This window comes from Balaenoptera acutorostrata, chromosome 8, assembly GCF_949987535.1.
Source record: "Balaenoptera acutorostrata chromosome 8, mBalAcu1.1, whole genome shotgun sequence".
Classification (NCBI taxonomy): domain Eukaryota; kingdom Metazoa; phylum Chordata; class Mammalia; order Artiodactyla; family Balaenopteridae; genus Balaenoptera; species Balaenoptera acutorostrata.
The window spans coordinates 96,394,002-96,505,986 of NC_080071.1; the positions used below are offsets into that span (position 1 = coordinate 96,394,002).

Consider the following 111,985-nt stretch of genomic DNA (forward strand, 5'->3'; position numbering starts at 1 on the left):
CCTTTGGCCTAGCACTTCTACTTCAGGGACGTTTCCTACAGATATACTCACATGTACGTGAATGAATATATGCAAAAGTTTGTAGAAATGATATATGCATTGTATAAATCATTATAACACTTTTTTTTTTTTGGCTGCATTGGGTCTTCGTTGCTGCGCACAGGCTTTCTCTAGTTGCAGTGAGCGGGGGCTACTCTTTGTTGCGGTGCGCGGGCTTCTCATTGCGGTGGCTTCTCTTGTTGCGGAGCACGGGCTCTAGGCACGTGGGCTTCAGTAGTTGTGGCCCGTGGGCTCAGTAGTTGTGGCTCGCAGGCTCTAGAGCACAGGCTCAGTAGCTGTGGCACACAGGCTTAGTTGCTCCGCGGCATGTGGGATCCTCCCGGACCAGGACTCAAACCCATGTCCCCTGCATTGGCAGGCGGGTGCTTCACCTCTGCGCCACCAGGGAAATCCTACAACATTGTTTATGATGGTGAAAGATCAGAAACAACCTACATATCCAACAATAGGGGACAGGTTACATAAAATACTGAATATACACAGCCATAAAAAAAGAATGAGGAGGTACCTTATGTACAGATATGGAATGATTGTTACGGAACGGTCCATTCGCCGGACACACAGCAAGCCAACCACTAGACGCCAAGGTTTACAGCAGAGAAAGAGTTTATTCACAAGGCAGCCAAGTGAGGAGATGGGAGAATCAGTCTCAGATCCACCTCCCCAAAGGCAAGGGGCTTGGGATATTTATGGGATAAGCAGGGTGGTCTTAGGCGTGAGGAAAGGGGATTGGAGGTAGAGGAAAGGTGAGGTAATCGCTGTTCTGTGCAGGTGCATCTCGGATACCTGCTTCTGGATATTCAAAATGGAGGCACTGACCATGATTGGGGGGTGGGGTTTTCCAGTCCCCTGAGGTCAACAGGCCATTCATAGGGCATCTGCACAGGCCCAGTTTTAGGGTCTGTGGTCTCAGCCAGCCCCAGCTGGCTCACACAGGGCAGGAACTGAAAGGTCTCGTAAAATAAGTGGGCTGAGTGAGGCTGGGAAGGTATGCAATTAAAGAGAGAGAGAGAGAAAGGAAGGGAGGGAAGGAGGGAGGGAGGAAAGAAACTAAAGCAAACGTCATCAATGAAGGCTGTTGACGATGAAGACAGAAGCAAAGTGCTTTACGAGCTGTGCCCTTAGCTATTGTTCTGTAAGACAAGTTCAAGAATTTCTATTAGTTATCAGCTCCTGTGGACTCTGTGGGGCACAGTTTCATGATCACTCAGATTTATTGTAAGTGGAAAAAAGAGGAGACAGAAGAGTGAGAAATTTGGCTTTTAAATAGGGGATGAACTGCTTACAAATAGAACCATACATATAATTGCTTGTGTATGCATAGCATATGCCTGGAAAGATAAATAAGAATCTGGCAACATGTGTTACCTCTAGGAAAGGGAACCTGGTGGCTTATGGACAGGGGTAGGGGGGAGATTTTTTTACTTTTTGAATTTTGAACCATATGAATATATTGCCTATATTTCAAACACATATGTGTGTGTTCTAAATATATATGTGTGTGTGTATATGTGTGTGTGTATATATATGTGTGTGTATATATGTGTGTGTAGGTATATGTGTGTGTATATATGTGTGTGTATATATATGTGTGTGCATGTATATATATGTGTGTGTGTATATACATGTGTGTATGTGTATATATGTGTGTGTATATGTGTGTGTATATATATGTGTGTGTGTTCTAAATATATATATGTGTGTGTGCATGTGTATATATATATGTGTGTATATATACGTGTGTGTGTATATACATGTGTGTATATATGTGTGTGTATATGTGTGTATGTGTGTATGTATATGTGTGTATATGTGTGTGTATATATGTGTGTGTATATATGTGTGTGTATATATGTGTGTGTATATATATGTGTGTATGTGTGTGTATGTATACGTGTGTGTATATGTGTGTATATATATGTGTGTGTGTATATGTGTGTGTATATATGTGTGTGTATATATATGTGTGTGTGCATGTATATATATGTGTATATATGTGTGTGTGTATATGTGTGTGTGTGTATATATGTGTGTGTGTATATGTGTGTGTATGTATATATGTGTGTGTGTATATGTGTGTGTATATATATGTGTGTGCATGTATATATATGTGTGTGTATATGTGTGTGTATATATATGTGTGTATGTGTATATATGTGTGTATATATATATGTGTGTGTGTTCTAAATATATATATGTGTGTGTATATATATTGTGTGTGTATATATGTGTGTGTGTGTATATGTGTGTGTGTATGTGTATATATATGTGTGTATATATATGTGTGTGTATGTATATATGTGTGTATATATATGTGTGTGTATATATGTGTGTGTATATATGTGTGTGTGTATTATATATAGTGTGTATATATGTGTTTGTGTGTATATATATGTGTGTTTGTGTATATATATGTGTGTGTGTATATATACTGTGTGTATATATATATGTGTGTTTGTGTATATATATGTGTGTGTGTATGTGTATATATGTGTGTGTGTGTATGTATATATGTATATATATATATATATATATATATATAAGTTTAGGACTCTCTTGGCATAATTCATTAATGACTTAATTCTCTGAATATTTTGGCGGTCCCACCACGTGCCAGGCAGTGTGCAAGGTGATGAGTATATGGTGGTGAGCAAGTCAAACTTCACTGAGCTTATGGTCTAGGAAGACAGACGTCAAAGAGGTAAAGCCATCAGTCTAGAATCACGCACTGCGAAAAATGCAATGAAGGAAAAGAACCTGGGGCTGGGAGAGAGGATGATGGGGTAGGACATGATTTAGCTAGGGAAGCCAGGAAAAGCCCCTCTAAGGAAGGGATCCTTAGGCTGAGTAGGACTTAGCCAAGTTTTCCATTATTCATTGCTGCAGCTAGATGTATCCCAGAGCTTGCAGGCTTGAAACAACAACCATTTTATTCTATTGCATGAATTTTGGGGTCAGACATTCTGGCAGGACTGGACTGGGCAGTTAAAGTAGTCCCAGACCCACCCAGATTCAAAGGGAGGGCACAGGGTCCCCACCTCTCATGGGAGAGTGTCAGAGAACCTTCAGCCAGCTTTAACTCACCACACCAGGCAAAGGGCTGTGGGGGGAGAACAGTGGAGCCGGGGGTGAGGGAGAAGGTGGAGAGAGGAGCCAGCAGTCAGGTCCTGCAGAGCCTTGAATGCTATGTTAAGGATTTTGAATTTTATTTTCTGCACAATGTGAAGCCACCGAGGAGTTTCTGGCAAGGAAATTCACAGCTCCCCTGTGCATCAGCTTCCGCGTCTCTTGTCACACCCATCTCATTGCATTAGTTTGGCAGAGGCGGGGATACCCTTGTATTCTGCTCACTGCAAACGCTAAGTGAAATAAATGTGAAATACATAAATGAATTGATTAAATAATTGATGATCTAGAACAGCTGGAATTGTACGGCATCAGTTCAGCCATTTCCAAACTTTAATGTGTCCATGAATCTCCTGGGGAGGGGGGTCTTATTAAAATGCAGATTGTGATTCGGGCGTTCTGAGGTGACCTGAAATTCTGCATTTCTAACAAGCCTCTGTGCTACCACTTTTGAGTAGTGAGTGTTTAGACATCATTGTATGTCAGAATGTTTTCAGCTGAAAGAAAGAGGTCATGGGATTTGGGTACCAAACAATCAGAGTTGAGATGACATCATCCAGGTGGAGTCTCCTTCCTGCTCTGCTATCCTCACCACCGCCACCTTCACCATAGCACTAGGGCCCCTCAGTGCCTCTGGGGGCTGCTGCACTTTCAAGGAATCACTTCTGGATACTACACTGTCCAGAAAGAGAAAGATACTGTATGTCTCTTTCTTAGGAGAAAGGAAGCCTTTTTCCAGGGTCCCCCGGCAGCCTTACCCTAATGTCTCTGTGGCCAGAATTGAGTTGCATACTCAATCATAAATCAGTCGTGGGCAAGAAGATTGGGAATTCGATGATTGGTATAGACTAATCAGAATCTAAGTGGGGTCTACGGAACTGGGGATTAGGGAGAAATCTTAGCAAAGCTGCGGTTCTGTTTGTAAGAAAGTGGAAGCAGATGACCAACAGCGAACACTACACAATAATATGCAATTTGCTTAATTGATTGTACAGAGACCTACATGTTATATGTATATCCCTATCTATCTATCTTTACATATAAAATAGGGAATTTGGCAAATTTATTTAAAAACTTAAGGGAAAATCAGGGAATTCCCTGGTGGTCCAGTGGTTAGGACTCTGCGTTACCACTGCTGAGGGCCCAGGTTCGATCCTTAGTCCAGAAACTAAGATCTTGCAAGCTTCGAGGCGTCGCCAAAAAAACAAAAAACCAAAACAAAACAAAAAACTTAAGGGAAAATTTTAAAATGTTACCCAATACCCCTTAAAAAGTGTATGGAGATAAGCATTTGATGATTTGATCTCAGGTGGAAAGGTCCAGGAATATGGGAAACATAATACTTGTTCTGAAATCTACATCCTTGTTGGGGCAACAAAACAGAAAAGTAAAAAGCAATCTACTATATAAGCAAGTGAATTAATTTTTTTGCCCACTTGACCAACAGTTACTGGGTACTCACTCTGATCAAAGAACTGTGCCAACGGCTGTGGGAGATGCAAAGAGAAGGCACGGTCTCCTCCTCCTAAGAATTCTGCAGCTTCAAACACACACATAATGATGGGTTTGGCATATAAAAAGTTCCCCCAGGGCTTCCCTGGTGGCGCAGTGGTTGAGAGTCTGCCTGCCAATGCAGGGGACACGGGTTCGAGCCCTGGTCTGGGAAGATCCCACATGCCGCGGAGCAGCTGGGCCCGTGAGCCACAATTACTGAGCCTGCGCGTCTGGAGCCTGTGCTCCGCAACAGGAGAGGCTGTGATAGTGAGAGGCCCGCGCACCGCGATGAAGAGTGGCCCCCGCTTGCCGCAACTAGAGAAAGCCCTCGCACAGAAACGAAGACCCAACACAGTCAAAAATAAATAAATAAATAAAAATTTAAAAAAAAAAAAAGTTCCCCCAAAATGACAGAACAAAGTGGATGGGAGCCCAGAGGAAGGAAACACTCCTTCTGGTCTGGATGGTTAAGGAGCAGGTAGAGGATACACCATCTCTAGTGATACCCTTGAAAGATGGGGAGATTTTTAATCAGGGGTGATGGTAGGGAGAAGGGAGGCGCTGGAAAATGGGAAGATGGGAAAAATGAGCATTCCAGGGTGGGGGGAGGGGGGAGGGGCACAAAAGCACATGCAACACAAGTGATGTGGGTTTGGGAAAGGCAGGTAGCCTTATTGGATTCCTACGATAATCTCTTATCAACATGAAGCCATAAATAACATCAAGTAAGTGCCAAGTCATACAAGGAGGGAGCAAGACATGGACAGCTCCTAGGAAGAGAGACCTGAGCCGTCTGTGTAAGGAAAAATGTCCATGCGTGAGCAGGGTGGAGTAAACAGGGCAAGAGGTCTGGGGAGCTGGCCCAGTTTCATGGTTTATAACCCCTAAATACCATTATTAAACAGAAACAGTTTCTTCAATGAATAAATTGCAACAACAACAAAAAGACATGGAGAGAGAATCTATTGATGAAGAGACCTAAAGGACATATCAATCTATTGTAATGTGTGGATTCTATTTGAATTGTGATTCAAAGTGTCAAACTAAAAAAATATTTTATGACGTTTATGAGACAATTGAGTACCCAGTATTTGAAGATGTTAAGAAATTATTGTAATGTTTTAGGTACTGATTGTGGTTATATTTTTAAAACGAGGCCTTTTCTTTTGGACGTATATTCTGAAATATTTATGGTTGATACGATGTCTGGGATTTCAGACATCAAAAAAATACAGGGAGTAGAGGAAAGGTAAAGATGAAACAAGATTGGCCATGATTTGATAATTGTTGTGGGTTGGTGTTGAAGGTTCATCATACTATTCTGCCTGTATATGTTTGAAATTTGTCATAATAGAAAGTGTATATGTTTGAAATTTGTATATGTTTGAAATTTGTCATAATAGGAAGTGTAAAGTGAACTATATTACAGTAGGATGTCTAGGACTGAATGTCCCTCGGGGAAGCTCCACCCACTGAGCCTGGTAAGCCCCGCCCTTCGGCCCCGCCCCTTCGGCCCCGCCCCATCAGCTTCAGCACCACCCCCTTAAGCCCCGCCCGTTTCAGCCCAGCTCTCCCGCCGTCTGCTCTCAGGGTATCCAGTTTATGGTGTGTTCCGACTTCCTCGTGTCCGCTCGGGAATTCTTTGTCCTCAGACCCTATAAGTCGCTCTCTTTGTTCTTCCCCAGGCCGGAGAGACTGCTCCGAGTCCCCAGAACTGACCCACGGCCTCCAGACCTCCAGCAGAGGCCGCCCGGGTCCCCCCACGTCCCAGGGGAGTTTGGTCGCGTCCGGTCGTGACCCAGGGAGCGCGTCCGCGTCGTCATGGCGACGCTCGGGGAAGGTGGCGGCGCCCGCGGAATCCAGCCCGGGAACCCGCTCCGGGGTGAGCGGCCTGGGACCTGGGGCCGTGGAGGCAGCCTGAACCCCGGACGGGTGTCCAGCCGCAAGTCAGCCTGGGTGGGGGGCGGAGGAGAGCCCGGGCCCAAAGCGTTAAATGAGGATGCGGGCGGCGCGTGGGTCTGGGTTCGACCCTGCTCTGGAGTAAAGGGGTGCTGAGGGGAGCAGGCGTTTGTCAAGGGTGAGAGGCCCTGCCCCGTAGAGCATGGGGCCGCGAAACCGAGGATGCCTGGGGGGGTGGGGAGGTGGGGGGAAGGGGGACAGCTCACCTTGGGGGTGAGTGACCTGGGATGGGAGCTTGGGTGACAACGGTTTAGCTATTGTGTCTCCCTGAAGTACAGGCAGGGAATGTGAGGGGAGGGGGCTGGAGAGTGAACCGGGGCGGGTGTTGAAGGGGTGGAGGGGAAGGAGTTGGGCGAGGTGAATCTTCAGCCATGCTGGCGAGAGGGGATGGGCCGAGAGTGGAAAGGAGAACGTTCCTTCAGAAAGTGATTGTTAAGCACCTCTTCAGTGTGGTCAGTGTATTTTGCTTGATGCTGTACTCTTTGGGGAATCTAAAGCTATGAGCCTTCTCAAAACAAAAAACAAAAGAACACACGTAAAGATCCACACGTGACTTTACGTCAGTCTCACGGGCTTCACAGAGCAGCCCCCAAGCTTAGAGACGCAGCTGTGGGAGATATAAAGATGTGTGGGATTTGTAAAGTGCCATCACAAGGCAATACATTATTAATGCCAGAAGTAGTGTAGGCAGCAATTGCTAAAGAACGTTAAGGGGCATTGGGATCGGTGTGAACTTTATGAAGGCAAGCCTGGCAAAGGGTGTGACGGAACCGGGGCCCTCGGTCCTAGGACAGAGCTCCTAGGAAAGCGCCCAGTGGCGGGGGAGGAGGTCTATGGCTCTCCACCTCCTCTCCCCAGAGAGGGGCCCAGGAAGGTGGCTCAAAAATGCCAGTGTCTCCCAATGTTGAAGGGTTTCATGGTCATATCCATCTAAGAAACTGATTCGGAGAAATCTCAGAAAGGAAAGCCCTGTTTAACTGCTGACTTCAACATTTGCCAAACTTCATCAACTGTGAGAGCCTCAGGAAGCATCAGGGCTACATTTTGGGAAAAGCTCTTGGGGAGAATTAAGGACCACGGAAGGGTTTTGAGCAATGGCACGGCACTGGGTGCAGCGTGTGACGTGTGACGCAAGATGAGTGGGACGGCCTGCGTGGGGACGGAGCGGCGGGAGAGAGGAGAGGCGGGGGGGCCCTGAGCCGCAGTAAACCACGCAGTGACAAGAAGTACATTTGTCAAGGGTTGAGGAAAAACAGTGTGTGGTTTCCTGTGGATGATTATACGACTACTGTTTTCTTCCCAGGAAATGACCTTTGGCTCTAAAAAGAAGGCTCCATTTTTCATGATAAAATGGCAGCGGTGAAAACCCCCAGCAGAGAAGTAAAGAATGCTGAAGAACCATTTCATGATGTATCGCCCCTCCTTTTAAGGAGCCTAGTGGAGGAACCCAAGAAACCAAAAGAAGTACCTAATCACCTCCTGGAATCAAGTAGGTGGTTAGGAAACAGATATGCTTTACAACTCACGTCTTCCCAGAGGATCCAAAGTCCAGAAAGCAAAATGGAATGTTGGGTGCTGATTTCTCTGTATGGTTTTACAGGCTGGTAATAGTGTTCATCATTAAGAACAATGGTTCCATTTATATCCATCCACTTCACTGGTAGACTTTATTTTTTTAATATTTATTTATTTTACTTATTCATTTTTTTGGCTGCGTCAGGTCTTAGTTGCCGCACATGGGATCTTCCGTTGCGGCGCGGGCTCTTCGTTGTGGTGCTCGGGCTTCTCTCTAGTTGTGGCGCTTGGGCTCCAGAGCGCGTGAGGTCTGTAGTTTGCGACACGCGGGCTCTCTCGTTGAGGCACGTGAGCTCAGTAGTTGTGGCGTGCAGGCTCAGTTGCCCGGCCACATGTGGGATCTTGGTTCCCTCGACCAGAGATCAAACCTGCTTCCCCTGCATGGGAGCGTGGAGTCTTATCCACTGGACAGCCAGGGAAGTCCTGTAACTGGTAGACTTTTGTGGTGGAAATTGGTCGCCAAGTTCTGCCACCTCCACTTCCTCAAATATCTTTCCTCTCTGTCCCCACTTCATGCTCAGCAGGTCACCAGGACTATTGCAGGGCCCTCCTCCCTGGCCACACTCTTCACAGCCCTGGCATTGTCCTTCCTAGAATCCATGCTGGCTCCTGCCCCCGTCCTGTTTGGATGCTCTCAGGGGATCCCCTTGTGCGCAGTTCCTTTGCTTGGCATTTGGCCCCCTTTGCCGTCGATCTGGACCTGCCCACCCAGGGCCCCTCCAGTCCCCCAGCTCCGGCCATGCCTGTTACTCCTGCTCCTTCAAGAATACTTGCATTTTACACCTTCTTGCCTTTGCCCATGCACATCCCTTAGCCTGGAAAGCCTGTTAAATCCTATAGCTCTTATGCAGAAGGCTACTCATTTTGCCTACAGTCTTCTCACTGAATCCATCGTATCACCACAATACCGTCTATTTCCATTTTACTGCTGGGGAAGCTGAGGTGGCCCAGCTAAGCGGAGAGGTGGTGTTCAGCTGTTGCAGCCCGGTATCCAGCTCCCTACGTCCCACTAGCTTGCTTCCCACTTGCCATTCAAGGCCCATCACGAATGCTGGGAATGCAGCATTTGCTGTGGCTCTGTTGTCACTGAAGAACACACTGAGTGTGAGTTAGTATACTTGACTATTTCTGGGCATTAACAGAAAAATGCCCATTTTACATCTATTTTGTGGCCCTACAAACAAAATCTTCAGCATTAAAAAAAATTACCACGGGACTTCCCTGGTGGTCCAGTGGGTAAGACTGCACGCTCCCAATGCAGGGGGCCCGGGTTTGATCCCTGGTTGGGGAACTAGATCCCGCATGCATGCCGTAACTAAGAAGCCCACATGCCACATGTAAGACCTGGTGCAGCCAAAATAAATATAAATAAATAAATTTTTAAAAAGTTACCAAGTAATGTTCAATACTTACAAGTAATTACCAATACTTAAAAATTTACCAAATAAACTACGGAGATCATAATCCCCCTGAGACACCACCCTCACCCCAGTCCAGCCCTTCAGTTTGGCGCACAGTTGATGACAGTGACCATTCACCCACGGAGGAGAAAAACACCAAACGTTTCACACCCACTGTAGATGGGTATGAAACACGGCAGGCGAAGGGTGGGGTCAGGGTGTCTGTGACTCACAAGATTTAGCTATAGCCAAAGGGGAAAGGTTGTCATTTGTAGGAAACTGGACAGGGCATTCATACCGCAGGAGGCAGTTTACTGGTCGGAACCAGGCCTGGGCTTGATTTTTACAAAATGGAAAGAATGGAGGGTTATAAACAAATGCCTGGCATGAAGCACGGAAGGCACGGAAAGGCTTGTGACCCAGTGTCTTCTCCACACATCTCAGTTCCTGCTGCATGAAAAGCCGGGACAAGTTCTGTAGACCTGGACTCTTCTGTGAGCTCAGCTGTCCTAACCTTGTTCTCAAAACTGGGAGCAAAAAAAGACACTCACATGACAAGAGCAGTTTGAGACTTTACCGTCCAGAGGCATAATTTTTCAGAGCCTTAGGATTACTCTGTATTGCACTGTAATTCAGTTCAGAGGAAGTCAAATAATAGCAGTTAAATACACAGTAATAAAATTAAACCCTTGGTGTTTGGATTCTTTGAAGTGGATATTCATTACATAAAAAGCAATTGCAGTGTTATACAGAGAAAACACAGGGTGTGTGCTCTTCACAAGCTTGTGTTATTATGAAGACTTGTATAAAATGTGTACAGAGCAAGTTATTTTAATAGATAATAAACAATAAATGTGAATTTGTATTATGATGATAATATCTCCCAAGTGATGTGTAAGAATAGAGGGAGAAGCAGTCCAGTTCATGTGGAACAATCATTAATCTTGTTGACCGCTGTATCCTCTGTCTGAAACTTTCGTATGCTTAAAATACCCTAGATTAAAGGGAGCTCATGTTGATAGGATCTTCTTTCATTTAATATACGTTTTTATGTCTCAACTCATGATATACTTATCTGCATTGTTTCTATAGAGGTTTATGCAAATCTTCTGAATAATAAGGTCATACAGGCAAAACCTGGCATATTGCATTTTGGAGGCTATCAAGTAGAAAAACACCACCAGCAGATACTGGTAGGTACTTTAAAAAAAAATTTTTTTTTTAAATTTCATTGAAATATAGTTGATTTACAATGTTGTGATAGTTTCTGCTGTACAACAACGTGATTCAGTTATACATATATATACATTCTTTTTCATATTCTTTTCCATTATGGTTTATCACAGGATACTGAATATAGTTCCCTGTGCTCTACAGTAGGACCTTGCTGTTTCTCTATATAATAGCTTGCATCTGCTAACCCCAAACTCCCAATCCATCCCTCCCCCACCCCTGGGTAGGTACTTTCTAAGTGGGATAATTAATCACAATAATGAAATGATATGTATGTTCTGCATTTATATTACTCACTCATCTGAAGAGCAGCAAAATCAGCAGAAGTGCAGATGTAAACTGGACCAGAAAGGTAGTTCTAGGATGAGAAATTTTAAAGTTGCATCAGCATCCTTGGACAGCTTTCCTCCCCCTGCCAAAGGCTCCTCCCAACACTCTCTCCAAACTGGTACCGTTGCTGAGTGACCGCAGGGGCCAGGAACTGTGCTTTGCGTCTCACGTGGTCCAGTTTAGTCTTTACACTAGCTTTGCGGAGGTTGTATTGTGGCTCTCTTTGTAGAGACGAGGAAACCGTGATTCCAGAAGGTTAAATACAATACTTGCCTCAGGAACACAGGGACGGAGACAGAGTGACTCTTAGGCTGCCTGCCTCCCAACCAGTGAACTTTTTCTTTTTTTTTTTTTTAGATTTATTTTATTTATTTATTTTTTGGCTGTGTCGGGTCTTCGTTGCTGTGTACAGGCTTTCTCTAGTTGCGGCGAGCGGGGGCTACTCTGTTGCGGCGTGCAGGCTTCTCATTGCGGTCGCTTCTCTTGTTGCAGAGCACAGGCTCTAGGTGCGCAGGCTCAGTAGCTGTGGCGCACGGACTTAGTTGCTCCGTGGCATGTGGGATCTTCCCAGTCCAGGGCTCAAACCCGTGTCCCCTGCATTGGCAGGCGGGTTCTTAACCACTGCGCCACCAGGGAAGTCCCAACCAGTGCACTTTTGCTCCACGCCTCCACCACCAGGGGAGGGGGTGTCCCTTTCTTAGAAGGGCCCAGCAGAGGTTCCGTTTCACCTGCTCAGGTCAGATGCCCAGGCCTAAATCAGTCACTGTGGCCAGAGATACTCTGGCGTGATCTGGGGCAGCAGCTCCGCTGAAAGGGCTCCGGAAGGGGCAGGTGAAAGGGCGCACTGAGGAGTGGCTGAAGCTGTGGGGACAGCAGTCCACCGCAGAGCCACCTGAGTCCTGGCCTTCCTGGCCCCCCTTCCTTGACCCGGATGTCCAGACTGGGGAGGGCTCGGGGTGGCTACAGCACCCCTAATCCGCCACGGAAAGGGGGCCTGAACATTAAAGCAGCTGCACCACCTCAGCGACCCCACCGTGACCCTCCAGAGTCACACTGAGCGGGACGTCAGGACTACGGCAGCCGGCCGTGGAGCCGAGCTAGAGCGGGCCGTGGGCATGTGTTGGAGTGGGGCCGATAGGCGTGGGCCCTCTCGCGTGGGCCCTGAGGCTCCGGCTGTGTGGGTGGCGTCCCCTCCCACCGCGGGCGTCTGCGTTTACACACAGTGCGTTCTTATAAGCCATGTCTTTCACTTATTTATTTATTTTTGTTTTCACATAGCATCTTTTCTAAAATTTTTTTAATTTAAGTTTTATTTTATATTGGAGTATAGTTGATTTACAATGTATTCGTTTCAGGCGTACAACGAAGTGATTCAGTTATACACGTACGTATATCCACTCTTTTTTAGATTCTGTTCCCATATAGGTCATTAGAGAGTATTGAGTACAGTTCCCTGTGCTGTACAGTAGGTCCTTGTTGATTATTTTGTATATATAATGTGTATATGTCAATCCCAAACTCCTCATTTATCCCTCCCGCCGAAACCGTGTCTTAAAGTGGATCATTTAGAGGGAGAATTCCAACTATCGTGTTAGACTCATTCTCAGAGTGAGGAAAATCGCTGGAGGAAACTGACAAGTGGTAAAGCTGTCAGGAAGTGAGGTCAGGTTCTATCGGGCAGACCCCTGCTGACAGAGAATGCAGCTTCCAGAGAAGAGTCCTTATACACCTAACAGGGTGGAGAGAGAAGGGATCAGGAGAGGAACCTGTTAGGTGCCCAATGCTTCCTCTTAGGAAAAGGGTCAGGATTTAAAACTGTGATTAGGAACTTTACCCCTCAATCTATAAGGGCACATTCCTTAGGACACAGCATCAAAGACCAAGGTTAATCATTCATTTTGGAACTTGCTTTTCCTGGTTATTAGGTTTGCTATCTAGATGATGGTAGGGTAAATCTAAAACAATTATTGTTCATAATTACTCATTGTTTGCAATGAGTGAACACTTCACCACCCGTTCCCACCCGCCTCACTCTCCTCATTCCTTTACCCACCCACCCCCACCTAGGCAGCCACTAATCCGCCTTCTGTCGGTATAGATTTGCCTATTCTGGACGTTTGGCATAAGTGGAATCACACAACATGTGGTCTTTTGCGACTGGCTTCCTTCATTCATCATGTTTTCCAGGCTTGTTCAATTTGTAGCATGAATCAGTACTTCATTCCTTTTTATGGCCAAATAATATTCTGTTGTATGACTTTATTACATTTTGTTTTGTCTTTTTAATTTAAAAAAATTTTTTATTGAAATATAGTTGATTTACAATGCTGTGTTAGTTTCAGATGCACAGTAAAGTGATTCAATTATACATATCTATATAAATATATATATTCTTGTTTTACAGTCTCTTCCACTAAAGGTTATTGCAAGATATTGAGTATAGTTCCCTGTGCTATACAGTAGGTCCTTGTTGTTTATCTATTTTATATATAGTGGTGTGTATCTTTTAATCCCAAACTTCTAACTTATCCCTCCCCCACCTTTACTCTTTGGTAACCATAAGTTTGTTTCCTATGTCTGTGAGTCTATTTCTGTTTTGTAAATAAGTTCATTTGTATCATATTTTAGATTCCACATATAAGTGATATCATATGATATTTGTCTTTCTTTTTTGACTGACTTCACTTAGTATGATAATGTCTAGGTCCATCCATGTTGCTGCAAATGGCATTATTTCATTCCTTTTTATGGCTGAGTGCTATTCCATTGTATATATGTACCACATCTTCATTATCCATTCTTCTGTCGATGGACATTTAGGTTGCTTCCATGTCTTGGCTATTGTAAATAGTGTTGCTATGAGCAACACTATGAGCATTGGAGTGCATGTATCTTTTCAAATTATGGCTTTCTCTGGATATATGCCCAGGAATGGGATTGCTAGATGATATGGTAGCTCTATGTTTAGTTTCTTAAGGAACCTTCATACTGTTCACATTTCATCTATTCATCAGTTGATGCACATTTGGATTTTGTCTTTGGGGCTGCTAGGAATAATGTCATCGTGGACATTCGTGTCCATGTTTTTGTGTGGATATATTTTTAATTCTCTCGGATATATATTAAGTGGAATTGGGTTGTATGGTATGTTAGTTTTCTGTGGCTGCCATAACAAATTACTACAAATTTAGGGGCTTAGAAAACTAGAAACTTATTCTGGAGACCAGAGTCCAAAGTCAAGGTGTCAGCCGGGCCTCGCTCCTTCCACGGGCTCTTGGGAGGAATCTTTCCTTGCCTCTTCCAGATTGTAGTGGCTCTAGGTGTTCTTTGTTTTGAGGCTTCATGATCCTAAACCTTGGCCTCCATCTTCACATGGCTTCTCCTCCCACTCCCTTTTGTCTTCTCTTCTGTCTCTAAAAGGATACTTGTCATTGGACTTAGGGCCCATCCGGGTAATCCAGGATGATCTCATCTCAAGGTCGTTAATAGCATCTGCAATCACTCTTTTCCCAAATAAGGTCACATTCACAAGTTCCAGTTATTAGGGTGTGGCTGTATCTTTTTTGAGTTCACCATTCAACTCACTGTTGTTCTATTTGCATTTCCTTAATCACTAATGATGTTGAGCATCTTTTCATGAGCTTACTGGTCACATTGCACCAAAGGCTTGTGGTGGAGAAGCCATTTGGGATAGCCCAAGAGCAAAGTGAGAAGTGGGGAGCGGACACCCAGGGCATAGAGGGAGACGTGGAGAGAGGCTCAGGGGGCAAGCATGTGGCATATTTGGAGACCAGTGTGAGGTCTGCTTTACCCGGATAGTAGGCTTTTTGGAGGGAGGTAAAAGCTTCATTCTGCGGAAGAACAGAGGCTGTCTCTGTCTTTTGTACAACACAATGCCTAACACACACAAGGCACTCAATAAACACTTGTCAAGATATTGATCTCACTTTACTGGAAGAGAGTGACTTGGTAGAGACTCATGAATTCCAAGTAAATACAGGCTAGAGTCTAAATAATCACACTGCTTCTATCAGACATTGAAACAAACAGAAATGGATACAAGTACAAAATTATTTCATCTTAATAACATTCTGGGAGAGCCAGCCTCCTGTTTCTATCAGCAAAGTTAAGCAGAAGCCTAAGGGAATTACCTTGAGACGCTTGCCAAACAAGGGGGGAAATCCAACTCTGCCTTTATCTTGGTTTTGTTACAGGAAACTGTGTAAATTACCCAAGGATGGAATGATTGAATGTGTGTTTAAAACGACAATAAATTGTTCATTAACATTTGAGATTGATCCAGATCTGGTTAAAGGCTTTAAAGCCTTTTTTTTAACTTGGATTCATATCAAAATCAATCTTTCGATTTAAAAGTTGAGATAATGGTTCCCACTTTTCTCAAAACCAAGACCTCTTAAAATCCCTTTCCCTCTGCGGAAAGACTTTGTCTGGGAAACTATATTTATTGAGGAAATAATTAATCAGTTTTCCCATGAGACAACCAGCATTACTGTGGCCGGCCCCAAACAAAGTTGTCAGCCTCTACAGCCTTATCTCATGCAGCGCAGCATTCCCTTCAGGCTCTCTGCAATAATTGTATTAGCTTTCAGGTCCCTGTTGCAGCGTTCAGAGACACCCCTGCCCCAGGATCTGGGTTCTCAAACTGGGGCCGCGAATCCCAATGTCTTCTAGTCAGTGTGCGAGGGTGGGGACTTGAAGCTACAGTGTAAACATGGTGCATCCTTGTGGAGCATCAATTTTACTCTCCCATTTTGGAGAAATGCAGTATCGAGCAAAATTTTAGAGTCAAATCCATTACCAACCCGCATTTTAAGGTAAAACTGTTACCGACCAGTGTTCTTGGACTCCGTAATCAATAGAAATTAATAGGAGGCCAGAGGAGACATTCAGGCAAGGCTTTCCTGGGGCCCTGCTGCAGCGCGGGGAGCGAGAACAGGTAGCAGGTTCCCTGCTCCCCTTGCTGCTCCTCGAGGCGGGGCGAGCTGGTTCCTCATACGGGGTGAGGCTGGGGGCGGGTCCAGGGGTGGGGGGGGGCGGGGGGAGGGGTGGCCTAGGTGCTCTGCCCACCCCCTTGGTGGGCTGCGTGCAGGCACCCTAGCAGGGCCCTGCTTTTGCTCCCGGCTCTTCAGAAGCGGCAGTTGCGTTTTTGGTCTTTTTGTATCATGTTGACCATAATTTGCCCTGACTGCGCATGCACCCAGTTATTTTTAGTCCCTTATAGTTTCTTTGTATCTGTTGCTCCAGGAGACGTCTGTCCAGGTGCCAGCGCTGCAGCAAAGGGTCCCAGGTCCCAGGTCCCAGCCTGTCTCAAAACACTTTAAAGAGCTTACAGGGCTGCTTGCATTTTGTCCCCAGATCCCTGGCGTTGGGTATTATCCTCGGAGAAGCCGTGTCCCTGAGGGGAGGGGCTGAAGGACCCCGACTTGGAGGCGGAACTGTGTTTGGAAAATACTCTGATTAGTGCTTGGGGTTGAAGGTTAGGCCCTACGCTCTGCTCTGCCCGGTGGAGCGGCTGGAAGGGAGGATCAGAGTGGGCAGGGAGGGGAAGGAGCTGTGAGCAGCCCCTGGGAGAGCCCTGTGACCCTTGAGTAAAAGCTGTTCAACCCGTGACTGCCTAGTTGGTGGTCCCATGCTTGCTTGCCTGTGCTGGGGGCCGTTCTGAAACGCTGAAGCGGGGGCTGTCAGTTGGGGCCCCGGGGGAGTCAGGGGAGGGAGTGTCAAGGTCGTGAGGACCCACGGGACCAGGAGAAGGTCAGCTCCCAGGGCCGCGGAGAGCTTGGGGATGGGGGGGAGTAAGGACATCTATTGACCCCAGAATTGCGGGACAGAATAGGGTTTTAGGTGAGTTTATCTTGTCTCGCCTCAAGGGCAATCCTGGGTTGCTCACGTTTTCAAATAAACTTTAAATATTAATTTAACACACACTTTCTAAACACTTCATCTTACCAAGGCTTTTTTTCCCCTTTCAATGATGATTATTCCCCCCCCCCCAGTTTTAGTTATAAATGAAAAGGCAGGAATGCCATTTTAGCCCTGAAAGCATATTATTTTTTAAAAAGAAATCAAACTGACCTGCTGACAAAGTGTGAAAAAAAAAGATAGGGAATGCAGTTTGGGTACTGAGACATCCTGAACTCTCAGACGGGAAGAGCCCTAGGTTCCAGGCATCCTGGGCCCCAGCATACCAGTGTCTCCTGGAAGGACCATTCTCCTGGGTAGGAGACCCAGGAGCCCACACCTCACCAAGATTCCCCCATGCAGACCCCCTGGAGGTCGAGAGAGACCTGGGCAACTTTTATTTTTTCAGGCTTCTCACATATTAAAGAGATATACCAGACTTCCCCGGTGGCACAGTGGTTAAGAATCTGCCTGCCAATTCAGGGGACACGGGTTCAGTCCCTGGTCCGGGAAGATCCCACATGCTGCGGAGCAACGAAGCCCATGCACCACAACTACTGAGCCTGCGCTCTAGAGCCCGCGAGCCACAACTACTGAGCCTGCGTGTTGCAACTACTGAAGCCCACGTGCCTAGAGCCCGTGCTCCGCAACAAGAGAAGCCACCGCAATGAGAAGCCCGCGCACCACAACAAAGAGTAGCCCCCACTCGCCACAACTAGAGAAAGCCCACGCGCAACAACGAAGACCCAACGCAGCCAAAAATAAATTTTTTAAAAAAGTAACTTTAAAAAAAAATTTTAAAAATAAAGAGATATGCCATGTTGCTGCAAATGGCAATATTTCCTTCTTTTTTATAGCTGAGTAATATTCCATTATATGTGTGTATCACATCTTCTTTATCCATTCATCTGTTGATGGACATTTAGGTTTGCAGCAGCATGGATGGACCTAGAGATTATCATACTAAGTGAAGTAAGGCAGAGAAAGACAGATATTATATCACTTATATATGGAATCTAAAAAAATAATATAAATCAACTTATTTACAAAACAAAAACAGACTCATAGACAAAGAAAACAACCTTATGGTTACCAGAGGGGAAAGGGGATGGGGGAGGGATAAATTAGGAGTTTGGGATTAACAGATACACACTATTATATATAAAATAGATAAATAACAGGCTTTTACTGTATAGCGTAGGGAACTATATTCAGTATCTTGTAATAATCTATAATTGAAAAGAATCTGAAGCTTGAATTTGACACTTGAAACTAACACAGTATTGTAAATCAACTATAGTTTAAAAAAAAAAAAAAAGATATGCCAAAACAGGGTCACAAAAATTGTGGTCCTTTAAGAATATTCACAGGTGAATAGATAACTAATAAGAACCTTCTATATAAAAAAATAAAATAAGATAAAATTCAAAAAAAGTATTCACAGGCGACAAATGAGAACTTTTAACAAATGCAAGCATCGGTATAATCTCATCAAGAGATTGTGTCTTAAGTCTGATTTAGGGCCTCAGTGAACTCGAGGCCTTGGGCAGTGGCTGTGTGACAGGCCCAGCCTCTGGCCTGGACTTTGGAGACCAAAGGCCTCTTAGCTGTCCTCTGGCCCAGGTGAAGGCCAGATCCCAGAACCCAAGGTCCTTGCTCTCCTTTCATGTAGAGGAAGGAAAAACCCCTCTACTCAGAGGCCCAGTTAACTGACCCGGCAGGTTGTCCTGCCTTGAACGAGGGCCTCCTCCCGACCCCATCCGAGAACTCCTGACTTTGTGTTCTTTGTTATCAGCCCTCGCGATGGATTGGAGGCTGTCCTCTCCACACTCCTTTTCCTGATTTTTTGACTGCCTTAGTGTCACCAGGTCCCCAGGACAAGTGGCATGTAATTAGAGAAACTGGGAGGGGGTGGGTGGCTGGCTTCTTAGCTCAGCTGAATCACAGGACTAAGTTGAGTTCAACAAAAAGGTGCACAGGTAACCAGTCAGGGCAGGAGGAGGGGAGTGTGCAAGACCATGCTGGGGGGAACCTGGGGCTGTAGCTCTGGAGAAGTCTTAGGTTGGGCAGAGACACATGGACATATTTCATTACTCTTTAAGTGGTGTGTTTATTATTCGTTAAGTGGTGTATGATAGATTTTGAATCTCTTGAAGCGTTTAAACGTGCACTGAAGCCAAAGCAATCTTGAGAAAGAAAAAATGGAGCTAGAGGAATCAGGCTCCCTGACTTCAGACTATACTAGAAAGCTACAGGAATCAAAACAGTATGGGACTGGCACAAAAACAGACACACAAATCAATGGAACGGGATCGAAAGCTCAGAGATAAACCCACACACATATGGTCACCTTATTTTTGATAAAGGAGTCAAGAATATATAATGGAGAAATGACAGCCTCTTGGATAAGTGGTTCTGGGAAAACTGGACAGCTACATGTAAAAGAATGAAATTGGAACACTCCCTAACACCATACACAAAAATATACTCCAAATGGATTAAAGACCTAAATGTAAGACCAGACACTATAAAACTCTTAGAGGAAAACATAGGCAGAACACTCTCTGACATAAATCACAGCAAGATCTTTTTGGATCCACCTCCTAGAGTAATAATGAAATAATGCCATTTGCAGTAACATGGATGGACCTAGAGATTATCATACTTAGTGAAGAAAGTCAGACAGAGGAAGACAAATACCATATGACATCACTTATATGTGGAATCTTAAAAAATGATACAAATGAACTTATTTATGTACAAAACAGAAATAGAGACATAGAGAACAAACTTATGGGGACTTCCCTGGTGGCGCAGTGGTTAAGAATCTGCCTGCCATTGCAGGGGACACAGGTTCGATTCCTGGTCCAGGAAGATCCCACATGCCGTGGAGCAGCTAAGCCCGTGCGCCACAACTGCTGAAGCCCACGCGCCTAGAGCCCATGCTCCGCAACAAGAGAAGCCACCGCAATGAGAAGCCTGAGCACCAATGAAGAGTAGCCCCCGCTGGCTGCAACTAGAGAAAGCCCACGTGCAGCAACGAAGACCCAATGCAACCAAAAAAATTAAAAAAATTTTAAAAACCCCTTATGGTTACCAAGGGGAAAAGTTGGGGGAAGAAATAAATTAGGAGTTTGGGGGCTTCCCTGGTGGCGCAGTGGTTGAGAATCTGCCTGCCAATGCAGGGAACACGGGTTCGAGCCCTGGTCTGGGTAGATCCCACATGCCGTGGAGCGACTAGGCCAATGAGCCACAATTGCTGAGCCTGCGCGTCTGGAACCTGTGCTCCGCAACAAGAGAGGCCGCGATAGTGAGAGGACCACGCACCGCGATGAAGAGTGGCCCCCACTTGGTCGCAACTAGAGAAGGCCCTCGCACAGAAACGAAGACCCAACACAGCCATAAATTATTTATTTATTTATTTATTTATTTATTTATTTAAAAAATAAAAAAATTAGGAGTTTGGGATTAACATATACACACTTCTATAGATAAAATCAACAGCAAGGATCTACCGTATAGCACAGGGAACTCTACTCAATATCCTGTAATAACCTAAATGGGAAAAGAATCTGAAAAAGAATATATATATGTATATGTATAACTGAATCACTTTGCTGTACACCTGAAATTAAGGCAACATTGTAAATCAACTATACATCAATATAGAATAAAAATTTAAAAAATAATAAAAGTGCACCGTATCTCCTCACATCCCTTCAGGAGCAAGATGAGGTGAAGGTAAATGAGGCGGTGCATGTGCAGGTGGGTAAAGCAGTGGATTCACGTGAATGCTTCTTTTTCTCTCCAGCATGTGGTCAATATTTGCAATGAAGATTTACGCGTTCATATTTTACCCCCCCAAACCAAACACTTTCAGATCAAGTATGTGAAGAAGGTAAGTGTCCCTGGGGGGCGTGTTCTCCCAGGGTGTTCACTGGCGGGCGTGGCTTTCCGTGCCGCAGGTCTGCCCGGGGCGGCATGTAGCGTGTTGTCCCGGTGGTCCTGCTTCCGTGGGCCCTGGGGCTCGTCCGGACAGGAACCCCCGTGTCTTCTAGGAGCACCACCTTGTCCCTGGCTTGTCCCTCACGGTCACCGTTACATTTACTCCAGATGAGTGGCGATACTACTATGACAGCATCCGCATTCACTGTCAGGTATGTCCCTTAATATCAGGGGTTTTGGGGGGCTTGGGCGTGGCATCAAACCTTACATCTTCAAGAGAAGAAGAGAGACGGAGTGACAAGTATGAAGTTTCTCAGCCTGATGCCTTGGGCAGCCGGTCTGAGTGGCTTGAGGGTCCTGGTCCGGTGACGTGGGTCCCAGCTGGGGAAGCTCCAGGCTGCCAAGAACCGGGGCAGAGCCAGAGACACTGGTTGCTGCAGGTTCCCACCTGCCCTGGCCTAAAAATCTCATTTATCTTGTGATGCTGGGAGTTGAGGAAGGCTTTTCAAATAACTTAAACACCCTCCTTTAAGAGCTAGGTGAGGAGATCAGCAACAACCCCGAGTTGTCACTGGGCACCGGCAGCAAATGTCCTCCGAGGCAGCCCTGGGGGTCTGCAGGGAGGCTACTTGTGTGGTCCGACCCCAGACGCTGTGCTGTAGGAGTTCTCGCCGGCCTTTTCCAGGTCACCTAATTCATCCCCGGCCTCCGGCCTCCAGCCCCACGTGCTGTCAGTCCTTCCCTTAAAACTGGCACCTCCACACCCCTCTGCTCTGGGTTCCACGCCCAGCCCTTACAAGTTGAGAAGCCTTAAGGTTAAGCAAATTTACCTTTAAAAAATTAAAGTGGAAGAGTGTGCTTTAGTAACGAATGAGTCTCAGTTTTTAAAAAGAGGGGGGAAAAAAACTAAAAATGAAACCAGAATAGTGCTTTCAGGAGGAATATTCTGTACCAAGAACAAAAATCCCTAGGACAGGCATTGCATAGAGCACCAGGGAAGGTGTCCTGCTACTTCATAGCAATGCTGTTAGTACCTTGTATTTATGTGGTGCTTTAAACTTTTTAAGGCCAGTGTCTGCTTTAATTCTCAAAAATACCTTTAAAGAAAGGTGGACGTATCCCCACTTGAAAGCAAAGGAAGAAACGAGCTGTGGAGAGGTCAGAGGTCTTACTCAAGGTCACGCACGGTGCAGGTCTAGAAGCAGGCCTCTGTGCCTGTGGCTGGTCCAGTGTTTACTGTTTGGCGCTGTCTAGATCAGCTGATTCTGTGCTGGTTTCTGTTTATCTCAGGCCGCTCACGGTTGTGTTTCCCTATAACTTTCTGAAGTCGAAACAGGTGACTGTTTTCACCTCTATGTGAAGGCATCATTAGCTTTCCTGGATAATATTGAATGTCATTTCAGTGAAATACACTAAAAATTTTCTATACTTTGTTTATAACTAAGAAAACTCATTATTTCAACTGTTATATTTAAGCACTCAGTTGTTTTTTTTTTAAGGAAATGTTTTCCCTTTTTTTCTGGAAGTAATTTTTAATGATAGAAAACAAGATAAGAAATAAAGGATCTACAAATTCATCTTTGAAAATTATAGTCTTGGGACTTCCCTGGCGGTCCAGTTGTTCCAAAGCAGGGGGCGTGGGTTTGACCCCTGGTCGGGGAACTAAATTCCCACATGCTGTGAGGCGCAGCCAAAAACAAAGAAAAAGAAAAAAGAAAATTATAGTCTTAAGCATGGTAAACTTGACTTTTTTCCCATTAATTTTAGGGAGGTGAGACTTTGCTTGTCCCCATCCATGCCTATCCTGTCATGAATAGACTGGACTTTCCCTCATTTATAAATCTATCAAATGTTCTACTTGGTGAAAGGTAAGTTATCAAAATGAATTACCAAACTGTCATGGGATGTGAAAAGTTAAGAGAGACTCACATAGATAAAAACTTAGATTTCTGTTTTTCCTAATGGAAAGTTTTCCTTCTAGCTGAGTTAGACTGGACTTGTAGTTGCAAAGGCAAAGCAAACAACCAACAAACAAACCCAACCGAGTCAAAGTATCGTTAAGCAAGAAAGGAATTTATTGGGTCATCAACCTGAAATGTGCAAGATGGCATGCACCTTCAGGCATGGCTGGGTCTAGGGGTTTAACAGGGGTTGCAGGGACCTGACCCTCCCCAGATCTTGGTTTTGCTGCCCTGTGCGGGCTTCTTTCTCCACAGGCTTCCCTTCACAGGGCAGGGTAGCTGCCAGAAGGTCCAAATACTGTTGGCGGTAGTTGGAGGGCCTGCAGGGTTGGGAGTATCGGTGTCGGAGCCCCAGGGAGGCATCTCAGACCTGTACATTAACCAGCATCTGTTTTTGGACGGAATGGCTGCAGGGAAGGCCAAGACCCTGGACAGTCACTATGGAAGCCAAATCTCAAATCCTCCCTCCTTGTTGGGAAAATAGTTGATGACTCTAGTTGTACTTCAAGATGTGTCTTGTTTTAGCAGCAAATATTTACTAAATACCTACTACCAGGCACAGTGCTGTCTGTCCCTAGGGACATAAGGAAGGTAGATATTGAGCTGTTAGACACCAAGATACAATGGCCATGCTGGTTGTTAAAATCCTGTTAAACGCTGAAATATGTCTGTACTGGTTGGGAAATATATACTGTCCTGAGCCCCCGATCCCTCCCTGCCAGCTGCCTGGCCCCTCTCCTGCCGCCCCTCCCCTCCAGTGATTCCGTAACTAAGTTGTGAATACCTAGCCGTCTGGCGGGGGTGGGGACCTGCAGGACCTGGCTCCAGCTTTGTATCCACGCTAGTGGCGCACTGCCCGTGAAGTCCTGTGTGGGTGATATTTTGAATATCACCTATGGTAAAAAGATGAATAGACAAAAGTTCTTATTCTGAAGGTCTTCAAGTCTGATGGGGACAGAACCACGTCACTGATCAATTACACCGCGTGCTAAGCGTTGTAATCAGGGCCCACACAGGGTCTTGTGCAGGCCCAGAAGAGCGAGCACAGAGCTGATTGGCGGATGGGGAAAGTCCTCACGCCTAAGCAGGGGACGTCCGGTTATCCTATCCGGTTGTCCACCGTGGGGTGGGCTGTGAGGGTGGCGGTCCAGGCAGGGAAACAGCACGTACAAAAGCACGGTGGCGGCGAAGAATGTGCACGACGTCTTGCAGGTGATGAAGCCACGCAGTAGCTGGTAGATACTAGATGCCTCGTGGTCTAGGCCCAGACGGTGGGCAAAGACTGTGGGCTTCAGCCTGTGTTTAGGGGTGAAAGCAAGTTCAGGTGCCTGCGGGCAGCTCTGAGCAGGGCATACAAGTTGCTAGTGACTGGGTAGTAGAGGTAGAGAGGGGGCAACTGAAGCTTTCTGGTGGTGGCGGGGGACCAAGGTGTATGAGCTTCAGAGCCCTTGAATGAAACTCACCATCTGGATCTGAACAATCGCGTTGGTTCAGCTGACGTGAGATCCCATCCCCCGCCCAGCGGCTTCGCATGAGCTTCTGATGCACCATCTCTCTTTACTTATTTTTTTAAAAACAACTCTTTAAGAATTGTCAATAAGGGACTTCCTTGGTGGTCCAGTGGTTAAGACTCTGCACTTCAAATGCAGGGGATGTGGGTTCGATCCCTGGTCAGGGAACCAAGATCCCTGCATGGCGCAGGCAAAAACTAAAATTAAAATAAAATAAAATAAAATAAAAATTCTCAAAAAAAAGAATTGTCAATAAATTATACATACAAAAGAATATGTAATACTACATACAGTTTAAAGAATGATAGTATAATGAACATTGATTTTAAGACATTAAGACATAAAGCATTGCCAGTAATTTTACGACTACTATTCTGAATTTGGTGGGAATCCTTTCGTTCATTTATTTCAATAGTTTCAAGACGTACGTGGGCACCCCTAAATAACTCATGGTTTGGCTCTGCCAGTGTTTGATCTTTATATAAATGGAATCATGCTGTATGTCGATTCTTTTGTAACTTGCTTTTTTCCTGCAACATTGTGTTTCCGTGGCCCAGCTGTGTTAACACAGAGCCGTAGTTCACTGCTGTGGGGTCTGCTGCGTGGATTTACCGCAGTTTTAAAACTCTGCTCTGCTGCTAATGGACCCATGGCATTATTGCCACTGTTTTTTTTGCTGCGACCGGCACTGCTGCTGTATATCCTTGTGCATGGCCTGGGGCACATATTCCAGAGTTTTCCAGGTTGTACACCTCGAAGTGGAATTGCAGGTCCACACAGCTTCAGTGTCACTATTTAATGCCAAATCGTTTTCCAAAATCGGTGAACCCATCACACACCCACCGGAGACGCATGAGAATTCCTGCTTCCCCTGCATCGTTGCCGACAGTGGGTATTATCAGACTGTTACACTTTGGATGACGTATATTCTCGGCCCCTTGCTCTTCTTTTCTCTACTTTTCCCAAAATGTTCTGCCAGAACGCTTTCCCAGCACTTCTTCCCTCCCCTCATCAACCCAGTCTTCACTGGGTCCTTCTCAGCACTAAGTGGGCTGAGAAGGGATCCCAAGGGGCTAATAGAGGTGAATCCCTCCTGGCAGCACCCACTCACTCTATGCATTTTGAGGCCAAACATAGCTATTTCCTTTAAATGGGTGAATAAGCAATTTTTAACCAAAATTGAAGTGGCAGGAAACAACTAACTTCCTAGTTCATCTGTCTTCCTCCCTCCCTCCCTTCCTCTCTCTCTCTATCCCTCTTTTTCTTTCTTTCCCTCCACAAATCACTCCTTGTTTGGACCGTAAGCCAGGCTGTCGAGGTTGAGAACACTGGTCCATAGGCAGGAGGAAATGATGCAGACATCAGCCTTGGTTCTTCTTATTTTTTTTTTTTTCAGTGGGGTATAATTGCTTTACAATGTTGTGTTAGTTTCTGCTGTATAACAAAGTGATTCAGCCATACGTATACATATATCCCCTCCCTCTTGGACCTTTTTTTTTTTTTTAACATCTTTATTGGAGTATAATTGCTTTACAATGGTGTGTTAGTTTCTGCTTTATAACGAAGTGAATCAGTTATACATATATATATGTTCCCATATCTCCTCCCTCTTGCGTCTCCCTCCCTCCCACCCTCCCTATCCCACCCCTCTAGGTGGTCACAAAGCACCGAGCTGATCTCCCTGTGCTATGCGGCTGCTTCCCACTAGCTATCTGTTTTACATTTGGTAGTGTATATATGTCCATGCCACTCTCTCACTTTGTCCCAGCTTACCCTTCCCCCTCCCCAAATCCTCAAGTCCATTCTCTAGTAGGTCTGTGTCTTTATTGCTGTCTTACCCCTAGGTTCTTCATGACCTTTTTTTTTTCTTTTTCTTAGATTCCATATATATGTGTTAGCATACTGTATTTGTTTTTCTCTTTCTGACTTACTTCACTCTGTATGACAGACTCTCGGTCCATCCACCTCACTACAAATATCTCAATTTCGTTTCTTTTTATGGCTGAGTAATATTCCATTGTATACATGTGCCACATCTTCTTTATCCATTCATCTGATGATGGACACTTAGGTTGCTTCCATGTCCTGGCTATTGTAAATAGAGCTGCAATGAACATTGTGGTACATGACTCTTTTTGAATTATGGTTTTCTCAGGGTATATGCCCAGTAGTGGGATTGCTGGGTCGTATGGTAGTTCTATTTTTAGTTTTTTAAGGAACCTCCATACTGTTCTCCACAGTGGCTGTATCAACTTACATTCCCACCAACAGTGCAAGAGGGTTCCCTTTTCTCCACACCCTCTCCAGCATTTATTGTTTGCAGATTTTCTGGACCTTCTTAACAGATAAATCTGCCCACTTCCCTGGAGGCTCCTCCCAAGCTGTTTTATACATCATGCCCTTCATTTGTAATCAGAATGAAAATTTCAGCTAAACAGTTTATGAAGCTGAGTTACTGTGTGTAACACTGTGATATTTTTAAAAATCTTTCAAAAGATAAGCGTGCTACTTTGTTTCTCCAAGCATTCTGGCAGCAGAGCCTTCCCAAGACTTGATGCACTTGACTTAATGGCTTTTCCCCAACTTTTTTTTTTTTTTTTTTTTTTAATTTTCATGTATTTTTTTTTAAGAATGATTTTACAATTCTTATTTATTTATTTATTTATTTATTTATGGCTGTGTTGGGTCTTCATTTCTGTGCCAGGGCTCTCTCTAGTTGCGGCAAGTGGGGGCCACTCTTCCTCGCCGTGCGCGGGCCTCCCACTATCGCGGCCTCTCTTGTTGCGTAGCACAGGCTTCAGACGCGCAGGCTCAGTAATTGTGGCTCATGGGCCTAGTTGCTCCGCGGCATGTGGGATCTTCCCAGACCAGGGCTCGAACCCGTGTCCCCCGCATTGGCAGGCAGATTCCCAACCACTGCGCCACCAGGGAAGCCCTCCCCAACTTTTAACTATGCAAACTGCCCAGCACTGCATTCCAGCCCGGCGTGGGGGGGAGGGGTGGTGGTGGTGGTGACTATTTGAAAGGGTTTTCACCTGAAATCTCCTCTATTAATCCTAGGCTGCCTTGTGGGTTGAAGGTATTATTTGGGTAGGTTCTTTATTCAACATTCATTCATTCATTCATTTAACAAACCTTTATTGAATGCCTACTATGTGCCAGGCACAATGGTAGGTACTAAGGATGTAGAGGTGATTAAACCCTCATCTTGTGATTAAATAGACAATTCTTTGTTTTTATTTTATTGAAGTATAGTTGATTTACAATGCTGTGTTAATTACTGTATAGCAAAGTGATTCATATATATATATACACACACACACACACACACACACATTCTTTTTTTTTTTTTCCGGCTGCACCACATGATATGCGGGATCGTAGTTCCCCAACCAGGGATCAAACCCGTGCCCCCTGCAGTGGAAGTGTGGAGTCTTAACCACTGTACCGCCAGGGAAGCTCCCTACACACACATTCTTTTTCATAGTCTTTTCCATTATGGTTCATCACAGGATATTGAATAGAGTTCCCTGTGCTCTGCAGTAAGACCTTGTTGTTATCCATCCTCTATGTACTAGTTTGCACCTGCTGACCCCAAACTTCCACTCCTTCCCCCCACACCCCCCTCCTCAGCAACCATAAGTCTGTTCTCTACGTCTGCAAGTCTGTTTCTGTCTCGTAAGTTCATTTGTGTCATATTTTAGATTCCACGTATAAGCGATATCATATGGTATTTGTCTTTCTTTTTCTGACTTACTTCACTTAGTATGAGGATCTCTAGGTCCATCCGTGTTGCTGCAAATGGCATTATTTCATTATTTTTTATGGCTGAGTAGTATTCCATTGTATATGTACTACATATTCTTTATCCATTCCTCTGTCGATGGACACTTATGTTGCTTTCATGTCTTGTCTATTGTAAATAGTGCTGCTATGAACATAGGGGTGCCTGTATCTTTTTGAATTATAGTTTTGTCTGGATATATGCCCAGGAGTGGGATTGCTGGATCATATGGCAGCTCTATTTTTAGTTTTTTGAGGAACCTCCATACTGTTCTCCATAGTGGCTGCACCAGTTTACATTCCCACCAACAGTGTAGGGGGTTTCCTGTTTCTCCACACCCTCTCCAGCATTTATTGTTTGTTTACTTTTTGATGATGGCCATTCTGACCAGTGTGAGGTGGTACCTCACTGTAGTTTTGATCTGCATTTCTCTAATAAGTAGTGACGATGAGCATCTTTACACGGGCCTATTGCCCATCTGTATGTCTTCTTTTTTTTTTTAAATAAATTTATTTATTTATTTTTGGCTGCATTGGGTCTTCGTTGCTGCACGTGGGCTTTCTCTAGTTGCGGCGAGTGGGGGCTACTCTTCATTGCAGTGTGCAGGCTTCTCATCGCGGTGGCTTCTCTTGTTACGGAGCACAGGCTCTAGGTGCGCGGGCTTCGGTAGTTGTGGCACGTGGGCTCAGTAGTTGTGGCTCGCGGGCTTGGTTGCTCTGCAGCATGTGAGATCTTCCCGGACCAGGGCTCGAACCCATGTCCCCTGCATTGGCAGGCATATTCTTAACCACTGTGCCACCAGGGAAGCCCTGTATATCTTCTTTGGAGAAATGTCTATTTGGGTCTTCTGCCCATTTTTCGATTGGGATGTTTGCTTTTTTGTTGTTGAGTTGTTTGAGCTGTTTGTTAAATGGACGATTCTAATTTCTAATTCAGTGTGTTCTGAGGAAGGACACGTAACCCAGCTCAGTGTGAAGTGAGTTGGGGGCAGGTGGGAGGGCAGAGCTCAGACAAGACTTCCTAGAGGAGAATGCGCCCGCCCTGAGCTTTTGAAGGACGACTAGAAATCAGCCAGCGGAAGGGAGCAGGAGGGAAGAAGGGTGCTTCAGGCCGTGTGGAGGCTTGGGCACAGGCAGAGATGTGGAGGGCACAGCACCCGTGGACTGGTCTGGAGCGTTCGTGAGCCTGGACCTGGGTTATCAAGGCTGTGGCAGGGAAAGGACTGAGCAAGAAGGGCCTCAGAGGCTTTGCTGGCAAACGTGGATTTCACCGAGGCCACCACTGAACGAGGGAAGCAGAGAAATGCATGGTCGTATGTACCTTCTAGAAACTGCACTCCGGGGTCTTCCCTGGTGGTCCAGCGGCTAAGGCTCGGTGCTCCCAATGAGGGGCCCAGGTTTGATCCCTGGTCAGGGAACGAGATCCTGCATGCATGCCGCAGCTGAGTCCACGTGCCGCAACTGAGACCAGTGCAGCCAAATAAATAAATAAATAATTTTTAAAAAGAAACCGCTTCTCTTTGAAATTTGGGGCATATTATATTGCATTTGATTGTCAGACTTTTAAGAGTTTGACTTTTCAAAGCTTACATTCACGTCATATTTGTGTGGGCTTATGTGACTATAGTAAAACTGTTTTGTACCTTTCTTTAAAATTTGCTTATAAGAGGTAAAAATACTACAACGATCATCAGAAGTATAATCATTTCACTGGCGTCTTTGAGCTAATGAATTGTATCTGAAAGCTATGTGAAAGCCAGGTGTTGAATAGTAGAGATTGTGAATTGAAAGTGTTTTTATTTATTTATTATACAGCGGGTTCTTATTAGTTATCTATTTTATACATGTTAGTGTATATACGTCCATCCCAATCTCCCAGTTTATTCCACCACCACCCCCCGCCCACTTTCCCCCCTTGGTGTCCATACGTTTGTTGTCTACATCTGAAACAGTGTTTTTGATTAATTATGAATGTTGCTGACATATTGTTTATTTTAAAATTTGGATCTTTTTATACTCTTTACCTACCTCAGTTATCAGTGAGTTTCAGAAGGGGGCTTTGAAGTATAATCTTATGTTCTACTTGATACCGTAGCAATTTCTATATATAGTATAACAACTCTATTGAATAAACACATCATGTACTTAACACTGCTGTGGAGAGGGGCCTGGAACACCTCAAAAGCAGGCACTGATTGCAAGTATTTAAATGTAGTAGTGGGGCCTTAGGTTCCTTAGAAGCAGAAACAAGGGTTCATTGCGCCTGACTTATTAAGGCATAACCCATAAAGGAGTGCAGGACAGGGATGGGGGTGCCCAGCCCCTCAGCCAAGGGCACTTCTCTGGAGAAGGGCAAGGGGAGAGTCCTCAGTGCCAGCCCTCCCAGAGCCGGGCGATGGGTCCGCCAGCTGGCCAAGGGGAGAGCACACAGCGCCACCACGAATCCGCAGCCGGCGGGCAGGCCCTCGCTTCACACACCCGTCTGTCCACCCCCCGTCCGGCTTCATCGGGCGCTGGCATTGTCCTTCTCTGGAGTGATGGTGTGGATGTGTGCGAGGGTGAGCTGATGTGAGCTGCTGCCTGGCAGAGGTGACGGTCTCCCGGTGGACGGTGTCACGATGGAGAGTGTGGGGTGACTACGTGGCGGTCCATCTCTGGGCTGCCTTCCCTCCCTGGGACAGAGGGGCGTTTGAATGTGACCACGCACTGTTCAAGGGTTATTTATTGTTTTAGCTGGTACGACACTTGGGTAGTTGCTGCATTATTCATGTAGATTTTTCTTTTTTACATTACATGTCAACGTACACTATTCCGATACATATAGTACATAAAATAAGATTCTTTAGAACAGTTATGCACAAGACATGCAATACTGGATTTATACATTAGGTCCCAGGATGTGATTAATAGGAGGAAAAAAACGTTGGACTAGGCGTTTTGACTAAAGGAACCAGAAGTTATATAACACAGAGTAGACACACATCTGGTTTGAAGGGCAGCTGCTAAGTATTATCCGTGAGAAAACACTCCTCCCACAAGGGCGGGCTGGCTGCAGCCACCGCTGGGTGCAGAAGAAGCGGCGATGCCTCGTCTGTGACCTCCAGTCTCACTGTGGTCCCAAGGTCCCAAGCGTGCCACTCGCCTGGGAGCCCATCAGCCCTCGCCCTCGAGGCTGCATTGCAGTCCGGCTCCTGCTGTTTCTCTGCCTCAGGCCCGCAGCCCCCAGTCCCACGTGCACACGAATACCCCCGCTGTGCTCCGTCACTTCTTCAGGGGCTGCTTGTGAGGTCCGGCTGCAGGAGCAGGAACGACGCACCTGCAGGCGCTGCCTCTCTGCGCTTGTCCCAGCTGCTCGGCAGCTTCTGCGCCCAACCTCACCCACTGTCCCCCCCACCCCGCCCACCCAGAGGACCAGCACGCCCTCCAGCTGCACCGCCAGCCTGTCACTGTGTCTTACGAGGTGGGCGCCTGGCTGCTGGCAGCTGTACCTCTGGCTCCTTCTCCCATCTCATCCCCTCAACCTCAGTCCTTCCCGTTGTAGCTCCCTGTGGGGAGTAAAGCCCAGGATGGTTCTCCGAGGAGTTTTTAGGTTGTTGGGGAGAGTGGGGAGCGTCCCACCAATCCTCCTGTCTTCTCTGGTGCCGACAGTTTATCCCTCAGCCTGCCACCCACCCATCCGTTCTGAATTTGTGGCTCTGATTTCATTACACTGCTGACCTGCTCCATTTGGTCCACATGGTTGGGGCCCACATGATTTATTTTTTGTAAACATTTCAGGCTTGTGGTTGCCAAAGGGGAGAGGTGGGTGTGGGGGGGGGGATGGACTGGGAGTTCGGGATTGGCAGATGCAAACTATTATGTATAGAGAATAGATACACAACAAGGTCCTACTGCAGAGCACAGGGAACTACATCCAGTCTCCTGGGATAAACCATCATGGAAAAGAGTATGCAAAAGAATGTATACATATGTATAACTGAGTCACTTTGCTTACTGCAGAAATTAACACAACATTGGAAATCAACTAGACTCCAATAAAATAAATTTTAAAAATTCCAGTTAGTTGCCAACATTTAGAAATCAGAAGATTGCACATGAAAATTTAGATTTCCACTTTTTGTTAAAAAAAAAAAAAAAGAGGAAGATCCAGCAGTACTAGGCACACATTCCTGCATGACCACAATCAGTTCCTCAGGGACAGACTGGAAACTGCCCATCAGAGGGCAGTGCCTTTGCCAGGCCGCCGCAGTCCCCACCGCTCCCTGTTACCTCACACATAGTCCTCTCCTCTCACTGTTACCTGCCTGGCCTGCGAGGACCCTCAATAAAGAAACTAAAAAGGAGACGAGGCAGTGCAGTGTCTAGATTCCAATCCAGGCTCTGCTTCGTGATGGCTGTACGACCCTGAAAGTGACCCCAAAAATTAGGGTTTTTTTTTCAAGTTTTTCTCACAGAATGTTGAATCCCAGACTTTTGACTCCTGGAGAAAGCCATCAAAAGGCTGAAAAACTGAAATTTGGGAAAGCAATACTGACCTTATTAGAGCCTAGCTTGAAAATTGTAATACTCTGCTTTTCTCCCTTCGATTTTGTGCAAATTTTTTTTAATTTTATTTTTTATTTATTATTTTTGGCTGCGTTGGGTCTTCTCACTCAAAATTCTTACAGACTGCAATTTCAGAACCAAAAGTATTTGAAAATACGCTGCTTTGCTTTAAAAGTTCATTTCTTATTCCACTGCCAAGTGAGTTTTTGTCCTTATAATTTCTGGTGGGTGAGCGGCAGGGACTTGGAGCTGCAGCCGGGCGCCCGGCCGGCAGGACAGGTCATTCATCTCCAGCCGAGTGTGTTTTAATACCTTCAGTGTGGGCTTGCTTCTCCCTTGTCTCCTAAAAGGGGAAAAGGCCGTCAGTAGTTCTTAGTGTATCCTCTTATCTTCTCCCAATAAGTGCTATATTTTTCTCAACTAAAAAGGAAATCGATCTGCAGGAGGCTTTTCAAGTCTTTTCAAGGCCTTTTTGGTGATGGTTGCATAACAGTGTGAATGCACCTAATTCCACTAAAGTGTACCTTAGAAATGGGTAAAATGGTAAATTTTATGTTATGTACATTTTACCACATTTTTTAAAAAGGTGTTTAACCAGTATGAATAGGGTACGTACTGTCTCTGCGGACGACATGTCATCTGGTCACCTCTAACTTTTCCAGAATTCATTTCCCTTCCACCCCCCAGAGAAATACCGTAACTTCCTTTACCAAGTATGCAAAGGGGACCTCATTTAATTCCCATTGTTCCCTAGTGTTTTCAGCAGAACTCCACCTTTTCCTAAACTACTGGGGTGTGGGTAAGGGTGAGGTTTTACCAGTAGGGAGAACTAAGTAGGGTTGGGGAAGGAATTGAAGTAAGGGCAAGAAAGGAGCTTGAAGGCCAGGCCAGCAAGAGAAAAAACATCAAACCTCCCTGACACTTTGATTCTTTATCAGTCTTTACCTCTAACACTGGTCTAAGCCTAGTCTAAAAAGAGTGTGGCGTTTAATTCTATAAGGGCAAAAGAATAATTAGCTGCCTGTTCCCTGAACATTTCTTTATGTGAATTTGTGCTTGTCTTTATTTGACTATATCATTACGGATCATGGGTCCACTGTGCTTCCGGATTCAGGCCCCAATCCCAGTGAAGTGAATTGTGTCTTTGAAAACAAGATAAGCAGCCTATGAAAGTTCACAAGAACATAAATCATCTGAGATAAAAGAGCATACTTTGAAATTTGAAACATAATTTACTCTCCACTCTTTGTATCTTTTCAAATTGTGGCCCATTCGTTTGGGGGTTTGGGGGTTTGGGGGTCTGGCTTATCCAGCAACTAATCATTATGTCTGATTTCTTTCTGTTTTTGTTGGTCACATTCTGAATACAGCAGTGTACATCTCAAGCCTAAAGGAAAATAACTGGCCAGACCCCAGATTTCCCCCTTTCTCTCTACATGCATGCCAGGACTTGAGGGGAGGTGGGTAACATCTGAGAAAAGGTCTTGGGACTTTATAAGCCTTTGTTGCTGATGGGCTAATTAAAGGACACGTCTTTCAAAAACCTCAGGAAATAAAGCACAGAGGGATCAGGGTTTTTTGTTTGTTTTTTGTTTTGAATTTTATTTTATTTATTTTTTTATACAGCAGGTTCTTATTAGTTATCCATTTTTTACATATTAGTGTATATATGCCAATCCCAATCTCCCAATTCATCACACCACCACCCCTCCCCCCCGCCACTTTCCCCCCTTGGTGTCCATATGTTTGTTCTGTACGTCTGTGTCTCAATTTCTGCCCTGCAAACCGGTTCATCTGTACCATTTTTCTAGGTTCCACATATATGCGTTAATATACGATATTTGTTTTTCTCTTTCTGACTTACTTCACTCTGTATGACAGTCTCTAGATCCATCCACTTCTCTACAAATGACTCAATTTCGTTCCTTTTTATGGCTGAGTAATACTCCATTGTATATATGTACCACATCTTCTTTATCCATTCTTCTGTCGATGGGCATTTAGGTTGCTTCCATGACCTGGCTATTGTAAATAGTGCTGCAGTGAACATTGGGGTGCATGTGTCTTTTTGAATTATGGTTTTCTCTGGGTATACGCCCAGTAGTGGGATTGCTGGGTCATATGGTAATTCTATTTTTAGTTTTTTAAGGAACCTCCATAGTGGCTGTATCAATTTACATTTCCACCAACAGTCCAAGAGGGTTCCCTTTTCTCCGCACCCTCTCTAGCACTTATTGTTTGTAGATTTTCTGATGACTCCCATTCTAACTGGTGTGAGGTGATACCTCATTGTAGTTTTGATTTACATTTCTCTAATAATTAGTTATGTTGAGCAGCTTTTCATGTGCTTCTTGGCCATCTGGATGTCTTCTTTGGAGAAATGTCTATTTAGGTCTTCTGCCCATTTTTGGATTGGGTTGTTTGTTTTTTTAATATTGAGCTGCAACAGCTGTTTATATATTTTGGAGGTTAATCCTTTGTCCGCTGATTCGTTTGCAAATATTTTCTCCCATTCTGAGGGTTGTCTTTTCGTCTTGTTTGTAGTTTCCTTTGCTTTGCAAAAGCTTTTGTTTCATTAGGTCCTATTTGCTATTTTTGTTTTTATTTCCATTACTCTAGGAGGTGGATCGAAAAAGATCTTGCTGTGATTTATGTCAAAGAGTGTTCTTCCTATGTTTTCCTCTAAGAGTTTTATAGTGTCCAGTCTTACATTTAGGTCTCTAATCCATTTTGAGTTTATTTTTGTGTATGGTGTTAGGAAGTGTTCTAATTTCATTCTTTTACATGTAGCTGTCCAGTTTTCCCAGCACCACTTATTGAAGAGACTGTCTTTTCTCCGTTGTATATCCTTGCTTCCTTTGTCATAGATTAGTTGACCATAGGTGCGTGGGTTTATCTCTGGGCTTTCTTTCCTGTTCCATTGATATATATTTCTGTTTTTGTGCCAGTACCATATTGTCTTGATTACTGTAGCTTTGTAGTATAGTCTGAGGTCAGGGAGTCTGATTCCTCCAGCTCCGTTTTTTTCCCTCAAGACTGCTTTGGCTATTCGGGGTCTTTTGTGTCTCCATACAAATTTTAAGATGATTTGTTCTAGCTCCGTAAAAAATGCCATTGGTAATTTGATAGGGATTGCATTGAATCTGTAGATTGCTTTGGGTAGTATACTCATTTTCACAATATTGATTCTTCCAATCCAAGAACATGATATATCTCTCCATCTGTTGGTATCATCTTTAATTTCTTTCATCAGTATCTTATAGTTTTCTGCATACAGGTCTTTTGTCCCCCCTGGTAGGTTTATTCCTAGGTATTTTATTCTTTTTGTTGCAATGGTAAATGGGAGTGTTTCCTTAATTTCTCTTTCAGATTTTTCATCATTAGTGTATAGGAATGCAAGAGATTTCTGTGCATTAATTTTGTATCCTGCAAGTTTACCAAATTCATTGATTAGCTCTAGTACTTTTCTGGTAGCATCTTTAGGATTCTCTATGTATAGTATCGTGTCATCTGCAAACACTGACAGTTTTACTTCTTCTTTTCCAATTTGTATTCCTTTTATTTCTTTTTCTTCTGATTGCCGTGGTTAGGACTTCCAAAACTATGTTGAATAATAGTGGTGAGAGTGGACATCCTTGTCTTATTCCTGATCTTAGAGGAAATGCTTTCAGTTTTTCACCATTGAGAATGATGTTTGCTGTGGGTTTGTCATATATGGCCTTTATTATGTTGAGGTAGGTTCCCTCTATGACCACTTTCTGGAGAGTTTTTATAATAAATGGGTGTTGAATTTTGTCAAAAGTTTTTTCTGCATCTATTGAGATGATCATATGTTTTTTCCTCTTCAGTTTGTTAATATGGTGTATCACATTGATTGATTTGTGTATATTGAAGAATCCTTGCATCACTGAGATAAATCCCACTTGAACATGGTGTATGATACTTTTAATGTGTTTTTGGATGCTGTTTGCTAGTACTTTGTTGAGGATTTTTGCATCTATATTCATCAGTGATTTTGGTTTCTAATTTTTTTTTTTGTAGTATCTTTGTCTGGTTTTGGTATCAGGGTGATTGATGGTGGCCTCATAGAATGAGTTTGGGAGTGTTCCTTCCTCTGCAATTTTTTGGAAGAGTTTGAGAAGGATGGGTGTTATCTCTTCTCTAAATGTTTGATAGAATTCACCTCTGAAGCCATCTGGTCCTGGACTTTTGTTTGTTGGAAGATTTTTAATCACAGTTTCAATTTCATTACTTGTGATTGGTCTGTACATATTTTCTATTTCTTCCTGGTGCAGTCTCAGAAAGTTATACCTTTCTAAGAATTTGTCCATTTCTTCCAGGTGTCCATTTTATTGGCATAGAGTTGCTTGTAGTAGTCTCTTACGATGCTTTGTATTTCTGCGGTGTCTATTGTAACTTCTCCTTTTTCATTTCTAATTTCATTGATTTGAGTCCTCTCCCTCTTTTTCTTGATGAGTCTGGCTAATGGTTTATCAATTTTGTTTATCTTCTTAAAGAACCAGCTCTTAGTTTTATTGATCTTTGCTATTGTCTTCTTTGTTTCTATTTCATTTATTTCTGCTTTGATCTTTATGATTTCTTTCCTTCTACTAACTTTGGGTTTTGTTTGCTCTTCCTTCTCTAGTTCCTTTAGGTGTAAGGTTAGGTTGTTTATTTGAGATGTTTGTTGTTTATTGAGGTAGGATTGTATTGCTATAAACTTCTCTCTTAGAACTGCTTTTACTGCATCCCATAGGTTTTGGATCGTCGTGTTTTCATTGTCATTTGTCTCTAGGTATTTTTTTATTTCCTCTTTGATTTCTTCAGTGATCTCTTGGTTATTTAGTAATGTATTGTTTAGCCTCCATGTGTTTGTGTTTTTTACGTTTTTTTCCATGTAATTGATTTCTAATCTCATAGCGTTGTGATCAGAAAAGATGCTTGATATGATTTCAATTTTCTTAAATTTACTGAGGCTTGATCTGTGCCCCAAGATGTGATCTATCCTGGAGAATGTTCTGTGCGCACTTGAGAAGAAAGTGTAATCTGCTGTTTGTGGATGGAATGTCCTATAAATATCAATTAAATCTATCTGGTCTATTGTGTCATTTAAAGCTTGTGTTTCCTTATTAATTTTCTGTTTGGATGATCTGTCCATTGGTGCAAGTGAGGTATTAAAGTCCCCCACTATTATTGTGTTACTGTCGATTTCCTCTTTTATAGCTGTTAGCAGTTGCCTTATGTATTGAGGTGCTCCTATGTTGGGTGCATATATATTTACAATTGTTATATCTTCTTCTTGGATCAATCCCTTGATCATTATGCAGTGTCCTTCCTTGTCTCTGGCAACATTCTTCATTTTGAAGTCTATTTTATCTAATACGAGTATTGCTACTCCAGCTTTCTTTTGATTTCCATTTGCATGGAATATCTTTCTCCATCCCCTCACTTTCAGTCTGTATGTGTCCCTAGGTCTGAAGTGGGTCCCTTGTAGACAGCATATATATAGGTCTTTTTTTGTATCCATTTAGTGAGCCTGTGTCTTTTGGTTGGAGCATTTAATCCATTCACGTTTAAGGTAATTATTGATATGTATGCTCCTATTACCATTTTCTTGGTGGTTTTGGGTTTGTTTTTGTAGGTCCTTTTCTTCTCTTGTGTTTCCCACTTAGAGAAGTTCCTTTAGCGTTTGTTGTAGAGGTGGTTTGGTGGTGCTGAATTCTCTTAGCTTTTGCTTGTCTGTAAAGCTTTTGATTTCTCCATAGAATCTGAATGAGATCTTTGCCAGGTAGAGTAATCTTGATTGTAGGTTCTTCCCTTTCATCACTTTAAATATGTCATGCCACTCGCGTCTGGCTTGTAGAGTTTCTGCTTAGAAATCAGCTGTTAACCTTATGGGAGTTCCCTTGTATGTTATTTGTCGTTTTCCCCTTGCTGCTTTCAATAATTTTTGTTTGTCTTTCATTTTTGCCAATTTGATTACTATGTGTCTCAGTGTGTTTCTCCTTGGGTTTATCCTGTATGGGACTCTCTGCACTTCCTGAACTTGGGTGGCTATTTCCTTTCCCATGTTAGGGAAGTTTTCGACTATAATCTCTTCAAATATTTTCTGAGGTCCTTTCTCTCTCTCTTCTCCTTCTGGGACCCCTATAATGCGAATGTTGTTGCGTTTAATGTTTTCCCAGAGGTCTCTTAGGCTGTCTTCATTTCTTTTTATTCTTTTTTCTTTATTCTGTTCTGCAGCAGTGAATTCCACCATTCTGTCTTCCAGGTCACTTATCTGTTCTTCTGCCTCAGTTATTCTGCTACTGATTCCTTCTTGTGTAGTTTTCATTTCAGTTATTGTATTGTTCATCTCTGTTTGTTTGTTCTTTAATTCTTCTAGGTCTTTGTTAAACATTTCTTGCATCTTCTCGATCTTTGCCTCCATTCTTTTTCCAAAGTCCTGGATCATCTTCACTATTGTTATTCTGAATTCTTTTTCTGGAAGGTTGCCTATCTCCACTTCATTTAGTTGTTTTTCTGGAGTTTTATCTTGTTCCTTCATCTGGTACATCTGCCTTTTCATTTTGTCTATCTTTCTGTGAATGTGGTTTTTGTTCCACAGGCTGCAGGATTGTAGTTCTTCTTGCTTCTGCTGTCTGCCCTCTGGTGGATGAGGCTATCTAAGAGGCTTGTGCAAGTTTCCTGATGGGAGGGACTGGTGGTGGGTAGAGCTGGCTGTTGCTCTGGTGGGCAGAGCTCAGTAAAACTTTAATCTGCTTGTCTGCTGATGGGTGGGGCTGGGTTCCCTCCCTGTTGGTTGTTTGGCCTGAGGCGACCCAACACTGGAGCCTACCGGGGCTCTTTGGTGGGGCTAGTGGCGGACTCTGGGAGGGCTCACGCCAAGGAGTACTTCCCAGAACTTCTGCTGCCAGTGTCCTTGTTCTCACAGTGAGACACAGCCACCCCCCGCCTCTGCAAGGGACCCTCCAACACTAGCAGGTAGGTCTGGTTCAGTCTCCTACAGGGTCACTGCTCCTTCCCCTGGGTCCCGATGCGCACACTACTTTGTGTGTGCCCTCCAAGAGTGGAGTCTCTGTTTCCCCCAGTCCTGTCGAAGTCCTGCAGTCAAATCCCGCTAGCCTTCAAAGTCTGATTCTCTAGGAATTCCTCCTCCCGTTGCCAAAGCCCCAGGTTGGGAAGCCTGACGTGGGGCTCAGAACCTTCACTCCAGTGGGTGGACTTCTGTGGTATAAGTGTTCTCCAGTTTGTGACTCGCCCGCCCAGCAGTAATGGGATTTGATTTATTTGTGATTGCGCCCCTCCTATCATCTCACTGCGGCTTCTCCAGTGTCTTTGGATGTGGGGTATCTTTTTTCGTGAATTCCAGTGTCTTCCTGTCGATGATTGTTCAGCAGTTAGTTGTGATTCTGGTGCTCTCACAAGAGGGAGTGAGAGCGCGTCCTTCTACTCCGCCATCTTGAACCAATCCTCAATAGAGTTTTAAATCGAGGGATCAGTTTTAAAGAGAAAGTCAATAGGGAAGAAGACGGCCGTGCTAACAGTGAGATGTTCTTAGCTCTTGGCTGCTATTAGAGACCGAGAAGAGAGGTATAGTATTGCAGTTAAGGGTCCTGGGGTCCTGGCTTTAATTTCCACCTCATCTCTTATTAACTGCATGTCCTTGGATGGCCCCACAAGTCAGTTTATTTGTCCATGAAATGGGCATAGTAATAGTACTCACCTCACAGGGTTGTTAAGAGGGTTAGCTGAGGGGCAAGCACAGTGTGACCGGGACATATGAAGGGCTACTACCAAAAAGAGAAAAAAGACTTAAAAATTGCCAAATTATTATTCCAACCAGAAATGGGGTAAGGTAATCATTCACTAAAGGAGAAATGAGATGAGGAAGAGAGAATGCTGTTTGGGTCTGTTTTTTCCTTACTGCTGTGTAACAAAACACCCTACAAGTAGTGGCTTAGAGTAACAGCAGTCGTTCGTTTTGCTCCTGGATCTACTATTTGAACATGGCCTGATGGAGAAGGCTGCTTTGCTTCGTGCAGAGTTAGCTGGGGGCTCAGAAATCCACTTCCTGAGATGGTCCACTCACACTCTGGCCATTTTCTGGGCTCAGCTGGGTGGAGGGCGGGAGCCTCGGTTCTCTCCACGTGGGCCTCTCCACAGGCTGCTTGGGCTTCCTGAGGGCATGGCAACGAGGTGAGTATCCAGGAGGAGCGAGAGATGGCAGTTTCCCAGGCGTGGCCTTTAGAAAGCAGTACGGCATCATTCCACTGCATTCTAGTAGCTGAGTGGCCAGAGAGCCCAGATTCCAGGGAAGGAAACCTCTCAATAGAAGAAATGTTGAAGAGTCCCTAGACTTTTTTGTTGTTGTTTGTTTGTTTTTTAATATTTATTTATTTATTTATTTGGCTGTGCTGGGTCTTAGTTGCCACGTGCGGGCTCTTAGTTGTGGCATGCAGGATCTAGTTCCCTGACCAGGGATTGAACCCAGGCCCCCTGCATTGAGAGCACAGAGTATTAACCGCTGGACCACCAGGGAAGTCCCAATAGATGTGTTTTTAAACTGCCATAATATGTAGTCCCAAAGCTTGCTCAGATTTGATTTTCCCATGAGTCTTCTGTACATTTGGAAGGGAATGGGTGTCACAGAAACATCATTGCTATCCACATCTTCTGATCTATAAATGGTTCCTGTATCAGTGAGTAGTTGACAAAGGAGAAGTCCTGCTAAATTGACATGTTATAGTCTATGTTATAGTTTAAATTATACATATGTCTCTGTGGGGAGGCTTCCCTTTATCTTGATGGTGTTTCTCTCAAAATTTTGTACATGTGTAATAGCTAATGATTAATTCATTGTGCTGTCTGAATCCAGCATCTTGTAATAAGTTAGCATTTGTCATGCTTATTATTGTTACCGAACCAAACTTGGGTCTGCTCACCCATGTGCAGCAAAGCCAATCTACTGACACCGGGTCGTGGTGAAGGAAAGTGCAGCATTTATTGCAGGTGCCAAGCAAGGAGTCCAGGCAGCTAGTGCTTAAAAGGGCCAAACTCCTTGAAAGCTTTCAGGGAAAGTTTTTTTAAAGACAGGGTGAGGGAGGGGTTTGTAGGGTGTGTGATCAGCTCGTGGGCATTCTTCTGCTCGGCTGGTGGTGCGGTGATTGGGAGTCAGCGTCATCAACCTTCCAGTTCCAGTGAGTCTGGGGTCTATGTGCTTGTGGGCAGCGTGCAGTTAACTTCTCCCACCTGGTGGGGGTTTCAGTATCTGCAAAACAGCTCAAAGGACATGGCTCAGAATATTCTCTACAGCCCTTGAGGAGGAACTAAAGGTCCTTGAGATTGTATAATGGCTAAACTATTATTGTTTTGTGTTGCTTGACGGTTTTCCTTTCTTTCTGCATTTTCTTACTTCTCTTATTAAATTTACTCTTTGGAACTCAGGGAAGGCCTAGGAGGCTACAGGTTTTCTACAGCAAAGAGGCAGGTAGAGGATGTGAGTGGGGTGGGTGTCTGTTCCGGGAAGGCCCCACGGTGTCCTACTCAGTTACATTATCAGTTATTACCATAATTCTCCAAAAAGGAGTCCAGCGCTATTGATGGCAAGATGGTTCACTCATTCCACTCTCTAAACATTGAGACTTTTTAATTAGGGAGGAAATTTGATTTTATGTTATATACAATAAGTTCACAAGATCATTCATTCTCTCAAGAAATCCTTGATTACTCCTGAGACAAACACAATGTGAGATTTTAGGGTAAATGATAAAATAAGATCAGAGTAAAGTAAAAACAAATGTTATATAATTTACTAGAAATTACTGTGGTGTCTGGCCCTCTACTTGCATTTATTTAGAGAAGGGACAAGAAAGAAATTTGAGTTTATATTAAGTTATTTTATAATATTTACTTTCTGTGAGGCAAATTTATACTCTTTTCTTCTAATAGGCACAGAGTTTGTACATGATCATAATATAAGTCTAGTATTTAAAAGGTGTGGGTTGGATTTTACTAAAAATAAGGAATAATTCTTTAAAAATACTTAATATATTTTTATACATAGCCTTAGCATGTTTGATTAAATGTTTAAATACTAAAGTAGCAGGGGACTTCCCTGGTGGTCCACTGGTTAAGACTCTGCACTTCCACTGCAGGGGGCGCAGGTTCGATCCCTGGTCGGAGAAGTTCCGCATGCCTTGCAGTGCGGCAAAAAAAAAACCACATAAAGTATCAGGGATAAAAGTTGTCATTACCTCCAAAAGGACTAACTTCTATCTGCTTTCCTATTTTAATTGACTGCTTTCTATAAGTTATGGAAGAACTCTTAATTCAGGCTCCAATTTGCATCTGAAGATTAATAGGCATAAGATATGTATATTTATTCACGTTTCTTCACTGCAGGTCAGTTTTAATTGTATTTAGCAAAGGGGATTTAGTTGATAATTTTTAAGTTCCCCCAGAATTTAACGGTATTCTGTTTCCTGAATGGAAAACTTCTAAAAAAACTAAACTTCATATTTGCCAAAAGTGCTCTTGACCCAAATTAATCTAGACTGTCCTTGATTTATGGTGAAGGAAGCCAGCCACACTAATTTGACATCCCTGATGTGAACAGCAGCAATGAAAGCAAAGGTCAGTGCTTCCACTGAATTTGCCTTCCTTGCCCTGCTGTGTCTCTTTCTGAATCAAGGCCCTTGGAATTTTGCGCCCTTAAGGAACTGTTTGTTTTTCCAACTGATTAATGCATCAGGAACTTGGCTTCATGTAATCATCATTAAACAAATGCTCTGACACTTTTTCTATGGGGATTATCAGAGCTCTGAAATTAGCTACAGATTAGGCATACATAAAAAGCCCTAGTAGTTTTTGTTTGTTTGTTTTAGTTCAGGAACATGCAAGCATTCAGCTTCTAGCAGGAGACCCCTGAGCAGCTGCTGGTGCAGCTCTGAGCAGACCCCCGGGGTACTAACTGGAGGGGCAGCTCTGAGCAGACCCCGGGGGTACTAACTGGAGGGGCAGCTCTGAGCAGACCCCGGGGGTACTAACTGGAGGGGCAGCTCTGAGCAGACCCCCAGGGGCACTAACTGGAGGGGCAGCTCTGAGCAGACCCCCGGGGTACTAACTGGAGGGGCAGCTCTGAGCAAACCCCGGGGGTACTAACTGGAGGGGCAGCTCTGAGCAGACCCCGGGGGTACTAACTGGAGGGGCAGCTCTGAGCAGACCCCCAGGGGCACTAACTGGAGGGGCAGCTCTGAGCAGACCCCGGGGGTACTAACTGGAGGGGCAGCTCTGAGCAAACCCCGGGGGTACTAACTGGAGGGGCAGCTCTGAGCAGACCCCGGGGGTACTAACTGGAGGGGCAGCTCTGAGCAGACCCCCGGGGCACTAACTGGAGGGGCAGCTCTGAGCAGACCCCGGGGTACTAACTGGAGGGGCAGCTCTGAGCAGACCCCGGGGGTACTAACTGGAGGGGCAGCTCTGAGCAGACCCCGGGGGTACTAACTGGAGGGACAGCTCTGAGCAGACCCCGGGGCTACTAACTGGAGGGGCAGCTCTGAGCAGACCCCCGGGGTACTAACTGGAGGGGCAGCTCTGAGCAGACCCCGGGGGTACTAACTGGAGGGGCAGCTCTGAGCAGACCCCGGGGTACTAACTGGAGGGGCAGCTCTGAGCAGACCCCGGGGGTACTAACTGGAGGGGCAGCTCTGAGCAGACCCCGGGGGTACTAACTGGAGGGGCAGCTCTGAGCAGACCCCGGGGGTACTAACTGGAGGGGCAGCTCTGAGCAGACCCCGGGGTACTAACTGGAGGGGCAGCTCTGAGCAGACCCCGGGGGTACTAACTGGAGGGGCAGCTCTGAGCAGACCCCGGGGGTACTAACTGGAGGGGCAGCTCTGAGCAGACCCCGGGGGTACTAACTGGAGGGGCAGCTCTGAGCAGACCCCGGGGGTACTAACTGGAGGGGCAGCTCTGAGCAGACCCCGGGGCTACTAACTGGAGGGGCAGCTCTGAGCAGACCCCCGGGGTACTAACTGGAGGGGCAGCTCTGAGCAGACCCCGGGGGTACTAACTGGAGGGGCAGCTCTGAGCAGACCCCGGGGTACTAACTGGAGGGGCAGCTCTGAGCAGACCCCGGGGGTACTAACTGGAGGGGCAGCTCTGAGCAGACCCCCGGGGTACTAACTGGAGGGGCAGCTCTGAGCCGACCCCGGGGGTACTAACTGGAGGGGCAGCTCTGAGCAGACCCCCGGGGTACTAACTGGAGGGGCAGCTCTGAGCAGACCCCGGGGTACTAACTGGAGGGGCAGCTCTGAGCAGACCCCGGGGGTACTAACTGGAGGGGCAGCTCTGAGCAGACCCCGGGGTACTAACTGGAGGGGCAGCTCTGAGCAGACCCCCGGGGCACTAACTGGAGGGGCAGCTCTGAGCAGACCCCGGGGGTACTAACTGGAGGGGCAGCTCTGAGCAGACCCCGGGGGTACTAACTGGAGGGGCAGCTCTGAGCAGACCCCTGGGGTACTAACTGGAGGGGCAGCTCTGAGCAGACCCCCGGGGCACTAACTGGAGGGGCAGCTCTGAGCAGACCCCGGGGGTACTAACTGGAGGGGCAGCTCTGAGCAGACCCCCGGGGTACTAACTGGAGGGGCAGCTCTGAGCAGACCCCGGGGGTACTAACTGGAGGGGCAGCTCTGAGCAGACCCCTGGGGGCACTAACTGGAGGGCCACGTAGCCCAGGTGGCCTGGGAGTCACTGGCCTATCTTCAGGGACCAGGTTCGGGCAGTTTCATGCTTCACGTTGACCATTACCCAAAGCTGCTTACATCTTGAGAGGCATGTGTAATTTGTAATGTTAGTTTTATCTACCCCGTGCTGTAAAGGACCTGATGCTTAGTGGGGCCTGAGTGTCTGTTAGGCTGAATTGCCTTGAAAATGTAACGACTTTTATGTACCCTGTGTTTCCGAATTAGAAAGCATCTCAGAGTGTTAAGATGGATGAACTGATACTTCTAGTAGAGCCTGATTTAGGACAGAGTCTATGAGTTTGGTAAGACAAAACAAAACAAACAAACAAAAAAAACTATGAAGTATTCATCTCACTGTTGGCTGAAGTGATTACTCTGTATAATGACCCTTATCTAGAATTTATATCAGTGGATGTAGTTGCCAAAATGAATATCTAGAATTTCCAAATTAATAAGAGAACAGAACAACCCAATAGAAAAATGGGCAAAGAATATGCACAGGCAGTTCATAGGAGAGGAAACCCAAATGGGTACCCATGAGTAGAAGCTCAACCTCAAAGAAATGAAAATGAAAATAAAATGAGATACCATTTCACCCCTATCAGGTTGGAAGGAGTTAAAATGTCTGAGAATGCTGTGCTGGTAATCAGATGCTGCTTGTGGAAGGATAAATTGGTCCAAGTGCTTTGGAGGGTGTTTTGGCCGTTATGTAGTAAAGCTGATATTTTCACTTTACTGCTAACCAGTAATTCCATTTCTTGGTTATAGCTAGAGCAGCTCTGGTCCAGATGCAAAAGGAGTCCCACCCAAGGACTGTCCCCACCACATTGCAGTAGTGAAAAGGTGCAAACAACCTAAACGCTTTCAGCACGAGAGTAGAGAAACAAGGATGATGTCGTCATACAATGGACTACTCGTCACTGGTTAAATCGAACGAACAGAACTTCATGGGTCAACCTCAAAAGCATAGTGCTGGGCAAAGCTAGCACGTTTTAGAACCATATTGTTGAAAACAAATAATAACTATTATACATTTTATGTGTACATACATATGTGGTGATACTATAAAAATCCATGGATTGATGGTGAATCCAGGTGCGGTCACCCCCGGGAAGGCAAAGGAGCAGAGGCCCAGGAAGAGGGGGGCGGGGAGCTTCAGCTGTTCTGTGGTGTTTTATTTCTCTAAGAATATGACATGGATTTACCCAAAGCAGAAGATTTGATAGAGGTTGGTAGTGGATAAAGGGATCTTTATTTTATTCTTCTCAATATTTTTCTTTATATTTGGAATATTTCAGAAATGTTTAAAAGATAATGAGTTTAAAGCCAAATAAAAATGCTCTTGGCATCGTTTTTCAAACCATGTTTGCACTATTACTGTATCCCCCAAATTCCTCCTGACAAGGGGTGATTTCACTTTGCTCCAGCAAATACTCGTTGGGCTCCTCTGTGCAGGACTCTGGGGCTTGGCTGAGGCCGTGCAGGAGAAGCCAGTCGACTCGGTTGTGCCTTCATGGGACTTGGAGCTCCCAGGCAGCCGGGCGCTGGCCGCTGAAGGCGTGGGCCGTGATGGGAAAGCCCACAGCCAGCCCGGCGGGGACGGGCACCTCCCAGAAGGCAGCACGAGAGCTGCCCAAACCCCCTGCGATCTCGCCGTCCCGGAGTCGGAGCCGGCGCGAGGGGCAGCGCAGCGGGCAGGGGGTCCTCGGAAGGCGGACAGGTGGGGGCCGGCGGCCGGGCGGGCTGGGCGTGCAGAAGGGCGCGCGCAGCCCCGAGGAGAGGGAGGAGCTGCTGGAAGGGGCCCAGGTGACCTGCCCCCGCCCCGCGCGGGATGCCACCGATCGCCTGGAGGGTTCTGTTCTCCCGCAGACTCGGGCCGCCCGGCGCGCCCCGCAGGAGGAGGGGCCGTCAGGGGAAGCGCAGGGCTCTCCAAGAAGAGCAGGTGGCCTTGTCCCCGTGAGAGCATTTCTCTCCAGCGCCTCTGCTGGTTTGCAGCTTCTAACCAAATAGCCTCCAGCATATTTCGGCCAACGAAACCCACCGTGTGGTTTCTTCAACACGGGCCAGTTCCCGGCGCTGCCGGGGCCAGGGCTTCCCAGGCTGTCCATGACGCCTGCTTCTGCGGCGTCCCCAGGCTCCCCGGGGCCCGTCGTGTGGCAGAGACGCCCTTTGCCTGGCACTGAGCACCCGTAGGTTAAAGCTGCCCGGCTCGACAGGTGGCAGACAGAGCTGTCATCGGGACGGTGGACCTGCACTGAATCCTGGTTCTGCCGCTAGCCAGCTGTGTCCCCTTGGGCACGACAGGAGCCTGCGCTGCGCCTTGGTTTCCTCTTCTGTCAGTGGAGAAATCATCTTACCACCTGATAGGATTAGACTAGTTTACTGTCGGCTAGCTGGCACCCGGGAATTATTGTGTGAGCGTTGACTGTCCTCATGGTTGTGACTGTTTATTGCATAACCTGAGTTTCCTTTCCTTGATACCAGAGGATCTAGTTATAAAGAAAAATAATATTTTCCGTTTTTCTTTTCTTTTTTTTTTTGCAGCAAAAGCTATGTGATTCCTTTGCAATGCAGTTGCCCTGTAGATTTTGAGTTTCATGTTGCTTTGGTTCAGTCTCATCAAGCCTTTACTGTTGAGCCAACATCAGGTAAGGAGAATTAATTCTCAAGTTGCCAGAGTTCTCAGATCGAAGATGATTTGGAAAGTAGCTCTCAAGTTATGGAAAAGAATAAGCCACATTTGAATATATTATTTTCAAATGTGTAAGAGTAACAGACTTTTTACATGTCTGACATAATGTAAATTGGAACTGGAAATTTGGGAGTAAAAACAGTTTGGGATAATTTGTGTCATGCAGATAATTTTTAATAATGTCCAGGTAAATTTCTCCCAGAGTCAAAACTGGGAAATCAGAAGTTAATCCATTCTAATTCTAGTATTGACTCTTGGTACATCCTTGGTTTTGTAGTCACCTTTAATTCAGGTTCAAATAAAATGAGATTATTTCTTTCCAAGCCTTCAGAATCGTAGTGAAGGGTCTAAGGAATTTGTCTCACAGGTGGCGTGGACCATCTGTCTTTGCACACCCCAAAGGATATAGATCCCAAAGATGCTCGGGACCTCTGCGAGTGAAATCTCCACCTGAATTGATTTCTGCTTCCCAGTTTCTGTCTCTTGACGTTTAGGTTTCAGATTTAAATATCTGCCCACTGTGATCTGCTGTGAATGCTAAAATAGTTTTGTGTTTATTTTGTATTTTTTTCTTATTTTTGAAGTATAGTTGACACATAAAATTATTATCTTTTTAAAGTGTACAGTGTGATGATTTGACGTATGTACACATTGTGAAAGGATTCCTAGATTGAGTTAATTAATATATCCATCACATCACAGTTACTTTTTTTTTTTTGGTGAAACATTTAAGTTCTACTCTACTCTTAGCAAATTTCAATTATACACTATGATGTTACCAACTATAGTCACCATGTTTTACATTAGGTCCTCAGACCTTATTCACCCTGCAGTTGGAAGTCTACACCGTTTTACCAACCTCTCCTTTTTCCCTCACCCCTCAGCCCCTGGAAATCACTTTTCTACTCTCTGTTTCTAAGAATTGGACTTTTTTCTTTTAGATATGCATATAAACGATACCATGCAGTCTTTGTCTCTGTCTGGCTTATCTTACTCAGCCTAATGCCCTCCAGGTTCATACATATTGTCGTAAATGGCGGGGTTTCCTTCTTTTTTAAGGCTGAATAATATTCCATTGTATATGTGTACCACATCTTCTTTTCCATTCAACTGTTGATGGACACAGATTGTTTCCATACCTTGGATATTGTGGATAATGCTGCAATGAACATAGGAGTACAGCTATCTTTTCAAAATAATGATTTCATTTCCTTTGCATATTATACCCAGATGTGGGATTGCTGGACCATATGGTAGTTCTATTTTTTTAACGTTTTGAGGAACCTCCATACTGTTCTCCGTAGTGGCTGTGCCAGCTTGTATTTCCAACAGTGAACAGGGCTCCCTTTTCTCCACACCCTCACCAGGATTTGTTATCTCTTCTTTTTGATAATAGCCATTCTAATAGGTGTGAGGTGATATCTCATTATGTTTTTTATTTGCATTTCCCTGATGATTAGTGTTGTTGAACATGTACCTGTTGGCCATTTGTATATCTTCTTTGGAAAAATGTCTATGCAGGTCCTTTGCTCATTGAAAAAATTGGGTTATTTGGGTTTTTCTGCTATTGGGTTATATGAGATCCTTGTATATCTGGGGTATTAATGCCTTATTGGATATGTAGTTCGCAAATAATTTCCTTCCATTCCATAGGTTGCCTTTTCATTTTGTTGATGGTTTCCTTTACTGTGCAGAAGCTTTTGAATTTAATATAGTCTCACTTGTTTATTTTAGCTTTCGTTGCTTTTGCTTTTGGTATCAAATCCCCAAAATCATTGCCAAGACCAGTGTCAGGGAGCTTTTTTCTGTGTTTTGTTCTAGGAGTTTTATGGTCAGGTCTTACATTCAAGTCTTTAATCCACTTTGAAATCATTTCTTTTAATGTTTTAAAATTTTATTGAAATATAGTTGATTTACAATGTTGTGTTAGGGTAGGGTGTACAGCAAAGTGATTCAGTTATACATTCATATATATATTATTTTTTAGATTATTTTCCCTTATAGGTTGTTACAAACTATTGAGTAGAGTTCCCTGTGATATACAGTAGGTCCTTGTTGGTTGTCTGTTTTATATACAGTAGTGTGTACATGTCAATCCCAAACTCCTAAGTAATCCGCTTCCCACATTCACTTTTGTATGTGGTATAAGATAGTGGTTCAGTTTTGTTCTCTTACATGTGGCTGTTCAGTTTTTCCAACACTATTTATTGAAGAGACTGTCCTTTCCCCTGTGCATGTTCTGGGATCCTTTGTTGCCAATTAGTTGACCACGTATGCATGGGTTTATTCCTGGGCTCTCTATTCTTTTCCATGAATCTATTTATATATTTTTATGTCAATATCATTCCATTTTGATTACTGTAGCTTTGTGATAGGATCTGAAATCACAAAGCATGATGCTTTAGCTCTGTTCTCTCCCAAGATTGTTTTAGCTATTCTGAGTCTTTTGTGATTCCATACAAACTTTAGGATTGTTTGTTCTATTTCTTTTTTTTTTTTAAAGATTTTTATTTATTTTTTTAATTATTATTTTATTGATTGATTGATTGCTATGTTGGGTCTTCGTTTCTGTGCGAGGGCTTTGTCTAGTTGCGGCAAGTGGGGGCCACTCTTCATCGCAATGTGCGAGCCTCTCACTATCGCGGCCTCTCTTGTTGCGGAGCACAGGCTCCAGACACGCAGGCTCAGTAATTGTGGCTCATGGGCCCAGTTGCTCCGCGGCATGTGGGATCTTCCCAGACCAGGGCTCGAACCCGTGTCCCCTGCATTAGCAGGCAGATTCTCAACCACTGCGCCACCAGGGAAGCCCTGTTTGTTCTATTTCTATGAAAAGTACTGTTAGAAGTCTGATAAGGTTTCATTGAATTTGTATATCTCTTTGGATAGCATGGACATTTTAATAATATTAATTCTTCCAATCCATGAACATGGAATATCTTTCCATTTATTTGTGTCTTCTTCAATTTCTTTCATCAATGTCTTATAGTTTTCAGTGTACAGGTCTTTCACTTCCTTGGTTAAATTTATGCCTCATCACAAGAAGAATTTTTTCTTTTCTTTTTATTGTATCTATTTGAGATAATAAACGTTAATTAAACCTATTGTGGTCATCATTTCACAAATATGTAAATCAAACCATCATGCTGTGTACCTTAAACTTATACAGAAATGTATGTCAATTATTTTTCAATAAAACTGGAAAAAATTTATTCCTAGGTATTTTATTCTTTTTGTTGCTATTGTAAGTGGGATTTTTTTTTGGTTTTTGTTTTTAATTTTTATTTTATTTTTGGCTATGTTGGGTCTTTGTTGCTGCACGTGGGCTTTCTCTAGTTGCGGCGAGCGGGGGCTACTCTTCATTGCGGTGTGTGGGCTTCTCATTGCAGTGGCTTCTCTTGTTGCGGAGCATGGGCTCAAGGGCGCGCGGGCTTCAGCAGTTGTGGCATGTGGGCTCAGTAGTCGTGGCTCGCGGGCTCCAGAGTGCAGGCTCAGTAGTTGTGGTGCACGGGCCCAGCTGCTCTGCAGCATGTGGGATCCTCCCGGACCAGGGATCGAACCCATGTTCCCCGCATTGGCAGGCGGATTCTTAACCACTGTGCCACCAGGGAAGTCCCCAGTGGGATTGTTTTCTTAATTTCACTTTCTGATGATTTGTTGTTGGTGTATAGAAACACAACTGATTTTTCTATATTGATTTGTATCCTGCAACTTTACTGACTTTTTAAATTAATTCTAACAGGTGTTTTTGGCAGAGTCTTTAGGGTTTTCTGTAGTTTTCTGAAGCACCGTGCCTGGGATCTGGGAAGATAAAAGAGCTCTGGGGCCTGTTGTCTGCCTTAGGGGCTTGCAGTCTAGTTGGGAGACTGGTAGACATAGCAGGGTGACAGCTGGGGTGGCACCCGAGGACCGCAGCGTGATGGAGTGTCGGGGGTGGAGGCTCTTGGGGGTGGAGCGTCAGGAGGAGTTTGCTGTAACACGTAGGCTGACGCAGCCTTTGAAGTTTTATTTATTGAGCTGGGAACACCTGTAATGAGCAGGCACTTGCTTTGGTGAGACTTAGTAGGGGAGACAGACGGCAGAGAGATGGTTTCAGGGGTGGGAATCAGCAGCTGAAAGAAGACTTGGAGGAAGGGCTTTCCAGGCTGGGGAACGGCGATGCCAAGGCCCTGGGGTGCCGGAGCCCGTGTCTGGGGATTGGAGCAGAGGCCGATCTCCTCCACGTGAGCCCGATGTCCCCGTCGCTCAGACAGCTCCTTGTGCTTCACTTGCCTCCCCAAGGCTTGCTCTGTATTCATGCCACGACTTGAGAGTTTATCATCTTCACTTGCTTATTCCTTTTTGTTTGCTATCCCGACTAGCATGTAAACCCGGGGAACTCCGGGACTTTGCTTTGTTTATTGCTGTGTCTCAAGTGCCTAAAAGAGTGCCTGGCACCCAGCAGTGCTCAGTGAATGCTTGGGTGGCTGAATGAAAGGGCTGTGCGGTTGGCACAGAGAGCAAGGCAGAGGCTGGGCCAAGATTCAGAGACCCTGGATGGGAAGGGGGGATGCCAGGCATTTATGAGGGTGTGTACAAGGCCTCTGCAGGGACCATAGAAAGACCCGATGCACCGGGACAGAGGGAACCACCTAGAAAGCAAAGCAGAGAGCCTTCAGTGGAAGTCAGAAACGTGAGCGCCTCTCACACTTAGGGCACTGACCCACCCTCCCTCGCTGCCTCTTATTTTCCTTTGCGTGTTTGTTGAACACTTACTGGGCTCCAAGTGCTGCTGGTACCAGAGGTACAAAGGAGAAGGAAACACCGTGTGATATCTGACTTGGGAGCTCCTGAAGATTTGAAAGGAGAGAATCAAATTACACAAAAGTATAGGGAACTGAATAATTTGGACACAAACTTTTATGTGTGTTCCTTGCTTTTCCTTGTGGCTTACGGCATGAACATTGACATGTGGGAATTAGCTTAAAGATTACGGTTTTGGGAATTCACTTCTGAGTCAGCAACGCTGATTGATAGGTATATGTTTATATAACTGACACAATCGAGTTATTATTATAAAGGATTAAGGTGGTAGTTGGATAAATAAGATCAATGTAAACGTGCAGAAGTTGATTCACGTGTATTTAATGAAAAGACTATATAAAGATAATAGAAATACTGGTGTTTCTCACGGGAACAGTGTATTTGTGTGTGTGTGTGGTTTGTGTGTGTGGTGTGTGTGTGGTGTGTATGGTGTGTGTGTTTGTATGGTGTGTGTGTGTGTGGTGTGTGTGTGGTGTGTGTGAGTGTATGGGGTGTGTGTGGTGTATGGTGTGTGTGTGTGGTGTGTGTGAGTGTATGGGGTGTGTGTGGTGTATGTATGGTGTGTGTGTGTGTATGGTGTGTGTGGTGTGTGTGTGGGGTGTGTGGTGTGTGTGAGTGTATGGGGTGTGTGTATGGTGTGTGTGTGGTATGTGTGTGTGGTGTGTATGGTGTGTGTGTGGTGTGTGTATGGTGTGTGAGTATGGTGTATGTGTGGTGTGTGTGTGTGGTGTGTGGTGTGTGTGTATGGTGTGTGTATGGTGTGCGTGTGTGGTGTGTGTGGTGTGTGTGTATGGTGTGTGTGGTGTGTGTGTGTATGGTGTGTGTGTGTGGTGTGTGTATGGTGTGTGTGTATGGTGTGTGTGGTGTGTGTGTGTATGGTGTGTGTGTATGGTGTGTGTGTATGGTGTGTGTGGTGTGTGTGGTGTGTGTGTATGGTGTGTGTATGGTGTGTATGGTGTGTGTGTGTGTATGGGGTGTGTGAGTGTATGGTGTGTGTGTGTGTGTGTATGGGGTGTGTGTGTGTATGTGGTGTGTGTGAGTGTATGGGTGTGTGTGTGGTGGGTGTGTGTATGGGGTGTGTGTGAGTGTATGGGGTGTGTGTGGTGTGTGTATGGGGTGTGTGTGTGCATGGGGTGTGTGTGTGAGTGTATGGGGGTGTGTTTGTGTGGTGTGTGTGTGAGTGTATGGGTGGGTGGGTGTGTGATGTGTGTGTGAGTGTATGGGTGGGTGGGTGTGTGATGTGTGTGGGGTGTGTGTGTGTGTGTGTGTGTGTGTCAGCCTCTTTGCCGGGACTTGGCAGGAAGAGACCGCATCACGTTTTCTCATGTCTTTCCTCCCAGGAATAATACCAGCGAACAGGAAGATGGATGTGACAGTGACATTTACCCCCTTTCAGTGTGGGATCGCACAGATAAAAGTGCAGCTGTGGATTTCACAGTTCAACTCTCAGCCGTACGAGTGTGTCTTCACCGGCACGTGCTACCCCAACATGGCTTTAAAGTACGGCCGCCTGGGGGGGCTTCTGTGCATTCTTCAAACTTTTTCAAAACCCCAGGTCTTCCTTCCTTTCATTCTGTGTTTCTTTCTTGTAGCAGAATGCCATCAAAAGCGTACTTAATATGCCTGAAACTAATATACTGTTTTATGTCAATTCTATGTCAGTTTTAAAAACTTTTTTAAATGATGAACCTTCATAAAATACACTTAAGATACAACAGCAATGCAGAGGATATCTTTGCACTTGTAGCAGTAGTTGCTTCTGGCAAGAGGGGAAGAGATGACTGAGGAAAGGAAAATGTCACAGTATAAACCCCAACCTTGGAGAACCCTTACAAATATTTTGAAAATGATAAAGAAAAAGTTTGATTTTCTCCTCTCCCCTTCATGCACAGGTACACATCACACAGTAACATCATTAGGCATATTAAATAAAGTGGAGTAACAATCTAGTATCTGAATAAGAACTAGCTCCATGGTTTATTATATATTTATGTTATTATTTTTTTTCTAAAAAGCCAAAGCATCTTAAGTCAACTATAGAATACTCGTGTGGCCCGCTGAGCCCAAATCTTGCAAGTTCCCACGGTGGAACTAAATGAGTCAGCCGATGAAGAAGCAGCGTTGGCTGTAAATGGAAACCGGCGCTCATTCTCCTGGCGTCAGTTACTGGCCGAGCAGACCGCCACTGGCCAGCTCGCGTCACGCGCTGCGACGCTCAGACCGCCTCCTCCACGCCATCGCCTGAGGGGGACGTTGACTTGTCCCTCTTAGACTCTGACTTCCACAGACGTGTCCGTACATACGATGGCGCTTTGCGCGGCCCAAGTTCCGTGCAGGAGCGGGAGCAGACCTTTTCTAACTGATGTTTTGGTTTCCCAACTGGAGTTTACTATCTTGTTTAGAGCACTCTTGATGTTTTCAAGGACTGTGTCTCCCCAGGCTGCAGGTGGGGCTAGAACAGACATTCCACCAGCAAGGAGAAAAATGACCCAGCTGCAGCGTGTTCTGGAGGCGTCATAGGTTGCTTTTTCGTTTCAGAGTTGGGTGCATGATGGATGCGTTCACACGTGTCCTGACTTTGGCACTGCCAATCCCACGTAACTCTTTAGTTTCTCGTTTTCTCATTTCCATCCTTAACGCTAGCCATCAGACTTCCTAAGGAGGCTGGGTGTTTTGCCGTTGCTGTTCATTTTCATCGCAGTATGGTTGCTTTAGGAGATTGGTTGTTAACACCCTCAGAAATTTGGGGTCGTTTCCCAGATATTTACGGCAGAGGTGGTATCAGAGCTCTGTTGAGATGCAGATGCCGGGCCACAGCTCACCCGTCCCTGCACCTCACAGCGCGTCAGGCAGGGTGGACAGGTTCTCCCGTGCCGTGACCTTTCAGGACCCTCACACAGGCCACGTTAAGTTCGGGATCGCAGGCCTATGGCCCGCGTTGTGCAGTGGGGCCGGGCCAGTAGGCGCCAGGCCAATGCACCTGGCATGTCAGAATGCGTGAATGGTCGCAATCTCTCACCTTACCTCTGTAACGTCATGGACACGTGTCGTCCCACAAACACGTGTTCACACATTCTTGCTTAAGGAAATGCTTTCATGGGTAGCATTTATAAACATACGTGATTCTACTACATCTCATGATAAATGAGCAGTTTCTGCAGACATGGAAGCAGCCATGTCTATACCTGCCTATGTTTAAAGCAGTTTTCATTCACAGTAAAGATCTCAAACGTTAACCTGAATCACTTTATTTTAAAGATCTTGCTACAAACAGTGGGCAAAATTATTCTTTTACTAGGAACATGAATCAATGTAAGAGTTTTTAAATGTGGTAAGTAAATTTCGCTGTGGAAAACCAACAGCCCAGAAATGAATTATGCTGGACGCTGAGAGCATTTTCCAGCCTGTCCTGTTTTCCACTTGCTATGTTCTTTGAGAACATAAGGAAAACAGCCATCGAACAGCTGTTTGTATATGATTATGCTCTGGTATCCTGATCTTGCGTTTATTTTAGTAAACCACTGTTTTAGCACTCAGATTGATTTTTAGTTTAGATATAGTATTGATATTTAATGGAGTGTAAGTCATGGTATTATTGGAAAGAACTAAAATTAGGAGCCTTGAGTTGTTGCATTACATACTAATTTAATAATCTGTTTTCAACTCTAGCTTAGAAGAATTTGAAAGATTAAATACTCTTTCTAGGAAAGTAGTTGTACCTCCAGAAAAGGCAAGGACACACGTACATTTTCACCGACTGCCAGCAAAGGCAAAACCTCCCAAGATTAAGGTAAAGTAGGCATTATGTGAACCACGATGGAAGGAATGACAGAGAAGGCAAATAATGACTTTTCCCTCCTGGTTTGGTCTCAGGACATCGAATATCAGAACTTGAGATTTCCAGTAGACTTATCGAATCCATTTGCTGTGGCAACTGTTCTCAACCAAGAACCAGGAAAATTGAAGATTAAAGAATTAAGAGAAGGTAAGCAGTTGGTCCTCCGTAAGTCAGCCCCTGGGCAGAATCTGCAGCAGCAGCAAAACTCAGTTAGATCGCTGTTATGTTTTGCCATTAGAAATGTGTTTTTCTCTCAGCCAGTGATTCTGATTTGTTTACTGGTATAATCGTGTTTGCTCCCTTCCTCAGTTTTGGACCAAGGCACTGAGGTTTCAAAAACAAGACAGATGAAGGAAGCACTCTTTGAACAGAAAGTCAGACAGGACACTTACGAAGAGCTCAAAAATCACCTTAAGTGGTAAATATTGCGCAATTATTTGCATCAAGTGACGGTGTTTTTGGTAATGGCTTTTTATCCATGAGACACAATGAAATGTAATACCTTTTTATGCCCTCTGAAAAATTTGATTATTCTCTCCCTTTAATGGACCTTCTGTTTCAGAGTGAAGTTTCTATTGGGAATAAACTAATGTGACCAAACCATGCTGCTTCCTAAGCATGACGAGTGGCAGAGCCAGAGTGCACCCCGCTTGCTCAGGACCGATCGGGGTGACAGGCACCCCGGGTCTCGCCCCGTCACCGCTCCCCCTACCCCGAGCCCCCTGTGTCCTGGGCTGTGTGCCCCAGAGGCCGTCCGGGGACCCCGGCAGTGCAGGCTGGGGTTGGGGAGGCTCCCGGCGGGGGTTTTCAAACTCACATGCGGGGCTTCTTCTTTGTGCTCCTGCAAACAAAATGGAACCCTTTTTACAAATTTTTACCATATCACACCAGGCATATCTACGTGTGCAGATTCAGCTGAAGTAACTTTAGAAACTCTTAAACTGAGTTCAAACAGAGACTCCTGGAGGGACTTCCCTGGCGGTCCAGTGGTTAAGACTCTACGCTTCCACTGCAGAGGGTACAGGTCCGATCCCTGGTCGGGGAACTAAGAGCCCACATGCCGCCCAGACAGGCCACGCGCCCTGAGCTCTGGGGCCAGCCCAGGTGTCCCCACCCTGCCACCCCCTCAGGAGAAACAGCCCCTTCGGTGAACTCACAGAATCCTGTGTGAGTCTGTACTCGGGGTCTGGCCTCAGTTGAATAGGGCGTATGCCAGGTTACCCAGGACCATTTTAAAAAAATACTCTTTCCCTGTTGTAAAAAAAGTGGACACGTTGTCATTTTAGAAACTTGAAGGTTTTTTTCTGAGTGTAGAAGAGGAAAAAAAAATCACTGTTAGTCCAGTGACCACTGTTAACCCTCGTGTTTTCCCTTCCACCTATGCTTCTTTGTAACAGACTCGAAATCACAACCTAAATTTTGGTTTTTATTTATTTATTTATCTATTTATTTATTTATTTATTTATTTTGGGCTGTGCTGGTTCTTCGTTGCGGTGCACGGGCTTCTCATTGCAGTGGCTTCTCTTTGCTGTGGAGCACGGCCTCTAGTAGCTGTGGCTCAGTAGTTGTGGCACACGGGCTCAGTAGTTGTGGTGCATGGGCTCTAGAGCGCAGGCTCAGTAGTTGTGGCACACGGGCTTAGTTGCTCCGGGGCACGTGGGATCTTCCCGGACCAGGGCTCGAACCCGTGTCCCCTGCATTGACAGGCGGGTTCTTAACCACTGTGCCACCCCAGAAGTCCCTAAATTCACTTTTGATCATGTGTTGTTCACTTAATACTTTCTCCCTACTTTTTTGTTAAAAGATTTTAACCCTGCCAGTAAGAGGCACACACACTGATGTAGGGTCAGTGGTTAACGCCACACGCATGCACACGCGCACAAATGCACACGTGCAGACACACCTTTTATCCCCCTGAGCCCTTTGTATAAATTTATTTATTTATTTATTTATGGCTGTGTTGGGTCTTCGTTTCTGTGCGAGGGCTCTCTCTAGTTGCGGCAAGCGGGGGCCACTCTTCATTGCGGTGCGCGGGCCTCTCGCTATCGCGGCCTCTCTTTTTGCAGAGCACAGGCTCCAGAGGCGCAGGCTCAGTAGTTGTGGCTCACGGGCCTAGTTGCTCCGCGGCACGTGGGATCTTCCCAGACCAGGGCTCGAACCCGTGTCCCCTGCATTGGCAGGCAGGTTCTCAACCACTGTGCCACCAGGGAAGCCCCCCTTGATCCCTTTGAAAGCAAGTTGCAGGTACAGTGCCATGAAGCCTCACCCCTAAAGGTTTTAGCACATAGCTCCTAAAAGCAGGGACGTTCTCCAACATCACCATAATCACTTCCAAGAGGTTTACCATTGATGAAGCACCAAATAATCAGCCTATGTGCAGATTTACCTTGTTGTCGCAGTAATGACTCTTATACCAGGGGGCTTTGGTTTTTGGAGTGGGGAATCCAAGGTCCAATCAAAGATCATACAATTTGTGTGTAGTTTTCATGTCTCTTTAGTTTCCTTTAATCTAAGACAGTTCTCCAGAACTTTAAAAACCACAGCTACTGTACCTCTTTTTTTTTTTTTTGGCCGAGCCATGCCGCTTTCGGGATCTTAGTTCCCCGACCAGGGATCGAACCCGCGTCCTCGGCAGTGATAGCCGAGAATCCTAACCACTGGACTGCCGGGGAACTCTGCTATTATATACTTTGAACACGTATTGGACTCCATGATGGGTACATTACATACCAGAGATGTTTTAAGTGTGATAAAATTCACATCACATAAAAGGAACCATTTTAAAGTGTAGAAGCCAGAAGTTCTTAGTACGTTCACGGTGTTGTGCAACCATCACCACTTATTTCCAGAACGTTTGCATCCCTCCAGAAAGGAAGCCCGTCGTAAGCATGAAGCAGTCACGCCCCGTCCTCTTTCCCCAGCCCCTGGCGACCACTAACCCACTTTCTGTCTCTGTGGCATTGCCCCTTATTTCATATGAATGCAGCCGTAGAACACATGGCCTTTAGTAACTGGCTTCTTTCACTGATCGTGTTTCCAAGCTTCATCCACGTCACAGCACCTGTCCGTACTTCATTCATTTTTATGGCTGAATAAGATTCTATTTTATGGACATACTACATTGTGTTTATTCATTCATCAGTTGATGGACACTTGGGTGGTTTCCGCCTTTGGGCTATTTTAAATAATGCTGCTACGAACATTTATATACAAGTTTTTGTGTGAACTTATCTTTTCAGGTCTCTTGGGTGTATGCGTAGGAGAGGAATCGCTGGGTCGTACGGTAATTCTATGTTTAACTTTTTGAGAACAGCCAAGCTGTGCTCTACGTGGCTGCAGCATTTTACGTTCCCGTCCGCAACGTACGAAGCTTCCAGTTTCCCACCTCCTTGGCAATTCCTGTTATTTCCCCTCATTATGATTGTTGTCACCATCATCATCATAAATCGTCATAGCCACCCGAGTGGGTGAGCCGTGGTCCGTCGCTGTGGTTTTGATTTGCATTTCCCTAATGATGACTGAGGTTGAGCATCCAGGTTTTTCTATTCATAAATATTTTAGTGTGTGTCCCTAGAAGATGAGCTTCGTCTTGCGGAACACATTATTCACCCTAGTTGTGTCGCTGTGGTCTCTGCAGCTTCCCTACCCCACGGTGTGTCCTCCCTCTTCAGCTGTGCAGTACGGCTAAGACGCTCCATCCTGAAGTCGACTATGGTATTCTGATGGGTTCTGGAAGCTGGTTTTTTTCTCCCCAGGCAGGTACACCTCGGTAAAGATCACATGTCCTTTAAATTTAAAAAAGACCTTACTGAGGAGCGGCAGAGAGTAAACAACAAATACAAGGTCAGAATCACTGCTAATTCGATGTCATTTATTTCACTAAATATTGTGAATTCCTGCTGTAATGCAAGATGTCACATAAGGAGAAAAAACTTAAGTAGGGAGGGGAGGCTGATAGCCAGCCCACGGTTAACTGTAAATCGAGGCTGCCTGTGACTGTCACCGAGACCGCTGCTAAGCAGTGTGTGGCTTCCGAGTCCAGCTAGCAGAGGACTCGTCTAGCTGGAAAGCTTCCCAGAAGACACGGTATAAGTTTGAAAAGTAGTAAAGAGGAGAAAGGCGTCCCACTTAGAGGCAGGGAATGGCTCCAGTTCGGGCTGGAATGCTGGGCATGAGCTGCAGAGCACGAAGGTAAGAGACCCAGAGACGGTGACCAGGAGCGAAGTCAGAGCCAGGTCCAGACCAAAGGCGGAGGCCGAGCCCTGTGGCAGGAAACCGAGCAAAAGCGAGAGGGAGGGAGGGTGCAGAGCAAGTGGGCACGAGAGCCGCACGGCCCAGACCCTCGGGGGCGACGACTTCTTGCTCAAGGGAGACGGCCAGTAATGCTAAATTCTGAAATGTTCATCGTAAATGAGTAGAGTCTAAATAAAGGTACAAGAAGTTTCCCTCCTCTTTCGTCTAACAACGCATTTGCCAATCCCTTCTTTAAATTCCCTCTATTTTATTTGACTTTTAGTCGTCATGGAGGTCTGGGTCTCTCCCCACGGAATCTGTATTTTGAACCTAAGGTCCCCAGTCTCACACTCAACCTCCGGCTGCATGCAAATCGGACTGGACAGCTCACCGCCCTGGTGACAATCATAGACATCTGTTCTTTCTTGTTTTCTTTGATTGCAGTAGAGTTGATTTACAATATTGTGTTAGTTTCAGGTATACAGCTCAGTGATTCAGTTACACACACACACACACACTCACACACACACGCACACACATCTATTCTTTTTCAGATTCTTCTCCCTTAGAGGTTATTACAAAATATTGAGTGTAGTTCCCTGTGCTCTCCAGTATGTCCTCTCATTTTCGAGTAGGGTGTTAATGTGGTGGTCGGATTTCTTCCAATTTAGTCTATAAAAATGTTTGTGAACAGCATACCTGAAAGCCAAGCTAGTTTTAGAAGTTACCTAACACACAAATAACAAAAACCACAAGGCCATGAAGAACCTAGTGGCAAGACGGGAATAAAGACACAGACCTACTAGAAAATGGACTTGAGGATATGGGGAGGGGGTGGGGTGAGATGTGACAGGGTAAGAGAGTGTCATGGACATATATACACTACCAAATGTAAAATAGATAGCTAGTGGGAAGCAGCCGCATAGCACAGGGAGATCAGCTCGGTGCTTTGTGACCACCTAGAGGGGTGGGATGGGGAGGGTGGGAGGGAGGGAGATGCAAGAGGGAAGAGAAATGGGAACATATTGTATATGTATAACTGATTCACTTTGTTATAAAGCAGATGCTAACACACTATTGTAAGGCGATTATACTTCAATAAAGATGTTTGAAAAAAAAAAAAAAAAAAAAAAAAAAAACCACAGAGAGGCAAAAGCTAACGCAGGTTTGCAGGTGCACGGCCCTCCCGCCGTGGAGGCAGGTGTGGGGAGACACTGCCAAGGCCGGCGGCCTTCCTGGGGGCACCAGGCAGTGCCAGTGGCTCCGGGGTAGGGAAGATGGCTCGGGGGCCAGGGAGCAGGCGGCGGGGGACACCTAGCCACGGAAGGGACAGACCCCCCACTTCCACCGCCCGGGAAAGCGAAGGGATCACGTGCCTTTGTTAATACCTGATACTTGGATCATCAGCTCTGAGGAGCTTAAAGCTTCCCTGGGAGGTTAAATTTCTTTTAAAAGAAATCTCTCTACTCCCGTGTCACACGGTTTCCTAAGATCCATTCTGTGAATTTTAAATGCCTCAGAAATAATGTCCAGAGACTATCCTCTAATTGTAAGAAGAAGGTATTGGGTTTGTGCTTCTGTAGAAACTTTCCATGTTTAAACAGTAAGTGTACTTAAAACGATCATTTTAACCACCACTCCCAGCGGAACTTCATGGGTGGATTGGACCAATGGCTTAATGGGTTTCTACCAGTTTCAACGAGAAATACAGTTGTGTGCCTTTGTATTCCATTTTAACATTTTTGATGATTGAAAACCCCAGCTAGATAGAGGAGATCCTGTTTTGGATGATGAATTCCAGCGACTCAAGACAGAAGTTCACCAGAAACGGGTTGTACGCGACCTGGAAGAAGTAAGTAACTTTCTTTATTTGGAATCTAATTATCAGCAGCTCTTTATATGCTTATTTTTTAAGCATGTAAACAATTTTATAGAAATCCTTTTACCAAGAGATTTTTAATAGTTTTTAATTTGCTTACCTTTCGGAGTGTTTTTTCTTACGACGTATCCACAAGTCAGGCATCAACTTGTAATTAATGTTTCCCTTGAAATTAACAGCCTTGTATATGGGCCCCTGCTTCCCACACCTCCGATTTCTCCTCTTGGTCTCCTTTGTTCTTCCCCTTTGCTGCCCATGCCCCTGTCCGCAGGTCCTCGGGGTGGGTCCCTGGGTGGGTTCCTTGCCCCCTCCCCTCCCCTTGTAAGAAGACAGCAAGTCAGACGCCAGAGCTCTGGCCCCAGCTCCACCTCGGATTTGGGACCCGGGAAGAGCCCTCTGAGCCCTCGTGCCTCGTGCTCAAACGTGAAGTGGGGACAGCAGCCCCCCCCCCACCGGAGTTTCCGCTGTCATGTGATAGTTGCTGGTTAAAACCCCAATTTTTAATTTTTTTTACTTAAAAATTTTTTTTGAAGCATAGCTGATTTACAATGTGTTAATTTCTGCTGTACAGAAGTGATTCACTTATACATATATATACATTCTTTTTCATATTCTTTTCCATGATGGTTTATCACAGGATATTGAATCTAGTTCCCTGTGTTCTACAGCAGGACCTTGTTGTTTACCCCAATTTTTAATTTTAACAACGAAGAAATGCTTCCCAGTCTCCCCACCTCCGCCATTCTCAGCTTTCTCTTCTGGGTCTGCACGTCTGCACTGTTTTTACCTCTTTCTCCCCCCGCCCTGTCTCATCTGGCCCCACAGTCCTGCTAGGCGCCCTTCCACGAGGCCAGCCCCCGGTCCCCCTTCACGGCTCACCCTCAGCTCATCCCGCAGGTGAACCGTTTGTGTTCCGCCCCTCCGCCCTCTCCTCCGCGGCCCACTGCCCGGGCCAACGCAGGACGGACTCACTTCCGATGACTTTGTCTTCACGTTGCTCCCCTGTTCAGTGCCCTGCAGTGCCCAAGGCTCTGGCCGGCGTCACGGCACCCCCAGACACCCCTTCCTTCCCAGTCATTACTGATCCACACACACTTGTGCCCCCGGTGCGCGGGCTCCACGGGGGACCACGCGGTCTGGCCTCCTGCTTCTGCAGCATCCCAGCGCCCGACGCAGGGTTCTGATTTCTGTGTGACTTCATTCTTCCTCTCTAGACTGTACATTTCTTTCTTTCTTTTTTTTTCTTGATGTAATATTCACAGTTTTCTAAAAAGAAAACTCTTAACAAATGAAGGAAACAGAAGCTTTTGTAAACTCATAAATTGTTTTTTCAAAAAAATTGCAGTAAAAGTCATTCTAATTGGCGAAAAATTAGAAGTACTGTATATACAAACAAGTACAAACTCTTTTATTCACTATTGTGTTAGAGGTTCTGGATAGTACAGTATGATAAGAGAAAAATACAAGAAAAGTTAAGTATTGGAGAGAAAGAAATAAAAAGATCATTGATTTTATAAGATATAATTAACTATGATTGTAGAAAATCTAAAATCATCTATTGCCAGATTAATTAAACCTACTGAATTTGTAAGAGAATTTGGCAATTGCATATAAAATCATTATACAAGAATATCTACTGTATTTTCATATACAAGAAATAAAACGTTACCATATAATTTAATAGACATGTAATTTATAATAGCAAGCAAGTACCTAGAAGCAAATCTAACAATTACAAAACTTTACATTAAAACAATAACAAAGATCTAAATAAATTGAAAGATATTTATAGACGTTTGTTTCATAGAAGAGAATAAGCATTGTAAAGATGTTACCTTTTTCCAAATTGATCTACAGATTAAATGCAATCCCAATTAGTATCTCAATAGGCTTTGTCATGGAATTTTATAACTCTTTAAGTACATATATATGTATATATACACAACATGAACATGAATATTATGTATATATATGTATATATATGAAAGAGCAAAGGCTCAAGAATTTTTTTAACTTAAAATGAATAAACCGGGGGAGAGGACTTTCTCTGAAGGAGACAAAGCTTTATGACCAAGTTAGATCATTAAGGCAGTGTGGTATTATTGGCATACGGATAGACAAAAGATAAATGAAACCAAATAGAAAGACAGAAACAGATCCACATATATATCGAGTCTTGACATATGATAGATGTGGCATTGTAAGTCACTTGAAAAATGAGATTAGATTGTACGTTTCTTGAAACCCAAATCTTGTCTTCCACTTTTGGTCCCTAACCCAAGCAGTGTTCCCTATAATGCTATGTACACCAAAAGTGCTTAATAAGTGCTCATTAAGTGGAAGAACAAATAATAACTTGGTTTGGGATCCAACTCTGAAACATTTTTATTAAATGCTTTTATGCCAGGAGTTAAAATTTAAATCTAACATGCGCCTATATTTTGTGTTCACAGAAAACCAGGGAATTTCATCCTAATTTTGATCCGCTCATAAATAACACTTGGGTCAACAGGTTCTGGGCGCAGAGACGGTTTCAGCAAGCAGCACGCAAGGTAAGTCTCAGCATCAGGTTGAAAATTTAATTTCTTTAGTTATCAGCACAGGGAAATTGAACGGTGAGGGTTATTTTTATAGCAGCTTTATTGAGATGCAATTCACATGCCTTAAAATTCACTCCTGTAAAGTGTACAGTTCAGTCGTTTTTAGTAGAGTACGGCCATCACCACTATCTGATTTTAGGGCATTTTTATCACTGCTTAAAGAAGCCTGGTCCCCAGCAGCAGTCGCTCTCCACCCCCCACCCCCTTCCCTGTTCACTTTCTGCCTCTGTGAATTTGCCTATTCTGGACGTTTCGTATACACGGAATCCTACAATACATGGCCTTTTGTAACTGGCTTCTCTCACTTAACATGTTTTCAAGGTTCATCCACGGCGTAGCATGTTTCAGTACCTCATTCCTTTTTCAGGATGAATAGCATTCCATTGAACGGAGATACCACACTCTTTATCTAGTCATTGGTTGAAACATTTGGGCTGTTCTCAGCTTTTGGCTGTCATGGTGAGAATATCGGTGCTACAGACATTTATGTGCAAGTCTGTGGACGTGTTTTCAGCTCTCTGGGGCGCTCACATCCAGGAGTAACATTGCTGGGCCGTATGGAAGGGTGCTGGCTAATGATTTCTCGAGAGGACAGTGGGGCATGGTGAGAACATCGGTGCTACAGACATTTACGTGCAAGTCTGTGGACGTGTTTTCAGCTCTCTGGGGCGCTCACATCCAGGAGTAACATTGCTGGGCCGTATGGAAGGGTGCTGGCTAGTGATTTCTAGAGAGGCCAGTGGGGCATGGTGAGAACATCGGTGCTACAGACATTTACGTGCAAGTCTGTGGACGTGTTTTCAGCTCTCTGGGGCGCACACACCCAGGAGTAGCACTGCTGGGCCGTATGGAAGGGTGCTGGCTAGTGATTTCTAGAGGGGCCAGCGGGGAGCTCCTGTGCCCCTTAGCCTCGACGGCCCATAACGGGTGTGAGGCGGCCTGCTGGCCTGGCTCCGCCTCCCCTCCCCGGCTGCCCGCCCTCACCTTCTCCCAGCACACCAGCTCGTTCCCCGCCCCTCACTGCTCCCCTGAAATCCATCCCCTCTCCCTTCCCTCCGCCCACACATGTCCTCCGGGCCAGCTCAGCATACCCCTCCTCCAACAAGCAGTCCCGTAAGCATCAGCGCTTGGCCGTCTTGCGGTGCCTCTCGCGTCTATGCTGCCCGTCGACCTCTCGTCCCAGCCACTGGAGCGTGGCTGCCTGGGGGGCAGAAGCCCTCCCGCCCCCGCCCAGCACGGAGACCAGTGGTGGAGACACGGACTCTGCAGACAGGCTGCTTGCCCTTCAGTCTTTTTTCTTTTTTTAAAATAAATTCTTTCATTTTTATTTTAGATAATCATTTTACTCTTTTTTTCCACTAGTAAATGTGTTTGATTTATTGATGGATTGATGGGTTGATTTTTGGTCACGCCATGCAGCATGTGGGATCTAGTTCCCCAACCAGGGATCAAACCTGTGCCCCCTGCAGTGGGAGCGCAGAGTCCTGACCACTGGACCGCCAGGGAAGTCTCTTGCCCTTCATTCTGGGTGCTACTTCTCTTTTTATGGTTTTTAAAAGTTTTTATTCAAGTATAGCTGATTTACAATGTTGTGTGAATTTCTGGTGTACAGCAAAGTGATTCAGTTATACATATATATTCTTTTTTTATTCTTTTCCATATGGTTTATCACAGGGTATTGAATAGAGTTCCCTGTGCTCTGCAGTAGGACCTTGTTGTTTATCCGTCCTATATATAGTAGTTTGCGTCTGCTAAACCCAAACTCCCGATCCATCCCTCCCCCACACCCCCTCCCCCTTGGAAACCACAAGTCTGTTCTCTATGTCTATCAGTCTGTTTCTGTTTTGTAGATAGGTTCCTTTGTGTCATATTTTAGATTCCACATATAAGTGATACCATGTGGTATTTGTCTTTCTCTGTCTGACTTGCTTCACTTAGTATGAGAATCTCTAGGTCCATCCATGTTGCTGCAGATGGCATTATTTCATTCTCATTGATGGCTGAGTCATATTCCATCGTATGTATGGACCACATCTTCTTTTTTTTTTTTTTTTTAATAAATTTATTTATTTATTTATTTATTTTTAGCTGTGTTGGGTCTTCGTTTCTGTGAGAGGGCTTTGTCCAGTTGCGGCAAGCGGGGGCCACTCTGCATCGCGGTGCGCGGGCCTCTCACTATCACGGCCTCTCTTGTTGCGGAGCACGGGCTCCAGACGCGCAGGCTCAGTAGTTGTGGCTCACGGGCCTAGTCGTTCCATGGCATGTGGGATCTTCCCAGACCAGGGCTCAAACCCATGTCCCCTGCATTGGCAGGCAGATTCTCAACCACTGCGCCACCAGGGAAGCCCCAGGACCACATCTTCTTTATCCATTCCTCTGTTGGTGGACATTTAAGTTGTTTCCATATCTTGGCTATTGTGAATATTGCTGCTATGAACATAGGGGTGCATGTATCTTTTCAAATCAGAGTTTTGTCCAGATGTATGCCCAGGAGTGGGAATGCTGCATCATATCGCAGCTCTATTTGTAGTTCTTTGAGGAACCTCCATACTATTCTCCATAGTGGCTGCACCAATTTACATTCCCACCTTGGTGCTACTTCTCATGAGGTTTCCAATCTTGGACAAGTTCCATGACCTCTGTGCCTTCGTTTCCTCATCTGTCACCGAGGAGACCAGTAAGACCTATCTCAGGGCTGTCATGAAGGTCAGGTGAGCCAACACGTAGAAGACTCCAAGAGTTTACGTTACAGGTGATCTCTCAAGCAGTGCTTGCAGCCTAGGCTGACGCCTGTAAACCAGTGTCCCTGCTGGGGCTTTGTCTGGGTGGGCTGTGCGCGTGTGCAGGACAGAGGTGGCCACGCGACACTTGCTGCTCGTGGGACAGCCCCGGCCACTCTGGAGCCAGTCCTCCTGGGTCAGCAGCTGTGCGTCTGGCTCTGAGCGGAGGCTCCGTCTTTCCCGCACGCTCCCCAGCAGATGCTGCCAGTTAGATGTGCCAACACGGCCCCAGCCCGACGGCCCCTGCCACCCCCCGGCCCAGTCACGGCCCCGTCCTCTCTGCCTGGACCACCGCAGCCAGAAGAGGCCTCCCAGAGCTTGGACGTGATCGGACGTCGCCCCTGGCAAAACCTTCCAAAGGCCCCCGTTGCAATTGGAATAAAAGGCGCGATTTTTGTCATGGCGACAAGGCCGTACTGGGTTTCTGTCCGCCCTTTAAGCGTGTCTCCTCTGTTCCTGCATCAGGATCTTTGCACCTGCCGCTTCCTCTGCTCTGCACTCTTTCCAAGGCCAGCGTCTCCTCATTGTTCAAGTCTCAGATCAAACCTCACCTCCCAGAAAGGCCTTCCTCACGTCGCCCCTGCGGGAGTGGCCAGACCCCCTCCCGGCCCCTCAGTCATGCCCCCGTGTGTTTATTCTTCCTCATTTTCTTCACGGTGTTCAGCGTGTGCACTCACTTGTCTCCTGCCGTCCCACGCCGCACACACGCACGTAGAGGACGTCCGCTCTGTGCGGGCTGGACCCTTGTCCGCTCCCCACTGTGTCTGCGGTACCTGAACAGGACTGTGTACGGGGCGGCTGCCTCATCATATCGGAGGAGTGGCAGGTCCATGGGCAGATATGCGAAGGAGTGGGAACCGTGAAAGGAGCGGCCCAGCTCTGGGCGCAGGGAGTGCTCACCTCCAGCCGCGCCTGCTCTGGACACAGAGCGTGGGGTGTGCAGCCAGCGCCGCCCAGACCACTGCCCGACGTCTGTGGAATTGTCCGCTTAGTTTGTCCTTCAGCTCTGAAAATAACATGGCAGCAGTGTCACGACTCAGATGTACCGAGAAGAAAGACCGTAGAACTAGCCACTCTTTCCCCTCTGGAAATACGAGAAAACGGGGGCTCATAAACTGGGAGGGTCAAGGCCCGACGACAGCCGGGTCTCTGTTTGCGTTCAGGCGGGTCCGCACTGCCCAGACCTCGATGCCCGTGGCCTTGTCCAGGGCGCTGTGACCCTCCCTGGGAATCCCACGTAGATCGGTGGCCTCAGCCCCTGGCTGTGGTTGAGGAAATTGAGCTAAACTGGATGCCAAAGTGAGCACCGATGAACAGTGTGAAATCATTCTTCTTTCTAATTCCAGGTCATGATTCATCGCCGCTTGCTGAGCACGCTGAGTGCGATCCGTAACATGCATAGAGACGCCGTCGTGAAAAGGTCCACGCACGGAAGACAGTCCATGGCACAAGGTAGAGCCGGCTGCGAACAGCTGTACTTCCATCCGCATGTGCCCTGAGCAGCAGGAAGTTCGCTGGGTACAAACACGTGGTTTCATAAATCACATATACTGGATGTAAAAAAAACTGTATTGAAGTATAGTTGAGTTACAGTGTTGCGTTAATTTCTGCTGTACATCACAGTGATTCAGTCAGTTATACACATATATTCATATTCTTTTCCATGATCGTTTATCACAGGATATTGAATGTAGTTCCCTGTGCTATACAGTAGGGCCTTGTTGTTTAGCCATCCTATATATACTAGTTTGCATCTGCTAACCCCAAACTCCCAATCCTTTCCTCCCCCATCTCCCACCCCTTGGCAACCGCAAGTCTGTTCTCTGTGTCTGTGAGTCTGTTTCTGTTTTGTAGAGAAGTTCATTTGTGTCATATTTCAGATTCCACATATAAGTGATACCATATGATATTCGTCTTTCTTTTTCTGACTTACTTCACTTAGTATGAGGATCTCTAGGTCCATCCATGTTGCTACAAATTTCATTCTTTCATTCTTTTTTATGGCCGAGTAATATTCCATTGTATATATGTACCACATCTTCTTTATCCATTCTTCTGTCGATGGACATTTAGGTTGCTTCCATGTCTTGGCTATTGTGAATATTGCTGCTATGAACATAGGACATTTTATTACATTTTAATTATCCTTTTTCCTCCTATATTATTTTATCTCTGATGCTGACGTTTCTAATAAAGAAACTCTTAAAAAACATTGTAAAATTTACCTGTGAGTTACATATGGACACCTGTAAAATGTCTTTACATGCTTCTTTAATTTGATCTTTTTCTTTGCTGACAAGGGCAAAGAATATTCATCAGAGAGACTTTCACTACGAATTATAGTTTTTTGGAAGTAAAAACAAAATTTTTTAAAAATTGGAGAAGGGGTTGAGGTAAAGAACAAAAGAGAAACTAAAAACGAGACTACACACATACATACGTACGCACACACATTCTTTCTGAAATGGCGTGTGCCGAGGACCCAGTAACTGGTGTGTGGCAAACGCACACACGCACACAACCAAAGACGGTGGTTTCGCACAAATACCTTACGATTCTCCCAAAGCGCTGTTTTGTTTTTCACCCGCAGACAAGAATTCCTCCAGACACCTTCGGGCGCGGGTCAGTCAGGACGATTACCGCAGCTGCTTCTCTGTGTCACCGCAGCAAGTGCTGCCCTTCGCCTTCCCGGCCTCCAGCGCCCCCCAGGGCTCCAGCGAGCTGGTGGGTGTGCCGGGCTGCGGTGGCCCAGGCGCCATCAGGGTCGCAGGCAGGTGCCGAGGGGAGCCCCGCCCTGCGTCTGCCCCTGCGCTGCCTCCTGAGGGGCTCCCAAGGCAGACCTGCGTCCAGGTTATTGTGGTGAACGGGAAACCGAGTGGCCCCCGCTGCCCCCTGCCTGGCCCCCGGGACGCCCGTGCTCAGGCCCTGCCCAGCCTGGAGGCCGCCGAGCCCTGCCACACGGCCGGGGAATGGGGCCTGAGGGCCGCGGCAGACGGAGGGCCAAGAGGGCCTGGCCTGGCCCGGAGAGGCAGGCCCAGCCCAGCCGAGCCCTCCGGGTGCGTGGGATCTGCGGGGGCCGGGGACGGGCGGCCACAGCCTCTAACAGGCCAACCTCGGACCCACAGGTCCATCCCTCTCTCCCTCTCGGTGGCAAGAAGTGTGACAGTTGGCCAAATGATGCATCATCATAATGCAAGTCATGGCTAGACCACAAGTCAGGCAGTTTCTTAAGCGCTTCAGTTCTGTCAATTCATTTAACCTTCAACAAGTCTACATGGTAGGTTTATCCTCTTACAGCTGAGAAGGAGCCTGGGACACAAGGTCACAGAGCCAGTGATGAAATGTTGCCCGAGTTCCCCAAGTTCACGTAGTTAGCAATAAAAAGTGTGTTTTAATCGATAGTGAAAGGGCACAAGCAAAACAGTTTTTTGGTTTCAAAGAATGAACTTGCCATTCGCATCCTGTAAAATGTGTTAAGCCTTGCAGGTTAATCTACTCAAGAATTACAGGACTGACTTTAGAAATTCCATGTGTTTTCCGCATTAGAAAATCAAATGACTTAAAAGATGAGAGTATTTAGTTCCTAGGAAATGATAAATCTGAGATTTTCAAGCACTAAGAATTATCTGATACTCAATTATTACTGGGTGGAAAGAGTGATGGGGATGGAAAGAGGTTATCCCTGTGCTGTGGAGCCCGGCTTTTTTCTTTTTTTTTTTCTAATAATTCAAAGCTTATCATTTCACTTGGTACTTGAGTTAGAGCTGCAGGAACTTCTGTGCTGCTCAGGGTTGATGAAAAACACAATGCTCAGCATTCCTGTCCGTAGAGAATTCTGTAATTCATTCCGGAAATACTGTATTTCACCTATTCTAAGATCATGTTTTAAAATATACAGCACCTTTGAGATTGGGAAATGTCTTATAATTGGTGGCACGTTCGCACTGCATCGTATCAGTCTAACGACGGTGTCTCAGCTCGGTGAGACGTAGTATTTACTGAGGGCCTGTCACAGGTGGGGCGCTGTTGCAGGCTCTGGGTGATGCAGCAGATCCGCGTGCAGGACGTCTGTGAGGTGGTGCTTCGGGATTAGCATCCATGGAAGGGAAGCAGCCGCAGTGGGCAGAGGAGAAGTTAGGCTGCATCCCTTGACAGAGGCCTCAGCTGCCGTCCTGAGAATCACACCCTAAGAGACAAGGGGGGCGGGGGCCCACGCTGCCTCCAAGCCACTAGCGGGAAGCAGCAGCTGTGGTCACGGGAAGGGTCACTTAGAGGGAGGGGCTCTTCGTGTAACGTGCAAAATGTAGAGAAATAGAAGCATAGCTGCTCTCGCTCCGTGATGATCACGTGTCACTTTTTTGAATTTTCACATTTTAGGCTCCTGATGGCCTTGGACCTGTTCCAATTAAACCTTCAGAAATTCAAATCAAGCAGACCTATTCCTTCTTCAATCTGCAGGTTAGACCTGTCATGTGGTTTTGTTAATTGGGTTTCTTATGAAGTGAACAGAATATACTTGAATTTGAATTGCGCTATTTTTATTAGTTTTGTTCTATGACGGATTGTACCGCGTAGCCTACTGTGTGTATTTCTCTGCTGTTATTTTATGCGACGGGCGAGGTGTAGCAGATTCTCTTTTCCTAATGTGGCTTATGGAAACCAGGATCTTTATTCTGTGGATATACCATATAGTGTGCATATCTGAAGCTGTCTGAACTACATGTTAGAAACTTGAAGAAAAGACACAAGTAAACAAAAGTGGGTCAGCCTTTGTGTATGACCACTTCTGATTTTGAAAATATGCATTATTTCTTTTTTCTTTTCTTTCTTTTCTTTTTTTTAATTGAAGTATAGTCGAATCCCAATATCTTGTTAGTTTCAGGCATACAGCACAGTGATTCAGTTATACACACACACGTATGTATGTTCTTTTTCAGATCCTTTTCCCTTTTAGGTTATTACAAAATATTGAGTATAATTCCCCGTGCTGTCCAGTAGGTCCTTGTAAAATATGCATGTTTTAAACTGACAAACCAGTGTTCAGTGTATTGCAGAGTGAAGCCCTAAGACAGGGGCGAGGAACTGTGAACACCGCTGTGTGCTGGGACGCGGAACAGGGTCTGCGCTGACACAGCTGCTGGTTAAGCGCGGCGCTCGTTTTCCTTCTGCCCCCAGGCGACTGGGAAGTGCCTCCCGAGGGCTTCGAGCGCCTGCCTTCTCTCCCCCAGGTTCCTCAGCTGTACCAGATCAAGAGGTACCAGCTGGTCTCTGTGCAGATGTCCTCCACCAGCTACTGGCCTCAGAAGCTTGCCCGGGCCCTGAAGCCAGGAGCTGAGGTAACGGGTCCCCACCCTCGGGCACCGCCCCACCTTCCCGCTGCCCTGGCACGTGGACTAACGCACTGTCCTTGGTCCTGGCCCAGGATGAAGCCACCGCCGTCACAGCCCTGCCCAAGCAGGACTCGGCACCCCAGCTCCCCGGCGAGACCTCCGTCCTGAGCATAAGACTCCCTGAGGCCTTGGCCCGGGCTCCGGAGTACGACCCGCTTTATATCTTTGTAAGTGACATCAGCAGAAGTCATTGTTTCCTGTCCCTTCATCCAGCAGTTACTTCATAAGAAAACAGAAACAAATAGAAAACAATCTTATTTTTGGTTACCAAAGGGGAAAGGGGGGAGGGGTAAACTAGGGGTGTGGGATTAGCAGACACACACTACTGCACGTAAAAAAGATAAGCAGCAAGGACTGACTGTGTAGCACAGGGAAATGTACTCACGATCTTGTAATAACCTATAGGGGAAAAGAATCTGGAAAAAAATATATATATATATAACTGAATCACTTTGCTGTACACCTGAAACTGACACAATATTGTACGTCAACTATACTTCAGTTTTTTTTAAAAAAACATTGAGAAAAAGAAGACAGAAGCACTAATTGGGAATATTTTTCTCTCTTTGGAATTTCAAGGGTTAAACCACATCTCACCTTTGAAATTGCTGGCCAGCCTTTATCATTTGGAGAATATCAATGTTTTTGTCTTTTAACAACTCCAGCATTTATTTTTTTATAACAATAGCTTTATGATCTTTTCTAATTATCTATAATATGCACATGTGTATTTTTGTGTTTCTTTCTTTTAAGTATAGTTGCTGTGCAATATTATGTAAATTACAGGTGTACAGTACAGTGATTCACAATTTTTAAAGGTAGTATATATGTATATATATTTTAAGAAGAAAATACAACAGAAAAAAAGTAAAGTCACCCCAGCCCCGTCCCGCAGCGCTTAGTTGATTCTTTATCCCATCTTCGGGCACCGTGTCCCTGCCACACTGACGCCTGAGTCCCTGTCTTCTACCAAATTGAGTCCAGTCTCCCAACGATGTGGGGTCCAGCCGGTTCTTCCCCCTCCCCTGCGTGTGTCCTCCTGTCACCTGCCCTCGGGCATCCCCCTTCCCCCTTCTACTTCTAGGCACCCAAGCCCTAAGTGACTGAAGGCCAGACAGGAAATCTGAGGAGGTCCTATGTAAGAACGGAATGCCGGTGAAATGCCGCGGTAGTTGCCCTAGTTACAGTCTGTTTTGTAAGGACACGCGCACACACACGTACACACGCACACGCACAGGATGAGGAAGGTCCTCAGACACTATCTGAGAGAGTCTCCTCTGGGAGAATCTGCACGTGAGCCTCTGAATCTCTGACAGGGCAGAGATGCTGGTGGTCACGCCCAAGGGCAGAACTGGGACAGACGCCTGCCCGTCTCCTGGCTGGCTGCCTCGGGGCTCCTCCTCTGAGCTCTGCTGCTCTCCTCCAGGGAGCTGTGAGGCTGTGTTTTGGCCACTGTGGGGCGTGCTCTGGTAGTCTCATTGGGGGCGGGGGGGGCTGTCCCTCAGAGACATAGCGTCAGGGCTGGGATGGCCTCACGGGACATCTAACTCAGTGATTTTCAGACTTCACTTAGCACCAGCACCCTACCACCAGCTGAAATTTTACATAGAAGGGCAATATGTAAAAGAGGGTCCTGGTTGCTGGGCTGGCAGTGGGTAAGCGGCTTTCCTGAGGAGGGTATCCCTGCAAAACCCCGGGGTCCTCACAGTCTCCCCCAGACCCACCCTCTACCACCCCTCACCACTCTGCAAGTGAGAAAGCTGGTCTAGAGACCGGTTTTGCAGATGTAACATACATCAACATTTACCAAATTACATACTTTTCACATGGGCAGTTTATTGCATATCACTTATACATCAGTATGGCTATAAAAGAAAGAATTCGGAAAGCCTAAGAAAAGAAACAAAAATAAAAGGCAAGCAATGCTGGTCACAACGAGTAGAGCATTGCAGTGGAGCCTTGGGGTGACATCTGTGCGCTGTCTGCAGGAGATGGGGTAGAGGGCTCTGGGGAGGAGACCCTGGGGCAGGGTGGCCTGCACGCACCGACGGTGCAGCTGAGGCCATGGAAACGCTGGAGGGTTTTATAGAGGCGCGTTACTAAAGCAAAACGCAAGGCCCTTATAAACTCCAGGGGGGAGAGTCAACTCACAATCGATGTATGTTCCCAATAGGAAGCCAAACTGAAATCTGGCATGATTTTTAAGACTTGATGGAAAATTGAAAAATAGAATCCATCTGGCCTTGACACTAGAACTTCCCTCTGTCACTGACCCAGAGGTCGTGATAGTGAACCTTCACCAAAAAGCTATAATCCAGGCCTCCGCTTGGCCTGGCAGAGGGACATACTTGCACAGTTAAGACAAAATAAATGCTGTTTACTAGTTTCCAGCTTTCAGAGACAACTTACGAACGAAGCATACAGGTCTTGGCGTGGTTCCAGAATGCAGATGTTGACGATCTCAATAATACAGAAGTAAAACCGTGGAAGAGAGGAAGAAAGGAACGAGAAAGCATGGGCGTGGGAACGCCTTCATTTCACCTGAGGGGGAGTTGAAATACTCAGCCAAAGATGATGAAACAGGAAATAGGTGGAGCAGTGCATCATTGCAAGTCGCAGCAAAACTAGCAATAACCGTGTGATTTTCAAAGTCCGGAAGGAGCCTTTGTGTACATGAGCAAGAGCCTTACCTCACCTGGCAATGAGTCAGCAGATGCCGTGAGGCCGGGAGCCCAGAGACGGAAGAAGCGGCACGATGTTTAGGGTTAGTGACCATCCCAGGCACAAACCCAGACCCGAGCCTGGGGCAGGAGGCGCCCGCACGAGCCCCCTGGCTTTGCACCACGAATCCTTCCAGCCCGGGTGAGCCGCTCCCATGTGCACTCAGTGGCCTGAGGGAAATTAAAATTAAAGTAGTCACGGGCTGACCACTCAGACCTCCTGCTCTGGTAGCGATGGCCACCCTGGGGGAGGTGAGGTGTGACAACTATTAGAGACGGTGGCGTGGCCATTTCCAGAAAGATTTCATCCACTGCACTTGACCCAAGGCAGGTCCAGAGAGTTGCCCACACGGCGGGTGCCCCCCCACCCCCGTGCTGTGCACCTTTGCCCCCGTCCCCGGCCCCGTGAGACTGCCAGCCCCTCCCCCATCGGTGACTCCACCTCTTGGTCACACTGTGACCAGGCCCAGCTGGGGTCTCTGTCATCCTGCCCCGAATCCCTGAGGCATCCCTTCCCACGGGCTGTCCTGATTGTCCTTTGTCACCACAGGGGTGACTCCTGGTGACGGAGGTCAGCAGCCTCGAGATTCGGGTCCTCGCCCTATTTCTGGGGAAGTAATTGTGCCGAGAGCACCTGGGCGGCTCAGGCTGGGTGCTTGCCCTGTCTCCTGTCCTTTGCTCCTCCTTCCGGCACGTCCTCGCACGCTGGGGGATTTAAGGGGCCCTGCACGGCAGCAGGACGCGTCCCCCACTTGCCCACCCACACCCGCCTTCCTCTGCATCCTCAGCCTCCCCGGCTTTGTCTCGTCAGGCCCCACCTTTCCCCTTGTTCCCTCCCAGCCCCCCAGCCCCGACCTGGGTCAGGGTGGGGACCCAATGTCTGCCTTCACCTCTGTCCGTGTCCCCATCTCGTGTGGCACGGGAGGAGAGCTGCTGTGCACACACAGATACTCCACTCCTGACTCCCTCGGGGGTCATCGCCTCCCTGCCGGCCTGCTGCCTTTACATCCATGAGTTCGTGCAAGAGCTTCTCTGCGGCCCTGGCTGCAAATCAGCCTCCCTGCGTGACCGGAGCACAGGCGGCCCAGGGTTTGTGGCCGGGACGCCTTCATCACACCCACGATAGCCGGGCCCTCCTCTGGGTGCTGTCATGTCGCCTTCAAGTTGTTGGGGACACTTGTTTCTTGGCGGTGAGACTGGGTTCCCGTCAGTCGTGTGGAGTTCGGTGGGTTTTTTAAAAAATATTTTTTTAAATTATTCAAACAAAAAGAACAGAATCTCAGCTTAGTGGTTCCTAAACATCTGCAATTAAACAACCCCAAGGGAGCTAAAAGCTATGTTGTTTGGGACGAGAGCCGGGTTTTCGTTGGACAGGCCCCAGAAGGAGCATTAAAAGGCTCCACATTTTCGTATATTTTGATATAACTGCTCTGTGCCTCCGTTAGTTCTGCTGGAAAATTAGTAAAAAAACAGGAACTCCCTTAAAGCCAGATACTTCATCCAAATGGAGCCTTCCTGAATTAAAAACATCACCAAAACAGTGTTAAACGCTGATGTTTCCTGATATATCACATGCCACCCTCTCCTTTGTCTTCTCTTTAAAGTTACTTTTTAGAAGCTATTCTTTTGTTTCCAAAACCAGAAGCTCATTGCTTTTTAAAACCAGTTTCCTTATTTAATAAATCCCCCTAATTGATCAAATTTAGAAACAAATACTTTAAGCTGTTTAAGCTGCAATTTCATTTGTACTCGTTTCCATGGGAGCTCAGTGAATCCGCGTGGTAGGTAATGAAGCGCTTCAACCAGAAAAGTGACATTTGTGAATGGCCGTGACCACTGCCCATCTGAAGCCACCTCTGCTCTCCTGCTTCTCTTTCCCAGACGGGCTGACAGAGGTGGGGTCAGAGCGCGGGGCCGGGGGCGCCGAAGGGAGCCTTAGCTGACGCCTGTCCTGTGGCGGAGGAGGAAACCGGTCCACAAAAGAGACCCCGTGTTCCGTCTCTCCCGCAGAACCCCAGCCCAGGGTTATTTGCCGTGAAGCACCCGCTGACCTACGCGGAAACCTCGATCGATTACCATCTGTGCACCCACCCCAAGTACAACTTCACCAAGGAGTCCCACTGCAGCTCCAGCGTCCCCCTCACCCAGAAGCAGTTTCTCCATCACACGGTAAAGCCATCCCGGCTCAGCGGCAGAGCTGGCCCCGGGCTGCGGGGACGGGCAGGGGACAAGGAGGAAGGGTCACCGCTGGGACCGAGGAATAGAGGGTTTGCCGCCACGGCTGCAGGACAAGGACGGTAAGCGTGGCGCTGTGGACCCTGTCATGCCCCAGCCCTGAAGGGGGGCAGGTGGGGACTCAGCGTCACCCCCGTCCGCCCGTACCCAGCTCCCGGCTTCACGGTGCCCCCTTTTCAACATTCTTACTCTCTTTTTCCCTTGAAGGTCATGCCTAATATTCATCTTATCCCCACTGCAACCGTGGAAAAACAGTCGCGTGGCGGCCATAACCCCGTGGCCTGACCCCCCGCCCCTTTGTTTGGTCCCCAACAAGGACAGAAAGGTCCTAATGGACAAGGTGGCGATGTGACAAACGCGCAGTGAGGAAGAGGCTCCCGAGAGCTCCTTCTTCCCCCGAATAACCAGCCTGACCTCAGCCTCCAGGCACCTCCCACTCGGGCTGGAACCCTAACTTAGGTCGCGTCTCAGCCCCGCCCCGCCAGCCCCGCCCCGCACCTCTGCCCGCATCACCTTCCTGCCTCCGGGTTCTGGGACTCAAGCGCCGATCCCTGGGGGCCGTGCTCCCTCCCTCTCCCCCAGCCCCGCATCCAGCCGCCCCTGGATCCTCCCTGGATCCCACCGGTCGGCCTCACACACCATGTGACCCCCTGTCCCGCACCCCAGGGCCCAGCAGCGCGCCGTCACCCTCCGGAGAAGCCTTCCTTCCACACAAATCCGATCCGGTCGTTTTCCGGTTTGGAAACCCTCCGTGGTCCCTGCTGCCCCTGGGAGCAGCTCCAGGCTCATTAGCTTGGCCCACGAGGCCCTTCACGGCCAGCCTGCCTCTCCAGCCTCATTTCCTGTCACCCCCGTCACCCGCCCTGCACTCGGTGCTCTCCTGACAGCACCCTCCTCGCATTTTCCACGCATTTGCGCGCGCTTACCCCTGCCTGGAAAGCCCTCTGATGAACTGACCCGTCCTCTGAATGTTGCGTTAGCATCACATGCACAGTAGTCAGAACGGATGGAAAGGCCAGACCTGTCCTCCACCAGCAGGACCGTTGCTCCTGTGCCTCGTAAGTCAGGGGCGGGAGCCTCTCCGTCCTCCCTGCCTTAATGCCTGTTGCAGCAGTTGCAGCAGTTGCTGGAGCAGTTAGCCTCAGAAAAGTTCTACTAAACTTAATGAAATGATACATTTTAGAGCTCAACTTGGATTGAAAAATACTGAGTTTAATGAAGTGGAAGTCCTTCCTAAACTTTACACGTGGTCCCCCTGTGCCGGCTCTGTTACAGGATGTCATTCCTGGAGTGATGAGCTGGAAGAGGTTCCAGTGCCTGGTCCTCTCGACCCTGCCCGAAACCTCTCAGACGGAGATGGCGCAGAGGTGAGCCCAGCTCCCCGTCGCCTCGCAGAGGCGTGTGTGCCCCGCAGAGCGCAGAGGCTGCAACCCCAAAAGTTACCTGCCAGTAGTATGTCAGAGCATACTTGTAGTGCATCGTGAGGGAAGTCTGCTAGCCAGAGGAATATGATGGTGTGTATAAAGTCATATCTTGACTTCATCTTAATTGAGATATACTTTTTTTTAACTTTTACTGAAATATAGTTGATTTACAATGTTATGTTAGTTTCGGATGTACAGCAAAGTGACTCAGTTATATGTGTGTGTGTATATATATATGTATATATATACATATATTCTTTTTTACATTCTCTTCTATTATAGGCTATTACAATATATCGAATATAGTTCCCTGTGCTATGCAGTAGGTCCTTGTTGTTTACTTTATATAAATTAGTGGTGTGTATCTGTTGATCCCAAACTCCTGATTCATCCCCACCCACCTCCTCCACTCCCTTCCCCCCTGGTAACCACAAGTTTGCTTTCTATGTCTGTGAGTCTATTTCTGTTTTGTAAATAAGTTCATTAGTATCATTTTTTTAGATTCCATATATAAGTGATATCATATGACATTTGTCTTTTTCTTTCTGACTGACTTCACTTAGTATGATCGTCTCTAGGTCCATCCATGTTGCTGCAAAGGGCACTATTTTGTTCTTTTTTATGGCTGAGTAATATGCCATTGTATCTATGTACCGCATCTTTTTTTTTTAACATCTTTATTGGAGTATAACTGCTTTACAGTGGTGTGTTAGTTTCTGCTTTATAACAAAGTGAATCAGTTATACATATACATATATCCCCACATCTCTTCCCTCTTGCGTCTCCCTCCCACCCTCCCTATCCCACCCCTCTAGGTGGTCACAAAGCACCGAGCTGATCTCCCTGTGCTATGCAGCTGCTTCCCACTAGCTATCTATTTTACATTTGGTAGTGTATATATGTCCACGCCACTCTCTCACTTTGTCCCAGCTTACCCTTCCTCCTCCCCATGTCCTCAAGTCCATTCTCTACGTCTGCATCTTTATTCCTGTCCTGCCCCTAGGTTCTTCAGAACCCTTTTTTTTTTTTTAGATTCTATATATATGTGTTAACATACAGTATTTGTTTTTCTCTTTCTGACTTACTTCACTCTGTATTACAGACTCTAGGTCCATCCACCTCACTACAAATGACCCAATTTCGTTTCATTTTATGGCTGAGTAATATTCCACTGTATATATATACCATATCTTCTTTATCCATTCCTCTGTTGATGGACACTTTCCGCACTGCCAGCCAAAAAGCTCCTCCTGAATGAAGCAGAATCGAGGCTGGTCCACATGCTGTTCCCTTCGGGTTATTTCCTCAGTGCTTCTCAGCTGCCCCCCTTTGCCTGGAGATTAACATGAGACCAAGATGTGGCCCATGGTAGGGGCTCGAAAATATAGTTCCTTTTCTGTGAGTTCATGTTACTGAACCAAACTTGGGTCCACTCGCCTGTGCACAGCAAAGCCAATCTACGGACACCGGCTTGTGGCGGAGGCAAGCACAGCCTTTGTTGCAGGTGCCAAGCAAAGAGTCAGGGACAGTTACAGCTCAGGAAGCCCCAACTCCCCGATGGCTTCCAGGGAAGCATTTTTAAAGGCCAGGTGATGGAGGGGTGTCGCAGGGTGTGTGATCAGCTCATGCACAATTCTCTGATTGGTTGGTGGTGAGGTTACAGGGTGGTGTCTCATCGTCAGTCCTCAGGTCTGGGGGCTACGTGCTCGTGGTCATCAAGTAGTTAACGTCTTCCGTTTGACAGGGGTTTTGGCATCCGTAAGACAACTGAGGAATGTGCGTCAGACACTGTTATCTGGGTACCCCTCAGACAGGAGCAAGGGCAGAGGACATGGGGAGGGGTCTGTACCTCCCCACCAGCCGGACAGAGACGGTCACACACCCTGCAGCCCTCACCCCAAAGTGTGCCTTTAAAAACGCCTGCCTGAAAACCACTGGGCAGTTCTGGGGTTTGGGGCACAAGCCACCTCGTCTCCTTGCTGGCCCTGAACCTTCCTCTGCTCCAGACGCCGACGTTTCGGGTTGCTTGGCCTTGCTCTGCGTCAGGCACACGAAATTTTGTTTGGTAACATTAGCATATTTCTAAAATCTGAAATCTCCAGAATCGAGGGCTGGATGGAACAGTGACCTTGTAGGGAGAAGGAACGCTTTGGTATCTGAGAGACCTGCCTCGTAACCCGCTAGCCCTGTCACCCACTCTGTGTCCCTGGGCCACCGTTACCTATTACTGAAGCCCGTTGAGCAATCATTTCCTCGTCTGTGAAATGGGGACGGTGAAGGGGTCCTCACGGACCACATGAGTTGTAAGGACTCAAGTGGTGCATCTAGCACCATCCTTAGTAACCCTTCCCCCTTCTGCCCTCCCCCACCCACTAAACCTTGCGGTAACTCTGCTGCCACCATACGGCGATGACCCGCCACCACCTGGACACACGGCCTCGTTTTGCTCTGGGGTGAGGGCACTTCCGAATGGACCGCAGTCATCAGTAGACCAAACACAGCTGGGTGTGGGTACCGTCCAGAGACTGAATACGCAAATCGAGCAATGGTGGGCAGTGGACACGCCGGGGTCCTCCAGCTGTCGGCAAGCACCGGTCTCAGGAATTAAGAAAAAAATCCTGTTTTTTTTTCCAAAGCAATGTTCTTGGAAAAATCTCCCGAGGCTGTTCTTTCAAAAGGCACTCAGAGGGCTTCCCTGGTGGCGCAGTGGTTGAGAATCTGCCTGCCAATGCAGGGGACACGGGTTCGAGCCCTGGTCTGGGAAGATCCCACATGCCGCGGAGCAACTAGGCCCGTGAGCCCCAACTACTGAGCCTGCGCGTCTGGAGCCTGTGCTCCGCAACAAGAGAGGCCGCGATAGTGAGAGGCCCGCGCACCGCGATGAAGAGTGGTCCCCGTTTGCCACAACTAGAGAAAGCCCTCGCACAGAAACGAAGACCCAACACAACCAAAAATAAATAAATAAATAAATAAATAAATAATTAAAAAAAAAAAAAAAAAAAGGCACTCAGAATGCAGTCACCTTGCGCTTGAACTAGCCATGAATTAAACAAGAATACTCCCCAACTAGGACTTGTTACCTCCAGCTTCTGTGCCCAAGTGCTCTGTTGGCCAGTTTGTTTCAAAATAAACCATAACTGCACCACAGATTATAAAATCAAGAGAGGATTATTTATTTCTTTATCATGGATTTCTATGATGTAAGACCCTAGATAATGTTTTTATTTCTAAAAGAGTTACAGAATTATAATAGTATTCCTTTTTAAACTTTCTACACATCTGCTAATGATACTTCAACTTTGCAATCATTTTTCTTGAATAGGTTGCCTATTTCTTAGCTGCTATTTCCCCTGTATTTCTGCCCCTGAGAGTTATTGTTAAACCACGCAGTATCCTTAGTTAATGTTTATTCACTCCAAGTCATTTTTGCATTCGTAATGATCAAAACAGCTCACTTGGGTTCTTTGCTCGTTAATAAATTCAGAGAGAATTTACTGAGTCTCTGTGACTTCCATGAAATCTGAGTAAACAGCGACAAAGAAGTCATCTAATCCAGTGGTGCCCAGACTTTGGGGTTTTACAGACAACTGAAATTTCCAGAAGAAGCTTAGGCACTGACTTAGAGTTGTCGGCATTTTACTTTTCCAAGAAAGGCACGAAACAAAACAAAGCAAAACAAAACACCCAACCTCCGTCCACTGCCACCACCCTTTCAATTCCAGAGGAACATATTAACACATGGAAAAGTAAGCAGGACATGGTCTCAGAATTTTAAAATTAGGTAAGTTTGGTCTATGAAAAACCCTTGGTTGTTGCCATTCCGTCTTCCAGACCACGCTGGCCCCTGGGGAGTGGTCCAGGCTTCCACCGTCTCCCACCCTCCTCTCGGCTACATGCGCTCTGAGGTCTCAGTGGGATTGTCCGTTAGAACCTGCATTCTCTGTCACCAAGTCAGTAAATAGGACTGATCTCTGGGTGGTGGAGGCCAGGTCCCTTTTCAGTGAGGAATGGTATTAGAGACCAAAATCTGGGTTCCTGGTGCACACATCGTTACTGGGGGTGGAGCGGGGAGGTCGTCTCTTGGCCTCCTCAGCAGACAAGCCAGAGTGTGTACGTGGGGAAATGCATACATATATATGCACACACATACACACGTATGTACACATTCATACAAAAGTACACGACCACCTACATCTACACACATATGCACACGTCCATGTGCACGTAAGCACACATATACACACCTACACCCATTTCAGGCATCATGAACCCACGCCGGTGCTTGTAATCCAAGTCCACATTCATGGCGTTGCTGCTTGCTTCTCCCCGTTCCGTAGTTGTCTGTCTCTTCTTTCCCCGTGAGAACCCCGGTCTCCTAACACACTCACCCCCTCAGCTTTATAGAACGTCAAAAATAGTTTCAGAATGGCTTCACCTATAACCACTTTAATAGACAAGCATTTTTGCTTATTCAACAAGGAGAAGAAGCTTATCTCCACGACGTATCTGCACACACCAAGGAGGCTTCAGTTAACCTCCTGGTTTTCCATTCCTGCCGCCTGCCTTACCCTCCGCCTGCAGCCTTTCTAGAGCCTGCGAGGAGGTCAGTTTCCTGCCGTGGGTCACTCTTCACTCTCTTCTATGAGACAACACTCCTCTCAGCTTCTAGAAACTTATTCCAGAAAATTATTTTAAAAGTTTATCCATTTGTGACTCTTTTCCTATTCTCTTTGCTGTTGTGGGTTCAGTTTTTATTCCTCTAATATCATTTGAGAGGCATGTTAAGAAGGAGTTGAGACCAAAAAAAGGGGAAAATTTTTTAAAAGGTGAGTGTTTGCTCCACCAACTTGAAACAGAAGTCTGCCGCCGACTTTAAAAACAACAAAATGTTTTTTCTCCCCATCTCAATTCTTTTAATGTCCTCAACACCCAGTAATTTGTATATGAAGCTGTAAAATCATGATACCAAACAATATATAAGGGGGTGGGGAGGGGGCTGAAACTGAATAAACAGCTAAGGAAGAGTATAAACATGGGAAAAAATATTAAGAACAAAAAGCGAACTAACTGCCCCACGCCAGCCCGACCCCCAGGAAATAGTGTAAGTTTAGACACCACAAGTTTGACAGTTCTGTTTCTAAACTCTGGGAAATGTCTTTTTTAAAACTGAAGTATAGTTGATTTACAGTAACACTGGGAAGTGTCTTCTTTGGCCCCATTCTCTTGGGTTTGACTGGTACCTATCGCAGCCCCGCCTTTACCTCTAGGGAGACGTGAGTGGGTTTGCAGGAACGAAGGAGGGCAGAACGGTAGCGTAAAACAGCAGTGGTGGAAAGAAAAGTGCTTTAGGAAATTGTGTAAAGACCCCGAGACTAGTAATGTGTGATTTTTCCACAGCTGTGATTCCTTCAATTTAGCCATGCTTCCTGTAGACGTCCCTGCCGTTCTTGACGCCTTACCAGAAGAAGACAGAATGGAGACCATCGAACGGTACTCTTTTACTTTTGGTCTCTTGTGTTGTCTATTTTCCAGAAATAGTCCCGGTGCTATGAGAGATTTCCAAGGAGCACACAGTGCCCGAGCTTGCACCCCAGCCGAGACACGGCTAACACCCAGCCATGCCCCCAACTAGATAGGATGCTGGATCCGTGGTGGAGAACAGTCTAAGGTCTCACGCTGGCTGGTCTTACCGTGCTGCAGGCGCTCAGGGGAGGGGCGAGCGCAGGGGGTGCTGAGTGGGCTTCCAAGGCTGCAGAGTCGCGTGGACTTGGGTTAGTGCTCGAAGGCTGGGTGGGATTTGGAGGGACATAAAGAAATATAGCGCCCCCAGGTAAATAAAAAATTTTAAAAAGAAAAAAACAAAAACAAAGGAAATTTTAAAAGAAAGAGCGAAAACAAACAAAAAGAAAAAATAAAAAAATAAAAAGAACTATCAGCCCCAAACCAGGCTGCTTAAACTTGATTTTACTGCCGAGCACCCAGCATCCCGTGGGAACGCGGCCTTGACGCGCCTGTGGCTGTACCCACGTGACCATTTTCCCTGTGGATAATCAGTGAGGGAAGTCCTGAATATCCGAGGCGTGTGTCGGTTTTTGTGAGACCTGCCCACACACAAGTGTGATACTTGAGCGCCTGAAGCTTGGAACCCAGGTGTGGACGGGGAGGTGGAGTGTCCGCCACTCAAAGCCCAGAGCACGAGGGCGTTTCCTGAGGACGCTGCGGCCGGGCGGGCGGGGGTGACACACGGTTCCTTGCGGTTCAGCGTTGGGGGCCGCCGGGGAGACGCTCTGCAGACCCCTCCCCCATTCAGCACCGATGCGCGGACCCCTGGGGCTCAGTTTCCCCATCTCTGAAATGGGAATAGTAGTACCTGCTTCTCGGGCGTTGTCACCCAGGACGATGAGGAGGAGGAGGGGGTGGCCGACATCTACTGAGCACTAAACGCGCGTCAGGCCAAAGCCTCCCTCACCCACAACGAGGTCGTGTTATTTTCCACTCTCGGGGGATGAGGAAGGCGCTAACGGGAAGGCGCTCTCTGCACAGCGCCAGCATCACGCGGGACTGGCCCGGAGCAGCTGCTCCGCGAAGCTCACGGGGTCGGAAGGACTCTGTGCGGTTTCCACGGTGTTTAAACCCAACAGAAAACTGCTCTGCCCGCCTCTGTTTACGTACCGCTGTCAGGAGAGTGTTCCTCTTGCTAATTCTAAATTTGGAAGCCTCCGTTGATCTCGGGAGCATTTCTCTGAGTGTAGCAGAGACGGCCTCTCAAAAAAACTGTCCTCTCTTCCTCGTGTGGAAACCGGAGGCTCATGGTCCCAGCCTCCCCTGCAGTTACGTCATCCATGTCGCTCGGCCTCTGACAAAGGGACAGGAGCAGACATGGGATCTTCTCCCGAGGGCAGGACCAGGATGGGGTGGGCTCCTGCACCCTCCCTCTCGCTGCTTCGTGGAGCTGGAACCCACACGTGCAGGGACCCAGCTGTGACCGTCCAACAACCAAGCTCGAGGCCAGGGGTCCACAAGCGGCCGAATCTGGCCTGCTGCCTGCTTTTGCAAACCGGTTTACTGAAGTGCAGCCACACTCATTCATTTGTGTATTTTTCCATGATTCCTTTCATGCTGCAACAGCAGAGCTGAGTAGTTGTAAAAGAGACCCTACGACCCGCAGAGGCCTTTACAGGAAAAGTTTGCTGACCCCTGCTCTAGGGGATCGCGGAGCCCAAGATGAAAATAACCTCGGTCCCTGTGATGTCTTCTCTCACCCATAGGTTATTTAGAAATATACTGTTTCATTTTTAAAGCAGTCGTGGATTTTTTTACTCTTTGCTATTGATTTCTATTCGAATTCCATGTGGCCATAGAACATTCTCTGAATGATTTCAATCTTTTGAAACATTCATGCTTTCCTTATAGTCCAAGATATGGTCAATATTGGTAAATGTTCCACGTGCACCTGAAGAGAATATGAATTCTGTAACCGCATTTCTGAACCGCTTTTTATTCTCTGCTTATAAATAACCATTCCCACTACTGTGGGTTGGTAGAAAGCTATCTGTCAGCCTTATGCTTTTTCTTAACGTAGATTCCAGAAGAGTAGGTGGGAGGAATGTTGAAGGAATTGCATAAATCTTAAATGACGACAATATTTCTCGATTTTATTCCTTCTCAGCGAGCTCTGTGAGCAGAGTATAGACATCATGCTGACTCCAGAAATGATGGAGGTGGAATTCCCTATGTTGGGCTACAAGGACACCAAGAAGGAGAAGTAAGTGGACGCTCTGATGGCCTAGGAAGAGGCAGCCGGGATAAAGCTTATCCTACAGGACGCACAGAACTGCCGTGCTGTTTGGATCTAAGAACGTGTCAGAAGGGGCACGTTTCCAATGCTTCAGATGTTTAGATGTGTATTTTATGCATAGCGACGCTCCCTCAAATGTTGTTGGCAAATAAACCTTTAGAGCAGAGTCCAGCATTCCCATTTGCTTATCGTGTAATTTCAGAGCTGTGTTTGCTTCTTATGAGTAGCTGGATGAGCTTCATGCAGTATAAGAGGCCCAGGCTCTGGAGCCTGGCGAGACCCGGGGCCGCATCCCATTTAGCGCCCGTGCCACCTCCAGCGGCATTGCTCATCTTCAGCAACTGGGCAGTTGTGAGGGTTAAATGAGATGCCGGTGCGAAGACACCTCTCCAGCTGCTCTACGTGAACTCGCTTGGCACACGTGAATTCTTCTCTTTGCCTCTCCCTCAGGGGCCAACTAGCCGAGCAAACCGTCACCCTTCAAGAATTGGTTTTGAAGAATACTTTGGTAAAGTAAATAGCCACCAGAGTTCATATGGTTTGTAAGTTTGAAATTCCAGTTATCCTTTTTAGAATTCTTTTTCTCTTTAAAAAAAAAAAGTCTTTTTTGGGACTTCCCTGGCGGTCCAGTGGTTAAGACTCCGCGCTTCCACTGCAGGGGGTGCGGGTTCAACCCCTGGTAGGGGAACTAAGATCCCGCATGCCGCATGGCCAAAAAATAAACAAAAATAGAAATAAACAAATCAATGATTTTTTTAAAAATTCTACTGAAAAAATAAAAATAAAAAAAGCCTTTTTTTACTATTAAAATGTTAGAAAATACAGAAAAGTATAAATAATAAAATAAAAACAATAATCCTACCACCCAGAGGCAGTAACTTGTACATTTTGATGTGTGGTCTTCCAAGGATTTGTTTGTTTGTTTAAATAAACCATAAACACCTATTATATTTTGTTAAACCATACATACAGTCATCACTCGGTATCCACAGGGGATTGGTTCCAGGACACCCCCATCCCGGGTACCAAAATCTGCGGATGCTCAAGTCCCTATATAAAATGCTGTAGAATTTGCGTATAACCTACGCACACCTTCCCATATACTTTAAATCATCTCTAGATTACTTATAATACCTCATACAATGTAGATGATTTGTAAATAGTTGCCAGCGCATGGCAAATTCAAGTTTTGCTTTTTGGAACTTTCTGAATTTTTTTTTCATCCGGGGTTGGTTGAATCTGAAGATGCAGGACCTACGGATACAGAGGGCCAACTGTATGTGTTGATATACACTCATACGTGCATACCTTATATATATATGAATTCAATCATATTGTTCATATTGTTTTATCTTCTAGACTTTTATCTAGCAGTATATCATAAACATAGATGTATAGACACAGAGAGCAGTATATCATATAGATGTATAGACACAGAGAGCAGTATATCATAAACATAGATGTATAGACACAGAGAGCAGTATATCATAAACATAGATGTATAGACACAGAGAGCAGTATATCATATAGATGTATAGACACAGAGAGCAGTATACCATATAGATGTACAGACACAGACACACATCTCTGTATCTCATTGGTGGGTGTACCATCGTGTGCTCACACATCCTTCTACTGATGATCACATCACCTCTCTTCAATGTTTTGCTGTTGCCAGTAGCGCTGCAACAAACCTCCTTGTGCCATAATTCCGTGCAAACTTATCAGACTGTCTCCTTGGGATAAATTCCTAGAAACATAAATGCTAGATCCATGTTCATTTTAAGGTTTTAATATATAGTGCTTCACCACCATCCAGAAAGTTCATCAACAAACCTCCTACCAGCAGAGGTCAGGATGCCCACATTCAAATGCCCTGAACAACGTGTTATAGTATCAGACTTTTTTTCTTTACCAATATGATAGGTTTTTAAATGACCAAATCATTGTTTTAATTTTAAACTTCTTTGTTTACAAGTGATGGTAAAAAATTTCCTATGTTTATCAATTGTTTTTCTTCTTTTATGAAGGGATTTTTTGCCTATATTGTAGAAAGTGTTTATCTTTTTCTTACTTATTTGTAAGAAAGAGTGCCTCATATTTTAGGGATAATTACCCTTCTTGTGTATACTGTAAATTTCTTAGTTTGTCTTCCTTGTTTGCGGTGTTTTGGGGAGGTCCTGCCTTTTCAGAAGGGAATACCCACGTATCTTAGAGGAGCATGGGGTTCCTTTGGTTTGTTTGTGATAGTAGCAGAGGCCTACAGCAAACCAACACTTCTCAGAAAGTAGACTGGCAGTTTCTCGTAAAAGAAAATTCAGGAAATAAAAATTTTAAATAGAATTTCAGTGAGCATCTGATTTAAGCAGCTAATTAACAATAAAATATCATGTTACACTACATAGCACATAGAACCTCTGACACCTCAACAAAGAGATGTACTTTGCATTTTGTTTTAGGTTTCAAACAGTTGACTTAAGAGGGTTTTTTTCAATTAATTTTTTAAAAAATTATTTTATTTATTTACTTTCGGCTGCATTGGGTCTTCGTTGCTGCGCGCGGGCTTTCTCTAGTTGCGGCGAGTGGGGTCTACTCTTCATTGCAGTGCGCAGGCTTCTCATTGCGGTGGCTTCTCTTGTTGCGGAGCACGGGCTCTAGGCGCGCAGGCTCAGTAGTTGTGGCTCTCAGGCTTAGTAGTTGTGGCACACGGGCTTAGTTGCTCCGCGGCATGTGGGATCTTCCCGGACCAGGGCTCGAACCCGTGTCCCCTGCATTGGCAGGCGGATTCTTAACCACTGCGCCACCAGGGAAGTCCCTAAGAGTTTAAAATAAAAACCCTTCTTTTTTTTTCAATTTCAAAAATTACCCCTGGCTTAGAATGGTTTGTTCCATGCGTGGGGCAATATCTCATACCTCTTTGCTTACTTGGTATTTAACCTGGTTTTTCACCATTTTCACTACAGAAGCTAACATTGAATGCCATTGGATTATCAAATGATTATTAAATGAAGTAGAATTTATTACTTTATATATTCACCCAAAGTGGAAGATCTTCTTTTCTTGTTTAATGTATTTCAGCTACTTTAACAAAAAAAAAAACCAACAATGAACTCTAAACATTTTCTGCACAACAACTTAGCTTCCAATTTTGTTTTCAAGATACACATACATTTCACACATTTTCAATAAATAGATCCATGGCCTTTTGAATTCATCTATTTTGCAGTTTAAATTATTTTTTGTACGTTTTTTCATGTGTCAAAATTGTCAATGTAATTATCAGTTTATTGGCTGCATAGTATTGCAACTGATTGATATCCCACAGATGATTTTTTTTCATTTTTTTTCAAATTTTTATTGAAATATAATTGATTTACAGTTGTGTTAGTTTCAGGTGTACAGCAGAGTGATTCAGTTATACATATATCTATCTATTCTTTTTCAGATTCTTTTCCCTTATAGGTTATTACAAGATACGAGTAGAGTTCCCTGTGCTGTACAGCAGGTATTTGCTTCTGAAATTCTCTCCAGTGCATAGCAAGCATGACCCAATGCTCAGTTCTGTCTTCTCTGTCCTTGTGCCTTTTCCTCACCTCCTTCAGCCTCAGCCAGAAGCGGACAGAGTCAGACACACACACACCAGAGCTTGGTCAGACAGGGACAGAAATAAAGAACCCATCCGTGGGACTTAATGTCCCCATGAAGACTGCTGTCTATTGGGTTTGTGGCAAATATTTATTTTCATGGATGCAAAGAATCATCTGCTCTCCCTCGATGGCTGTAATCAACCCGAGAGATTCTTTGCTGCCTTGATGGTGATCTCACCCTCTCAAGACCCACTAAGGAGAATCAGATTGCAAAATGTCCAAGAAACTGTGAGAGTGACTTTAGTTGCCAACATATCATTCAACTCCCCTTAGATTATCATATCACTCAATCATTAATATCTTTAAGGGCTGACATGATCTATATATTTTTACACTGATTCCATAAGGTGGTGCCAATTAGTTTTTTTTTTTTAATTATACACATTAGGGAACATTTTAGTTCTTCATTTTCTGGTATTTCTGCTTTTTCAAAACTTTTGGGTATTTGCCAAAACTTCACATTTCACCCTCTTTAGAAAATGTTTCAGAAGCACTTATTTTTTTAATTTTACTGAAGTATAGTGATTTACAGTGTTGTGTTAGTTTGTGCTGTACAGCAAAGTGATTCAGTTATACATATATATATATTCTTTTTCCTATTCTTTTCCATTATGGTTTATCACAGGACATTGAATATAGCTCCTGTGCTATACAGTAGGACCTTGTTGGTTATCCATCCTATATATAATAGTTTGCATCTGCCAATTCACCCCTCCCCCACCTTGGCAACAACCAGTCTGTTCACTATGTCTGTGAGTCTGTTTCTGTTTTGTAGATAAGTTCATTTGTGTCATATTTTAGATTCCACATATAAGTGATATTATATGGTATTTGTCTTTCTCTTTCTGACTTACTTCACTTAGTATGAGAATCTCTGGGTCCATCCATGTTGCTGCAAATGGCATGATTTCATTCTTTTTTATGGCTAATATTCCATTGTATACATGTACCACATCTCCTTTATCCATTCCTCTGTCGATGGACATTTAGGTGGCTTCCATGTCTTGCCTATTATGAATAGTGCTGCTGTGAATATAGGGGAGAAGCACTTAATTCTGTATTGAATTCTTCTATCTGGGCAAATCGTATAGCTGAGCTCACAGCCCTTAGACATCTGTGCTTCCAACCAAATACACTCATCACATCCTCCCAGATATTTGGAAAGTTCTGCCCCTCGACACACCGGCGACATCTGGCCTCCACATCAGCCACTCCTCCACCCAGGTGCAGAGCCCTCCCTCTTGATTCCCACCTTCTGGAGCTATTACCAGAGTCAGAGATACTGTGCGTCCACTTGACTCATAAACATGAAGAACCAGCTCCTGCCAACTGAGCCTTTAGAAGCCATCACGCCGGGATGTGTACGAATAAGTTCTCGTTTCCCCTTTGCAACAGTCCTGGGGGACGGGATGCACACGAGGTGTGCGTCTGGAAACGGCGGCTGAGAGCTTAGGTCACGTGGCTCTGCTGAGAAACTGGTGCGGCTCAGACTGGAAACCAGGCTTGAGCCACTTACCAGTCGGGTGTTTCCACTGGTGACTAAGGGATCGCTAAGCGTGCTTTCAACTGTGTATGCGGACAAACAGCCCTCCGACCTTCGCAAGGCATCTCTCGCAACGCTGGGCCCGGCGGCAGGTTGGTGGTGCTTCATGAGGGCCCTGATGCACCTTGCCAGGTCTGTGTTTGATGTATATGCTTAGAGAGGCGAGAGACCAAGCACAGCCACTGGAGAAGGCAGGAGATGAAGACCCTGCGGGGCAAAGCTCTCAACTCGTTGACTCTAGAATAACAACAGTCACCGGGAGGTCAGTTCCGCTCACTTGCTTTCTGCAGGTCACCGTGGTCCTCTTGGTCTGTTTATGTTCCAGCCATGTGGGGAATTAAAGTTTCCAGAGAGAAAAAAATTGAAATGTGGATGATGTATACATTTTTAAATTACTTTTCTCTGTAACAATAAAATGTCATCAGTATGATGGCAGTGTTTGGAGCTCCTCGCCGCAAGCTTTAGCGTGGGCGCAAAGGCTTCCGGAGTGCAAGAGGCTGAGCGCCCTCTGGGGGGCGGGGGGGGCTGCTCCCCCCGCCGCGACCCCCAGCTCCCGCGGCCCCCGAGCCCCCGACCCTGGTGAGGGCGACACTGGCTCCCCAGCGGCTGTGCCGGGGGCAGACCCAGGAGGGGGCCGGGGGCCAGAAACGGAGGGGACAGTGTGGGGCGACTGGAGCTCGCAGACTGGCTTGGGAGAAGAGGGTAACGCCTCTGTGAGCGCTCTCGGGGCAGCTGGGGCACGAGGGCGTTGCCTCGGGCCCCGGCGTCCCTGCGAAGGGTCAGTGAAAAGCAGGCCTCGTGACCGTGTGTGACAACATGACGGCAGTTCTCATCACAGCCTGGCTGCACGTCAGCATCGCTTGGAGAGCTTCAAAAACAACAGCTGCATCACTGCTATACTTAAACTGGACAACCACCAAGGACCTTCTCTACAGCCCGGGGAACTCTGCTCAATATCCTGCAATGACCTAAATGGGAAAAGAATCTGAAAAAGATTAGATACATGTATATGTATAACTGAACCACTTGGCTGTACTCCTGAAACTGACACAGCACTGTTAATCAACTCTACTCCAATATAAAAAACAAAACAAAACAAAACCAAAAAAACAGCCAAGTCAGACTTCCTGGGGTAGGACCCAGGCAGTAGTCATCCTTAGAGCTCTCCGGAGGATCCGATGTGCAGCCAGGATTGAGACCCACTGGCCTCCAGGATAAAGTCCAAATTCCTCACCGGGGGCTGCAAGCCCTTGCTTCCCTGGGTTCCGCCTCTAGCTTTCTTCTGCCCTGGCCCAGGCTCTCCCCGTGGGGCGGCAGGGGAGCTGGCCTGGGTGGCCGTCTGGTCCTCTTCTCATCAACCACACGGCTTCCTTAGTGTCTCTGAGCTTCCATTTTCCCCGTACGACCGGCTCCAGGGCTCGCCTCCCCTGGGGCTGTGAGGATTACATTAGGAAACGCGAAAAGTGTACCTGGCATTAAACAAGAGTTCAAAACTCTGAGCTCCCCTTAACTCACAGGGCAGGACCGAGGCAGCAGTAATTTAAAAATTTTTTTTCATTTTGAAATAACTTTAGACCTAAGGAAAAGTTGCAAAACCAGGACGGAGAGCTCGCATATATAGTACTCAGCTTCCCCTGACGTTAACCTCTACTGTGGCACAACCACCGAAAACCGGAAATGAAAACTGGCTCACGCTGTCGACTCAGGTGCTTTCACTGTTCAGGAGCCACGTGGCGTTTCGCCTCAAGTCTCCTTACTTCCTTCCCACCTGTGACGGCCCCTCAGATCCCTGAGCCAAGCAGCTCCCAGCCAGCCCGGTACCAGGGCCCCGCCTCACAACAGCCCCTCTTTTCTTGAAGAAGTTTGAGGGCGTCTGTGTCTTACCACCAAGGAGCTGAATCAGATCTCAGGCCTCAGCCAAGACATGGACCGGGGGTCTGGTGACACATTCTCCAACAGTGGTGTCTTCAACAAATGTTTCTTTTCATATACTCTGTTTGCGGGAAGTTTGTTAAAGCCCTTGTGAAAAGAGGGGAAGCGATGCAAAGGAAAGAGCTAGAAGCATATACAGAAGATCAACAGACAACACTTACACTCCCCAAGCCCCCGTGCATGCACACACACGTGCCCGTCCCAGGTCCAGCTCAATGTCTCGCCAGCTAGAGGCCCACAAAAGGTGGGCCCTTTTTTATGCACTTCCTCTCCCTGACGGTAGAGTAGACCTGAACCTGAGGACAGGCTACTCTTCAGGTCCCCACTGCCTGGAGCTCGACCGGCCACCCCTGGGGCACCAGTGGCCCTGCCGCTACCCCTCCCACCCCGGCCTTCCGGAAGCTCTCCCCTCTGCGTCAGGCTGATGCGTCTGAATTGCAAGCCTGCACAGGATGCCCAGGGCCTATCCTGTATTTACTATCCAGCGAACTACTCTGGACCTTTCCCTGGATTCCACGTCTAGAGGACTTACCAAGACTAATCTCCTCTTGCCTCGCGGTGCCGTTTAACCTCCAGCACCGCCAGAAGTCCGGCTGGATTAGCCGAGACGGGTACAGCAGAGACAGGGAGGTGGTTACTACCAGCCTCAGCTGTTCACATCATGACCTGCAGGAAGGAGGGCCGCCAGTGAGCAGTCATGGAAAGAAACATCGTTCTTCCTCTTTCTGTCTTTCCCACCAGTTGAAGAATCCCTCGGACAAGAGCTGTGGGCGAGAGTGCAGAGCCTCTGCGCCCACCCGGGCCAGCGGAGCCGCATGTCGAGTCTTTACCGGGGAGGGCGCTGACATGACGGGGGCAGTTTTGGGGGAAAGATGAGACTGAAGTTGCAAAACAGACAACGAGACTCAACCAAAATGATACTGTCCCAGTAACGGATACTGACTGACAAATTATAGATTTGGACTGTGCGTCCTTAAGGGAGCCTGTCAGTAAGCAGGAAATCAGTTAAGAGTGCACCTGGTAGCGGTCACTGGAAAAATAAAGTCATTCCATTGACCCCTCAATGAGCTGATATCACTCAGTCAGACTGACCCCACTATAGTCACCACCAAAAGTCCCAGCTTCTGACATCAAAAAGATACCAAGGAGTGACAGTCGGTGGAAAACTAGGATCTCGGAAGTGAGAGGGGGCTGTGCAGTGCAGCCTAGGCAAGGGACCCAGGGTCTAATTTAGTCTCCGCGGGTCGGTATTATAATAGACAGCACTCACATTAAAGTTAGTAAAAAAAAATGTTGTATTTGTGGCAATAGGGAAGCTGGTATTCAAGAAGAGACAAAAAATATTTTATATTAGAAGGTTTAAGTAGTCCATTAAATTGGAGTTAAATTTAAAATATGATTCCATGACATGTTAAAAATATATCTTTACGGGGCCTGCCTCTAAAGTGGCCTCTGTGCTATCGCCCACTCCCAGGGTCAAGCAGAGTGGTCTAACATACGCCCAAAGCGCCTGGATTTTTGGTCTCAAGTACAGTTCCCCAAAAGGAAGCAAGGAGCCTTGGAAAGTGTCTGATCCTATGTCTTAGGACAAGGATAATTAAGATGGGCCTGGAGCACCAGTGTGGTACCAGAAAGAAGGTATGCTTTCAAAATGATCCAGGGCAGTTTTAAAGGATAAAGGAGCCAGCTGAAAGGGGCTCCCACGGAGCAGCTTGTGACAATTTGGGGACTAGAAAGAAAGCAGTAGTTCTCTGCAGAGCCATATCAGGCATGCTACAAAAACAAAAGAAAAGGCATGTACAAGTTTATAATGATGTTTACAGTATGTCGACAAAGCCAGACTGTGTGTATACTATATACTATGTTCAAGTTTTGGTCAACATCAAAATTTCATCATTACAAATCAAACAGCTAAAATATTCATTGCACCCCTGGTAGGGGATTGTAGAATCTTATCAGCTCTACTCAGGCAATGAAGAATTATGGAAGATTTTACTATTACAAAAAAAGACACAGGCTTGCGAAGTCCAATTATCTCCATAGTGACTCAGCCTAATAAATACCGACTCACGATGAATCTTCCTGGAAATCATTCTGGACCCGGGTCCTGGGCAAGAATATCCCATCAAGAGTTAAGCCTCCAGCACCTCAGTGTGCAGTGGCCCGAGAGGATTGCTCTGTGCCCCTGGGTTAGGAAAGTACATTTGTGGTGTCTGGATGAATAAAAGAATCTGCCTGGGTTGATATTTGGGTGCTGGGTAGGCTATCTGTAATAATTAGTTTTATTCTACTGTTTTATATGTATTTCATTTAAAATGTTTAAAACAGGTAAGAGAATCTGTTAGATTTATGTCTATTTTATTAGATTTATAAGAGTTGCTTAACGGTTTAGTAAGATTTTGCTTATTAGATTTGACTCGGGAATAAGACTACTTGGGACGGGGTGGCTATTGGTGTATTTAAGAGAGTCGGCTAAATCAAATTTGAAAGTATAGTTTGAGATGCCCAAGGGAGTTTGATCAATTAAGTACAGAATTGTGGGGTAAAATTAAGGAAGATTTAATCTGTAAAGCCCATGGTTAACTGAAGGCTAACCAAAGAATAGGGAGAAACAAAATCTTATTTTCATACGAAGATCACTGAATTTATTAAGATAACAATATTTGTAAACTGACGTTTTAGGCTTTCAGGCTTAAGAGATACGAGATATTTAAACTTGATACTTTAATCAACTGAATAGTAATTAAAACATAAGTGGGCTTCCCTGGTGTCTCAGTGGTTAAGAATCCACCTGCTGCCAATGCAGGGGACACGGGTTCGAGCCCTGGTCTGGGAAGATCCCACATGCCGCGGAGCAACTAAGCCCGTGCGCCACAACTACTGAGTCTGCGCTCTAGAGCCCGTGAGCCACAGCTACTGCGCCCGCGTGCCACAACTACTGAGCCTGCGCCCCTAGAGCCCGTGCTCCACAACAAGAGAAGCCACCACAATGAGAAGCTCGCGTACCGCAACAAAGAGTAGCCTGTGCTCGCCACAACTAGAGAAAGCCTGCGCACAGCAACAAAGACCCAACGCAGCCAAAAGTAAATAAATAAAATAAATAAATAAATTTATAAAACATAAGTAACTCTTTAAGTATTCCTTTCATGCCCAAAAGCCCCCTCAGAAAAATTTTCAGGAAAAAATAGAAAATCTGAAAAGCCCTATAACAAGTAAGGAGATTGAATCAGTAATCAAAAATCTCCCAACAAAGAGAAGCCCTGAAGCCTACAGCTTCACTGGTGAAGTCTACCAAATATTTAAAGAACTAATACCAATCCTTCTCAAGCTTTTCCAAAAAACTGAAGAGGCAGGAATGCCTCCTGATTCATTCTAGAAGCCAGCATCACCCTGATACCAAAGTCAGATAGAGACACTACAAGAAAAGAAAACTTCAGGCCAATATCCCTTATGAACATTGATGCAAACGTTCTCAACAAAATAGGAATTCAGCAGCATATTAAAGAGATCATACATCATGACCAAGTGGGACTCATTCCTGCAAAGCAAGGATGGTTCAACATATGAAAATCAATCAATATAATACACCACATTAACAGAATGAAGTACAAAAACCACATGATCATCTCAATTGATGCAGCAAAAGCATCTGAGGGACTTCCCTGGTGGCACAGTGGTTAAAACTGCGTGCTCCCACTGCAGGGAGCCCGGTTTCGATCCCTGGTCAGGGAACTAGATCCCACATGCATGCTGCCACTGAGAGTTTGCATGCCACAACTAAGGAGCCCGCCTGCTGCAACTAAGACCCGGCGCAACCAAATAAATAAAAATAAATATTAAAAAATAAAAGTATTTTAAAAAAACATTTGAAAAGTTCAACACCTTTTCATGAATTAAACACTCAACAAACTAGGAATAGACGGAAACTGCCGCAACATAATAAAAGCATATTTGAAAAATCCACAGCAATGGTGAAAGACTGATTCTTCACTAAGATCGGGAACACGACACGGATGCTTACTTCCACCACTTCTATTCAACATAGTACTAGACGTTCCAGCCAGAGCAGTTAGGCAAGGCAAAGAAATAAAAGGCATCCAAATTGGAAAGGAAGAAGCAAAATTAGTTCATAGATGATATGAAATTATGTTTAAAAAACCCTAAAGATTGCACAAAAACCTGTTAGAGCTAATAAATGAATTCAGCAGGATACAAAGTCAACATACAAAAGTCAGTTGCTATATACTAACAATAAGCAATCTGAAAAGGAAATTATGAAAACAATACCATTCACAACAGCAACAAAAAGGAAAAATACTTAGGAATGACCTTAACCAAAGAGGTGAAAGACTTGTACACTGAAAACTACAAAACATTGCTGAAAGAAATTAAAGAAAACATAAATAATGGAAATATATCCCATGTTCATAAATTGTGTACTTAATATTATTAAGATGGCAATACTACCCAAAGTGATCTAAAGATTCAATATAATCCCTGTCATTTTTTTTTTTGTAGAAATAGCAAAACCCATCCTAAAATTCATATAAAATCTCAAGGGATCCTGAATAGCCAAAATAATCTTGAAAAAGAAGAACAAAGCTGAAGGATTCATACTTCCTGATTTCAAAACTTACTACAAAGCTACAGTATCAAAACACTGTGATCACTGGCATAAAGACATACATATATAACTGAATCACTTTGCTGTACACCGGAAACTAACACAACATTGTAAATCAACTATGCTCCAATAAAAATTACAAAAAAAAAAAAAAAGGCATACATATAGACCAATGGAACAGAATAGAGAGTCCAGAAATAAACTCTGGCATATATGATCAAATGATGTTTTTTTCTTGACCAAATGATTTTTGACAAAGGTGCCAAGATCATTCAATGAGGAAAAGACAGTCTTTCAGCAAGTGCTGCTGGGAAAACTGCATATCCACATGCAAAAGAATGAATTTGGACCCTTACCTAACACCATGTTTAAAAATTAACTCAAAATGGATTGAAGACCTAAGTGTAAGACCTAAAATTATACAACTCTTAGAAGAAAACATAGGGCAAAAATCTCACGACACTGGATTTGGCAATAATTTTTTGGATATGACACCAAAGACATGGGCAACAAAAGAAAAACAATTTGGACTTTAAGGAAATTTAAAATTTTGTGCATCAAAAGACAATATCCTCATAGTAAAAAGGCAACCCAAGAATGGGTGAAAATATTTGCATCATATATCTGATAAGGTATTAATATCTAGAGTATACTGAGAACTCCTAAAACTCAACCACACACAAAAAAACCCAACCCAATTCAAAAATGGACAAAGGTTTTGAATAGACATTTCTCCAAAGAAGATATACAAATGTCCAATAAGCACATGAAAAGGTGCTCAAAATCGCTAATCATTAGGGAAATGCATATCAAAACTACAAAATACCACCACACATATTAGAATGGCTACTATCAAAAAAAACAGAAAATAAATGTTGGTAAAGATGTGAAGAAATTGGAACCTTGAGCACTGTTGGTGAGAATAAAAATGGTACAGCCCCTGCGGAATACAGGATGCCAGATCCTCAAAAAATTTTAAAATGAAATTAACACATTATGCAACAAGTCTACTTCCGGGTATATACACAAAAGAATTGAAAGCAGGGTCTTGAAGAGATATTTGCACACTCATGTTCATAGCAGCATGATCATAGTAGCAGAAATGTGGAAGCAACCCAAGTGCCCATCAACAGGTGAATGGATAAGCCAAATCTCCCATATTCATGCAATGGAATATTATTCAGCCTTAAAAAGGAAGGAAATTCTGACACATGCTACAACATGGATGAACCTTGAGGACATTATGCTAAGTGAAATAATCCAATCACCAAAAGATAAATACTGTATGATTCCACTCACATGAGATACTTAGTGGTCAAAATTATAGAGACAATGTAGAATGGTGGTTGCCAGAGAGTAGAGGGAGGGGGAATGGGAGTTACTGTCTGATGGATGTAGAACTTCAGCTTTATAAGATGAGTTAAGGAGAGGGACAGTGGTGATGGTTGCACAATGTATTTAATACCACTGAACCATACGCTTTAAAATAATTAAGATGGTAAATATTATGTGTACTTTACCACAATGAAAAAACAAAACAAAACCATCATCAGATGCCCTGTAATCCATCATTCCCCAGGTTCTTATCCCTATATTTATTTCCTGTTTATCCCCTAATCTAGTCCCAATCACCCATCCCTTGCAGGCGTCCCAAACTTCGCTGTGACTTTACAATGTTTGGTCCATCACCAGCAAATTGCCCACACCTTCACCTGTACGTCAGGGGTCCACAGACCTTTTCTGCAAGGGGCCAGAGAGTAAATGTTTTAGGTTCTCTGGGCAGACTGTCTCTGTCCTCGGGGAAAGCAGCCACAGACAGCGCGAAAAGGAAAGGCCTAGGAGCAGGCAGGGCTGACCCCTGACCCTCTCCCAGAGCAGCTGCTGCTCCGTGGAGTGTACAGTGCGGATCACCTGGGAGGAGCCGGGGGCAGAGGCCATGGTAATAAAAATCCAGCTCAGAGCCCCCGCCAGCAGAGAGTGCTTCCCGACGGGAAAGGACGGGACCCGGCGGTAGGACGGAGCCTGGGCTCCGACGGGGGCTCCGCCAATGGCTGCCTCCTAACCCACGCGGAGACGCTGGTCCTTCCAGAGCGAGACGCAGCGGTCCAGGCCACCGGTGTGGAAGGAAACTCAGCCCCGCCCCCGAGTGTCCCACCCCTTCGTCTCCGCCCTCGGGGCCCCGCCCCCAGAGCCGGGCCGGCGTGCTTTGCGTCCCGGCCCCGCCCCCAAGAGTCCCGCCCTTTTGCCTCCGCTCCCGGGGCCCCGCCCCCAGAGCTGGGCCGGCGTGCTTTGCGTCCCGGCCCCGCCCCCAAGAGTCCATCCCTTTTGCCTCCGCCCTCAGAGCCCCGACCCTAGAACTGGCCGGTGCGCACGTGCTCGGCGTCCCGGGCTGCGGCAGAGGCGGAGGTGAGCGCGCGGACCGGGCCGGGCCGACGTGCGGCTGCGGGCGGGCTCCCTCGGAGGTGTGTTCCAGCCGCGGGGCGTAGCCTAGGGGTTGGGCGTGGAGCGAGGGTCCTGCGGCCCCTTCTCGCCCGGCTGCCCGCAGGATGGGCGGCACCACCCCCCAGGCGTCCGTGGAGCGCGCGGCCTTGGCGCTGGTGGTCCTGGGGGCGTTGGGACCTTCGCCTGGCCCCTTTCTTTCCCGGCCTCAGTTTCCTCGTTGGTGAAAAGGCCCAAGTGATGTGACTCCTCTGCTGCCCCCTTGTTTGCAGCAATTAGTTTGCTAATTAAACATTTCTCGGACAGGAGGACAGTAAGCTTCAGCTAAAGTTAAATAATTGTGAATTTTTACTGAAATATTTTCGGATGAAATAATAGGATCCCCCGAATGTGTTTCAAAATAAACCAGTTGGAGGGGAGTATGTGTGGGATTAGAGGCAAAGCAAGACTGGCCATGACTTGATAGATTGAAGTTAGTTTATGATATACTATTTTGTCCACCTTTCTGTGTGTTTGTAATTTATCATCAAAAATACTCTATAGTGAAAAATCTGCTGTGGACGCCTGTGTTCAAATACTGGGCCTGTATTAGTCTGCTAGGGCTGCAGTGACGAGAACTGGGTGAGAGACGTGTCGTTCAAGGTGTCAGCAGGGCTCGTTTCCTCTGAGGCCTCTCCCACTGGCTTGTAGACGGTCACCTTCTGGCTCGTGTCCTCGTGGTCCTTCCTCTGCGTCTGTGTCCTAGTGTCCTGTTCTCATGCGGGCACCAGTTATATTGGATTAGGGCCCATCCCAATGACCTAGTTTTAACTTAATTGCCTCTTTAAAGATCCTATGTCTAAATACAGTCACATTCTGAGGTCCTGGGGGTTAGGGCTTCAGCGTATGAATTTGGAGGGACACAATTCCGCCCACAGCACGGCCCCTTTACTAGTTTGGGATTTTGACCAATTAGCCTGTCTGTGCCTCGGTGTTCCCTGCTTTAAAAGAGGGACGATAGTAATAATGAGTCACAGAGGTGTAAGGAGCCGGTCATTAAATAATGTCTGCAGAGCTCTCAGAAGTGTGTCGAGCATGTAGCAAGTACTGAGTGAGCGGAACGTGCTTCATGTGTCAGTCAGTGACCGTGCTCAGTAGGGGTGGGTGGTGGAGTGAGGGGTTGGTTGCTTGGTGCTGTGCCTAGCCAAGGGCATCAAAGTTGTAATCACAGCCATTCCCTCAAGGGTGTCTGCACCTTGCCGGGCACCGATTGTTGCGTGTGTGTTCACTGAGAGCAGACACCCTCTGGTGGGCCGCTGTCACATGCCCGTCTGACCCGTGGGGAGGGCGATGCAGAGGCAGAGCTGGAGCCTGTGCTCTGACTACCGTGCGTGCGTATGGCTTCGGTTAAAGCGGATGTGGCCCTGGGGGTGTTCAGTCTGCAGGCAGACCCGGGGAGCTGTTGGCTCACTTCTCTTTCTCTTGGCCCAGGTTTACAGAGGTGGCAGCCCTCATGGCAGGTCCCCTGTGGCGGGCCACAGCCTTTGTGCAGAGACACAGGACGGCCCTGTTGGTGGGTTCCTGTGCAGGCCTGCTTGGGGCTCAGCTCTCGTACCACCTCTTCCCGGATCCTGTGGTCCCGTGGCTGTACCAGTACTGGCCTCAGGGCCAGCCAGCCCCCCTGTCCCCAGAGCTGCAGAGCCTGTTCCAGGAGGTGCAGCAGGACATCGGGGTCCCCTCGGGCCACCGCTTCGAGGCCTTCACCACCTTCACCTTCCAGCCTGTGAGCGCCGGCTTCCCGAGACTCCCTGCTGGGGCCGTGGTGGGCATCCCCGCCAGCTTCCTGGGTGGCCCAGTGACCAACGCTGACCGGCCTGTGGTCGTCCACGGGCAGCGAGTGGACTGGCAGAGCCCAGCGGGCGCCCGGCTGAGAGATGCCCTGACCCTGTCCCACGACGCCCAGAAGTTCGCCTTGGCCAGGGAGGTGGTGTACCTGGAGAGTGGGGCGACCGCCCTGCAGGCCCTGCCGGCCCCCGCCTGCCTGGTGGGCACCTGGGCGCTGGGCGTGGGGGCCAAGCACGCCCTGGGGCTCTACGGAGGCCCCATGAACTTGCGAGCTGCTTTCAACTTGGTGGCGGCAGTGGCGGGCTTCGTGGCCTATGCGTTGTCCACGGACTCTCTCACTCACGCCCTGGAAGCCTGGCTGGACCGCCGCACGGCCTCGCTGTCTGCAGCCTATGCCCGGGGCGGGGTGGAGTTCTACGAGAAGGTTCTGTCGGGCAACCTGGCCCTGCGCGGCCTCCTGGGCCGGCCCGGGGAGAAGCTGTACACGCCCAGCGGGAACGTGGTTCCCAGACACTGGTTCCGCATCAAACACCTGCCCTACACGGCCCGCCGGGACTCGGTGCTGCAGGCGTGGAGGGCGGCGCTCGGCCCCAGCAGCCCCTGAGGGCCTCGTGGCAGGGGCGGTTCTAGCTGGAGCAGGTACCACCCCGCCCTGGACTGGGGGGGAGGGGAGGGAGGAGGGGGGCGGGGGCGCTCCTGGGGCCTCTGCGCCCGCAGCCCGGTGTCAGCAGACCCGCCGGCTGCGCAGCTCAGCAGCCCAGATTGTCCCCCAGCCACCGCTTTTGAGCTCAGTGACCTCGGACACGTCCCTTTATGAATCTGAGCCTTGGTTTCCTGCACTGTAACGGGGGGTGATGGGGACTCCCCGGCGGGATCGCGGGGTTGCGTGGGGGCCGTTACGGAAGGGCCTGCGGGTGTGCCGTAGACCAGCGGAAGGCTGTCTTCCGGCCTTTTCCGGACGGCGTTGCCGGTCAGGCCGCACGTCACCGCCAGAGGCGTGTGCAGGAGGCGACGGCCTCTCGCGGCAGGAGTCACCCCGTAGTTTGCCTGGCGGTCACATCCCGACCTCCTCCCGCGGTGGTAGAGGTTAAAGGCTCTGAGAGGCCAAGATGAGGAGCCGCTGCGGGCCCAGGGCTGGGAGACGGAGCTGGCGGTGGGGCTGTGAGGGACGCGTACCCGGCGCAGGCGGCAGCTCGCAGAGGGCCGGGCGCCCCGCAGGCCTGGTGGGCGGGGCCCCAGGAGGGCCCCTGGGCCGGCCGGGGAGAGAAGGTGTTGCTGGAGCCCGGCGAGACCTCCTGGTAGGAGCTCTGGCCGAGGGAGGGGAAGGAACAGGCCTGCCAAGCCGAGGCTATGGACGCCAGCGCACACAGCGGGCTTGGGGAGGAGAGGGCAGTGAGGGGAGATGGGGGGGGGGCGAGCTTGGCTCACCGGGCGGTGAGGAGAGCGGAGCGGGGCAGGTGGGCAGTGGGCCAGGCCTGGGGTCCCACGCGGGACCCAGCGGGGGCTGCGGCCTTGCCCGCTTGTCTGCCTCTAGCCCTCTGGTGGTGGATAAAGCAGACCCTACTTTTTTTTTTTTTTTTTTAACATCTTTATTGGAGTATAATTGCTTTACAATGGTGTGTTAGTTTCTGCTTTATAACAAAGTGAATCAGTTATACATACACATATGTCCCCGTATCTCTTCCCTCTTGCGTCTCCCTCCCTCCCACCCTCCCTATCCCACCCCTCTAGGTGGACACAGAGCACCGAGCTGATCTCCCTGTGCTGTGCGGCTGCTTCCCACTAGCTATCTGTTTTACATTTGGTAGTGTGTATATGTCCATGCCACTCTCTCACTTTGTCCCAGCTTACCCTTCCCCCTCCCCATATCCTCAAGTCCATTCTCTAGTAGGTCTGCGTCTTTATGCCCGTCTTGCCCCTAGGTTCATATCCTTTTTTTTTTTTCTTTTTTAGATTCCATATATATGTGTTAGCGTACGGTATTTGTTTTTCTCTTTCTGACTTACTTCACTCTGTATGACAGACTCTAGGTCCATCCACCTCACTACAAAATAACTCAATTTCGTTTCTTTTTATGGCTGAGTAATATTCCATTGTATATATGTGCCACATTTTCTTTATCCATTCATCTGTCGATGGACACTTAGGTTGCTTCCATGTCCCGGCTATTGCAAATAGAGCTGCAATGAACATTGTGGTACATGACTCTTTTTGACCTATGGTTTTCTCAGGGTGTATGCCCAGTAGTGGGATTGCTGGGTCATATGGTAGTTCTATTTTTAGTTTTTTAAGGACGCTCCATACTGTTCTCCATAGTGACTGTATCAATTTACATTCCCACCAACAGTGCAAGAGGGTTCCCTTTTCTCCACACCCTCTCCAGCATTTATTGTTTGTAGATTTTTTGATGATGGCCATTCTGACTGCAGACCCCACTTTTGATCCTTGGGCAGGAGACCCCAGCAGGAAAGGTGAGGAGGGTTGTGATGAGCAAGCCAGGCTCACCTGGTCATTTATGTGTTCTTTTTTTTTCTTGTTAATATTTATTTATTTATTTGGTTGCACCGGGTCTTAGTTGTGGCAGGTGGGCTCCTTAGTTGCAGCACGTGGGCTCCTTAGTTGTGGCACACAAACTCTTAGTTGCAGCATGCACTGGAGGGGAGGAACAATCTAGTTCCCTGACCAGGGATCGAACCCGGGCCCCCTGCATTGGGAACGCGGAGCCCCATCCACTGTGCCACCAGGGAAGTCCCTCATGTGTGCTTTTTTTAAAAATTTATTTTATTGAAGTATAGTTGATTTACAATGTTGTGTTAATTTCTGCTGTACAGCAAAGTGACTCAGTTATACATATATACATTCTTTTTTTATATTCTTTTCCATGATGGTTTATCACAGGATATTGAATATAGTTCCCTGTGCTGTACAGTAGGACCTTGTTGTTTATCCATCCTATATGTTTAATAGTTTACATCTGCTAATCCCAAACTCCCAGCCCCTCCCCCTTGGCAACCACAAGTCTTTTCTCTATGTCTGTATGTTTCTGTTTTGTAAATAAGTTCACTTGTATCATTTTTTTAGACTCCACATATAAGTGATATCATATGGTATTTGTCTTTCTCTGTCTGACTTACTTCACTTAGTATGATATTCTCTAGGTCCATCCATGTTGCTGCAAATGGCATTATTTCATTCTTTTTTATGGCTGAGTGGTATTCCATTGTATACATGGACCACATCTTCTTTGTCCATTCCTCTGTCCATGGACATTTAGGTTTCTTCCATGTCTTGGTTACGGTGAATAGTGCTGCTGTGAATATTGGGGTGTATGTAATCTTTTCAAATCAGAATTTTCTCAGGGTATATGCCCGGGAGTGGGATTGCTGGATCATATGGTGACTCTTATTTTTAGTTTTTTGAGGAACCTCCATACTGTTCTCCACAGTGGCTGCACCAATTTACATTCCCACCAATAGTGTAGGAGGGTTCCCTTTTCTCCACACTCTCTCCAGCATTTGTTATTTGTAGACTTTTTAATAATGGCCATTCTGACCAGCATGAGGTGATACCTCATTGTAGTTTTGATTTGCATTTCTCTAATAACGAACCACGATGGGCATCTTTTCAAGCCATTCATGTATTCTTTTTGTTGGTGGTTATGTTTTCCCTGGAAGAGTTGAATAATTCAGGCCTGGTGCCAGTGTAACTCGGGACAAAGGGATTAAGCCACACCCAGGAAGGGCACAAAGCCAGCCCGGGAGGCCCACTCGTCCCTGCAGAAGACTGTGGATGGAGAGAGCAGGCAGGGGTGGCCTGATTCCTGCTGGGTCCTTGACCGTGGTCTGGGCTCAGCACTCCGGCCCCATTCTGGGTGAGCTGAGGGTCCCTGCCCTGGGCCCCGGCAGACAGGTTTCTGAGGGCAGAGCACCCGCTCTCCCAGGGCCCCGGGCGGCACGGGGCCCCACCTGGCTGCTCTCAGTAACGCAGGAGCCGGGAGGCCGGCTGCTGCGTCCAGGTGGGAGGGTAAGGGGCCCCAGCGTGGGTGGGGCTGGGAGGCGACCCCCTGAGACGGCCCCTTAGTTGGCTCTGTCTACCCCAAGTCACCAACTTTGTCTCTGCTCCGGGGCTGTTCCCAGACCTCACACGCTTCCCGCGGCCCAGCTCCAAAGCTGGGCTGGCCGCAAGCCCCGACTCCCCGCATCCCCGCATCCCCGCCATCCAGCTCAGGCCCGTCCACTCCCAGGCAGAGCTCCCCCGCCGCAGCCCTGGCAGGCAGCTGCTGCTGAGAACTTGCTCTGGGCTGGACCTCCCCGCACTCACCCCTCCATCCCACCTCGTGTCTAAACCAGGGCCCCGCCTCGTGATGTCCCTGCCCAGCGGCTGTCGGCTCCATCCCTGCCTTCCCCAAGCAGTTCCTCACCGTTCCTGGCCGTTCCTGGGCTTCCTGGCCGTTCTCCCCACCTCTCCCAGCTCTTAGAAGCTCAGGTGTGACTGGGTTCTCTCCTGCTTAAAACCCTTTGCAGGCATCCCTTTGTTTTCGGCCTAAGCCGAGCCTCCAAGCCTGGGCCCGCTCTGTGGAATCCGGCCCTACAAGCAAGTGGGTTCCTCGACTGCCCTCCCCCTCCCCACATGGGCCTCCGTCTGGACCCTCTCTGCTGGCCTGCCCTGTGCTGGATTTTTAGGTGCTCCCTCTGCAGGAACCCTCAGGGACCGAGCCCACCGCGCCCTGCACCTCTTCCTAGCCTCTGCTGCCCACGGTAATTAAGTAATTAAGGGAGCGTGGCTTAGCATCTCCTCTGCTGAAATGTACTGTCTGCAAGGGCAGCGTTGTGTGTCCCGTTGACAGCTCTGGACTGAGGCTCTCCGCGTTTTTGAATAAATGAACAAGGCTCTTAAGCTCCGACACACAAGGGCCCGGCTCCTTAGGGTCTCTGAGCAATTAGAGTACGGCTGGCTGGATGCCCCGGGTAAGGCCATTATGAATCCTGTGACCCTGTCCTAAAGAGGCTTTAGGGGAGGCTGACCCCCCCAAATTCTGTGATATTTTGTGCCCCTACAAGCAGTTCAGGGTTGATCCCAGAAAGGCTTTGCAGCTGGGCCAGGTGGCAGGAAGTTACCCTGTAAACGCTGCCCTGCGTGTTTCCTTCTCAGAAGCCTGCTGCGGACCGTAGTCACCACTGCTCTGCGTGGGGCCCCAGAGAACGCTGTTCTAGTGTGTTTTGTCCCACACACGTTCATGGTTCTCAGAGCTACATCAGCGCGCAGGCACTCCCCCCTTCCCCCGACACGGTCAGAATACGGGGAAGGGAGTCCCAGGGTCCCGGTGCTGGCACTGGCCCTGCCCCTCCCTGACCCTAGCAGGCTCCACTGCCTCTGCCCCCACCAGCCAGTGTCCACGATACAGGGCCGCGTGCAGCACGCCTGGAGCTGGGCGCATGCATGTGGGCTCCTGGTCTCCACGTGTGCACGTGTCAGAGGCTAGGTCCCAGATGGGTGCGTGGTCCTCACCCCGTGAGACCTCCTGCCTGCTGCATCCCCGGAGCCATGTTTATGGGGCCTTTATTGGGCACCAGACACTGTGCTAGGTTCTTAGAGGTATTTTTTTTAATTTACGCCCAAATTGGAACACTGTGCTAGGTTCTTAGAGGTATTTTTTTAAATTTACGCCCAAGTTGGTAACATCCTTTTGATTTTGCAGGCAAGCAAATAGCACAGAAAGGTGAAGAAATTTGCCCTAAATCTCAAAGCTTTGTAAGTGGCAGAACCAGGATTTGAGGCTGGCAGTCTGGCCCCAGATCCCTTTCTCAAAGCCCTGGACTTACACTGTCCTGTTGACCCTGAGGGCTCCGTGGTGCAGACTTGTACTGTGGCCTCTCTAGCCTTTCTCCCCATGCCACTGAGAGGTGACTTTGCAGCCTCCCCTCTTTTATCAGGAAAAAGTGGTCCCGAGCCGAGCCTTCTGGAACTTCCAGGGGAGACCCTTCCAGCTAGCTGAAGAGGGGCCTGCCCAGTCCGTCACGCTTAGGGCTGCGGTGGGGATGGGGCGGAGGGGAGGGCTGTTACAGAGCCTTAGGAGGCCCCAGCTGAGGAACAGGGGTGCTTAGGAGGTAGAGAACACGGGGGCCGCAGCCAGGGTGGGCTCGAGTCCTGGTCCTGCCGCTTTCGCGGAGTGACCCCGAGCAAGGGACTTCACACCTCTGGTCCTGAGTTTCCTGTCTGTACAATGTGGACGTTAATGTGTATCGTGCAGCATTCTTCTGACAAGGAAAGTAAAATAAAACTTGCAAAATGTGAATCCCAGACAAGGTTTACAGTAAGCTTTAAAAGAAGATTGGTTCCTAAATGTTAGTGCTTTTAAGCGGTCCAGGTAGCAGGGTGTTCAGGTCTTGCAGTTGTGCCCAAATACCAGCAGTTTCTTGTGGCTGGAACCCTCCCAGGGAGCCCTCACCACCTCACACAGGGCTCCACTTCAAGCTCTCAGAGCCCCGGTGGGGGCAGGTCCCTACCTTGCCCTCAGCTGATGCCTTTTGGGAAATTACTCAGCAGCAGCTGAGAGCAAAGGACCCAGGGGGCCCTGGGGAGACAGCGAACTGGAGAAGAGGGCATTAAAATAAGAGATAGTGCGGTTTTTTTAATTGAAGTCCAGTTCATTTACAATGTTGTCTTAATTTGCGCTGTACAGCAAAGTGATTCACTTTTTTATATATATACATTCTTTTTCATGTTCTTTTCCACTGTGGTTTATCACAGGATATTGAGTATAGTTCCCTGTGCTCTGCAGTAAGACCTTGTTATTATCCATTCTCTGTGTAATAGTTTGCATCTGCTAACCCCAAACCCCCAGTCCAAGCTTCCCCCACCCCCTCCCCCTTGGCAAACACAAGTCCGTTCTCTATGTCTGTGAGTCTGTTTCTGTTTCATAGATAAGTTCACTTGTGTCATATTTTAGATTCCACATATAAGTGATATCATATTTGTCTTTCTCTGTCTGACTTACTTCACTTAGTATGAGAATCTCTAGGTCCATCCATGTAGCTGCAAATGGCATTATTTCATTCTTTTTTATGGCTGAGTGGTATTCCATTGTATACGTGCACCACATCTTCTTTATAAAATGGGAGATGGTCTTTTACACCTACTGTGCAGGTAATGTTTAAATTCTAGAACTTTCTGGATGAGTGAGGGTGTGGTAAAGTCGGTACAGCGTGTGCCCTTGGGGACACTGTAGGAAGCAGCCTGCAGGGTGGCCCCCAGTGGTCTCTGCTCCTGCTGTTCTCAGCCTGTGTCATCCTTTCCTCTTGCTCCTCTTGGTTCAAAACAACAGAATAAGGCAAGTGTGATTATGTTACAAAAGACTGTGGCTTCCGTCTTACTAGCAGACTGTTATCTTCTCAGATACGTGTTTTGATGAAGCGTCTTGCCGTGCTGGACAGGCCCACGTGGCACGGAAGTAAGGGCCGCCTCTGAGCCACAGCTGGCGGAGCAGTGAGGCCCTCAGTCCAGCAGCCCACAGGGAGCTGAATCCTGACAACAGCCGTGTGAGCTTGGAAGAAAATCCCTCCCCAGTCAGGTCTCAGATGAGACCCCAGCCTTGGCCGGCGCCTTCACTGCAGCCTGTGACACCCCAAAGCAGAGGACACAGCTAAGCTATGCCTGGATCCCCAACCCACAGAAATACTGAGACGGTCTGGTGGGTTATGTTAAGCCTTCGTTTTATGGTAATGTTTCATGCACAGTAGGTAACTGACGCACATGGTTAATTGACATGCTATGTTTAGGAAGCAATTTAGCAAAAGTTGACACGGCCACATGGGTAACTTCAAACCTAGAAATTCATTCTAGAGCCATCGTCCAGCAGAGACTAAATCAGATATGCCCAAAGATGTGCATAAGAGCACTACCTATAATATAAAAAAAATAGGGATAATGGAAATACTGAAAAATAATGACTTAGGAAACTTTGGTATATTCATTTGTTGAATATTGTTCAGTCACTAAAA

At 46.6% G+C, this 111,985-nt stretch overlaps 2 protein-coding genes and 1 long non-coding RNA gene across 8 annotated transcripts in view; 2 read left to right on the forward strand and 1 right to left on the reverse strand.

Moving 5' to 3' along the window:
• Positions 1-6,525: 6,525 nt before the first annotated feature.
• On the forward strand, positions 6,526-93,412 carry CFAP221 (cilia and flagella associated protein 221). Its single transcript, XM_057551985.1, is given in 25 exon segments — positions 6,526-6,757; positions 7,943-8,128; positions 10,707-10,807; positions 20,908-20,994; positions 21,155-21,253; positions 22,809-22,909; positions 48,132-48,235; positions 54,420-54,579; positions 56,749-56,869; positions 56,953-57,064; positions 57,227-57,335; positions 60,673-60,760; positions 62,913-63,002; positions 65,483-65,581; positions 69,756-69,861; positions 71,000-71,133; positions 72,787-72,867; positions 73,638-73,745; positions 73,832-73,966; positions 78,530-78,688; positions 80,030-80,121; positions 85,576-85,668; positions 87,848-87,943; positions 93,324-93,362; positions 93,364-93,412. Coding segments are annotated over 24 exon segments (2,502 nt in total). The 5' UTR covers positions 6,526-6,757; positions 7,943-7,989.
• On the reverse strand, positions 91,071-95,755 carry LOC130708767 (uncharacterized). Its single transcript, XR_009009142.1, has 3 exons — positions 95,631-95,755; positions 95,051-95,185; positions 91,071-94,599 (listed from the first exon to the last, which is right to left on the reverse strand). It is a non-coding gene; the product is annotated as an uncharacterized LOC130708767 (long non-coding RNA).
• A 6,272-nt stretch (positions 95,756-102,027) lies between these two features.
• The window catches only part of TMEM177 (transmembrane protein 177), a 20,686-nt gene continuing 10,728 nt past the window's right edge, over positions 102,028-111,985 (forward strand). The window contains exons 1-2 of one of the 6 annotated variants that reach the window (XM_057551704.1): positions 102,028-102,128; positions 103,632-104,629. In XM_057551704.1, coding sequence (XP_057407687.1) covers positions 103,654-104,589 — 936 coding nt within the window. In that variant the 5' untranslated portion in view covers positions 102,028-102,128; positions 103,632-103,653 and the 3' untranslated portion in view covers positions 104,590-104,629. Of the gene's footprint in view, positions 102,185-103,631; positions 104,630-111,380; positions 111,704-111,985 lie in introns of those variants that run through there. The other 5 variants (XR_009009100.1, XR_009009098.1, XR_009009099.1 and 2 more) reach the window with 5 other exon arrangements.